The sequence below is a fragment of the Vidua chalybeata genome, chromosome 1 (assembly GCF_026979565.1).
Source record: "Vidua chalybeata isolate OUT-0048 chromosome 1, bVidCha1 merged haplotype, whole genome shotgun sequence".
Lineage (NCBI taxonomy): Eukaryota > Metazoa > Chordata > Aves > Passeriformes > Viduidae > Vidua > Vidua chalybeata.
In genome coordinates, this window is record NC_071530.1 from 49,386,362 (window position 1) to 49,499,627 (window position 113,266).

Genomic DNA, 113,266 nt, shown 5'->3' on the forward strand with positions numbered 1-113,266 from the left:
CCTCCCGCACCCCTCCGCGCCTGCCCCTGATTGGACCACCCGGCGGGGCCCAGCCAATCGGCGGCGCCGATCGCGGGCAGGCACCGCCCCGGCAGGCGCTCGGGGGTGGAAGCCGCCGCCATGTTGTCGTGAGCGGCGGCGGCGGCGCTGCGGGACGCGCCGGAGCGGCGGGCGCGGGCCCCCGGGGCGCCGTGACCTCCGGCGGCGGCGGCGGCGGCTCCTCCCCGGCGGGCGTTCGCGGTGCTGCTGCTGCTGCTGCCGCCGCAGCCTCCCCCCGGCGAATAATGCGGCGGGCGGCGCCGCTGGGCTGGGTCGGAGCTCGGGCGGCGGCAGAAGCGGCGGCGGCGGCGCTGGGCAGTGTCCGGTCGGAGGAGGAGGCGGCGGCCGCCCGGTCCCCAGCGCCCCGCGGCGGCCGGGCGGGCGCAGGATGCTGAGAGCGACCCCGCGCCCTGGTCGCGCCTCGAGGAAAGGGCCCCCCCGGGGCTGAGCGCGGAGTCGCCCCTGTCCCCCCGCCCCGCACGTGCTTTTCCCCCCCCCTCTCCCCCCCTCTCCTCCAGCCCCCTCGCCTGCCCGGCACCGCCTCCCCGGCGGCGCCGGTGCCGAGCGGCTCCGCCCCGTCCGGCTCCTCCCGCGGCGGGAGCGCGGCGGGGCCGGCGGAACATGGCGTGGGTGTTGAAGATGGATGAAGTGATCGAGTCCGGGTTGGTGCACGACTTCGACGCCAGCCTCTCGGGCATCGGGCAGGAGCTGGGAGCCGGTGCCTACAGCATGAGGTAACTCGCCCCGCAGCTCATCCCCGGCGCTGGGCGCCGCGTCCCCGCCGGCCTCCTCGGGCCGCGCAGCCCTGCCTGTGCCGCTGGCCGCTGGGCAGGCTGAGGCTGCGCGGGAAGGAGCCGGAGTTTCTCCCTTTCCTTTTTTTTTTTTTTTTTTTTTTTTTTTTTTCTTTCTTCATTCCGAATGCCTTTCCCGAGGCGTGGGCACGTGCCGGAGGGGATCCCGCCCTGCCCTCCCGTGCTGCTGGCAGGTGGCCGCTCGGGAAGGGCGGGCAGCTGCCTGCGCTGGGGTGCTATTCCCTTTATATGCGAAATCCCTGTCCTAAAACTCTAAAACTGACATTTCGCTGTCCCTTTGGGGTGTAACTGGATCCCACATTCCAAACTACGGTCATCTTACACTCGACAAATGTAGTTCTTGTTCGTGATAAACAATAGGTGTTTCCTGCCAGGTTTAAAAATGTTCTTTCTCGACCAGGTATACGTTGTAGTTAACAGAGGGGTAGTATGGTTGTACTTTATTTAGTACTTATTCTGTATTTTTGTGTAGTGATGTTTTTTTTCTATGCAGTGTGTCTTTAATGATGTTTTTTTTTTCTTGCCGTGTAGCTCTCTGTTCGTAGTAAACTTGGCGGTTTCCTTACCTTTTGATTGTTTTCCAGGTCTTACAAAGTTAGTGTTTAAGTAGCGTTTGAATGTGCCTTTTCGAAACTAAGTTAAAACTGTACTTGTTTGAGTAAATTTTAGCTTGCTCATGGGCAGAATGTGTGGATTCCTGAATGACGACTTAGTGTGAAAAAGAGAAACTGTTTTGGAGACAACGACAGATATTTTAAGTCCAAGGTTTTCGACATGGTTTGTCAGTGTTTGTGTTTTGTCTGGAGAAGTAAAACACTTGAGTTTGATAATTTTGATGCCTAGCCTTTATAAAAGGCACGTTCTCTCTGAGGGAAAACTGAAACTTGCAGGTGACCACAAGCTTCATCTATTATGTATACTTTAAGACAGTACTTCCCAGGAAAAATATTTGGAAGTGCAGTGTCTTTGCTGGAAGTTACGGAAAAGGGCTTCTACTGGATAGAAATGAGGACCGTTCTGATAGTATTTGGTATTGTGAGTTCAGTGGATTTATGGTGGGACATATATTTGATGGGGGTTTTGTTCTGTGTGGGGTTTGGGTTGTGTTTTGGTTGGTTTGGTTTGGTTTTTTTTTTTTTTTGGTTGTTGTTTTGTTTTTTTTTTTTTATTAAAAATAACATTGAGAACTTGCCAGTTCAGAGAACGAAGTGATTCATTTGTCTTGATGAGAATATTCCTGATTTTATATTCAGCTTGTCTGGATTTTATCCCACTTCTGTCCCGTTTCTGTCTTCGCAAACCTTCAGATATTCGTCCCATGTAGTGGTGTGCCAGTTTTTGTGGGCAGCTGTGTGGTTGTTGCCTAGATGGGTTCTAAGTGCAGACACCAATGGAAAATGCATGTGCTCATGTTCAAGAACTGCTCTTCTCTATTTTGATTCAGTTCTTTTTAGGATCTCTTATGATTAGAAGTTCTGCATTTTGACTGTTAATTTTTTTTATATTTTCCTGTATTTTCATAACTTCGTTTCTCATCCCAGTAATGCACACACTTCAGGTTCTAGAAAGTGTAAGAATTACCATCCATCCTTACTGTTGTGGGATAGATTGTTTTTTCTGGTCATGGTGGGTGGCTTTTTGTTACATATACCTGCCTATTAGGACATTTTGACCTACCACAGAAGGAGTTGTAGCCATTAAAACAGCACTTAAAAAGTAATATTGTATAAGCTGTATATTAGTCTTGAATCTTGTTACACATTTCATCTGTAGAGTAATTTTGGAAAACATACAGAGTAGAAGTAGTATTTGTAACTTAAGTCATGGACCCCATAGTTAAAGGGATCACCTAATTGCCATTAGTGTTTGTTGGATTCAGAGTGATTCTCAGCACATATTTAAATTATTCTGTGTATTGGTTAAATGATGATTTCATAATTTCAGAGAAATTATGGTCCGTTAAGTGATGTGAGAGGGGAAAACCAAGAGAAGTGGCCAAGCATGAACAGGAGAGATACTGCTCTGTCACTATTCACTGTGCCAGTATAAGTTAATTACGTGGCATTTTATTAAAGAAAAAAAAGAAGAAAATTAAATATTGCTTGGAGGAGAGTCCTGGGAGAACTCCTCAAGGTATATGCCCCTTTGATTTTGTTAGGAAGATCTGCATGTAATTCTTTGAACTGTTTGGGTTGTATATAAAGGAGGTGATACTTCCTGGAGTTGATGATAACTCAGTGCCCTTAGATAGAATATATGGCATTACTCCTGTGTTTATTTTTCCTGAGAATGTCGCACATGATCATTGATCATCAATCCATTTTTGGATCCATCATCAATTCTTTTGTTAGAAGGCAGCTAAGTGGCTTTTAAATTCCCCTACAGATTGACGCCAGTTTTAAATAGTTTTTGAAATTTCCTCAAAACCCATTTTTTCTGATTGCTATTCTAGCACCTTCTCATGCAATAAGAAACTGCCTATAATCACAAAATTAAATTCAGTTGATAGTAACAGTTGTCAGATGTGTCAAATAACACCTGCACCAAAACCTGTATAAAAACATTGTACCCTTCAGTAAGGGGTCAGTGAGTTTTGAGTTAATTTAAGGGAGTTAATGTTAATTTCTGTTGATAATGGCACCCATCATGTTTTTTTATGAAACCCTCATAATATCCGTTGTAACACAACAGTAGTTGAGTACATTTGAGGACCACTTATGGTTGCTATGAACTGCAGAAAAATGGAGGCTATTTAAAGACAAGTTTCAAAGAACTGCCTGTCATATTTCTAGCAGAATTCCATTTTTCATCTATGAATTATTTGATTATTGAATCAATATTCATTGGGTTAATTGAGCATTAATACACAAGTATCTTAGTGACTATATTTTTATGTGTAATTTGAAAGCTTAGTACATGGATTTATTTAAATGTTTGCAGTTCTAATGGCGTTTGTAGTGGTACAATTCAAGCTTGTCATGGGGAACTTGATAATTATTTTCAGAAGTAGCTGTTTTGGTATATATTTGTAGGTTAAAACCTGAAGTTCATCAAACTAAATTAAAAAATGACTTTTGGTTCTGAAATGGAGAAGTCTCTACAAAAGACTGTATGAAAATACATCCATACAATCCTTAATTTTTGGAGAATTAAGTCAGTTTGACTCTGCTGCATCTCCCAAACACTTAAGTGTTTTTTGAGAACGCAGCTGTCTGCTGCCTTGGTTAAAAAGAGGGAAAGCCTAATGCAGTCTTCAGTCTTGTCTCCTTACTGTGGTGTGGAGAGCCTTGGCTGTGAGGGGACTTGGTGTACCACCTCTCGAGCACAGTTCAGGCTGAAGTAACCCTGAGATGGTCAGACAGGAGTTGAGGGAACACTGTCTTACCACTTAGAGCTCTCTTTTCAGGAGGAGACGATTGGGTTGTGACAGTTCCTTAATTTCATAGTTGCTGTGCAAAACCAAAAAAGAGTTATCTCATTCAGGCCCTGGTTTTGGCTGCTATTATGTTATGACAGACAAACTGCTGTTTATGTTTCCCCTAATGTCTCCCACTCTTTTGAGACTCTACTGCTGGTTATATTGGATTTTTGAAAGAGGAATGTTTGCTGATGGTATCCTGATTTTTTTTCCTTTTCTTCTTTTTTGGATGTACAAAGTGCTTTCTGCAGAATACATTATAAAGCTTCTGTTTTAGTGGTCTGTTCTATTTTTTATGTATAGCACTGTAGAAAAAATGAATTTTCACGCACATATAGATTCTAAAATAAAATGTCAGGTACTGATTAGAATTGGAGCTGGATTCTTTGTGCAAGCACAGAAATAAGTAAATACCTGTGAGGAAATAGGCATTTGAAGGAAAAGTGTATCCATAAACCTAAGCCTCCTTGCTTTGTTACCACAGATAAAACATGTTGAAAGATAAACCTCATGTTCTAGATCGTTGACGTTGGCTTGGGTTTGAGTTGTTTTCTTCCAAGTTGAGTATGTGAATACATTACAAAAAGTCAGGGGCCAGTTTAATTTTTAAGGAAAAGACTTCAAAGTGCAGAACTATCTTCTCTGTTCCCCTGTCACCTCTCATGTTGGATGGACATAGCAGATTGAGAGCAGGGCAGCAGATCTGTCTTCATGTGCTCTTCAGGCATTCTCCTATGTAGGAGCCATCTGTACTGGAGCCTGCTGCAAGTGAGAGCGGCTGCCTGACCTCCCTGTGTCGGAGGAGTGGATTTGTCATGGTGAACATTTTTAGTTCTTTTCCTTGGTAGGAATGACACAGGTTTTGTTGTTGGCATTTTCTTCTTTCTTTGATTGGTGGTTTCTTGTATTTTGTGCCAGACTCCCCTTAAATTGAAGCCTTTCTCCATTTGAGTTTCTGTGTGGTGGTCTGTGGGATTCCCAGGAACAGAATTACACTTGCACATGTTTCTCATATGTTGGATTTCTTGGACAGCTGCTGCAGAGAAGGTTGCTTCCCAGAAATTAATTCCACAAGTCTTTCCCCCCATCAAACTTGCTTTTGTGGACATAGGGGAAGTGTTAGGAAGTACCAGGTCTCCCATTGCCTTACATTTTCCTATGGCTTGTTCCTACCTCTGAACAGTTCAGAGCTTGGCCTTAAGATCTTAACTCTTAAATCAAAAACTGCTTGAGAAAAAATTTTCTTAAAGGTATTTGTCCTCATAAAAACCATGCTTTAAAGTTTCAAAAGGTCTGTTCAAAAGGCCTTGGGATGCTTTAGTACTCACACCCTTAAGTATACAATCCAGAAGATAGATAAGGCAGATGATTGATGGAACATCAGTTTGAATTTTGTTGACATAGTAGTTCCTGTTCTTGTAAGGACAGGAAATTCTTCATTATTTTTTGGACCCTATTATTTTGACCCTATTATTATTAGGGAGTGGTGTTTTGTATGTGTGTGTTAGGTTTTTTTTTTAACACTTTGGACAATGTGTAGAAAGAAGGTTTTAAATTTTTAAGGAAGGTTGATTTTGAAGGCTTACAAACACATTTCACAAGCATGAGGGGATAAATTACATTTTTCTTGGTCTTTTTGTACTATGCTCATCTAGGGTACATGACATAGGACAGCTTCTCACATGTGGTGCATCCCACTGGATATTTTAGTTCAAGTGGTAACATTCACCTTGCTTCCTCTTCTAAGCCTTCCTGCTTTTGTATGGTGATATTTCATGTATGCATCTCTGTAGCATAAGTAGCTAAGACTTGTGTTGGAGGATAGGTTTCCTGCCTGTATTTGGGGTGTAATGAAGACTGTTTCTGTTGGGGCTTTTTCTGGGTAAATTTTTTTCCTCCCTATAGGAAGAAAAGAATGCATTTCATTTGAATGCTTTAGATAGCACATGCTGAGGAACTGAGATAAGACTTTTCTTACTAGAAGTAAGTTTCAAAAACCTGGTCTCAGAGTTCCTTCCATCAGGAGGGTAAACCCTGCTAGATGGACTTTCTCAAATGATATCAGAAAATATAACAAAAGATGCTACTTGTCCTTCCAAAGGTTACTGCTTGCCCATATATCAGCTTGCTTGTGGTTCTAAAATTCACTTATATGAGACAAGTGAAGTGAGTCTTTACTTCACAAGATCAAAAGTTAATAATGGCAAAAAAGGAACAGAATCAGTCTCTTCAAGCTCTCTGTTCCCCTGTAGTCTGAAGTAATTTCAACAGTAGCTATTTTGGAACACTTGGCTTTTCTTCCATCTGGGCTGCTCTGCCAGTGGCCACTTCAGTTTAGGTAAGAAGTTCTTTGCTGTGTGAAATAACTTAAGCAAAGCTGGCACTACAAGTCCCTGTCTCTAATCTGTACTGGCCTAGCAAAAACAAGATTTCACCAGGTGAGTAGGAAAATGACTAAAGGATGCATGGAGGCTGCCGGGGATTGACTGTGGCAGATGATTTGTTCTGCTGGGACATGGGCTCATTATAAATGCAGAAATTGTAATGGGGGTCTGAGAGGAAAAAGGCTGGAACTGACAAGGCTGATCTGTTCTCTGTATTGTGTTTGTTTGTGTGTGGGATTTCTTTGGGTTTTTTGTTTGTTTGCTTTTTGTTTTTGTTGGGCGTTAAAATAAAATCAGTATAATATTAGAGGTGGTAAAAAGATTATAGCACTTCCATAGTTTCTGGTAATGTGATTGATGCAATAGCATATATTATATGCAGTTTATCATCTTTAGCTTAAGTAAAGAGCACTGTTAAAAATATTAAGTTTCTGTTTCCCATTCTGTTTCCCACTGTGAGCAGTCTTTGCATCTTTTCTTCACCTGTGCTGCAATGAATTTTATTTTGTAGAAAATGCTTGTTGCTGTGAAATTTAGCTGGTCCCTATTTAAACTGATCCTTCAGGTCTTAATTTGAAATACTTTACTCATACCTTATTGACTGTTTTAATAGCAGCTTTAATCTGTTTTTAGATGGGGAAAGAGTGTATGTTGAAATGCAAAAAACACCAGTATTTGATTCTTTGCAAGTGAATGAATCAAAATATTATTTAAATGGTATTTATTTAGAGATGGTCTAGGAAGGAGTTTACATTGCATTGGCTTGTGCTTTCCTTTGGAATGTACTAGTACCCAGAAGAGTTTTATAGGAAAAATTTGCCTTGTGCTGTCTTCTGGAGTATTTTTTGGAATGGTGGCATTTAAGAATGAACACTGTGCTCTCTTTACAGCTACATTGTAGGGTTGTAGAGCTGGATGTCTTTATTTTTCCTTCTCCTGCAGTGGCAGTTAGTCATTATGTTTTGTAAGTATTAGCAAAAGCTGCCTAAATTGGTGTATTTGTAGGCTTCCAATGCCATGTCTCTTAGCTAATTCATTAACCACGTCATGCTTTATTAAGACCAGCTACATTTTAAACTTCAAATTGAGAGTAGAAAATGAAGGCTTTAAAGATATTTTTCATGAATACACAAAAGACTTCTCTTTAATCTCGTGTGTTATGTGAAGGCAAGTGCTGCAGAACTTAGTCGAGAATTACAGGTAATTTATTTGGTGAGATACTTCTCTTGCCTTGGTTGTTGCACTTTGACTCGTGTGTATTTTAAACATTGCCATTGTTTCCTTGTTCTTGCCATTTTAGAGTTCTCCTTATAATGGCACTTGTGTTTTGGGTGCTGAAGTGTGTGGCGATCATGGGTTCCTGGTGGAGCAGTCCTGTCTTGGGACCACACTTCCCTCTGCTTGTCGCTGTCACAGCGCTCCCTCTTGTGTTGGGCTGCTCGTGCTGCCCTCCTGATGATGTTAGGGCTTGAAGCAGCTCCTTTTTTCTTTAAGTCATCCTCAATGGCACTCACCCATCTCTGGATTTTGCTGTCCTACTCACAGATCCCTGTCTCTGTATGAGAAAACTCTTCTAAGGGTGTCCACTTCTCTTAAGTGGTTATTTCACATCTTCCTTTGTAACTTAATTCTTCTCTGGGCTACAGTTTGAGGAGGTGGTGTCAGAAGTAGCTAGGACACAGTAGGTTTGTAATGCTTTTTTGGATAGTGTACTGCCTTGTCCTGCTTACATCAGTCTTTGTAGCATCTCCTGTGGTTCCTTTCTAGTGAAAGGAAACCTGTATGGGTGCCTTTTTTTGGTCTCTTTTTGGGGAGACACTATGCAGTCTCTCCAAGGTATAGACAAATTTCTTTGACTTTTTCACCCTTCATAAATATTTACTTGTCAATATAAGATCTTCCAGATAGCCCGGAGAGTAGCATCTCTAACGGAATGTAGCACTTGCTCTGAAAAAAAGTTGGGGTGCCCCACCTGCACTCTGCATATCTAAGACTTAAGCAGACCAAGTCTTAGATTCTAAGCCTGTGTGACACAAAAAAATTGGCTGTCATTTCATTTTTTGAATTTGTAATGATACAATTTTGATTCTTCAGATATGAGCTGGAATCCAAGAGTAATTAATAGTTTTCTTTAAATAAAGCAGACTCTTGCAGAAATGAGGAACAGTGAAAAAAGTTTTACTTTAAACATTTTAGTGCACAACCTACAAATAGTAGTGCAACACAGTAATTTATAACTGTTTTACAAAATACATTAAATACATGTTTGTGATCAGTGTGAGAGATACAAACAAGATAAATGTTGGTTAAAAATTAAATGAACAGGTGAGGTGGTATGGGATCTTAATTCACATTAGAAACATTTTTAAAGAAAGTTGCATGGATATGCAGATGATGTCATCATGAACAAAAATTCAGTGCAAGAAAAACTCCTAAAATCTAATTTATGAAGGATTTCTGTATACAAGGAAGATTATTGCTAATACAGATTACTAATTTCTGTAGAAAGCAGAAGATGTGTTTGCTGGTTGTGGTGAAACTGTTTCTCTTACCACAGCTTGTGGACAACATGGATTGCTATTTATTCTCTGGAAACACAGCATTTCCAAAGTTTTTCTGGCACTTGCTTATGCATCGTAGATAAGTGAAGTGAATCCTGGCACAAACTTTATAGTTTATGTTTTGTGAATCTGCTGCTTAATAATTTTTGAGCTAATCAGTGTGCCAAAGCCTAAGAAAAGATTGAGAATATCAACAGAATTAATAGGTTAGATATAATGGTACTAAATGAGGAGAGAGATACTTTCACAGTTTAGGTAACTTACTTTGGGAAATACATTATTTCAAAGAAGAAAATGAAAGCTTTGCTTTCATTTGCGAGTCTGTTAGGCAAGCTTGGCTGTGTTGACAGGTGAAAAGTTAAGAGAAAACTGAATTTTTTAAGTGGAGACAGGAACCAAAGATTAGATTTTCAAAGGATCAGCGCAACTGTTTGTCTGCTTAAGTCCCATGGTATTTTTTATGTATCCTAGCCTAAAGTTCTGGTGGAAAATGTTTTTGATACTGCTCATATAGATTTTACTAATAAAATGAGTAACAAAATTCTGTATGTATTTCACTGCGGGTTTTTTTAAGTCAGAAATAACTTTTTTTCTTTAACTTCAATCAAAACAGGGCCAACAGTCTCAAAGTTGTCTATTTTTTTTTCTTTTCAGTGATGTTTTGGCGCTGCCTATTTTCAAACAGGAAGATTCCAGCCTTCCACAAGAAAATGAGACCAAACATCCACCTTTCCAGTATGTTATGTGTGCTGCAACATCTCCAGCAGTAAAATTATATGATGAAACTCTCACATACTTGAATCAAGGTTGGTATACATGTGTGAATGCAGCTTGTGGTTCAAGTCTGAAACTGAAGTGGTATTTCATGTTTTCATACATGTGTGTGTATATTCAAAACTGTGGGCATTGAGGTTGTAAGGATGCCTTACTAGTAGTATTTTTTTGTCCAATTTGTAGGCTCACAGCTGTAGTATGGTGTTACTTTCCCTTTGGATTCTGGTCGGGGTGGGGTCTTTCTTCCTTTATTGGTTTGGTTTTGTTTTTTTTTTTCCCTGTTGTGTGTTGCCCCTCTCCATCCCCCAGTACAATCAAGCCAACAGAGCTTTTAGGAGACAAATTTCAGGTAGTAATAGCTGAAAATTTGGGACTAATTTGGCATTTCTGCTTAAAATTGATTGATAAGAACAAGTTAATTGAATATATGCATGAGGTACACACAAACAGCCCTCAAAAGTCATAATAAATGTTAAAATATCAGTCCCTGAGGTGCTGCACCAAAGGGACCTCTGTAATTGCTCTCAAATTAACCAGACATGTCTGTCCAGAGCTGTATTATGTTTAAAGACGATCACAAGTGCAATTACTTTTGGAGTTTGTATACATTTATCAGAAATTAACTCAATAAATACTTAATGTGAATCAAGCTGGGGTTTTTTTCCCTTTTTTCCTGGGTTTTAATTTGCATGAAAATTGATTTTTTTTTTCCCCCTAGAGAGAGCACTGACTTCTGGGTAGAATAATCTGAATGTAGTCATTGCCATATGATGAAACCTTCCTCACCTCTGAGAATTACATTGGTGTCCTAAGTTTACTCAGCTGGTATTCTGAACTCAAAATCATTAATCATTTGTTTTGGACCATATAAATGGCTTCATACCCTCCGACCTCTTCCTCCTCCTCTGGCTGTAATGCCCTAGGATCTCCGATCCTGTATCTAGTTCAGCTTTCTTTGTCTTGTGGGTTTGACTCTAAATCTCAATAGAATGTGCTATAATTTGAAGACAGAGCACAAGGCATCAGGCTGAAGGAGGAAAGTGCTTGCTGTCTTGCTTGTGAGAAGAGCTTACCTTAAAGAGAAGCGCTTATTTAAAGTGGCAGTGTCTAAAATTACTGTAACTCTTTCATCTGTCCTTGAAAATATCTTTCAGTGTAAAAACATCATTGGCAAAGAAGTTTTGGTGATTGAAAAATGAGGGCATCAGTATACCCTTTCCTTAAAATATATGGGAAGAAAAAAAACAGTTTGCCAGTCTCCTTTCTGTGCTAGTACTTCAGGTAGAAAGACAGTACATTTACTGCCTAGGTTAAGGCATTTTCATTAAAATTTCTCTACTGGTTCTTAGTGTGTGTATATGTGTATACCCAGAGGGTGACTGGGCACTGGAACAGGCTCTCCAGGGAAGTGGTCACAGCACCAAGCCTGACAGAGCTCAAGAAGCATTTGGACAATGCTCTCAGGCGCATGGTGTGACTTTTGGGGTGTTCTGTGCAGGGAGTTAGCATTGGGAGTTGGGACTCAATGATCCTTGTGAGTCCCTTCCAACTCATCAAATTCTGTGATAAGTAAAAAAAAAAGTTGTGAGACATGTTTCCTTTCATACTGAAAGCAGCTTAAAATTAGGATCAGTCTGCAACACTGAGTTACGATGATAGGTACATTTGTGTAATGAGTTAGATTGAGTCCTCTAGCTAAAGAGTCATTTACTTCCTGGTTATTCAGATATCTGGTTTCCGGTTGGCCCCATTTTCAGGCGGTGTCTTGCCTTAAATAATTTTCAAGAGGAAGTACCCTCTTTAATTTTGTCAGGAGTTGTTTTAGTTTCCTGGCTTGGGAATATCAGAAGCAGTGGGAACATTTGCCCTGTCTGTTAAGCTGTGGTGACATTCCCTAAGGCAATACTTAAGCCTGATTTTACCCTCTGTCAGTAAGTATTTTAATTAGTATTGCTAAGAGTGTCACTCAGAGTTCAGGGAGCACTGAGCTGATGTTTTTCGTCATGTGATTGAGGTTTTGGTAATCCTGTGAGGAGCAGAGTGTTGTATTCAATTCCTGTGTTGTCCTTCCAACTTGAGATATTGTATTAGCTAATGGAATATTTAACGTGATTAGATGTTAATCTGAAACTGATTCTAGAAATTCAGATCTTGGAGCCATGGTGGTTGGTTGTTCAGGGGTTTGCAGGGTTCTTACTGCAAAATCTGTTAAATGGGTCCATTGAAAACATTGGAGTTTTGAGTGGGCTGCTGTTCACCTAGATGTATATGGAATAGCAGAAGTGGTATGGAAGAGAATTGCTTTTAAAAAGGAAGCATTCTTTGGGTTGATTTACACAGTGCAGCAAAGCTTGGAGTTCTGTGAATGCACAGAACTGCTTGTGAGTGATGAGATCCAGCTCAGAAAGGGCAGTGGAGGTACCTTAGCCAGCTTGTGGCTGACCTGGTAAAGAGGGCTTTGAAGTAGGAACAGTGAGGGAGGGAGTGACTAACAGCATCACTGTGAAGGAGTGATGACCATGGTTGATAAGCAAAGAGCATGAAAGGGAACACAGCATCAACAAAAGGAGGCTTAAACGGGGTCATCTCCAGCATTTGGATATGAGCAAGTAAGTGCCTGTAGAGCATCATTCCAAGGAAACACCAAAGCCCTTTGTGGTAAGTCAGCATGGTGAGGTGCGTCTGAAGTGCACACACATCAGTAGTGCAAGCGGCGTAGGAAGTAAGCATGAGGATTTAAGACATCTGTGTGATCTTGGGATCAGGGTGACATGATGGGATGGCTTGCAAAGTGCCACATTACAGTGTGGGGATATTAGCTCTTAAAGAAAGGCAGAGCAAGAGGATAAGGGAGGGGAGATTAAGGATTATGTGGGACAACAGCTGGAATATTGGGCCTCTGCCTAGGGATAGATGATGTTCCAGTTGAGAGCTTATGGGTAAGGATTATAGATGGATTATGTCATATGGATGACATTGTAGTAGGTGTCTGCTGTAGGCCACCTGACCAGGATGAACAAGTAGGTGAGATGTTTTTTGAAGAGCTGGAAGTAGCCTCACATTCACAGGCCGTGGTCCTTGTAGGAGGACCTCAAGCACCCTGATGTCTCCTGCAGGGACAGCGCATGACTGGAAAGTGCTGATTGACAGCTTCCTGATCCAAGTGGTAGAGGATGGCTCTGCTATACCTCATGAAACAGGGAAAGGCTCTTTGGGCTTGCGAGTATCAAGGCTTGCCTGCCTTCAAGATGGTGGACTTTATGATCCTGAGAGGAAGAAGCAAGGCAGAAAACCAAGATCACATCTTTGAACTTCAGGAGAGTAGAGTCCCATGGGATAAAGCCCTGGAGGTAGGAGGGGCACAAGATAACTGGTTAGCATTCAAGGATTAACTTGAATCCATCCTCCAAACTCAATTGCAGCAAATCCCAAAGAACAGTAACTCAGGCAAAAGTGGCAGGAGGCTTGCATAGGTAGTAAGCAAGGGAACTCAAATACAAAAGATGGGCATACAGAACGTGGAGGCAGGGACAGGTAACCTGAAAGGAGTAGAGGTATTGTCCAAGCCTGCAGCAGGGGTGCAATCAGAAAAGCCAAAGCCAAGCTGCAACTGAATCTGGTGAGGAATATCAAAAGCAAGATGGTCTTGTGTAAGCAAGAGGAAGACAATTGAAGTGGGCCCCCTGCTGAACAGGACATTGGCCATGGTGACACGGACCACGGAAAAGGCTGAAGTACTGAATGCCTTGGGCTCAGTCTTTTCTGCTATCACTGGTCTTTAGGAATCCCAGGCCTTAGAGATGAGGGGAAAATCTGAAGCAAGGAATATGTACTCTTGGTGAAAGAAGAAAGGTCAGGAAGTACTTCAGCAAACTGAACATACATAAATCCACAGGTCCTGATGGAATGCACCCACAAGTGCTGAGGGCAGTGGCCTGTGTCACTGTGAGGCCACCATTAACAGTCTTTGAATGATCTTGGTGACTAGGAGAGGTGCTAGAGACTACATCAAAGCTAATGTTGCTCTGATCTTCAAAAAGGAGGACCCAGAGAACTACAGGCTTCCTTGGAAGGTGATGGAGCAGTGTTTCCTGGTAACCATTTCCTGGTGCATAAAGGACAAGATCATCAGGAGTAGTCAGCACAGGTTTCCCAAGGGGGTATCATGCTTGACCAGCTTGATAAACATCTGTGATGAACTGGGTGGCTTGGTGGACAAGGAGAGGGCAGTAGTTATTGTTTATAAGTGATTTCCTTCAGTAAGGCTTTTGCTGGTTTCTCCCATGAGATCTTTACCAAGAAGCTTATGAAGTATGGTCTCAATGAGCATACTTTCAGATGCTCAGAACCAGCCAGGCTTAGTGCTGGGCAATTGGCTGTACGTGGCCTTGCCTTGAGCAGGGGAATTGCCAAAGATGACCTCCAGAAGTCCCTTCCAAACTTGAACATTCCAGGATTTTTGTGAATGAAGCTGCCACAGGTTCAGTGTGAATTTAATTCACACTGGATTCACTTACTGTCCATAGCCTATGTCACCTTGCTCCTCTGGATGTTCTCCAGGAAAGAACAGAGAAAGTAGTGTATATAGGTCTTATGTAGGGATGACAAAAATCAGTGCTGTGGTGCTTTTTACACTTTCAGAGCAGCTACATGTCCAAAACTCCAAAATAGAATGTATCTGTTCCTCTGTCTTGAAAATTTCCAGAGCTGTTTTTACATTTTCAAGTCTTGTATTCTTTGATTTTTACCTTTATCAAATCTACTGTCTTAATACTATTTTGTACCTATGAAAGGCTAGCCCCATACTTCTTGAGGAAAGAATCAGAATTTTTTTATTCACCCACCTCTCTACCCCCCCCAAAAAAAAAAGTTGAGAGAGAACAGAGAAATATTTGAGAAAGTTTATTAATATTACCAGATCCAAGAAATGCTGACTTTAAATATAGTTGAACTTACATGTTATAGCTGTGTGAGTAGAATAACACTGGTAATTGAACAAATCACACTAACAGGAAAAGTTTCCTCCTGTTAAATATAGGAGGAGGAATTACATATTATTTACTCAGCTGCACTAGGTGAACATCTATTTCATATGGATTTATGTCATCAGTGACTGTATCAATGTTCACATGCTGCTTGGGTAAGGAAAGCCTGTACACGTGTAGAGGATATACATAAATATGCTTATTGTGTTTCAGCAAAAAAAAAAACCCTGAAACCGCCCATAGTTGGAAGTAACCTCAGTCTGTGAAAAGTGAAAGGAGATGAAGAAGTTATTTGCTCATTCACAGGGTTATTGCCTTGTAGGGCATTTCAGAATGTCTTAAATATGTTATACATTGGACCATAAAGGTAGCCTGAAGGGCAGTGTAGGTGATGATTTTACTACATTTCATCTTAGTGAAGATGTTGAAATTTATTTTGTCCCATGTTTTAGTTAGGGAAATATGATTTTGCAAATGAATATGTGCTGCTCACTCTGGAATGAAAAAGATCCTTGTAATTAAATAAATTGCTACAAGCTTTGCTTCTGAAGCACAACAATTTATCATATTCACTGGAAAGATAGGTTTGCTTATACTGTTGAAATAAACAGTAACTGTCTCTTTTAAAGGTCTATTTCTGAAATCATACAGACCATAAAATCATACAAAGGCAACAGGTATATGGACAAAATTAAACATGAGAGAATAATACTCATGTTTTGGAAAAAGTAAGAAAACTACAGGAGTTTGTTTTGGAAGACCAGTTATGGTTCTCGGTATGTTGCCATTCAGGAGTTTTAAAAAAGAAAGGAATTCAGCCTTGAAATGTTTTGTTTTCAGAAAAAAAAATAGAGAAGCAAGTAGTTACACTTGACACAAAATTAAATAATTAAACTTTGAAAATATCTCTGGTTTTAAGGGGACCACTTTGTTTTGTTAATTTGCATGGTGTGAAGTGCGCATTGCTATCTGGATTGCTCAAATTCAAGTTTCAGGTACTGCTATTCTTGTGTACTGTGAACCAAAGCTAATCTAAATGCATTAAACACAAAATAACCTTGTGCTCGTGCTCTTTTACCCATGCAATTTTTTTTCTCTTTAAAGGTCAGTCCTATGAGATCCGGATGCTAGATAATCGGAAAGCTGGAGACATACCAGAGATCAATGGAAAACTGGTGAAGGTGAATTTAAGTTCACTAGATAGTGTTACTAACAAACTAGAGACTGTATATTTTATGGAATTCTTTTTTTTTCTGCTGTCACTAGGTATTGGTCAGAATATGTGGACCAGTGATGTTTACAAATAAAAACGTATGGATATAAGTACCCAATGTGGACTTGTGTGCACTGTAGACCTAAGTATTTATGCAAAGCTTAAGATAGTTGTCTGTAGATTTTGTATCCAGTGTCTATATTTTGTATCCAGTGTCTTCTGAGCCATCACATTGTCCATTTCAAGTGATTAGGAGAGGTGAGAGGAAGGTAGAGGATCATTTAGATAAAAGTGGAGGTATTGTGATCATGTTTCTTAAGTGTTACAGAAAACACATGGAGCCAAACTGTGGGTTTGCAGCAGAGAGATATTGGAGATACATCCATAGGAGAATGGATCTCTAATTTTGCTGCTTGTTGAGCAGTTTGTTCCACAGCTGCGACCCTTTCCTCAGTTCCAGATTTGTCTCCTTGTGCTTCAATGTTAGTAGAAGGTACTGTTGATCTGAGGTATTTTATGAAGTATAAAAATGAGGCAAATTGAAAAATTAACCAATTTGAAGTACAGATGATTAAAAGAACTGATGAAGGGGTTTGGATTTTTCTTCGAAGCATCTGATGATTATTGATTTTATTGAATTCTCAAAAAAAAATCTTATTCAGGTATTAGGATAGAAGGGAAAAACTTCAATTAAAGTCACTTTGAAAGTGGTGCTGATAAATGCACCAGAACAGTGTGCCTGTGGGAGGCTAAATCTTTACCTGCCAGCTTTGGGCTGTGGAATTTGTGAACTTTGGCTTGCTTGTATGGTTCTAGGCCTTGTTCTTATTTGTCTGCAGGATGCTTGTTTAGAGATCATTTCAGGAAGAGTTAAGCACAAGCATAAAAGTGGGATTTGAGAGTTCTGTGATTAAAATTTTTACAACCTGACATGGTGACTTGCTGTTATAAGCATGTGGACTGTTTTTCCCCCTTAGGTGCTATTTCCTTGTAGCCTTGAGTGTCTCTCTTCTGTAATTTTCTAGGTTTGTATGTGGGTGATGACTCATTTGGTAGACACAATAGGGCAAAGCAGTGTAAAAGTTTAGGAAAGTCAATTTTACCATAGCAAGATACTGTAATGCTGCATCAATGCCCAGTATTTTACCAAAGAAATAATTTCGTGGAGGTAAAGGTGGCTACAGATAATTCAGAATTCCAAACGTGCCAGTTTGCAATGCAGAAGGAATGGTGCATTTGTGTTTGTTTGTGTACATGCACACATTTGCTTTCCATTATCTTTGAAATAAATCCAAGGAAGTGCAATTCATCTTGAAGAGGCACTCCATATAAAAGTTCTTGGGTTTTGTGGACACTTCCAGCTGCCGTTAATACATGGAAGACTGTAGAATAATGGAAAAAACAGGCAAATCTGTCTACTTTCTATTTGTTGGGTAATAATCAATGTTTACAGTATTTTTCCAGCCTGTCTGTAACAAATGGCTTTATATGTGCATTCATTTAGCAGTAGCAAAACTGCCCACAAAAATAGGTATTGTTAGAGAATTGCTTCTAGCTGAATAAAATTAATCATGTTGTAGTTGTTATGGATGACTATTTTATCTAGAGAAGTTGAGAAATATAGATTTTTTTGTAAATATCTTACAAGTACTAGGAAGAGAATTTTCTATTTTATTTCTTAAAATGTCCTACACAAGTTCACAAAATTCCCAGTAAAAGAATGATCAAGTAATATTCACCACTTTTCTTAATAAATGAAATCTTTGGTGTTTTCTCTCTAAAATACTTTGGTGTTGCCTACACAGCGTTGATACTGTGCTGCCAGCATTGCTCAGCTCACTGTATGTAATTCATTGTGACCTTTTGAGTATCCAATCAGATGTAATTCTCTCTTTCATTTTTACCACATTTTCAAGTATCTCTGGCTGCTCAGTTCTATTTCTGTGTTCTGGAATATTCTGGGATACTGACACTTGCCAAATTTTTGCTGTAAATAATGTATTTATTAGCACTGTGGCTATTTTGGGATGGTTTAGTACTTTTATCTGTAGTAACTCTGTGGCTCATCACAGGCTTGTTTTCTTCTTTGTTAGAGCATTATAAGAGTTGTGTTCCATGACAGAAGGTTGCAGTACACAGAGCACCAGCAGCTAGAGGGTTGGAAGTGGAACCGCCCTGGGGACAGGCTGCTCGACTTAGGTATAATTGTTTCTGTTTGTTGCCACTGTATGGAATTCAATTTCCAAATTTAAATTGATCACGTTCACATTTATGCTCAGGCTGATGAAAAAGGACAGACCAGATTTCTGGATGCTGCTTTGTCATTGTGTGTGTTTTGAATATAAACGTCCTTACCACTTCTATGTTCTTTTCAAATGTTAAGTGCTATAAAAGTAAGATAGCAGCTCTGCAGCCATACACATTTAATATTCTTTCTGATTTTGACTGCTAAGTGTTGCAGTGATTGTGAGAACACAGACAGAAGTAACTTTCTCTATTAGATTGTGAAAACGGTGCCAACATGGTTTCTGTACTTTGTGTAACTTGATCATTTTTGCTGCATAACCTCAGGGGTGGCAGCAGGGGAAGAGAATGAAACAGTGCCCAAAACCTTGAGCACTTTGTATGTTGAATCTACTAAGATTCTTTGTATCAGTCCTATAGGAGAAACTGGTCAAGCCACCAAAGCCCACATTTTTCCATCCTACCTCGATGGTGATGGTAACCTTATATTACGATTTATTTATAGTGTTTACTTGCTGTATGATTGTTCTGAAATATATGCTACTTATTTTAATAGATATTCCAATGTCTGTTGGAGTCATTGATATCAAGACAAATCCAAGCCAGCTCAACGCAGTTGAATTTTTATGGGATCCAACAAAATGTACATCTGCTTTTATTCAGGTTTGAAACTTTATTTGACTGGATGTCTGTATTTGGTGCCTTTCAGGTCACAAACAGCATAGTATACTTGAACTACAAAGCTTCTTGGTTTATTATTTGTGGGATGGTCATTAAATACCAAAAAAACACGGGTTCATAGGTTTATTGGAGTCCCTAGTAAGGTTTTTCTATTGAATTTGGGTTTATCGAAAACTTAAATAAAAAGTTTTCAAAAAAGTCTTTGAAGAAAGCTGTCATAGTTAAAATATTTAGTTGTATGAAGTATAATAATGAACTTAGATTCCTCTCAGTAACTCTTAATACTACTTTCAGCAGAGGCTTAGCTTAAGAATTCAAAATTGAAAGTATTGTCCTACAAGAAAAGTGTTTTAAATCAGGCACTCAAAAAATGTTTCTTACTATGTCAGTAGGTTTCCTTGTAGGAATTCTATTATCTGTGTATTTGATATTCAGGGCAAGTGAGCTTGCTTTCTTTGAAAATTATTTAGATGGAATGTTCATATTCCCATTGCTTACTTTTGTCTCAGATCTGATTTCATTATAAAAAAGTATAGCTGTGAAGTTTTACATAGCAACTTTTCTTACTCTGGCTGTCAAAATAGGTTAAATTCTATATTGTCAGTAAATTAACATTGACCTAGATAAAGATACTTTTTTTTAGTAAGAGTTACATAGTTGCTAAAATGTAGTTGCCTTGAAGAAATGAGAGCTAAATTAGGGAATAGGTTTTTTTATATATTTCCTTAGAATAAATTATAACAGACTGAAAATGGAACTGATATTATGCCACTCTAGTTGGGTTTTTCTACAGGCTCTCTTAAAATTCCATAAGGAAGCAAAATAAATTGGGAGTACTGTCCAGTGAGATAGTTCATAACAATCTTTATTGCATTGATTTTTCTTCCTAGATACCCTTAAGGGGTCTTTATAGCTTATAAACACAGTGTTCATTCTGATGCTGAAGCAATTACAGACTGATTAAAAAGTCTCTGGAGTTTTAAAGGAGTTGGGCATATTTGAAAATACTCTGAGATGAAGTTGCATGAGATGAAAAACTCTTCTAGTCAGTGACCTTTTATAGCTTTGCTATATTTTTTACAAGAAACTGTTCATATGATGTAGGTAACATATAATAAAGTTCATGCCTGAAATGCTTCTGAGGGTCCTTTTTGTTTGGTCCGTGCTTCTTCTCAGGTACATTGTATCAGCACTGAATTTACCCCTCGTAAACACGGAGGAGAGAAAGGAGTTCCTTTTAGGATTCAGGTTGACACCTTTAAACAGACTGAAAATGGAGAATATACAGATCATCTGCATTCAGCCAGTTGTCAAATCAAAGTTTTTAAGGTAACATTAGAAAACAGATCCTTTAGTCTCTAAGTTTTCATAAAGATATGGGAAATCATTTTATTACTGCTTGTAATGGTTCATGTCTGAGATCATATTTCAGCTCTAAAACAATTTCCCACTTGTGTTCATGTTCAAATAACTGTTCATTTTTAGCCCAAAGGAGCAGACAGAAAACAGAAAACAGACAGGGAAAAGATGGAAAAGCGAACTGCACATGAAAAAGAGAAGTATCAGCCTTCATATGACACCACAGTTCTTACAGAGGTAACAAAATAAAATTGCATTTGCTGTCTGAGGGGAATATACATAGATACAGCGCATTACTTAGCTGCAGTCTTGGAAGGGTTGGGGAAGAATTATTTCTGCATTGAGATAAATTTTTTATTTGACAAACTTGTTCAGCAAGCAGCAACGTTCAGTTTTAAGATTTTGTTTAGTAAACTTGGATTTAGATATTCAATAGATGCTGTAGTAAAACACACTTTAGATTGAGCACTTTTGACTGACTGTACTGAACCCTTGAGCAAGACTTTTGATACAGATTTCAAAATCTTGCAGCTGAAAAGAAAAAAAAAAAAAAAAAGAGGGGGGACTTTTAAAGTTGATTTACCAGATTTGAGCTTCAAAGTCTGTTTTTCAGAGATTACTGAATTTAGGGCCAGAGCCTCATTAGGTTTTTTTATTTAAACATCAGTGAGTTCTATGCAGTTTTCTAAATATTTCAGAAATTTTTAAAAGGCTTTTAGATCTTTCCTCACTGTATAATGAAAAGAAATTGATCCACATCTTTGGTGTTTGTCCAGATGAGGCTTGAGCCTATAATTGAAGATGCAGTTGAACATGAGCAGAAAAAGTCCAGCAAGCGGACTTTGCCAGCAGACTACGGTGATTCTCTGGCAAAGCGAGGCAGTGTAAGGGACTTCTGCTTACCTTTTGATTATGCAAGATAACCTTGTGCAGTGTTAGATATAGGAGAAACTTCCATTATGTAAAGTAAAAATACTTGGATTGCTGTGTCTTAATTTTATTCACTTCTTTGTATCTCAATTACTCCATGTTTGTTTTCAGCAAAGGAATCCTTCCTAAATCTAACACTTAAACTGTTGCAGAGGGACTGTGTAACTTGAGTCAAGAGATTTCAGTTTATATGACTTGAAATGAAATAGCAGTTTGCTTTGCTATACATGTGTAATTAGTGGAAGTAAGAACAGTTAAATTTAGTGGTTTGTTCCTATTTGTACTTGTATTCAGTAGAAGTTTTCGTGTACATCAGTATTTTTAAAAAGCCATGTCATGTTCCAGATGGTTGTTAGTGATTTTTCCATTAACCATCTACATACTGTGCTCCAAGCAGGTTTAATGCAGTTCAGAAGAGTCAGCTCCTCTTCATGATCTGTTATGTTATCCCTATCTGTGCACTTCAGAGGGAATCTGACATATATCCTGTGCCCTCCCTGACATATTTCCTGTGCAGTCATCCTGCCAAGGGTTAGCATTTTAGATTTCTTAAATGTTGTTCCTTAAGGAGGAACAATTCTACATCTTTCATATGGCAAGTTTAAATGTCAATCAGTAACATGACTGTGGAAGGCCATTATTTGACTGTTCTTTGAACAGCCATACTGTGCTGAAGCTCTTTACCAAGAGTGTTTAAGCATGATTTGGTTCATTTTATGATCTGTGAAAATGACATGTAAAGTTTTATATTTAGGTTATAAAATACTTCAGTGAATGCTTCTTGTTGTTTATAACCCATGTAACTGGGTGGGAAGGAGCAAGCAATATTAGTCAGATGGGTTCTTTGGAGGATATTTGGATGTTTTGTTTTGTGCACCCAAAACTATTGTATGCCCTGAGCTGTCTGAATGAGCTTCTACTGTTCTTGGCTGTTGGGTTTTTTTTGGTTTTGGTTTTGGTTTTTTTGGTGTTTTTTTTTTTTTTTTTTTTTTAAGGTGCACCTTTATGATTCTTTGGCAGTTCATTCTTTTATGTGTTCCAGCTGGCCTTCGGGGAGAGGCAGGAGAAAACAGACTTTTATCACTTTTGCTTATAAAGCATCTTTTGAAGCTTGTCCTTGGAAGGATTTCTGTGTTTTTCTCCTGCTGTTACAAGTATTTCATTGAATGATTGATTGTTGCTTATCAAGCAGGAAGAATAACAGAGAAAGGTATTTTTAAACAGATAAGACAAATCCATTGTCCAGAATAGGACAAAGTGTAGCTAATCATACCTAGAAATAGCCTAACTTTTCCTTAACAATCTCTTGGAATACTAAGCTTCTATGAATTACCTTAATTCTATGTTACCTTAATTGTAGTGAAGAAGAGCTTAAATAGGACAATATTGGACTTCTGATGTCTTTCCCAAAGCACACAAAGGATAGTGACCCATAGGCTATTTTGAATAAGAGCCATGTACAGCTTTCCAGTTCTCTGAATCATGCAGCTCACTATTCCTGTTTCTCATTTGCCTGTAATAAAATGCTGTCTTGAGATAATTTGGTCAGTTTGTTGAGACCATTTTGAATTTTATCCACACTGGATGAAATCTTTTCAGCATTGCTAACTTGGTGTTTGCAGATTTCAACACATGCAATTTCCATCATTACAATGTTTTTTATCATTAGCAAAATTATTAGAAATCATCAAGCCCATTCAAAATACTAAGAAACACTATTTTTTCTGCATTCATAGTAAAGCCTTGGTTATTTCTATGCACTCATTACTGGTTTTAGCTATAGAAGGTGAATGTAAAACTTGTTTGCTTGATGTAGAAAAGGAGTATCTGATCTACATCTTGAAGGTCAATTCATTGACCTATTTCTTTTGTCACCTTTTGTCAGACAGGCTTATTGTCAGACATTTCTTTTGTCAGACAGGCTTATTTTTGTGGGCCCTGTAAATATGGACAGAGATGATAAATGTTTCTACTTAAAGCAGTTCTGTCCTTGCAAATCTGTCTTCGTAAACATGGCCATCAGAAGCTTTGGCTACTTCCAGACTTCCCTCAGAGAGGCAGATCAAGTGTTCCATGTGTACAGTACTGTTGTCACAGAGGTGCTGAGACACAAAAAGTGAAGACCTGTTTCCCTATGTTTAAGTACGAGATGGACACTGTTTCACATGTTATGTGTTTCTATATGATGGATCCTACAAGTCCTGTAGGAACTGTAGCTCTATTACAGAAAAAAAACCAAACCAGAATTGTTTGGAATGTATTTTTACTAGATGCAGTCAAGATTGGTGACTTAATCAGTGCTGCTTACTAGTTGCCAGAAATAATACTCTGTTACCTTTTTTGAATTTTGAAATTATTGTTGATCCTGTCTATAATTCTCTTTGATTTTAAAGCTGTGAATTCTTATCTTCCTGCTACACCTAACCTAACCTTTCATTACTTGCTTTTTACATCTCATTTTGTATGTTGGCTTTTTTATTTTACCCCTCCAAGATTCTGCTGTTCTATTTGTTAGATATTACAATTTTTTTTTTTTTTTTCTCCTATGTGATTGTTTCCAGTTCAGTCACAATTGGATTTGGACAGATTGGTTTCTTACTGTGCTTCCTTCAGAAAACATTGAATCTAATATGTTTTCTTTCCAGTTTAATTCTTATGGCTTTCTAACATAATGTAAGGAATTTAGTGAAGCTTCCATTCTGAGTGGTCATTCTGCTCTTCTGTCCTTCCGAAGAATCAGAGGGATTTTTATCCTAACTACCCATCTTTCCCTTATCACTTATTTTCATAAGAATGCCATCTAGATAAGCTTTTCCATTACTTCTCTGAATTCAGAGGATGCATCAAAATTCAGTGCATTCACTGCAGTTCTGCAATGTTTATCTCAGTGTTGTCCAAACAGACAGGACACAGTTAAACTGCTCGTTAGACTCTTCACACTATGGAGCATTAACTTTTTTTGTAGGTATAAAAGGCTACAAATTTAACCTTGCCTTCTGGACCTCAGAGTGGATGTTTATGTACATGTGACCTTCATTCGGGGGCCACTTTATGAAGGAGGCACTTTGCTTTCCTCTCTCTTCTTGTGTAAAAGTTAATTCTTATCTAATGAAAAAGGGAGAAAAGTCCCCACTGTTTTCTATCCCCGTGCTTTGAATTTGTAAAAGCGGGAAAATCTGTGTTGTAGTAGTTGGGCCTTTGCACTTTTTTCTGTCTGCAGTATTTTGGTTGATTTCTATAGTACTGTGTTTTATATGTCACAAGCTTGAATACATAAACTACAAATTGATTAAACCCAGTCAAATGGTCATTTTTTGCAGATAGAGTTGCTTATAGAGCACATGGAAGTTAAAAGACTTCCAGGTATAGACCTTGAAGTAAATTGGAATGTTAAATTGTAGACATGAAAGGTTGAAAAAGCTCCATACCACATATAAGAAAATTGATGCTTTATTCTCTAAGGAGGTGCTGTGTGCCCAAGTGTAAGTCTAAATTGGAGAACAAATTAGACTTACTGTATTTGGGTTTGTATTTTGTTTTCATGTTTATTTGGTCTTTGAATATAGTATGATCTTTGTCAAAGTTCAGCTTTACTCTCTTGTAAGGCATGAATTTGGGCAGATTCCAGTATATTGGAGGTAGGAAGGGATATTACATTAAACCACGGCGTAGAATAATTTGAGATTTTGCAATTCCTCTGCAGTTAGGAATGTTCTGAGTTTAAATGCTATGTATCTTTAATCTGGTAAGTCATAGTTAGAAAGAACTCTTACATTTCTTTTTAACTCAGTAAAACTTCATTTGTGGCCTTTACAGAAGGCTGTTAAACATCTGAAACTAAAATAGTTTTCTCCTGAATTAAGCCCCATTTGGAAATAAGACATTGTTTCTGGAGAATAGTGGTATCAGTAGTATTGTATCAGTGTGCTAGTAATGGAGGGCATTTAGTCTTCAGACCTCAAAAACATGATCTTGGCAAATTCACCAGCATATATTAATTGCTTATTACAGGTAAAGACACAGTACCAATCTTCTTTCTGTTCTGTGGTGGCACTTTACAGAGTTGAGTGCTTCCTTGTGTCAGGGTGACATTTTCTCCTAGGTTTTTGTCTACTGGTCAGGGGCTTCTGTATTAGTATCATTAACTTCCTGAATGTCCCTTGGTTAACTCAGTTTTGGCTTAGGAATGTAAGAAATATCCTGATGGATCAGTCCGCAAGGATGAAGTCGTGTTCTGTCCCTGACAGTGACAATGGCAGGTGCTTTTTCAGGGAAACAGTGCAGCTTTCTGTGATCCATTCGTGTTGTAGCCCTCACCCCCCTCAATTCAGAATCATCATGCTGGATGTTAGAAAAGAAAACACATCCTTGCTTAGTCTTTGTAGTGTTAATGGATTTGGTCTGCCAGGCATTTGCTTAATCCAGTTTGTGAAGTGCAGGATATGTGTGCATGAGAGTGATTCCAAAAGCATAATCAGCTCGGGTTAATTGCTGGAAGACTTTCTTCTTCCTTGAACCTTTCAGAATTAAGTATCTCAGTGTTCAAATACTCATTTTCCCCTCCCCAGCCTGTAAGACAGAAACAAGGAAAACAGAGGCAATAGATGTGTTGTAGTCATATTACACTTACTATTTAGTTTTTCTTTTTAACCAGCCTTTAACTAACCTAACCAGTCTCAGTGGATAGTTAGTGGTGTTTTTTCTGGAATAGGAGACAAAGCAGGAAAGCATGCTTGTGGGAGAAGAACGGACACTTGCTTTGGATTGGGATTTTATTTTTCTGAATACTTCAAATGTGCTTCTTCCTGGATTTAAACCCAGATCTTCATTGTGAAGAACTTCAGCTTGAAGGGTTTGAAGGACAGAAACACCGACTGCAGTACCTACCTTGGGAATGGCTCAAAAAGTGTTCTCTGGCACCAGTGCATTCTTCTCTGCCCCTGAATTTAAATATATAGTGGCTAGAATCTTGTATGGGAATGGTTGCTAAGGATGTGGAACTGGCATCTGTGTACCCACATAAACATCTTGGATTAAAATTTAGGAAAAGAATGTCACAAAATTAAAAAAAATTAATTGCAGTTTCGAAGTATTTCAGAGGAACAAATTTAGTGTTATTATGTCGTGCTTTTATTTTAAAATTACAGTTTTGGATCACGTATTTAGGGAATGAGGGGTACTTGTAACTACTTGATGTAACATCTTTGGGGTTAATATTAAATAAGCTTGAGAAGAGAGACAACAGGTGGGAATATACAGATTTGGAGGAAGAATGTGTCACCCTACCAGATCATAGAGGAGCATGCTCTGTGTGGGGCACTGTTTGTAGCCCAAAGGGTGGCTTTGACTACGTAATCAAAGACTGTGGACTTTGTGGCTAACAAAAATGCTGGTTTGAGTCAAATCTCAGATAAAGAAAGTTCCTCATTTTTAAGCTATTTGCATGCAAGACAAATTTATTTTAATTCCATGTGCCATTCTGGGGAACTTGCCGTTTTACGCTAACAAGTGAAGACTGTGGTCCAGCACAGAAATGTTGCTAACTCTCTTACAGAAGGTGGCAGCTGATGTTGCCCTTATTTACTGTTTCCCCCAAATAGAGGAAGGATTTTTCGACACAAAATTGTTGAAACAAGTTTCCATTGGTATTAATGGAATAATACCCTCTACTCTGTTCTACAAGGCTGTGATATACATCTGGAAATTTCTTACAAGGTATTTAGCTTTGTATGGGTACATGATAAGTATATCAAAAATCTTTTTTGTCTTAATAGGCATGGTCTTGGCTTACCTGATCTTGGGCTGCTTGCTTGTTTTAATCATGTCTTTGAACATATCAAAACTTGTTTGGTTTTTGTTTTTCTTTAAAATACTGGATTTTTAGTACTGTTGGAAGCACTAAAAAGTAGCCTTGTTTAGAAAAGTTTTATCATGAGGATGTAAAAAAATACCCAAAAAAGACTGACAAAATTTGACAGTTGGGTTATCATATACTTGTGATAACTTAAGCTTGTTTAAAAAATTCTAGTTTACCAAGCAGTTCAGAAAAATCAGTCCATGTAAGTAAGCATCATTTTAGTCCTGCAGTAAATTATTAAAAATTTTGAATTTACAAGATTTCCACTGAAAATTTTGTTTGTATTTGATAGCTCTCAAGGCAGAGACATTAAATTTATCCACAAGGTGCAATCTAGCTTCATAGCTTTACTTGATATCACAGAACACTTTTTGTCATGTCATTACCCCTGCAGTTTAAACAACCCTTTCATCCTGTGCAGGATAAAATAACTTTTTTTTCCAGCAGGTGGCTGAGGGTTGGTTGGTTTTGATTTAAACTGAATAATCTGTAGATTTTTTAAAAGAGAAGACAGTATGAATAGAAGTCTTCATAAAAGAACAAGATAAAACAGAGCTGATTTTTACCTGGAATAGCTGTATGTAATGTGTAGGAGTCTTTATTTGGAAGTGCAAATCAGAATAGTCTGTGGATAAACCCCTGGCTTTAAATGAGAGAAGTGTGCATCAGAGTAAAAAAGGTATTGTCAAAAGAAGCTTAAGTTTTAATTCTTTATCTTTAGTGCTCACCATGGCCAGATACTCCTACAACATTTGTAAACAACAGTCCTACTCCTGCTCCAACTTTCACCTCTGCTCAGCATAACACCTACAGTGTCCCAGACAGGTAGGTTTCTATTCTGTATCCCCATTAAAGGTGGCATTTTAATCAGGCTTATTCAGAACATTTTCTGACTAAATTCAACTGTGTTCTGTTTCTCCTGGGGAACTGGGAGATTGTTTTGACCTATATATTCATTTTAGAGTATGACATTTGTATCACATGGTTCAGTTATAAGGTAATTACTTCTACCTCGCTATCTTTCTTTCTTACTATACATTTTTTAAAACCACTTCTTGTCCTTCATCATATAGCAGATACTTTACTTTTCACTATTGTAATTTAGTCCTTGTCTATGGAAACTATTTTTAGCTTTTTTTCAGTAAGAACAGTCTTCATTTCCATCATACACAGTTAGTATAATTTGCAAGAAAAAGCCCAAACAAGTATTTTCAAAAACTTGCATTGGTGAAAGCATTTTGATTCAAGGTGTGTTAATTAAACTACTGTAACCAAACCTGCAGTTCATCCAAAAATTATTGACAGTGGTGTGGTCTGATCCATATATTGTGGAATGGTCTTTCTCTTTATTTTAACAAGTTGGAGTCTTTTAATTCTTTCAACTGTGATATTTATTGTTTTGGAAATTTCAAGTTAATTTTCATCAATGTTTAAATATTTTTGTTTATAGAATTCTAGTAATACTTGGTTTTGTTTTTTAATCTGTAGCAATTCTTCCTCCCCAAATCATCAAGGAGATGGAACCTCTCAAGGGTCAGGAGATGTGAGTGTTTCCTTTCTGATATTGACCATAAGTGTATTTGTATAGCTGTGTCAGAGTATTTGATTTACACTTGATATTATAAGAAAGTGTTGAACTGAGGGAGAGATTTTTAATTGCTTGGGTTTTGTTTGGGTTTTTTAGTATCCAAATTATGGTATGCAATCTCGTTTCTTACAGCAGCTTCATCCTTCAGCCACAATCCAGGAAACTCAGCAATGGTTGCTCAAGAATAGGTTCTCTGCCTATACAAGGCTCTTTTCAAATTTCTCAGGTATCTGTAGTTTACTTTTTTTCTTTCTTTGTGTTACTGAGCAAGTTCTGTGTGGGAAAAGAGTTCTCTAAGAACATTATGGTATACATATTTATGTATACCATATATACATATATTTATATTATATATAAATATATATACATATGTATACATATTTATTTACTGATTTGCTGGTTAAACAGCAGTGCAGTTCCCACTGTATGTCTGAACACAAGACACAGCAATAGATGGATGGTAGTGTGGGGCTGTGTTTTGAAGCCTTCCATGGAATTGTGCAAAGGGTGGCATGACACAGTACTCACCATAAGTAAATTCCTTTTCTTTGGTGACACTTGATGAGGACAGTGTTGTGAATGATGCCAGCATGCCAGCTCTCTGCCTCTTTGGTTAGCTCATGCTTCTGTCAGAATTCCTTTGTACCAGGCTTTTTCTCTGGGAAGATTTATTCTTCTGCTGCTGGTTAGTTTTTGACCTGTGTTTCTTGTATGAGGGTTGCTGAACTTTCTCAATAAACTTTAGTACCAAATTTCTGACAAAGACTCTTGGGAAACTTTTCTTCTTTTTCATTATTATCTTTATAAAAGTCAAGTACTAGCTAGCTGGCTTTTTTTGTTTTTGAAACAAGAGGTGTCATATATGTGAGTTTTATTATATTACCTCAGTTGGTGTTTTTTTTTTTTTTTTTTTTTTTTTTTTTTTTTTTTGTTTTTTTGTTTGTTTTGGGTTTTTTTGGGGTTTTTTTTTTTTTTTTTTTTTTTTTTTTTGGGTTTTTTTGGTTTTTTTTTGGCTGTAGTATTTAAAGGCTGTGATCACTTATTTTTGCTGGCTTTTATTTGTGCATTCCTGGAAAGTGTGTGGAGTATTTTTATGCATTAAAACTACTTTTTACCTGTTTTCCCACTCAACTATTTCATTGACTGATGTATTTCAGAGTGTTGTTTTCTTTGCTGACACTCATGCTGCTCTTCAAAAAATCTGTCCTTCCACTTTTTGCTTCAGCAGCACCTTCTATACACAAGTGCATTGTCGTAACTTAAGTGCCCAGAGGAAATGATGGATGGGTAGTTGAATGTCTGGGGTAATTCACTGCGTGACAAACCATGGAATATTTTTGCTCTGTATTTTGCATGTGTTCAAAATCCACTACCCTGGGGTGCCAGCAAAAACCACTGTTTCTCTAGTCATCTCTCTCCACAGCAATTGTATGCCTTGCAGACTCGTACTATTTCAAAGCTGTAAACAGCATAAACTGTAACTCACCACCTTTGGAAAGCAGGTTGATTTATTTGGCACTCACTAGAGCCTGGCTGAATTTTACTTATTCCTGTGTCCCAAATTCCGTTTTTGTCACAGTGAAGTTTGTTACTCTTGGTTTAAATGAACGTACCATTTATTTTAGAAAGAATTGATGTGCTACAGTAATCTTCAATAAATCCTCATGTGTTTGTCCAGGTGCTGATTTATTAAAGCTGACAAGAGAGGATCTGGTACAAATCTGTGGTCCAGCCGATGGAATTCGGCTGTATAATGCACTGAAATCCAGGTGATGTGCTGACTGTGAGGCTGAGTAGATTTAGATGGGGATTCTAGAACGGGGAGATTTGGGAAGTTAGTGTGGATGGGCCTTGGTGCCTGTGGGATCTGCCTTAGGAGTTGGTAGCAATATGTTTAAAACTCTCCTCCTGTGCACCACCTCCAGGGCATGCCCAGGTGAGATGCAGGTGGGCTGTAAGGCTGCACCAATGCAGTTGGGCCCTGCCAGTTTTTTTGCTACAGATGGATTTATTGCCAAGACACAAAACTGGTCATTGAGGAGCTAAGAACAACCTGAGGCCTTTTGAGGCTAGGTATTGCTAACACAGGCAGCATCCCAGGGGATGTCTGATTCTGTCTGAAATGGGTGTTTGGTACTGTTGGCCCTCCTGGAAGAATTGCTGTTGTTATTCGGTAGTCCTGTTACAGGAGTCCAACAAGCAGCGTCCCTAGGAGCTCTGAATGGATTGAAATTTTGTTTCAATTCAGCAGCAACTCAGACCACTTAGTTAGAGATTAATTTAATTTTTTGGTCTCAGTGATAAAAACCATATCAAGTGTACTGCTAGCATAACGAACCTACAGTTGTGGCATATCAGCCTCTGCATTTGCAGTAGCCTTTTGTTTGACACGTGATTTCCTTGGCTTGCAGGTCCGTGAGGCCCCGTTTAACAATCTATGTGTGCCAGGAGCCCTTACGGAGCATACAACTGGAACGCCAGGACGCGGGCAGCAGAGACAGCAACGGTGCAATATACGGTACGGCAGGCAGGGCTTACGGCAGGGAAACTGCGTAGGTGGGGAAGGGGCTGAGTTACTGCTTTAACAGCACAGAACCTGAAACCTCTCAAGGTTAAACCATTGAGCATTTTCAGTCCATTGATAAAACTACCTGTAGTTACATGGTCATGAATGAAGGAGCTCTGGAATCAGCTGTGCGTGTTGTTGCAGATAAGGCATCAACCATGTAGGTGCATGTAAAAGCTTCATGCAAATAAAACAATTCTTTCCCATTAGATTTTGCTGTCATTTTCTGTGCAACTGAACTAAAACTGTAGAGCCTGACAAGGAAAAACAGCCAAGTAGTGAATATGCGCTCTTGATTTTAGTATTATTTTCCTGAGAATTGTTGATTCAACACAGATGGAAATGTAACTGTTTATTCATAAATCCATGTCACACTTACAATTAAGAGAATGGAGCTATTTAAAATTAATCCTTACTTGCTCTTGGCTTTGAGAGACCCCTCTCCCCAGCTAAAATCTGCAGTCTACTTCAATAGTGCTTGTGGATTTTCCATGCAGGAATTGAGGTGGAGGAGGATCTGTAAATAAAATACTGCTGCTGTCAAATATGTGTTTTCACTCAAGATATCTTCAGCCAGAAGAACATGCAAACTTGGAGCTGCCAGGAGTTTCTTGCACTGTTAAATAAAGATACCGAACAGTAAATACAGCTTCAAACTGAACAGCTACTTTGTCTCACTGTTCTCTTTGCTGTATTGCATTCAGCTCTGAGGTGATCTATAGAAAATTAATTCACACAGTTGGAAAAGGCTTTATTTACCAAAAACCCAAAATCTACATCTGTATTTAAAGCAGCAGCATAGGTACATAAGTGGGATGCAGGTATTACCTGATTCTTTTGAGACTGCCTAAAATTGCTTTCAAAACCATCTTTAGGTGACTCTCTAAAGATCCATTTTAAAGTCTGTTTTATATGATTGTGCCTTTTTGTGCAGGATACAGGAAAAAATGTGGAAGTTGCCTTCAGTCTCAGAGCAAATAGAAGCCTCCCCCATCAGAGTTGTGTTTATGATTTTTCCCTGAAAGAAAAGTTAGGGCAGTTCATGCTTTTAATGAGAACAGGAAGAGAGTAAATTTAAAGTTTTAGGTTTTAAAATTTTTGAAAGTATAAAGTAAACAATTAAACAAATTCAGATATTTTTCATATAGCTATTGTTATCCATTAGTACCATGCTTATGTAAATGATTTTTTTCTTGTAGTTTATCATGCAATCTACTTAGAGGAGATGGCAGCCTCAGAAGTCACACGCAAGCTTGCTTTGGCATTTAATATTCCTTTGCATCAGATCAACCAAGTTTACAGACAGGGTCCCACAGGCATCCACATTCTTGTTAGTGATCAGGTAATTAATTTTTTTTTTTTTTTTGGCATTGTATTTATGACTGGTAGTGGAGGGTTTTCTTATGCTTGCTCATTTATTACTGGTTTTTCTGTTTGATAATGCAACCCTAGTGTTTGCTGACATTTAGAGTATTTTTTCCTTTACAATAAAATGAACAGGAGGATTCTTTAAATGTGACTTTTCCTCTGCATGACTAAACTGAAACTATGAGAAGACAGAGGCAGCTGATTTATATAGTTCTGAGAAGCTGCAGCAGTTATTTAGTGCTTATTTATTTTGAGCACACCCAAAGGCAGAGAATATCTAAACATCGTTGAACTCTGCTTCTTGAAGTGTCTGCTCCACAGAGTCCCAAAAACACAGCCAGGCTCCCAGCTGGTTGTCACAAGAGTAAAGAGCAGTATTTTAATAGTATATGGATTTTGATTTGCTATATGCCTGTCACTTGCTAAACAAAACCAAAAATACATGATTGCTCACAAAAGGCTGTGTTTAATATCAGGATTGTTTTTGTTTTGTGTTTTGGTCATACTCAGAAGGTTTTGAAATTTTTTTTTTTTAGATGGTTCAAAACTTTCAAGATGAGAGTTGTTTCTTATTCACCACAATAAAAGGTATGTTGTCTTTTCTGACAGTTTAAAACTTAATAGTTTATTCCAGCAAGGACCCTTCTTTAAAAATTATAAAAGTTTTGCATACACAGTGGCAGAAGACAGTCAGAGTTCTTCCTCTCCTAGCCAGATTTCAGCCTCTGTGTAGCATCTCAGGGTCTTCTCTGAGCTTTCAGTTCAGAACCAGTGCAGGGTTTGGTAACAAACTTACGTAAAATTCAGTCAGCTATCACTGGACAGTGATGCTGCTAATAATTGTCAAGAATGGTGAAGTTTCAAAATAGGTTAAAAAAAAATAAAAATCCTGGCAGTAGTACCTCTGAAGTTCAGAAACTGAATCTTAACTGAGTCCTGAGAGTCAGAAAACCTGAGCATAACATTCTGTTCTTTCTCTGCTAGTCAATAGTCATCTTCATTTAATAGCCTGTTGTTGAATCCCATTCTTCCACAGAACTCCAATTTATTTCTGGTACAAATACCAGCAAATGGCTGTAATCAGGGGACACGTTTGACTCTGTGCAAACTTTACCTACAGAAACTGTCCCTCTTTGAAGATCCAGTTACAAATTATTATTCATAACATTTTTGTTTAGCACAAGTAGGAAACCTTTAAGTTTTTGTTGCAGATGAGTTTATTATCAAAGTCCATACTAGAGTGTTTTGGTGCATTGGCTTGTATTTCTGTGATTCTATTCAACAAAGACAGACAGACATTTCCTTTGGTTTTTTTTTCAGCTGAAAATGGAGAAGGCTTCCATATAATTCTGAAGTGACATCACACACTTGCTAGACTGATACTCCAATGCAGAACGAAGTCCTGCCTAAAGATTATGAAGATCATCCAAAACCTTAGGATCTAACTTCACTGTATAAGATGTTTCATATTGAAAACACAAAATGACCTTTCTAATGAGCTGTTTGATAGGTGAACTTTCTTATCACTGCCATAGCTAAGTGTCCTCATGAGAGGTATAATGCCATGACAGCTTCTGTACAGGCATGGAAGACAATGTAAGCAAAGGTGCTTGCCCTTCACTGAAATAAGGCAAACTATGGCCAGTAGATACAGTTTATAGAAGCGAAGCAGTGCTGCTTTTCTATTGCCTGTATCCAGTTGGAGATGAATGTAAACTTATTTTGGGGCATTTACCTTTCTGTGCCAGTTTGTCTATTACGTGCTTGTACCTTACGCTGGTTTTATTTTTTGATGTTAGCAGAGCACATGCTAATCTGTGTGGAGATGAGTAGTTAAGGTGATAGTGATCAGGTTGTCAGGTCTTTGAGAGTAAAGCTGTCAAAACAGCTTCCCGTGTAAATTGTGTATAAGAGTGTATGTAAGAAGTGTAAATGCCAGAACAGGGCTTTTAAGAAGCCCTAGACAGATGCAATATATGCATGCAGCAAACTGCATTATCAATAGTACCTTATTGGAGGGATTAATATAAATCCTATGGGGTACCAAGTAATTGTGTTTTGCTTTAATGAATTTAATGGAAAAGAATTGCCTATGCATCCTTTATGTTTAGTTTCCTAGGTTCTCTGCAGAGCACTGCTGCAGTTTAACTCTTTGCTTGTAAAATTGTGGGTTTAAAAATACTGGCAGTGAGAAGTGGGGTTTGCAGTGGAATTATGCAGATGAGGGAAGATGACCCACTGGCACCACAGGGCTGTCATAGCTTTCAGCAGCATCGAATAAATTGCTTGAGAAACACTAAATACACACCCTGTAAGTTTCCTTCCCAGCAGATGAATGCCCTGCTGGAGCTCCTATTCTGGATAAATCTTTTACCTTTTCAGTTGACCTTCCTGCACCCTCCATCCATCCATACTGTACACCCGTTACAGTGCCTCCTCCATATGACCAAATATTTACTTTACTCTGAAACAGGCAATGTGCTTTCTTGGTATTTTGGATGTGTCTTGTAAAGTCATGGCACAGCATTTCCTAGGCTAACATTAAGTTTCAGTTGGTCAGGTACTTAGAGGGGGGTATTTCCAGAGGTATTAAGCGACAGTTTCAGAACTGTTATTCTGTGCCTTTGGAAAGTTCCAACTTGATCTCTGGCTTAAAAGCTTGGGAATAGTTTGCTTTTTATGCTGCGGTGTTCCATTTAAACCAATACTACAGCATGTAAAAAAGCAACTTAGACTTTTTCATTTCCCCTTTCATAACTGGCTCAAGTGCTTAGCAGAAAAGCTTCTGAAAGCTGTAGCATTTTGAAAATTTAAATTCATCAAACTTAGAATTTTTTTCCTATTTTTGGTTGTTTGTTTTTTTTTCTGCACTGAAAGTAAAATTTTATGTACTTAAACATTTCTGCCTATAAGTTGTTCATCTTTGGGTATTGTTTGGTCCTAATATTTTCCTGAACTGACACTTGTGTCTTTTTAGCTCACACCATATTCAAATCCAAATGTTTTATAAAAGTGGAAAAATCCTTGATTGGAAAGTATCCAAATATCTAATTTTAAAGAATATTGAAAGTTGTACAGTAGTTTGTCCAGCTCACTTGAAATTGGAATTAAATTATGGCACCAGCAAATGGCTTTTGTTTTTTAATAAGATGTACACATTTCAATTTAAGTATAATAAATGTTTTTCAATAATTTTGTAAATGTGCTTTTCTTTTTGTTTACTTTTTTCCCCACACCCACATTAGAGACAGTCGATTGTTAAGATTTAGATTAATTGCAAGACCTGCTCTAGCAAGAATCATTGGTCAAGGTAAGGAAGGGAAGTAAACCAGCCCTGCAGTATATCCTGCACACAGTGCATTCACATAGATCTTCTGCTTCTAGCAGAAATCTTGCTTAGATTTGAAATAATTCCAACAAATTCAAGTTTGACATCAGCTGATTGTTTATTTAAGTCTCCTATATCAGAGTAGGTTCCATTTGTTTTTTACATCTTCAATGCAATAGACTTACAAGGTTCATTATGGTCTTAGAAAAAAAAATGAGCCAACAAAAGGCAACACATCTTGACATATTGGTATCAATGACTGCCCTGGTACAGTTGAGAATAAAATCTAGTTAAAACTGTCATTAAACCAGCAGTGTCTGAATGGAACTCTTAAGTATGATTGTAACAGCACTCCACTACTGTGCAAAAGAAGCCCAGACTGACTTACTTTGTAAAAGTAAAGAAATCCATGTACTGTAGTCTAAGGTGTAATTTAACCCCAAAGCTGAGGTCTTAATTTACCGCCCCCATCCTCTGTGAGTCCACACAACTCAGCCATTGCTGGCCACAGAAGTTCAAGTTCACACTCACTCCTTTTGAGAAGTTGTTTAAAATTTGCAGGGGGAAAATGGCAGTGCTGTCCAGTATTAGCTTTTCCAACTGCTTTTTAATTTTCAGTAAACACAGGCCTGAACTCTTAAAACACACACACACACAGTCAAACTTACACAAAAAAAGCTTTCTGAATTGTCAAGTAGTTTCTCTCAGATAATTAAATTGCTTAATATAAAAAGTTTATCTAATTGTCTAGCACTGAAAAACTAAGGATGAAAGCATGGCCTTAAGAGTTAATACATAGATTTTTATCATCATTATTATTATCATTCAGAAGCTGACAGCTTCTTAACCAAATGTGAAGAGTTTGGCTTTCTACATTTGAAAACCACAGGTTTGGTATGGTTCAACTCCTGCCCACAGACTGATGAGCCCATATGCTTGTCCCTAAAATGGGTGGGGCAAACTGAATTCCTAGCTCCATCCTGTCTTCTGTAGCTTAACCTGTTTTCCATTCATCTGTAGAAAATCATGTGTGCTACACCCCTCCTCCTGGAAGCGCTGCATCCTTTCCTTCCACCCCGTGGCAGTCCCAGAGGACGCGGGGATGGCGTTAGCGAAAGCACCATGGATGGCTGTGGCAGCAGGTACAGTAGAGTGCACAGGCTCTACCACAGTGGATTTCTTACTCCTGTTCAAGGCCGATGGCATCAGGCAGAACGTGCATCGGCGACAGGCAAGCTTTGTACCAGCAGAGTTCAACTGAACCAAGTCCAAAAACTTGGGAAGTGTTTCTAGTTCTATGGGTATCTTGAAGTGCTACCTTACCTTGTGACATTACCTATTATGTCCTGTTACATAATTAAATATGAAGCTGGATCATGAAAAAGAACAAGCTGCTGTTTTACTGTAAGAGCTTATGATTACTTTGCATTTTTTGGTCAATATCTGCTAAAGCTGATTTGTCATTAAAACCTGATACTTGATCTGTGGTGTATATTACAGAACAGCAGGCTCAGTTCCTTGGCGTGGCAGCCTTGACCCCCACGTTACAGCAGAACTTCACACCAAGTAGTGCTGACAAATACAAATTAACTTCCAAGTTTTGTGAACTTCCACCAAGTAGCTGCTACGCTGCAATGCCCACATGTTTGACACGGTACTGCAGTTCTCATGCCAGCAGAAGGAAGGAGTTACTAATACAAACCAAAGCATCACCAACTTAATCCACAGCTGCACATTACGTTAAGATTTTTACCTGGAAAAAAAAAAAACGCTTTTCTTGTCACAAAACTGGATGACCAAACACCACCATTAGGACTTGTCAGGAAACTGACTCCTTCCGCTGACTTGCTGTCCCATTCTTCAACAACAACATTTTTTGTGTGGCTGCATTCACTGTCAGAGGATAATACAGCATCTGCAGAGGCGCTGTCCGCTCCCTCCGACCGACGGAGGGGGAGTTACTGGAGCAAAGTAAGCATGAACTTTCACATGAGGTAGATGAGCCTGTGGGTGAAAAGGCTGCATTAGAATGGGAGAGAAAGAACAGAACTGAAAAGAGAAGCAGCACACCTCAACTGTTGTGCCAGCAAGGGCTATAAGGTTAGTTAGCTATGAAGAAAGCATCTATACAGTGGATACCAGCCAAGCTGTTTTCTCCTCACATGTACTTCCTTATGACCATTCAGCTAAGGCACACCAGTGTCTGGGCACTCAACTTGCACAGGGCTCCCTCTGGTTCCCCAACAAAGCATGGATGAGCCCAGACAGCTCCGCATCAGGAGAGGCACATGTTTTGCTGCAGAGGCGAGAGGGATGGACCCTGGCTACTGAGGGACAGCTTCTCTGAACCTTGTCTCCCATATTTCTGCTGCTGTTCTCATCCTGGAAAGCAGAACGAAATAAAATTGTGCTTCTGCCTTCAATTTGAGTCACTATCAGGGATGATCTTTCCAGTTGCAAAAGTGTTTGGATGCAAATTTGGGATACAAAGCCGCAGACAAGTTCAACTTCAAGGCTAAAACGCTGCCTCCACAATGCAGGTGGTCCCTGACCTAATGGGTGAGATACTCAGGGAAAAGGTTTGGGGCTGGATTCCAGGGCCTGAGGGCCCTACAGCCCATCAACTGAAATATCCATGCAGATGTTTTACTATTGGGTCTGTGTATTAATATATATTTAGGATTTAGCATGCCATTACACCATCCTAAAACTACTTGAAAAAAATACAGAAAGCAGAAGGTAAGAGCTCATGATTCCAACAGCAAAATGTCACAAGTTAGAACTGACAATTATTGCTGTTCATAGAGGGAAGTTACACACATGGGGACCTAACAGAAGGACAGTCAGTTTATCCAGCCTTCCTTGCCTGGGACAACTGTAGGACTGCTACAATCTCAAGCATTACCAACAGCTCTGGCTTTTCCATGGGAACAAGCCAGGAAACACATACTCTGATCCGTTTGATTCCAGCTCGTGTGACTTGCTGACAGTCGTACAGCTCAATTCTCTCCAGGTTGTGGCAGTTCTCCAGGTGTTCCAGAGTCACGTCCGTGATGAGGAGACAGTTATCGAGCTCCAGCACCTGCAGCCTCTCATGCCCACACGTGCTGTTGCTCAGATGAAGAATCCCATCATCAGTGATCAGTTCACAGTGAGATAAGCTCTAAAACAGAGAGGCAAACAATTAACAACATCCCTCAGTCCTAAGTTACTTGAGCCTCTGGACATTAGAAGTCCTCTTCAACCTCCCTTCACTTCAGTGGTTAAATAGCTACAAATAATACACAGCTGAAATCTGTAAAAGTAAAAAAAAAAAAAAAGAAACTGCTTTACTTAACAAAATGGCTGTACTTGATTTTGACTTTGCTTCCAAACGAGCTGAGTCCCAAAACACATCACTGGAAAAACTCTTCAGGCCCCCTTGCTCTCTATGAATGTGGGAATTCTTTTCCAATTGTCCCACACAGTGCAAACAGTACTATGCCAGAAACAACTTTAAAGGATGATCGAGAACATATGGGAATAGATGAGTATCTGCTCAGGGGTTACTGTTTCACAGCTGCCGTGTTCTCATACATACACCAGGACCAAGGCTGTGCAAGTCCACACAGATAAAGAACAATCACAATAGACTGATTTGCCAAATAACGATTTCAAAGAAAAACAAGCCATGAACATTTGGCACCTCAGGCTGTACAGACAAGGAGCAATAAACATCTTGTACAGCTGCAGGAGCAGTCTTTTCTGCAACAGTCAGCATAACAAACCAAAAAAATCTGCTCCTCTTCAGCATATTTTTTTACTCCCTTGAATTTGAAGAACACGGAAAATGATGTTGCATCTCAGGCAGTGGCACCACATAAAGCACTCTCCTCATTTCTTTAGGGAATTCATGACTTTTGGAGAAGCACGGATGATGACAACAACAGGAAACAGACATTCCTCAGAGGCAGCTTAAAAAACCATTCTTTGTCACCACTGAAATGAATGCTCTCAAGTTTTCTCCAGTGAAATGTGCAGGATCTGTGAACTCTACTCCTCTTGCCCTGGGCTCTGAGCTAGTGCCTTTCTTTATGCTCAGCCCTGTGTTTTGCCTGTACTTGTACCTAAGTCTAACAGTGCCTGGTTCTGAAGTAGCATTTCCTTGCCCCAAGTTGTTTTTTTTCAGACAGCAGCTGATGAAGAAACACTTGCAGCAGTCCAAAAGCACTTTTTAACTCAGAGCAAGAAAATAGCAGTGCTCAAAAGGACCTCCTGCCAAGCCCCCAACTCTAACACGTAACTTTTCCCCTCTTTGGGTACAACACATCTTTTCATTCCAGCCTGACAGGGCAACCTGGGGACTTCCAACCTTACTTCACCTCAGCTACAGTCATGAGCATTTCCTTCCTGCTACCAGACACAAGGGGGTCTGTCCTGCTCTTTGAAACAATTTGCCCTCAACTTTTTTTGCCTTTGCTCTACAGAATGAACAGGGAACCCCAGAAAGGCTGGGAGACAGGTCTGCATCTCCCCTGGAGTCTGATGGGAGCCACCTTGGCAGCTTCCCTTCAGCTCCAGCTGGTCCAATTTTACATGCCAAGTGTGAGCAGCCAGCAGGGACTCCAAGCAACACCATGAGGGCAAACCATCTCCAAAAGACAGCAGAAATAAAGCTCTTGCCCCTACCAACAGGTTTTTAACTCCTGCCACCCATTCAGGCAGTCTCTCAAGTCCTCAAAGACATCAAGTCTCTCCTGTATCTCCTTTCTCTGTGTATGTGCTCTGAGCACTTGGTTTGGCTCAGAGCCTGGGGACAATCAGCAGCTGTAGGGTTAACCAACATTCATAACAGACCTGCTGTTCCAAGGAAGGACAGGAGGCTGTGTGAAGCTGTTGGCTAATTAGGAGTGTTCAACCCCAGGAAGTAAGCAGCTTATAAAATCAGCTTTCCTGGTACACAGTATTTGGTACTGCAAGGACAATACAGGATGTACAGCTGAGTTCGTAGAACTTTGTAGAACAAATATGCCAAATTATACACACTTCATAGTAAACCACAGAATTTTTCTGACTTCCCAAGCCTGCTAAAGAGCATTAATAATGTGGAATTTTACAAATACAATTGCTTGAAATCTTAAGAACAAAGAGATATGGTCAAATTATTTTGGGTGGGTTTTTTTTGGGTTTTGTTTTTGTTTTTTGTGTTTGTTTGTTTGTTTTTGTTGCTAATACATACTAAATGCTGTGCATAAATCAAGTATGGCATGACATACTATGAGAACTTCACATGCTGTGAAGAATTCAATTGTCTTCTCATCTTCAGGACTACCATGAGTATTTCACAGTTTCTCTACCAATTTAAATGCACAATTAAATACTTTAACCAGAAATTACTTAAGTACATTAGGCAATAAAGCACTCTAATACTGAAGATTTGCCTATTTCCACCATCTACTGAGTCTCCAAACATGACAAAAGCAAATCCAAAGTTGATCTCTGGAACTCCAAAATATTTGTTCTAACTGCAAATACACTAAAGCACAGCTGCAAAGGAATTTACAGGACACCGGAAGCACCAAGATTAGCTCATGCACTGTATTTGGCACGTGCCTGCCTTGTCTTGTCTTTTCCCGTAATTCTCAGCCACTGCTGTTCACACACAATCTCTGAGTATGTATCCGTCCTATCCACAGTTTATATATAAAGATATATATACATATATATATATATATATATATATATATATACACACCAAAGAAATCAAGTTTTCTGGTTCCCTTAGAAAAGCTGAAATGTTTTACCAATACCACACTTCCCTGTCTGTGGGCAAACACACAAAGGCCAGCAAAGAGGAGCAGGTTCAGAAAAAAATGCTTGGGATTTATGAGGTTTTATGGTATCTCTGTTGAAGCACTGACAGAACTCGTACAAAAGACCTCTTGCAAGAACTGGCTGCAACCGGGATTACAATATAAAAACGCATCCCATATAAATGGCTCCACAGCTCCTGACAACTCATTTGGTTTAACATCAAGAATGACAGTTCAGAAATAAAGCTGGACAGTTGATAAGGAAAAATAAAAAAACCCAACAATATTAAATAGTGAACAAGCTCCTTTTAAAAGCCATCCTTCTTCATGTTGCTACCTTAGTAACACTGGGTAACACTAATCATAACACAATTTAATTAAGGAAGTAGAACACCTTCCTTTAATCCCATCTAAGAACAGATTATAAAGATACTTGTTCTCTCACGTAGATCTAAGTAGTTATAATAAATCTACATGAAAAGGACAACTGGCCTGAAATACAGGAGCTCCTACTGTAAGAACAATCCAGCAATTTTCAAGTACCTTGATTGAAGAACAAACAAATTTATGTTACCTTGAATTGGTTTTGATGACCTGAAAGATCTAAGCAACCACTCCCTAGAAAATAGTTATTTGAAATCCAGTAAGCAGGGAACCCCACTCTCAATCCTCTCCAATTATGTTCAAAAGTCAAGTCCAAGGAAACCTTCCATAATTTATTATGTAAATGTAAAAAAGTGCTTGGAAAAAAGTGCTTGCATGCTTACAGAGTGATTACATTTATCTTCTCTGTGTGGTTTTGTTTATTCAATATTTGATGTGAAGTGTCATACTCCCTAAGAAAACCATTACTGAACACTTGAGAATATCCATAAAGGATCTGAGTGCTTTAAGTTAAATCAAATATGTAAGGAATCAAATATGAAGGATGTTAACCATAAAATAAAAGCTTTCTGGTTTTCACTCACTGATTGGTAACATTTTTTTAATCACACAATGCATGTAAATATTTTAGGAGTAATGTGCTGCTTTTAGAATACTTATGAAACTTGCACATATTTTGCACAGTGTCACTGTACATCTGGAATTATTTCTAGACACAGAGTGAACAACCTGGGTTTGTACTGCAGGAGTTGTCTGTGTGTGTCATGGGGGAGAACCACAGGCCACAGACCAGGAGGTACACTTACCAGTGCTTGAAGCTTAGGACAGTGTATGGAAAGTTGTATCAATGTGCTGTCAGTAATCTGGGAATAAAAGAAACCAAACATCAACCATAAGCAACAGACAGCAGGAGAGGCAACCCTTCAATAAGGTATCTCTTTCTCTACCAGATGAAGGTTCTGTTATTTCTGGAAAAAAACTCATTACCTGTTACTCTCCAAGTATTTCCCTGTATAGAATTTCCCAATAATTATTTTTATTTCCTACCACAAACACAACACTATTTATAAAAACCAAAAAAACATCTAGACAAAGGTGTTAATGCATTGCATTCTTACACTGGACATTCAATATTCCTTTTCATATTAAATCTCACCAAAACACACTCTTCCAAGTCCATCTTCTCCAGCTCATGGCAATTCTACAATAAACAAAAAATGAACAGATAAACAAAAAATGAAATAAAACAACATATAGACATAAAATCATGCACAGGGCTTATAATATGGGACAGCACAGCTTGCAAGAGGAAACTGTCATCTAAAGCCCTTCAAACATTTAATCACTATCAAAAGACAAAAAAAGAACTGTTAAAAGAAATAAACAGATGAATTAACAAGCAATACCTCACCTCCCTCTGAAATATCTAAATTTCAGCCTTTCTCCTACGAAGTGAAATGTCTCCTCCTTGTTCTGTAAGGTTTGAACAGGACATAGCAGTCCTCAGCAAGCCCTGCTTCCCTTCCCCCCTCACTCCAAACCCATGGTATTTACAGCCCGTGCACTAAAGCCAGCTCATCTGCACACACACAAATCCAACTTCTGCCTTTATCAGCTGCATCTAACTCATCTGGAATACACTTAAGCCCATGGCACATTTCTCTTCACTGTCATACATTAGAAAGAAGCCTTAAAACCAAATTGCTTTGCCAATGAATGCTGAAAATATTAAAATAGGGTCTACTTTAAGGGTGGAAGGAAGCTGTGTGTCACACCTACACAAACAATAGTCTCACAGCAACATGCTGAAAGACCCCCAGCAAGCTTTCAGAAGTGCTTTCAATATCTGATCATGACTAATTTCAAGAAAAGAATGTAACCTTGTGACCTTGCAGCAGACCACACAGTGCCAAAGCTCGGCTCAATTCCCAATCCATTTTTTCCAGGAATAGAAAAAAAAGGCTTAAGAGGAGGCTTGAGGTGCCTACCATGAGCCTGAGGATGTAATGCTGGACAATCAGAAAACCACTCTGTTTAACCACTGTGGCTACCAAAAAAACACGCCTTTGCAGTCAAATATCAGCAGCATAAATCCCATTTACGGAGTATAATTTTTGTACTCAGATTTCCTAACCAGCAAACACTCAAGTCTAATATGAAGCATTTGACACCAGCAATATGCTTACTGTATGTATTTACAGCATGAACCAGGGCACTGGTGCTTATAATGTATAATGTAAGTGATCTGTAATTTAAAGTTATCTTCAGAACAATCTATTATATGCTACTTTTTTGATGTAAATATCACAAAGACATGTGCCATCAATACAAGGGAAATTTGGCTAGAATACATAAGACGTGTTTAGAATTATGTTAACTGTAATAAACATGATTGAAACAAATGGAAAAGGAGAAGAAAAAAGTGAAAAATTAAAAAAGTGAAAAATGCAATGATAGATGGCAAATTAGATCAAGTTGCAGATCAAAGTATAATCCAGAAATAAAATAGCTTTTTAGTCCCCTTCTCCACTGGCTTCTTTCTACTTTAATTTTCCTCTTCTCATACTGCTTCCCAGCAGGACTACATCAATTCACAGCTGCTCAGCAGCAATGAAACAGGGCGAGCTGTAACCTTCTGAAATGACCCTTACCCGTGCGAGAAGGGTAAACCCAGCATCTGTGAGATGTGAACATCTTGCAGCTTCCAAAATCCTGGAAAAGTTTTAAATGTTAAAGAAAACATTAACATAGAGAAAAGCAAACACATTTGAGATACATATCTGTCTTCTGCAACTTAAGTTCTCACTAGCAAATGTATGTGTATATATACACAAAGACACCACACATACCCTCCCCCTATTTTTCACCATGATTTCAAATTAAAAAGCAGACTTTTAATCCAGTTTATCAGGAGATTCTGACAGTCAGAGAACATTAAGTGGAAAAAAATCATACACAATTAGGGTTACTTTAACCTCTTGTTTCACTAAAAGCATAGTGATCAAGTTTTCTCATGTGTTATCTGAGGAAAGATAAGGGAAAATAACCCTGAGTTAAGGAAAATGCAAATGAAGCCTGCATCTAAAACCTGTTATCTAAGCACAGGCTGCTGGGAAACCACAAAACTGAGAAAGTGCTTACTAGAAATCCCCTCAGAGCCTCTGCATGAAGCACAGTGAAGCAAGTTCCCAGAAAGCAAGGAGCTAAAAATCTCCAAGCCCAGAGTAAGAACAACAAATTATATCAACACAACCTTAAAGAAAACGACAGTTTTTTAGAAAGATAATCCTAACACTGTTCCAAGAAGCACTGGGAAGCAGTACTGACAAAAAAAAAAAAAAAAAAAAAAAACCAAAAAAAAAAAAAAACCCAAAAAAAAAAAAACCCAGAAGGTGAACTGCCCCAAACAGCACAACTAGTATGTACAACAGGCCTCCATCCCACTAATGATGTTGTCTCTGTTTTCTTTGTCCTTTTTTAATGAACACTTCCCTTTGCAGGTGAAATGAGTACCAGGATGAATAAGGAGAAATCACAGTGCCATGGGATGAGCAGTACAAACTAAGCGCAACTTACCACAGCAACCACCTCTGCTATACCAGGGCTGGTGGGGAGGAGGTAGGGAAAGAAGGACAAAAGAACTTTTTGTGGCAATACTGAGAAGCCTCCAGATCCTTCCACTGGTTTGGGAGGCCATTAGAACACTCTCTCTAGAGAGAAAGTGCACAGGGAAAGGCCACGTTGGGCGCATGAACAAATTACAACAACACCAAAGTACAGGATGTGGGGCTCTGACTGTGACTTCGCTGGATCAGGCTCTTCCAAGCCATAAGCAAGAGGCAACCAAGTTTAGAGCTGAGCAGCCCCCACAGGCTTAAAAAGCCACTTTCAGAGTTCCAGTCTTCAACAAGGTTCAGAAGTACAAGGGAAACTCAAGCTAAGTACAAGACAGGCATCTTTTCCCATGGATGGTTCTAATAACTCTGGGACTTACTTTACAGACTTATATTCAGGAATTCTGTGTCCTTCCAGCAAGGGCAGTTAGCAGCCTATCATAAAATACTCTCAGCTACTCTGAAAATTGCTTATGATACCAAATAGGAAGGGGAAAAACAACACCACCACAAAAAAACTCCCACAATTCAGGTCATATTTGTCACCCTTCTAACTCCTTTCATCAATTACTTGCTACAAACCCCATCTCATTACATGGCTGACTTTAAAGGGGGGTGGAGAGGCAATGACATCTGCAATGATATCCAAAATAATGAGGACGCTACTTCCTGCATACCCAGTTGAAAAGACAACTATAGAAACAGAGGAATAAGAAACCAGAAGATAAGCCGCTCTAGCTTTCTTGAAATTGGGTGCGCAGACACTCAGGGCAGGAGAATGGGGAGTGAGCTGTATACACACATGCTGCATTAATCAGGCCCCAGAATGGAAAAAACAGGTGGGAAGGCACTGGGTATTATGGAAATAATATTCTAATTTTTCCTCTTGTTTTACTGATTGTGCTTAAATACAGAGGGCTCTTCTTTTTTTTCCTGTTACAGCTGACATGAATTTCCCACTCAGTGATTTGTGAAAAAGTACCTAAAATAGGAGCTGATGAGGCAAAATGATATCCAAAGGAGATTCTCCACTCTTATAAAGAAATGTTCTCCGAGACAGACTCACAGTTGCATTCATTGCCTACAGCTGTTTTCTGGGCACACCTGGAATGTCTCTGCACTCAGCACCTCCCTACTCATGTGGAATTAGCAGCTGGTGGGGCTGAAAGGAATACGATCCTAACTTTCACAGTCCCACCCAGACAAGGGCATTCATGGTTCACAGGTGCTTTTCTTGACAAGCCTTGCCAAAATAGCTACAAGTATTTTAGCATTAAGAAGTGCTAAAAAAAAAAAAAAAAAAAAGAGAAGCTACCAAGCACCTGAAAGAGCAAATGAGTAAATGTAAACAGGGATGACAACACATCTGTATGTTGATGTGAGATAAGAAATGTAGCTGAAGGGTCTGCTGAAAGCTTGACCTAAGTTTTTGACCAAGGAGATATTTGTGACTAGTAAGAACTGAATCAGGGAAATGTAGCAGTATCATGGAAAGTAGCATAGTAGGACATTCAAGATTCTGAAGTGAGAGTAGCACAGCACAGAAAATACTCAAAAATTTCCTCAAAAATATTCAAAAATTGGGCCAATAAGTCCAGCAGAGGCAGAGTTTTCTTTCACACTCAACACTAAAATATTCAGAAGGTACAGAACAAGTGTAGAATTACATTTCCCGTTGATTTCCAACACAATTTTTATCAAGTACTTTCCATCCACGATCCCAGAAGTCTAGCTGTATGTAACCAGCTGTATCCTCTGTCCTTCCAATGTACAGTAATCCTCAGCAGTAATCACTGCAAAGGGTCATTTTCTTTCCTTGTACTGCTCCTCATTACAGGAGCAGAGCAGTAGACGCATTCCCCCTCGTGGCTGACAGCTTTCCTACTGAAGTCGAAACAATTCCTGCTGCACTTGTACTGCCCTTGGAAAGAACTGCACAACTAGCAGCAATTTAGACCTCCTTTTATTTCCCATCTGAGATGCTAATTGAGAAAATGAGAGAAATGGTGGAAAAAGACCAGCAGTAACAGCACAGCTTTCTAGGGAACTCCAGTAAGTTTGCCAAAAGGCTCCTAAGCTCCTAATAAGTATGAACAGGGACACAAAGGGGACTGTCAGCCTGGAATTGTCTTAAGGACAGGTTTTCTAAAGTAACAAAAGCTCTTTTTCACCTATTCAGCTAAAGGAACACTATGTGTCACCCAGTGGTACACTGGCATATGAATGCAGCATCCCCTAATTTTTACAGACTACTCATTTCTCCATGGTCTGTGATTTAAGGATAACAAGTTCTGACTCCTGCGTTCCTGTCATAAGTGGCCATTTGTCATCAAAAAACCTTTCTATTTAATTTACATTAAAATTAGAAGTATTATCTGTCTCTACAATATGTCTCCATAACCAGGGAGCTGCTGCATAACTGAGCTTTGTTTTTAAAGCCCACAATTACATATATGTTTGCACAAATTACACCAGTGTGGAAGTGTATGTAATTTGTCTTTGCACAAATTACACCAATGTGTTATTATTTTTTAACTGATAAGCCCCTATTGTTCAAAACATCTCTCATAAATATCAGTCCATGCTTGCAAAGACATGAGTACACTATTTCAGAGTTTAAGAACACCAAGCTATACTGCAGAGCATATTAAAAGCAATTTTATAATAAAATCTTTAAATATAATAATCATATATAATTCAGCTATTTTTTAAGACAAATTACTGCATAAAACCACATCACAGTACAAACATCAAAAGGAACAACACAACCACAGATCTTTTTAGCTTTTAAAAAAGTAATGGGCTTTATATCTTCTTTTTTTCTTGCTTGTAGTTAGTACCTACAATATTTAGCTAGAAGCACAGAACTGAACCGCTGGGTTGAGCGTATCTTATTTGTTATATATTAACTCTTGTTTTTCTGATATACAGTGAACTACATTAATATGAAGCTACAGAGGACCAGCCCTCAAGTTTATGTACTTAATGTTTTGGTTGCAAATGCAGCTCATCTTCAGAAGTGAATTTCTTAGATCAGGCCAGTAAAAACATGACCTACAACACACTCATGACATACTCACTTCAGCCTTGGACAGTTCAGACCAAGTGCTGTGAGAGAAGCATCTGTCAGGTTGCTACAGCCTGAAACACAGAGTGACTGCAGTCTATGGCATCCTCTACAGATTTTCACAATGCCTTCATCTGAAATTTGCTGCAATACAGAAGAACGTTGAAGTTACTTCCTTATCAAGTAATCAGCCAAGAACAAAACTAAAGACACTGCTACTGAACTGCTACTGTCATACTGTATATAACCAAGGCAACCTGGATTTCCAACCAAAAAATACAGTTGTGAAACAACATACAAAGATAACACTGAAGATAATCAACATTTACTATTCCTACTTTACTATGTATTTTTTCCATAGACCTTAAGTCCTACTTCAAGGCAGTCTGACTCACAAAGTGAGAGTTGTTTGTTGTTGTCTTCCTCTTTCACTTTGCTTTTGTTTTATATTTTTTCTTTTTTTTTTTTTTAATTGTGCTTACTTCTTATATATTGATGGGGTCCAGGTCTTTTGTTCCAGTGACTGTGTAAGTTTGGGAACAGTACAAAAGAGATTTGAAACCTCACAGCAGGAGAGCTAACTACCTAATTTGCCCAAGAGTGGTAGGACCCAAGGGCAAAACCCTTCACCTTCTGATAATTTTTGAAGCAAGAGCTACAGGGAAACAATTACACATAATCCATTCTTTACAGAAGGTAAGTGTAAAAGCCAGATTTGCCCTACCCTATACAGTTGTCTTTAGATGAAAGATTTAACTCAAAAGAGGACTTTTCATTTCTCAAAAACATTTTGTAGTAGATATTCTATAAGCAGTAACTCTAAATTAAGAATATGAATAAATAAGTTTTCTCTCTGAAACAGGAACTATAATAAATAGCCCCATTGCAGCTGCACACAAAGTAGCAACAGGAACTGGGTTACTGTGTGTGTGCAAATACCATTTTGTTTACAAGTCTTCTATTCTGGAAAAAGTTCTCTCCTCCTCCTCCTCCTCCTAACACTATGAATTTATTTTTTCTGCTGTGTGGAACAGGTTGTTTTATTTCCTGGCTTAATAATACTCTTGCAATAGTACCAAAGACTTCCACTGTACTTTTAATAGAAAATATACAAGCCTTGTATAAGCCCCTCATTTGAGTATGCTCATACAACTGTAGCATATTTCTGATGCTATTACCACAAAAATAACCTTTCCTAAATGAAAACAGGATGAGAAATAGCAGTACCTTGGCACAAAGGGAGATTACCTTATGCTTCCCCCTCCCTAGCCCAACACTTTTTAATATCAGAAGTTTAGATTTGCAACTAATTCAGTCAAATTATTATCAGCAGAAAATTAGAAGTCTCGTTTTCTTTTTGGGCATCCAGAAGGATTTGTATAATCTACAGGTAAGAAGATAAGTTTTGGAGTTCTGTCTAAATCAGTCAGGTACTTCTGGATTTGACTCTCCAAAACCATGTTGTTTTCTGGAACTGTTCTGTTTGCTTTGAGAAATACTCACGACGCTGTTTCTGGCAAAAGGGACAGCTTTGAAGGCAATGACTATGTAAATTTTATGCTGCTGAAAAAAGCCCTCAAGTCATATATGAAAGTTTTCCACTCTGAAATTGCTTGTGATTTCAATGCCCATATCACTGGCAGGAAAGAAAAGTGTTTGAAAAATGCCTGCAAGTCCCTGCAAGTTTCTCAAATCTATCTCTAAAGATGGTACCTTTCAGATGTGCAGTTTCCAAAGCTAATACAAGTTCATTCCACAGCTGCTGGAGCTGGCCTGGCATTTTACAGGGCCCATAAAACCGAGTCACTAGAATTACAGTGGGGGGTCATATAAAGCACAAGGACACCTGCTGCATAAAAATCCCTTTCATCATATGGATCCTAGATGCTTCTGGAAGCTTGCTTCCAAGCCACAGCAAGCAGGACACACCTCCAGTGAAATACAGCTTTAAAGCATATGTAATTAGGTAGGTCACATAGACTAGCAACTCAGAAAACTCAAAGGAAAAAATACTTCCCCTCGGGAGGATTTTTTATTCGTACTACATAACAACAGACATCCTGACCAAGGGAAAGCTCTGGTGCACTTCAGTGCCAATGCCACTGTTACGTGGGAGAGATAAGAACTGATTATCATCAGACCTCTTGAGATACTTTCATAAAAATAGTCAGAAAAGGCTGGCCTTGATATATCTCATTAGTCTCAGGCAAAACACAACAGAAAAAGAACTTGCGAGAAGGACAGCAAAAGGAAGAGTAAAAGGGGCAGAAATCACGTACTGCCTTTATTTAAGTGTGGTTCTGACCAAAAGAAGGCACTTCACTGCCATTCTCTGCCCACTTTCAGTGGGCACCTACATTCAGACTGAAAAATTCTCTTTCACTAAACATCTATATCATGGAAGCTCAAGCTTTGTATTAGTATTGTTCTTATTTTCTGCAATTTTAATGTAACTTTAAATAATCCCTAACACTAAAAAAGAAACACTTCAGAGAAATTTATTAGGTTCAATCATAACAAAAAATGTTCCCATGCCACATTCATTCTGGAACAATCTGTAAAACAGACTTGAGGGTTTTGCAGGCTTTTATGATACCTTTTAGCAATAAAAGTAGAAAACTTTTCAAAAACAAACAAACAAAAATATAATTTTATTATTCAAATCCACATGACTGAAACACTGACATTCTCATTTATTTCAGTATCTTTTAAGGCTGATTTGAAGGGAAAGAATGACTTAGGTATATTTAAAATCTAAAAGAAGGCCTTTCCCATTCCTGAAAAGTCACATCACAAACAATGAAAAAGCCAATATAAACCAGAGCAAAGAAAATTTGTGTTATCTAAGTAGAATTAAAAGTACATGAATGATTCCCAGTCATTTCATCACTAACAAATGTGTTCTCCATTAATACTGGAAAGGCATGCCCTTCTGCCTGAAGGTTCTGAATCATCTTCAGTTACGATGCCATTATGTTTTACTCTCTATTATGTAGCCCAGAACATGACTTCTGCTCAGAAACCTTAGAATTATGAATATGACCAAAATGCTACACAGTTCATGAAATTTGAATGAATGCAGTTAATTCTTACTCTAGAGCTTACCAGAGTTAAAAGATGTGGTAAAAGAAGGGAAAAAAAATAACCCAACACTTCAAGTCAAAAGTCAGCTGTAGAAACAGCCAGCTCATGTAAAGCCACTATTCCACACAAAATCCTGTAAACTGCAGAAATGTACTATCTCACTTAATTGTATAGTAGATCAATTCATTAGCATTCAAAATTATTTCTGATTTTTAGAGAATGTGGAAGCTTCAAATACTTACTGTACATGATTGCAAATTCAGGATTACAAGCTCATGACAGTGATTTTGAATGTGTTTCAATGCTTCATCTTCTAACTGTATTTAGTAATTAAATTGGACATAGGAAAAGAAACAAGAAATTAAAAGCACAGCAAAGCAGCCCAAGAAATGTACACATCTTGCAATATTGAAAAAAATACTGTAACAAAAATGACATTTTTTAATTCATGGGGATTTCAAAACCCCAAAATAAAATTTTATTCCTAAAGGATCACCCAAGCAATTATGTACCTGTGTGCAACCTCTAAGAAATAGAGCTTTTAGTCCACTACACCCTTTCACCAGTGCTTCAATACCATCCTTCGTAATCTGATCACACCAGGAAAGATTCAAATGTTCCAGATTTCTGCAACCCTCACTGGGAGAATTAAAAAAATACATAAAGTTAAATCCAGCCTTCAAATAGTCATAACAGTGGGAAACCCAAATTAAACACACTGTTAGAAATTAATGATAGCCAGTGGACTATGCCAGGCCTCCACAGAAAAGTCATGAGAAAAGACCACACACAAGCACCACAGTCTACACCCCAGAAGTCTTCAATATAGAATACAGACCGTGCTGATTCACAGTATAAAGGTTCAGCACCAATTTTTAAACTTTATTAAATGCTGAACAGCTCTTTAAACACTTTTCTTTAGCCCACAATACTGAATCTTCTTACCTTAAGCCTTTTAAAGAACTGTTTGTGATGGCTACACAGGATGTCAGATCCAGATGTTTCAGCTTGGGACAGAATCTGCTAAGACTGTAACACGTGCTGCAAAACAGCAGACACACTAAAAATACCTTCAGCTACTTCTTTTTCCAAATTTTCCCATCAATCAAAAAACCTCTTTGACTTACCTGTCAGTGATTTTTGTGCACCCATTCAGATTTAAGTGTTCGATGTTTCTGCAGTTCTGCGCAAAGGTCCTAAAACACAAGAAAAAGCTGAATTAATAAAATGTCCCAAGTGCAAGGCAGTCACTAGAGTGCGCTCTGTCCCATACCTCCTCCTACCCTGGTCAAAAAGCCTGATCTTCAGAGTAATTGCAAAGTATGCTTCAAACACATTTGTCTTAGTGGTTGCTTCTTCCTTTTCCTACTGCAAATTTCTGGTCTTGGGAATGTGCTGTTTCTCTCTCAAACACCACTTGGGCAAACTGGCTATTTCTGTCTTATATAAGCCAGAACTTGCTTCAAATACTGTAACAAAAAACTCAAAGGGCATAAACAGAAACCTTCAAGTGTTACATCAGTTAAACATTAGGCTTCTGGGAAGAGTTTTTGCACATCTCATTACTGAAGCCTTTGCAAGTCTTAATAAGGAGCTTGCTCCCACAGCAAACATAAAGGGACACGCCTGGTACAATAGCAAAGGGTGACCTAAGTCTACAGAACTACCAGTGCTTCTTTATTAATTTAAAAATTAAAAAGCATCAGTGTGCACTACTGGCTATGAACTTTAAGGATGATTGGAGCTATTTTACTGCTGAGAGCCTGTGTACATCATTATACTAATTAGCCTGAAGAAATACATACATTTTCTTTTCATCTGTGCAAAGTAATATTTACAGCTACATTGCATTTCAGAACACTGCTTTTATGCCCATGTTTCCTTCAGCTGCATGGATTTTATTGGCAGGAGGGAAGGAAACACACAAAAACAGTTTTGTCTGGAGGCTTGCCCTGGTTAACAGATCTGACTACATGCTCAGCTGGTAACAACTTCTGGCTCTACAGCATGGATTGCAAACAATGGGAAAAAAAAACTCACCAAGCAGTTATACTGGTGAGAGTTTCCACTTGAACACTCAAAACAGCTATTCCAAAATTCATGTACTGGAGGGAGATTTACAATCAAGACACTCTTCAAATCACTTGGAAAGATGCTACACTTTGGAGGAACAGCAAACTACCTCTGATATTCAAGCATGGGGCATGTCCTGACATACCTGCCACAAGCATTCAGTGCTTACATGGCCAATACCTACATCAGTAATTGGCTATTTTACTCAAAAGTTGACGTAGAAGAAGGATAAATAGAGAAATTAGTATTGCCCACAAAACTAATAGATCTGGAAACAACTCAACACAAATAGCCTTACAGGAAAAATCACTTTCAGAATAAGTATCTGAAAACTAATGCTGCATGAATTTACTCTTGAGACAAAAGTTAAAGAATTGACTTATAAATTTTAGAAATAGCTGAAGTTCACAGGACACTAGCTTAATGCCCATTGATAACAAAATCTTTGTGCTTATATTTTCCACCTGAGAATGGCCACAGTACTTGAGACTGAACACCATCCAGGCCAGGGAGAGAGAAGGAAAGCATAACTGCGAAAAGCCAGACCCCAAGACTTCCTCCAAATGTTCTTTGAGCCCTAAAGCACTTGTGGTGCTCCACCTTCAGCTGAAAGTAGGATCTCAGGGTTTAACTACTCACAGGAATATCCAGAGGAACCTGGCTAAACAGTTTGCATTGGAAAAAAGCTTATATGGATTCAAACATTCTTCTGGGAACAAACTGTACAGTTCAGTTCATATCCTGTGTAAAAGAAGAGTCACTGTCCTCTCTAGAGTCTCCCAAGATGTTCTTATCACCTGCCTGTTTTTATTTAGACAAGAAAAGAATTCCAGATCTTTCCTGATTTTGTAGGCACCCAATGTAGGTACCAGTCTTTATCCTTCCTCCTATTGCTAGGGTCACCTCTTGTCCAGACTAGACGATAAACAATAAAATAACCACTAATCCTGATACTCTGACTATTGAAGGAAGCCAGAGTATAGTCTGAAAACATTTTAACCACTTGAAAATGAAGCAATATCAACATAATCCTAATGAAAAAGAAAGCCATGTTTCTGAAAAGCACAGTTTTCATTTCTTAGTTCATTTCTAGAACATAACAGAAGCTATATTTTGATCTCAAACTGATGTCTCATTTAGTCAATACGAAGGTATTTAGTACTTACCTAAGCAACCCATTTTGGTCATCAGTCAGGATTCAGAAATACAAAGAGACACAACAGTAATCTAATTGCATTTGGTGTACACATTAGGAAACAAGTGATGTCTCCATCAAGGATTTTACTTACTTTAAAGAGGAGTCTCCAACACCAAGACATCCTCTCAGACTAAGCTGTCTCAGGAACCCACCACACCTTTTTGATATATTTTCCACAACACGACCCTTAAATCAAATAAAAGGAAGATTTAGCTGAGTTTTATTCTGGCACAATATTCTAACCAAATTAAAAATCCCAAGAGTTAAGACTAGCCCCAGCTACACCCCACTATACCAAGAACTGTAAATCTTTGAATTTCTTGATCTGCTTTAAGAAAGAACAGTTACCTGTTCAGGATTTCCACTCACACTCAGGTACTATTCAATTCAATCTTCCTTTTTTTCATTCAATCACCCATTAAGACTTCTAAAATGATCTTCAAGTTTTGTCAGATGTGTAGGGAACTGCCCCAGAGGTGGAATGGGAGGCTTGGCCACTCCTCAAGGGTCCCAGTCACTCTCACTGCACATAAGTTGAAATTGCCCACAGAGACCTGCTTAGGCAAGACATCATGACAATGTCCAACCTGTTTTACAGCTCCTGCCATAGAGATGCTTGAAATTGAAAGGTGTCAAACACCTTGGTGGGAGCAGCAACAACAGGACTAATACCTAACAGCACTGTACATTTTTTCCTCTCTCTTTATTTTTTGAAAGAAGAAATATGTGTAGAATTACAGGTCAGTGAATTTTTTGTTGCTGTATTGTTTCATTTTATTGTCCTTCTCTAATACTAACATCCTGGCCATCAACTATGGGAAAATATTTTCTTATCAGAGTTTGTTTCTTGGTCCATAAGTGACAATGCTTATCTTATCACTCCAAAGAATTTACACCAAAACAAACAAACTGAAAATCTAATTTAAATTTTTTAAAGCTTTTCAATTAATCAGTATTATTTCTCAGCAAAGGCCTTTTACTATAAGGATAAATTCTTCAATGAATAACATATAATGCAAGTTCAATTTACATTGCAGAAAAAAGCCAAATCCTAAAGAATTATTCAAAGAAAATACAAACAAAGAATAAGTGTTCCCAAACTCATTTATTTCTTTAATCATGTAAAACGTCCCAAAAATCAGCATACTAAAGAAGACAACTTTTGTGCATTCAAATGCATTTAGCTGTTTGAATAATTTGTCACTCAAAAAACCTAGTTTTTTGACCTTCCCCAGCTTACAATTGGTTCCACATACTAAGAAATCCTAAGGTACATTTAAATTCAAGATCACACATTTTTGATATAAAACAAGCACTTTTTATAGGGTTCACCTCTGACTTTATTCTCTACCATGTGAAGTCTTAAATAAAGAAAATTTCACAAAACCTAATTTTTCATAATTTGATATTCTCAGATCAAGTACTGACTGAAAAATCGCCAAACAGCACAATGTCCAACTGAGTACAAAGTTGCCAAATATAGTTGGGAGTTTTTACCTGTCTTAAATTCACAGACAAAAAAATATTATACTAAAACAGCTAAAAAGAGTTCTTAGACAACAAACGTGAAACTATTTTGTTGAAGAACTGATTTGTGAAATAATTTCTTGCTGAAAACATTTTTATGAGTAAATTTAAGGGGTATGTATTACAAATGTACTTAAATGCAATATACTGAAGTAACTGAATTGCTCCAAACCACATAGCTTTTTATAGCAAAAGAAGATCATAACTTAGTTTCATTCCTTCTCCTGAATCCCATGCTACAAATATCTTAGCATCTAAGAGGGCAACACTGCTAGGTAAAATATATGACAAACATATTGAAATCTTGAAAATATAATTATGTGTTTCTAAATACCAAAATGATTGCAAACGCAGAAAAGGCCTATCAAGAGGAAGGACTGCAAATCTATGGGGTTTTACTTTTTTCCTTAGCAAATGAGGAACATAAGATTTTTAAAGGCAACTGAAAACATGACATTAAAGCTCCAAGTCTTCTTTGACACATTTAGATTGAGGCAGAATGCCAAAAATCTTTCTCCTATCTCTGTAAGAGCCTCTTGTTTAAGATAGGTAGAGCAGAGGAGTTGGAAATAAGGTTTTAAAAGAGCGGTGAAAAAAATTTACCCTCTGTGTTACTGTAAAGCTTTAGGAACAGTTTGCAACATGTTTAGCAAAAAATAGTATATGAAACACATCTGGATTTTATTCATGCAGCTAAGAAGCTAAAACATAAAATACAGAAGTAAATCTATTATTGTAGTCTACATTTAGTTTGTATCAACAACAAATAATAAACCAGTTCAGACTGAATCAAGAAATTGTTGTTCCCCACTAATTTTTTTCTTCATTTTCAGATGTCATATTTTATTTTGTTATGCACATCTATGATAGCATTAATGCAGACATGTTCTTACAGAAGACAAGTGTGCCCTTAAACCTTTCATTATACACTGGAAAGGACATTACTTCATATGTACCTGCATTTCACACAAGGTTCAAATCTTATGAAACAAATCAAATCCAGGCAAGTCTGCAGTAAGAAAAATTGTCCAGCATTTTAGTGCTTCAATCTCCAAATGCTATAGCCAAGTGTCCAGTGAGCTTCCAGCACTAGATGGCCCCCTCATAGAGGGATTTGGGACCTGCAAAACTATCCTCTAGATTGTAAAAGTGATTCCAAGAATCTCACTCGTCTAGAGGCACCGTTTACACCTTTCCTTTCTAGAAATGAGCAGGCTTGAATTTCTAGAGCCCTATATGTGTATGATATATGAAAATCATCTGATACACAGCTGGCAACCAAAACTGAAACATACATCCAGAAAAAAAAAAAGGCAAATACAGAGTTCTTTTTCATTTGCTTCTTCACAGTACTATTTACATGAACTTAGACTTTAAAACATGTAAAAACAAGCACAGTGTGTGGGGCACTCAGAATGGGCTATGCTCTTAAACATCTCCATTGGAATAAAAAATACCCTAAACATGAAAAAGACACTAACCTCTATATCCGTTTGGAAGTTAAAGAGGTCTATTCTTTGCCAGTTGCTTCCATCCAGAGCTAAAACATTCCATGCCTACAGAAAACAAATACAGTTTATTTATTACTTCCACTGCCCACTCCCTTCATTTTCCTCTCAGTAATGCAAATATTTCAAACTTGACAATTTCAGGCAGCATTTAAAAAAAAAATTGTAGATATTAGTATTCATACAGTACGAAGTAGCTAAAAACATAGAATTTGCAGAAATTAATCTCAAATCTCATAAATGGATTGCACTTCAAAGGTTAATATGTTGCTACAAAACATATGGCAAAGCAAGATATTAAATGTGAAGCACATACACAGAAAGATTTAACCCTCCATTCTCAAAAAGCTTTTGTAAAGTTTTCTAATTAGTTACTTTTGCTACATCTAAATGGGAAAAAAAATAGCTGCAGATGAGATTCCTTTCAATAAAACCACACTTCCTCAACCTCACTAGTTACTATTCTGAGAAAACAGAAACCTTTCAGAAAACTGCTGACTTTCCACTATTAGGATCAGGCCTTTCTTTTCCATGTGCTAAGTTACATGTACATGTTTGAGAGCTTGTCCTTCACAGTCAAAGCAATAGTTGTTCAAAGTAAAGCAAAATTAAGAAGCCAGAGAAACACAGATATATGCAGAAAATGAGAGAAAAAAGAATACCACATCCAACTGACAAGTTTTCAGAGAAAGATAAAATTTATTCAATCACTTTGGTTTCCTTATGCAGTTTTGTAGGTTTTAGATGAAACCTGATGTTACCTGACTCACAAGACTTGCTGAAGTTGCAGGACAGGGTGATATGGGGAAAGAATGAAATAATTACACAATTATACATTAAAACAACCAATCAATTAACTCCCAAACCAAACCCAACTGTAAGAGAAGGAAGAAAAATATGAAATTAAGTTCATTTATGTAGTACAATAATATAGTTCATTGTACGTAGCTGATGTAGAAACAGAGTATTATTCATTTTATTTCAAGGAGAAAAAATTAAGACAAGCTAAACATAAAAACTTACTTAGCATGCCTTCACTAATATCTTGTGTGTGTGCCTTTTTCCTCCACTAGTAGTCCATCTACTTAACATCCATCTACTTTTGTACTTGGCAAGAAAATGATGGATCTACTTCTTAGACACATGGTGCACATTAACCAAACTACATGGAATTTTAAACAGCAATTATACCTGAAAAATAGTGTTATACAGCCACATGCTTTATAAAAAGCAAATGCCATCATGCCAAACTGGGCTTAATCCCTTCTCCAGATACAGAGCAAACAGGACTGGATATCTTTTCCACAGCCTTCAGACAGAACTGTCATACATAGCAACTAAGTCCACATCTACATACAAAACTGGGTCCACTGCTCATTTGCTTTAATAAACTAAGAGACTAAGAGAAACTAAGAGAAATTAAATTTTTTTTTTTAACAGGAAGTAGATTGCAATGAATCCCATGATTTGGATGTAATTAAGAGAACAGCATAGGGAACAACAAAAAAACCCAAGAGAAATACATACCTTGGAAACTTGTGCACAGCGACACAAAGTAACTATGTCCAAGAAAGAAAATATTCTAGAAAAAAAGGAAAACTACAATTAAAATGCTTAATTATAAATTCCAACTACTGTATGTATTCACATTTCTGTAGTTCTACAGAAAGACACCAGTTACAAAAGAAATAGGTCAAATTCTATATGAGTGTTTTATCAAATTATTTTTGGTTATTGAGACTTACAGAATAATATCACAGCTATCATCTATAGACAGTCAACACCAACATATGAGAACCCAACAGGTGCTGCTTCTGAAAATCTATTTTCTGTTCCCTCTCCCTATTATAACAGATAATTTTTTCTTCTTAATTCAGAGAAACTAGCTTATATTCCTTTAATTGTGCTACAATTAAGGAAATAACTTACACAAATACTGATGAAGATTTCAGAAGCTGGTGAAGAGTAAGAAATAGATAACACATAGATAAATCCAAGTTCAAGAATCTGAGTATTAATACAAGGGACAATGACCCAAATTTCTGAAAGGGTTTCACAGTGACTACCAAGTCTAATACAGTATCTTTTTTTAAAATTTACTCTGCAAGAAACAACTACAGATGAAAATTCAGATTTACTACTCTGATCATTGAACCAATTTTTCAGGGTTGTCAACTCTTAATAGTTTACAGAAAGAAATTTTTCACAGTTGAAATTAATTTTGCTAAATACCATTTCCAAACATAAACTAAATTGGTTCAGAGAATGTTCTCAGTGAAAAAGAAAGCATAAAGAATAAGCTTAAGCATAAAATAATTTTCTATTACAGAGAATGAAATCTATGAAATATATGAAAGACGTTCCTGTAATTCATTGATAAACTGCTATCTGATTGCCAAGGAACTTTTTCAGTCATCAAAATAATGAACAGTAATAAGAACAATTTCATATTATAGTTAGATATTAACATTGAAGAGCAAACAACTGGTAAAAGATGTTGAATTGAATCATGTAACATTCTGGTTACTGCTTTTCAAATGAAAATCTGAAGCTAGAGCTCAAAATGGATGCTTACATCTTAAACTGTTTTAGCTCTAGTAAGAACAAAAAATGTAATGAAAGTACTTCTTAATCATAACAACCTTCTGGATATTTATTATGATCACTTCAGATAGTAGTCATCCAATATTTCATTTGACACCTGGAAATTTTTTTCTTCTCTTTTTTTTACCATAGAGTAATATGCTTTCTCAAAAAACTAATAGCCAAGCAAACAGAAGGCAAGATGTTTTAAGAAGCTATGAAACAGTTTATAAAATCCTGTCAATAACATTTATTTTGGTAACATCTATTTTGACATTTGAGCATCCTTTCTGAGGCCTGTCCACTTTAGGAAACCTAGAGGCATTGAATGCACAAAGTACACAATGTGCTCAGAAAATCGCTGGACTGTTGAGATAAACACTGAGAAGTGTTCTCTCTCTTTTAGGAGCAGCATAAATATCAGCAACTCACCAGGAACCCTCTTCTGACATCACCTTTCTCCTCACCATGAGGGAAATGTCAGCGGACGAGGTTGTGGAGATTACAAGAGAGAGAGCTGCAAAAGCTTCCTGGCTTGCAGAAGCTTCCTCATAGAACCACTGTGAGAGTGGAACCTGAGGGTTATCTCAGATTTACAGCACAAAAGACAGATTTCCATGTTATTTGTACAATGAAAGAACTTGTGACACAATACTCTTGCCTAAATAAGAACATGACATGCTTTAGAAGTGAGGTATCCAGTTCTACCAAAATAAGAAACAACAGAGAATGCTGAGGAAAGGGTATTTTATACACCCCCACCACTCTTGAGTTGTCTGGCAGTCTGTCTTCATGTTTCATTGTTTATTGCTGTTAAGAGATTAACGCTCATGCAGGATTTCTGCTAAAAAAAAAAAGTTAAACGAAAACCAAATGGAGAACAGATGTATTTATTTTTGCTTCATTCTGTATGAAGTGACTTTTCAAAAAGTTAAAAACTGAAAGTGGTTACTCTATATTAAGAGAATAAATATTTTAGCAAGTGTAAACATTTGTGATGCTTTTAGGTTTTTGTTTTTTTTTTTTTTTTTGTTCTAGAGAAGAACCTTTCCTGCAAGGCAGCCCAAGCTGTCCCCATCAAAACAGGTAACAACATTAAGACACATTATCAGCAATCAAAAGCCCAATTATTACCCTTCGCTCAAACAGCACAATAGGCAAGATGCCAGAAAATACTTTTATAATTCCAAAGAGGCATCTTGCACATGTGCTTGAAAGCACTTTTTCCCATGTTTTTCTATTTATTTACCCTCTATAATACAGTCTTTCATGTGTACCGCTAACACACACTTGTATTCTTGTAGTCCCACAGAATTACTCAGAATTTCTAGCAAATCCTTAGCAGTCAGGAAAACTGGTCAACAAGGCACAAGACTCTGAGGTTTAAAGTAATTTCAAGTCTTTAAAAGACTTCAGAGTCTTTAAAGACTTTAAATGCAACCAACAAAATGAGATGGGAACAGACAGCGACATTGTCTGGCATTTGGGTGAAAGACCATCAGCAGGCACTTGCAACTTTAAAAAGTGGAAAAAACGACCAAGCAGGGCAGCTGCTGGTTGTATAGCACTTCTGTCCTTTATGACCACAGCTACGTAGGGGGAAGCAGCCAGCAGCAGGATTCATTTCCACTTCAGTCTTTGGCATGTATTAATACAAGGAAATGGAAATTAAGTTAATAAATTCACAGTAACATTTAGGATCATCTGTTCGGAGTTCTAGCGTCCCAGGCTATTCAATTCTCCCTAGTTAGCCTGTATTGAGCTCAAGAAGGAAAATACACTTAGCAACACTTGGAGCCCTTCAAGCCTTTTCATCCCTAGGCACACGACATTCTGGACATGTGCTTCATGAGTTTGGCCTTGGAGACTTTTCAATGTTAGCAGTCCCTGCAGCACACGTGAGCTTCATGCCAAAGGCACAAAGAGTTGTACAAGCTCAGAGTTCCTCAACTCCCTCACGGCAAACTAGCATTTGGCTGAAGTCTAACTTACAGAAAAGGATCTATTCTTTATTTGAAAGCCTTCAAGACATAGAAAATCATCACCTTCTCTGGTAGTTTGTTCCACTGGTTAATCACTCTGTCGAAATGTTTCCCTTATTTCCAAGGTGAATGTCTGACTTCCAGCTCTATGCCGTTTTCTACTTTTCTTCACCAAATTAAAGAGTGCTTTAGCAGTTCACACTTTATCCTCACCAAGTTTAAAATCCACTTATCATGTCATCTTTAATTCCTATTTTAACAGTTGTTTTACTTCAGTTCTTTAAATCTCCTTTTCTCTGCCCATTATTTTTTCAGCATGTTTCTTCAAATGTAGACATCAGAAGCATGTGGAGCATTAAAAATTTAATTAGTATCAACAAGGCTGTACACAGACATGAAGCATGATTTCATCACCCCCATTTTCAAAGCCATTTCAGGCCATTATAAGTGCCTTTTTGTCACAGCATCAGACAAGAATGTTACAGAATTTCACCCATTTCTTGCCTGCTTAAAAGCGCTGAAGTTAGGATTCATATTCTTCTACTCTGGAATTTGCTTGATAATACCCAAGATTCACCAAACCTCAGCATATGAGGGCCACAGACCTTCTAGGTCACCTTTTTGAGACATTTTCACTCCAATTTATATGATTCGGCCAACAAGAAGTGGTTGTCTACAGTCTCCAGCATCTTCCCATGTAATTCCACATGTGCTTTATTATTCTCTTGTGCTATAAATAGACTGCCCAATGTCTTTCCAAACACAGAGACAGCTGACTCCTAACATTGTTTCATTCCCTAAGGAGAAACAGAAAGAAACAAGCTATTTCTCAAAAGTCCAACGGTGTAGAGTGTACCTCCTACAGAGGGAGAAATCAATTTGTGCAAGAGACAAACTGCTTCTCTCTTGCTTTTGTAAGGCTCTTCCACATTTGATCACATGAAGAATATGCTTTTGAAGTAATACCCCAACAATTACTCATTGTAGGTATTTTGATACAATGCTATAAGGGTTGATAAAAAATGGATAATGAGATGCATGCAGTGAGTACCACATACAGACACTTTACTTCCTAGAAATTCTGGCCTTATCTCCAGAATTTGGTATGACAGAAACACCTTGTAATTTCTAAAAATCTTCACCAAAAATCTAAGATATGGGTTTGTTTATAACTGACTTGTTAATGGAATTCCACAACCAGAACATTTGGTTTTCATGCTGTTTAAATTTATAGTGGCTTTGCACACAAGGACAATAACAAACTTTATCAAAATGAAAACCAAAGTAATAAGGATGAGAAATGCCTCACTGAAGACAGTACATCAACTAGATAACTTGCTTAGAAAACCCTTTCAACTTTACCACACTGTCCAGTTGTTACAAAACATGCACACAACAAATCTGTTATGTCTTCCCCATTTTAGACTATGGATTTCTTACTGACTTGTACAATTCCTTGCATAGGAAATCTGTTCACATTAAAGTCCTTCACATGCAGTATGGAAGAGTAAAGCCTACATGCATGGAAAAGTATCAGGGAGACAAAAGTACAGCTTTCACAGCTTTGATTTTCTTTTTTTAGTAGTTTTTTTTCCCAGCATTTTCTCCATGCATGCCCAAGCAACAGTGGAAATGGGCATCAGACACTCAATTCACTATTTGTGAACACTAATTGTGTCTGAACACACACAGTGGCAAAGTCTGATAACCACCATAGAAACTGTCTTATATTTCTCCTAAAATGTCATACTTCACAGATACAAACCACATTTACAATTCGTTATACATGGAAGGTTTCTCTTCACCTTCTGTCTTCCATTTTACTAAACACCCTACTGAGGTATGAGGCATCTCATGGTTAAGTGTAGTCCAGCAGTGTGTACAAACACTAGAATAAAAATACGCAGGCTAGAAAACATACAGGTAAGATAAATAACTCATAGCCATAATTCAGAAAAGCATAATCTTTAATGAATATTAAATTCAATAAATAAACTTATAGCTACATGATTAAAATAGCAATGTTATTGCTGGTGTACTTCTGAACTTCATAAACTTTGCAGCTAAATCCTGTAATAACTTATTCAATAAAACCACAAAATAACACTTGTCCTGGAAAGATAAACAGTGAGGCATATTTAAATATAAAGGAATTTCACTATTTTCTATAAAAAAACCCCAAGTATCTTATCTGTCAGGACTGTTTCAATAGCAAAAGGCTGAGGAACACCAATTGCTACACAAAGCACATATCCATTGACTCATCTAATGCTTGACCTTCCAGGTCAATTATTAAAACAAACCCCTTTTCACTGCAGATGAGCTATTTTGTAAAGCAAAGCACTTAAACTAGGAACTCTGTTACATGCTCCAAAACTTTCCAGTAATTTAACCCTGCAGATTCCACTTGTAAACAACTCAGATCTTTTTCGCCTGATCTCCATAGAAAGTCTTTCAATAACAAATGCAGCACCAAAAAATACTTCTTTACAAGCCAAACCTCCTTTTCTTTCACCAAGGTACTTATTACTACAGAACATTGACATAAGTATTGGCAATTGCAAAATACTAGGCTAACTACAGGATGTCTGACATCTATTTTCCATTGCAACAGAAATCAGCTTTGCTGGATTACTTTTAGAAAGCATCTAACTTTTATGGTCTATATGTTACGTGCAGGACAAGTGGATCCTATTATTTATTCTTTGAAAATTAGTTTTATTTATTTGTAAAGTATGATCATGTATAACAACACAACAGCAACCTTTTCAGATACTCTCAGTATCTGAAACAAAATGCCCAATGATAAATTCAAAAAGGGCCAGTGTCCCTGCAACAGGCCAGTTCTGTTTAATTTTTCAGCCTCAGATAGTCTATAATTTTTAATATATATTTTATTTTTATTACGTGATTTTATGAAGTACAAATTTGGCAACAATAACACATCTTACTAAATACAAGCAGTTAGCCTAATGATTAATTCACAGTGGTTTAAATTTCAGCCCACAATCCTAATCCAACCTGCTGGCCATTCCAACTATTTTACAATTTCTTTTTTCTCATGAGTGAAGGGATTATAATATGGGCACCAAACAGCCAAAAATCCACTATACCCACCCTGCACAACAGTGGCTAGCTAGAGAAGTCGACAATTAACATGATGCACTGGTGACATGCAGCCTAGGGACACTCCATAAACCAAGATAGTTACTGCCACAGATGTTATGTGCTTTGGTTAGTTGCTGGAGTAGGATTCAGTAGACTTGATCCAACCTGTAGCTTTGCTAGTGGCCTGGAGGATGATCTTGAACAAAAGACTTCTCTTCCTGATGTCTGTTTGCATCATGAAAACACAGATAATAATGTTCACCTCTTCTGTAAATACTTCATGAATTACAGACCAAAAAGTCTAAGTATTTTTATGTATGGTTTTCTATTTAAAATATCTAGCATCAATATTTAAGAATTTTTTTTTTAGAAAGTAAGAGTATCTTTTGACTGCCTTTTTGTTCTTTGATGGCACTTTTCACATGGAAATGAGGAAGAACATTTCCCCCTCTGCCTCCATATAAAAAGCAGATTTCATTATATCAGTAATACATCTGAACATTTAGTTCTGATAATGAATGAATTAAGAGACTGAGTTTATTTAAACTCCAGTTTCAAGGTAAATAAAGCCCTACATCAAATTAAGTCTTCACTAAATATGATATTCCAAAGAGAGGTTTTGTAGCAAATAAAAGAAAAAAAAATTAAACAAAATAAATGGTAAAGTACAATTCCAAAGGTTGTGTAAATCATTGCTATATTCCTTTCAGCTGTTACTCCTCCTTCAAATACTTATTTACTTTTGTTTTGTTTGTTGCGGTGTGGCTAATCCTTTATCACAAGTATGTTCTTACTGAGAGATAATACCTGTAACTTGAACCAAGTAAAGCTAAAGCACTCCATTATAAGGAAGCCCCAAGCAGAAAGAAAATACTTGTTTTTCAAAATTCACAAATTTTACTTAGCACCTTGACACAATAAAACCCCACTTCCACTTTCATATCTCCTCTTTCTCATTAATGCAGTATACAAGAGCACTAGTGTGCAATTTTCTGCATCTTTTCTTCAAGCCTCTCACTCACATTTTTAAAGGAATTCCATCTGAAATACCGCTGCCCAAAACATTCCATTTTGAGTGTACACTGGCACTTGTTCATGAACAAAACCAAATCACTCAAAAATACTAAATAGAGGATGGCAGCTACCTACTCCAATTTCAAACTGAATTGTTGATATAATCATTTGCAAATGTTTTAGCATCTCATACAAAGAAGGCAGAAAATGCATACAAAGTGCCGACTGGTGAGGCAAAGAACTGAAAAATATAAACTTGCATCTGGAACTGATCTTGGTAAGAATTTCACAAGCACACAAACAATGCATGTAGCAGTGTAAAAAAAAGGTCAATATAAGACCTTCTTCACATTCTGAAGGGGGTATACTGACCACCAAGCATTGATTCAGCCTTTAGTTTTCTCAGGCAGAGCCCAAGTTCTGCCCTGAATATGAGATAAGTCACTGGGAAGTTTTAAAACACCATCCATCTTCAGAATAAAAGGAATTTTTTCTAAAAAAGGCTAATTAATGAGAAAATTGCAACTTACTGCACTGTCTGTGTGTATTTGAAATTAGATGCACTACCTTGAAGTCTGAAGACACAGAGAAATGAAACAACTATACATTGTAACATTACATAAATCATGTTATAGCAAAAATAGCATTGCTAATGTGATATTATTTTTTAAATTGCTGCCAAGCACATAAATATTCCAAAAGAACCCTGTGTATCTTATATAGTCCTAAAATAATTATAATTCTGTTGTTTTTCTAGCTAAAGATCAAAATATTTAAATAATTTCCAAAGGCTTTATCTTGTCCATGACCTGTGCCTGTGGCTCATTCAGCTCATTTACTCAGTTTAATTTCTGATCACTTTTTGGGAGGTAAGGACCACTGGAAATGAATATATGACTCCACAGAAGCGAGTCAGGATTTGCTATTATGCTATCATCTGTTGCATTATTTTTGCCTGCTTCTTGTCAGTGTTAGTCTCTACATTTCTAGTTAGTAAATATTTAAAGGATACCCACACTGTATTGAATAGCATGAATTAGTGCTGCTCTGCACTAATTCTTTGGAGAGATGTATTTCAGGCATGTTAAATTAAAAGACTTAATGAAAAGTACTTGTATGAGGCAATATTAGAATTTACTTAACAAAAACCATAGAATTGTGAAAATATACAGAAAAGAAGTCTTACTTTCATAAGAAATATAATCCCTTCGGTTTATAATCTGTGAATAGTTTATATACTTGCATCAATTTGGCTCTTTCTAATTCTAAATAGTTTAACTGTAATTGTTTGGCAGACTACTATAGAGGACTTTGAAGACTTGCAAAACATTCTAAAATCAAAATAAAAGACTGCATATGCATTATAAAACTGGAATGTTCCCCTGAGACTGTCAAACACTAAACAGCAGTCTCAACTATTCAGGGTGAAATATTTCCCTATTTAATTATACAGATCCTTGTAGTGGGGAAAATGAATCATGTCTGAGATGACAGATTGTTTTTTCCTTTCCCCTTCAAAACACATATATTGTTTTTCTCCTTACAAAATTCTTACCAAACACAAACTACTCCAGACAAAAGTTTTATATTTTTCAGTTCTTTGACTCACTAGTCAGTACTCTGTATACTAAGATACAGCAGACAAACTTTACAGCAATTGTGAGCCATTCAAGTACCGCCAGTTCCTAGCTAAGAAATTCCCACGGCATTATGACAATGTCTTTCTGTAGACTTTACTGTATTTCTTTTCTATTTCCCCCACAGTTAAGCACACAGATGGTAAAGCATCACTTCAAATATATCAAATACTGTGTTTGACTTCACCAGTTTTAAGCTTATGGTAACATTTTCTCTACAATAATGAACACACTAAAAGCTCAGCAAAAAGCAGTATGCAGTAATAAAAACAAAGAATAGAAACATTAAAACTTTATTATCATGAAAAGCTTTATTAGATGAAAACTTCAACCTTCAAGATGCATAATATTGCCTACAAGAAGAGCTGCTGCTGGAACACCACTCCTGGGTTCCTCTCCTAAAGTCCCAAAACTTTACTTATCCTCTTCTAAATCTGATTGACCACTCAAATTTTGAAACTGATAGCTAAGATCAACTCGTAAGTACATGCACTCAAAAAGTATGGTTTACAACAGAATTCACAATAGTTTCTACATTTGTGGTACAATTTATGAAGTTGGTACTTGGTAGGCGGAAAGGAACTGAAAATGGTTTAAGCAGCTGAAAGGGACAAACATCTCTGTTCCTTAAACTTGAGCTTTTTGTAAAAAAACTTACAGTTTTCACAGTACAGAGCATTAGCAGGTAAAATACAAATGAACAAATGTTATCCATCTTTCTACATGCCAAAAGAACTGCCTGTAACTCTCTTTTCAAAAGTACATTATTACTTTTTATCAACCCACCCCCCCAAAAAAAAAAATCAGGACATTCTAACATTAATTACATAGACTTCATTTTTTTGTTTCAATTTATTTTCAAATGCACACTGTAACTGTAATAATCCATTGTTTTAGGGTTTTTCCCCAGCAATTAAAAACAAAACAAAAAAAAAAGATGAGCCACTTTAAGGCAGTGACATCCTACTAGAAAAGTTACCATTAAAATTATATTAGCCTGACTTGAATTCTCATTCTTCTGATGACAGATAGGAGTTTATGAATTTCAGACACCAACTCAATTCTACAATTAATGTCCTGTATATTCAATTGATGCTTTATCATAAGCACATAGGCTAACAAAAAAAATAAAGCTACAATCATCCAAAAACTGTTTAAATTACACAATATATAATACCACCACACTATCCTTAAACATCATACAAATGAGCATTCATTCAACCTTTTACTTCTTGCAATATGTAATAGTAGAGGGGAACAAGCATTCCTTGCCAACTGGCAAACTAATAGCACTTCAACAGCTAACAGGGGTGAAAATTTATCCTTTAGCCTGAATAATACAAAAAATTTTTTTAGAGGCAGACTATTTCTTTCACAGGTAAAAATATACTCCAATATTACAAATAAAAATGAATGTCCATAAACCAGAAAAAGTTACAAATTAAATACCTCCCTTTCTCCACTCCAGCTACACCATCAACCTCAAAGTATAACTGGCCCCTCCAAACAAGAGTCTTCTTCAAAAGCACCACTGTCAATATTAATCAAATAGCCTCTTCCTTCTCTGCCCAGTTGTCTGGGTCTGCTTGAGAAAGAACAAATAATCTCTCATTTCTTAACCTTTCAAATGAATTTTGTGCCTGAGAAGCTGGGGGTCTCAACAATTTACGTACAAGCATAGTAGATACTCCACAGAAAATGTGGAACAGACATAACACTGGCTTGAAAACCTTCCAATATAATTCTGGTTGTTACATTAGTAATAGTAATAACTGCAATCATAACATTAAAAGTGATGACAATGATGAACTGAAGTAAAAGATTACTGCAAGGGATTACTTCATTCAACTTTAGAGTATGCAAGTATAGTAACACTATTCGACAAATACATTTCGAAGTGGTTTTATTCTGTTGGTCTACCATCAGGAAAGTTTTTCAATTTTAAAGGAAAAAACTCAACTGAGTGCTTGTTATAGCCAGATTACATAAATTTAAATAATTTGTGCAAATGAGAACAAGACCAATTCTGGAAATAGAAGAAACTGTGTTTACATTTAATTTGCAGGTATTTGTAACAAGATTTTAATTTCATTTTTTCCACAAGTCCAATAAGGGTTTTTTAAAAGTCGGCTGTAGTGCTAACAGTTTTCATACATATCTGATACAAGCAAGAAGCAAAATAAGTACATTTGATGACACTTTCAATGGTATTTACTGTTCAATTCCAGCTCTCTGAGCAAAATGTTTCCACTGTAACTGGTTTACTCTCCTTTTAATTAAAAGGTAGACTGCATAGCTAATAAAGGAAAAAATAATTAGAATATTAATTACACACAGTGCAGCAATATTTAAGCTCTCCTGTCATAACCATAGGGCAAGACAATTTTAAAACATGTTGTAGCATGAACAGATCCTGTTTCAGGAGTCGAAAGGCATTCAGACTCAGGCTTACAACAGCCTTTAGGCGCAGGCTCATAAAACAAATTCCCCACTGATAAACCTTTAGACAGGCAGGTCTGTGCCCTGAAACTTCCTTATATATCTAAACCCTGCAGGGATGAGAACCCAGATGCATGTCCCTCTTTCTAACATGCTCAGCCATTGGCCTTGTGAGTTTGTCCCTGCAGCAGTACAATTTCAAAAGGAGATTTACAGAGCACCTCTCCTTCCATTCCATTTCAAAACCCTGATGATCAGCACAGTCTCGTGGGTATAATGAAATAAGCACTTTATTTCCCTCTGGCAGAGCAGACCCAGTCCTAGCATTCAGCATGAGCTCATCATGTTCTTTATGGAGAAAGCTGACAGTCCCAGTTCAGTTTCTCAGATCATCAACTCTTCTAGCCACATCTGCAACACTACTTTAGTAAATCACCATGCAATTGCAAAAAGGACATATGTGCACAAAAAAGATGGTTGGCTGAATCAGTTCTGCGTATGCTTGGCCTGGGATATTTTATGTTCTTGTTCCAGCTCCACGAAGCCTTTCAACCCTGCAAAAGGCTTCTTTAGACACTGCTGTAACAGTGTAGTGGCAGGGATTAGCTGCACCACTTCCTCAAATGCAAGATAAGCCTCAAGGTGCTTTGTACAAAGCTATCTTGTATATAAGAACAAACAGCTAAGCCACTGGTAGAGTCTAATTACTTGTTTGATTGGATTTTATTCCTGCTGAATTCTTTAAAATCAGAGAATCACAGAATGGGTCAGGTTGAAAGGGAACACAGAGGGTCATGCAGTCCAACCTCCCTGTTCAAGCAGGGTCATCCTGGAGCACATGGTACAGGATTGCATCCAGATGGTTCCTGAATATCTCCAGTGAGGAAGACTTCATCACCTCTCTGGGCAATCTGTACCAGTGCACGCTCACCCACACAGTAAAGAAGCTCTTTCTCATGTTCAAGCAGAACTTCCTCTGCTCCGGTTTATGCCCGTTGCCTCTTATCCTATTGCTAGGCGCCACTGAGAAGCATCTGGCTCCATCCTCTCTTGGCATCCTCCTTTCAGGTACAGATAAACATTGATAAGGGCTCCTCTCAGTCATCTCTTCTTGATGCTGAACAGGCCCAACTCCCTCAGCCTCTCTCTTAGGAAAGATGCTCCAAAAGACATCCTTACTATCTCAGTGCATGATACTTTTCACTACCTAAACCATATAAACAAATTATAGTCTATCACATAAATGAGATACTTAGCATCCATAACAGTGAAAAGGACAGTCATTTCCACAAATATTGGGGAGTCTTAATGCTTGAAAAGAAGTGCTTGTAGATCATGATTTTTAGCTAAGGACATCCTACACTGACTTTTATCTTGTGGTTCATGTGTGGCATTGAGCTCAACAAAGCAAAAGGTATGAGAATTCCTGTTCAGGGCATCCTTCAGTGACTGTCTCTTTTAATCACATTTTCTAAACAGTTCTAAGAGTCTAATTACAGTCTGCCACCATATGGAATGTATGTCAACAAAAATGAAAAGCCTTTTAAAATTCAATTCCTTTAACACAGTCTGCTTTTTTAATACCATTGAGAGAGCATTGTGATAGTCACAATGATTTTAGGAGCATTTTCTTTGTGCACAAGATGCAAAATACCATTGAGACATTCTTCCACTTCAAAACAGACTGAAGAAGTGATATACACACAAGCTGACCCAAACATCTCTTCAGTATATTAAGGAAAAAAAAGAATCAGCTCAATTTTAATAACACCACCACTAAAAACTGTAATTGCACCATCATAACCAAACATTCTTTCTTTTTTTTTTTTTTCTTTCACCTTAAGGATTAGTCTGTAACAAATCCTCTCTGTAGGTACAGAAGATGTTGCTGACCTGGTTCAGTTCCAGCTCTGCAGTGGCCACATCCAACCAAGCAATAGCTCCACATTTGGCAGTTGGTTTATACTTTGCTTCAAATCAACTTTCAATCATATGAGAGCATGAAGACACCCACCAGTCATGGGCTGAACTTACTGATCTTGGTATTCTAGGTAACTTTTGCAAAGATGATCCACTCAAACACTAGCAAACAGATAAAATTTATGAGTAACCCAATGACTACAATAAGAAAGATCCCACCCTGTTGGTTCTACCTATACAACACAGACTGGCAGTAATAGTAATAGACAGACCTTTTCACTGCAGTGACTTTTTTGGAAGCTCTGACATTAAATTTGGTGTTTTTTTTTTGGTTATAATAAAGTTCATGGCACAAAAAGTGTGAACTACATTAGAGAATTAGACTCTTCAGACACATATAAAACATTAAGAGTGTAGAAGACCTGACTACTTGGCACACCAAAGTTTTTTGGACATTTTATTTCACTTCTTTTTCTGACATGTAAGTCAAAAATCACAACTAAATTACATCTTCCATGGTACAGTATAACTTGAACACATTGAAACAAATCAAGGCAACAAGCTCAAGAATTCCAAGAACTAAATCAGGTGTGTTATTTATTTCAAGAGGATTTAAGAAAGAATGAATAGCATTTGACAGCCTGTAAGACACATAAGCAATGTACAATCCTCAGGTTTTTATTCCTTAAAATGTTATGTAGAATTACCTTAACAGAAGTTCTTTGGGTAGTTTTTTGTTAATAAGGGCTTCATCATTATTTGAGAAAACCTAGAAACAGAAAGAAAATACACTATTTTAAAAACCAACATGAAAAACATCTTTTAAAGAGTCTATTCACCTCCTTAGGTGCTTAATTCTCTTCAATTACTGTTAATATCAAGTTTTCAACATGTTAGTTGTCCATACTATAAAATTATTTCAATGTAGAAAACAAAGCCACACCCCCATATACACCTGCTCTTCCCTAGTGCTAATTTAACCACACAGAAATTGTGGAGCAACTTAATAATTATGAAGCAAGCACACTTACACTGCAAAAAGTATTTCAAGCAGTAGGGAAACTTCAAGCAAAACATGTACAAACACACATTGGCTACACAGTCCTAAAACTGTCCCATAACAAAAAAAAAATCAAAACTGGAAACTTCCCAGTTATTCAGGTCCCTCCTTTCATTGTCTACGGTGCAAATACTTTCGCCTAGGCATGTGAATATGGATAAAATATAATTATCTGCATGTTTAAAGAATTTAGTGTCACACATAGGGCAGCAACTGCTATATAAGCAAAGTAAGCAGGTCAAGAAATGCTACATGAAAAACTGAAAATACCTCTTACCCAAACTTCATATTATTAATACATATCCTAAGAGGGGGGAAAAAAGAGAGAGGCTAAAAGAAAACACCCAAGGAAAAAAGCAGGCAATACTAAGATTATATAGTCAACAGCTAAATAAAAAGACTAAAACAAAGATGTTGACCAGATTTACAACTTAGTCTAAATATTTAGGTTTGAGAAATTTTACCACAGGAACATAGCACTAAACAAAATAGAAGGTGAAATGGAATTTAAGGAACCATGGCAAAGACTGGAAGATGTCAAAGTCACAAGCAATCTGTGTGTTAAGAGAAGAGCTTTAGGGAGTTCATTTGCTGTCCATAATGCCAGAAACAAAAACTAGGAAGAAGGATCCAAAACAGATTGAGTTTTCTGAACACTAAAAGGTAAACATGAAAATCACACAAAACATTAAAACAACTGGAAGAAATCTTCTCCCTTTATTTAAGCATATGCTGTTCTTGACATCAGGGTATTGTTGCTCATCCTACTATCCACACACACTGAATACTTGGAAACTATTTGCTTTGCTTCTTGTTTAAAAAAATGAAAAAAGGAAAAAGGTCCATAAAAGCAAAGAAAGAAAAGAAAAGCTGAATATAAGCTTGGCTCTGTCTTCAAAAAGGAAGTGAGACTGAAAAAATTACACACCTGGGAATTTTGAAAGTATCTCCCCAAAAATATTGTAAAATTTGAAAATTTGAGCCTCCTTCTGGCTGCTGTCAAGAACCTTTTCTCTCTTCCAGTACATCCTAGACTGATTTCAAGTTTAACTGCATACTACTGTTTCAATTTTGACAGAGATTTCTTCATCCACTACCTCTGTGCACAACTATCCACACATCTAAAGACAATAAAGCTCTCAACTTTCAATAGGACTGACACGTTTAATCAAGCTTCCTTTTTCAGCAACTGGAGCAGCATATTTATTCACAGACTGGGGACTACAGGTATTCGAAGCATAAAACAACCATGAACATATATTTTAATAGGACAATTTTAGCTCCTTCAGAGAAGAGGCGTTGGCTTTAAGCACCTCCACATGGCTGACCAAAGGCTCAGCTTTGCTCTGGTCGTTTTATACCCAATATCCATTGCTGCTGGTATTTTCAGCCTTTAGGCTGAAATATACCATGTACATCAATGACATTTTTAGAACTGGTTGACTGATTCTGACTTTGACAACTCATAGGTTTATGAATTATCCACATGTGTGCCACTTTTATATTATATGCTACTCAAAATTTGCAGTTTGGGGCCTGAAAACAATAGCATATATTGGGATTTTGTTTTTTAAAGAACAGTCTGTATGTCTAATTGTGTTTACAGCAGAACTCACTCAGGAAAAAGGGGCATATATGCCATCCTCATAGAAGTTAGGATCACTACAGAGTCAAATAAGGAAATATTCCTGTGCATTGCAGGTTAGGAACATAAATCACAAAAAAAGGATGTCACCACCAAGAGAGCATTCAAAGTCTGTGGCAAAACAGACAAGTTAACTTAGATCTCATTAATTCTGGTTGAATCTGAACATTCAGTATCACAGACCTAAAAATCCTCTTTTAATTTATAATTATTCCATAGCTGCAGATAATGCCTCAAAAGTTATATCATCTAGCAGACACATATATGCATAAGCATATATTTTTAAATACAGCTATTTTGCAGACTGCTACTAGTTTACATGTGTGCTGTCACTTTGCCAATATTAAAAAAAAAATCTAATTATACTTTTTTTTTACCCCACAGATTCTCAATTATACAGAAACATGGAGATATACATATAGAGATACATATATATATATGCTCATTGTGTGAGGATAACACAGAATTTGAGTTAGTAAGGTATGAGGCAAGTTGCTGTAAAGACCTGAGCACGCATTATAGCTCTTTGTGTTAAACAGTATTTCCAACTACTCATCAACAGAAGTGAATTCACTACAAATCACAGCACAGTAGTAAGTACTGTCCCATTGAGGCCAAGCTGAAAAGCTAAACCTACAACCAAACCAGCAACTCTTAGGAAAAAGGCTTATAATCTTTATATTTATGTAAGAATATTTTAAAGTTGGATGGACAAACTATTTTGAATACATGACAGCTTATCTGATCAATGTGGTTCATTTAGGAATTCCAATTAAAACTGGAAAAAGCACAGTTTTTACTACATACTACAAGAAGTGTGTGACCTGCCCAGCCACACAATGTACCACACCTGCTACACCACCCACAGATGAGGCTACAAACACATTCAAAGCTGTTTTCCCTCAAACAGTAACTTTGGTGTGTTCTTGTACATATTAGCAGCATTTCTCATATAATAACGTATTATTATTATGGAATAAGCACATCTAGAAAAGTGAAAGTGTCTCTTTATTGAACTCTTTCACTCTGTAAAAGTTTATTAGCCTCTAGAGCCATATTGCATTTGCATCTCAGAAGAAGAGAGGGGCTGCTTTAAAGGCTCCTCAATAAGTTTTCCCCCTAACAGAGAACAGACACAGGACAACTGGAGTAGTAATTTTCTAGATAAACATTTGTAACATGATTTCAAATGCATGCAAGCAGAGAAAGAAGACAGAAGGTGCAAATGACAATATATTAATTGTTTGAACAGTTTCTGATGATTTAAAACTTCCACTGATGAAGCAAAAACCCTAGTACATTCATGTATTGTTCTTCTTTGTTTTTACTTATTTTTTATTACATAACCTCTAGTTTTCTGTTTCTATTTATAAAAAAAATCCAACAGAAACATTCAGTTAAGGAAGTGTCTGATCACTGTAACAATATTATAGTATTCTTGTCAAATATGATTTTTTTTCTTTACTTACAGATCGTGCTGACAATTACATGCCTCAGTATACCTGTACAAAATAACAATGAAGAATACCCTGAATGTAGAAAGTATACTTCTCCTCTCTTTGCTTTTGTATTTGGTAGCAAGTTTTATTGCGTTAATGATAGGGTATCTCAAACTCTGCAAAAGTATGGTTTTAACTGTATAAAATCCCCAAATACAACAGACAAATCTGTGCACAAGGAAAAAGGATGCAACTGAACATATGTAATAAATGTTACTCTAAAACCAGTTTTAAATTTCCTGCAAACACGAGAAGAGTTACAGAAGATCTCTACATTCTAAAAGAATTGCAAGGACAAATAACACAAGACAAAATCCACAAGAGTAAACTGTAATTCCTTATTACTTGAATCTTGAGCCACCTCTTACATTTCTTAACTGATGTCTCTTGGTACTTAACTGATCTTCACTGTACTTTTGGAAGATTGGTAAAAAGGGAGTATTTTCTTTAAAAATTACCAGATGGTTTCTTACATTTTATTTCTTTAGCAACTACATTTTTAAAAATCTCTTTATAATATAAACAAAGCACCCATTGTGTAAATCTGTGAAACACAGAAAGGCTAATCTCCCCATTTGAATTCCCTTTCCATATTATTAAACATACTAATCGCCATGAGTCCTAGAACATAACTTCTTGGTACACCATACTTAGCATGCCACCACTGAAAGCACCACATTAATCTCTTCTGGTCTAACAGCTAGTGATAAGGGTCTCCTGTTTTCAGTAGAATTAATGAGACAAAGAAGTCTTTTCTGATATAGTTATTTGAAGATCAAAATAAGGTTATACTACTAATTTTGGTGACAGTCCTTATATATATGTTTTTAAGCATGCAATTTCAGTTGTCATTCAGTCCTCTATTGAAGAGGACTATTTTCTTAACAGATGAAACAGTTTTGGTAGCAGCTCATCCATTATGGCTCAGTTCCACTGAGATATTTATGCATCTAATTTTCACTGAAATCAGAGTAGATAAGGACTTTCAACCTGTCAACTTCTCAAATCAAAAGTTATTAAAAACCCAGACTCTCAAAAATAGCCTTGCTTAGTAGCATGCTAAAGGAATTATGAGCAAAAGCAGGTTTGGGGAAGAAGACGTGTGAAAGACTCTAAAGAGCATCAGCAAAAGGCATATATACTGAAAACAAGACTGAAGTATTTATCAATTCAGGAAAAAAAACGACATTGGGTCATTTTCACCAAAGGAGACAATAGGCTGGAATTAAATCCATATATTTCCTTCCTTTCTATGGTTGACAGAGCACACATCCAATTTCAATTGTAAATACAGCCATATGTATAAAGCATCAAGTCTTTCAGGTTTTCACAGGCAAGAACAATTTTTATTAAGTATTATCCATGCAGTAATAGACATGGTAAAACCAAACTTTAAAGGAAAATCCTGAGAAAATAAAATTATCGTTTTATTCAGTACCTTGATGTGCAGATTTTTGTTGCCAAACACAAAACCCAGCAGCTTGCTGCATATCTCTCCTCCTCTATTGAGACACCTAATTGTTACCTGTGCAATTTTCTTTTTGTCATGGTATTGAAAGCAATTGGCTTTGCTACCCAGAGCAGCTCACAAGCAAACTAAAGTAATGAATGGCATCCTAAAAAACTCTCTATTTAAATACACCACAAAAATGGAGGAGGAAGAAGAGGCAAAACAACCTTCCTTTACCATAAATTTCAGATTATCCCATGTTACACTCTAGCACAAGTGTGTAAAATTCTCTAATGCTCAAAGAATTACTGCTAGCTAGATCTTCCTCCAGAAATGTACAATCAATGCATCAGACAGGCAGAACCATTTAACACCATGCAAGTGGCAAAACGTATCCAGGCAACAAAAGGAGCGTTAGACAGGATATACATTGCCAACAGAACTGAAGTAAGTGATATCGAAGACACAACAACTGATGACACAGGACTGCTGCTAAACTAGAACCCATGGTAAAGCTTTCTGTATAATCAATAAAAATTATAACACACTAAAATTAATGCAATCCCATCTTGAACCAAGCTTGTCTACAGCAGAGACAGACTGGCAAAATCTTTTATTTCAACACACAGATACTGTCTGCCCTCCAGGCTCTTGCTCGTATGCTCCAGCTGTTCACCCTGCTCTGGCTCAGGCTATGCCTTTGTGAATTTTAAAATTCAGCCTTCCTGGCCTGCTGTGGTTACTAACATTTTCTTCCCTTTGGACACACACTACCAGAGCCCAGGGCATGGTCTTCAGTAGCCTTACAGCTTCCTCCTGGCTGCCACATATGCCCTGTTTCTTTTGCACTGGTCTTTCCTTGGGGTATTTTCTCTTCTAACGCTGTGATGACAAATTGACTGAACAAAAGCAACACCTCATATCAAATACTTCTGTTCTTATTGTGCTGGTCATCTTAAAGAGTCAAGGCTCACCTTCAGAGAAGAACAAATGCACCTGAGCACATCTCTCTGTTTTTCCTTAATATTTTCCAATGACGTAAGGCTGACCTGTGGCCCCTTATAAGGGCCATAATGCTTTTAAAATTTCCCCAGAATAAGTGCTGTTTAACATAATAAAACCTTCCAGGCAGAAGCAGCTGCCCACACTGCCCACTTTGCTGCTTGATTCTTTTCCAGAAAAGCCATCATTCTTGTTTTGCCAGCACTGGTATTCATACCACATCATTCACATTTTACTGGAGGGCATCAGCCTGGCTCTCAAGGCCCCGTTCTTACTAGGTGACAGAACAAGCTCACTCGTGAACTTCAGAGCTGCTGCACAACTGATGTCTGCAGCTGCACAACTCTACCTCGAGGCCTCTGGCTGCTCCAACTCAAGCGCCTCCCAGTGCAGAGCAGGAGGTGCTTGGAGGTTGCCTTTCCTGCCGCCTCGAGCACACCAGCCCGTTCTCAGTTGCTCAAACAGCTCTCATCACCCTTTCCTGTGTGTTTTTCTGAAGGGCAGTCACCTATTGCCAACAAAATATTTGGAAATCACCACTCAAGCCTTTTAAAGAATACAGCTTCATTCCTGCAAGCAGCCAGGGTATTAAGGTCTAACAGGTTTACCTGACCTGTTAGCTGAGATACCCATACCCTAATGCAAGACTCAGCCTCTCTTACTAAGTCACCAAAGAGACAGCAATTCTCTGACTCCAGTGTGATAGTTCTTAGTTTCGCTTGTTAGAAAGGGGAAATCCAATGGTTTGCAGATTAGTGATTGTCCTAATTACTTGCAGGCCTAAAATTCAGTTGAAAGATAACATTTTATCAATACTTGCTATCATGTAACTGGTGTTTGGTAGCCAGCATGGCAGAAAACATCATGTTCAATCCAATACCTCACTAAAAGAAAGAGGCATTACACTTTATTGGCAAAAAAGTTTTGCAAGCTCTACTTTCCCTATGCTACTCTGAGATAGGAGCTACATGGAAGACTAACCCTTTGTTTAAGTGCACCCAGCTCACATTTGCCTTTCAAGGCATCTAGTTCTAGCCACTACCAGAGATGGCAGAACGAACCTAAACCGCATAGAAAAATAAACTACTCCTTACCTAATCTTCCCTGACTAGAGACTAGTTCAGATCAGGAAAGAAAAAGAAATAAAATAAAAAATCCAACAACTACCATATGAACACTAAGAAATTTGGAAAAAGCTGTTAATTGTATCCCCATATATTCTTTAAACATATGCAGAGAGACAGCTGAAAAAACAGGTTTGACGAAGTTTTATCCTCATCATCTGTTAGTCATATACTGATTGGCAAATCTTTCCTTCAATTTGCTTTCTCTTAAAAAAATAATGACTGAACATCTCCTTTTTCAGATAATTATCCATTACTTGTCTTTTAAGATTATACCCTTCTGAATAGTATGTGATGATGCATTTAGACATCATTCCTAAAAAAACTAAATTAAAATAAATCACTTAATTAGCAGTCCAATATATAAAGTACTTTGAAGTAGAATATGGGGAAACCCATATCATCATCTTTATGGTCTCGTAAAGCAACAGACCCATTAATTAATGGGAGAATGGCAGAAAATTAAAATCAGATGGATGAAGCAGTTGTTGCCTGTAACTCATCACAAGGGTACAAAGTAGCCCTTCACAATGTTGATTATACATCATACAGATTCTGTATTTCTTGACCAGGTAAATGACAAACCCCTCTTTAAGCATCAAGCAGAGTCTCAAATATAAATTGCTAAAGCCTAAGTTTTAAACACCTGAGAAAGGTTCTTTTCTTTGACCACTCAAGTAACTTTGAGACCCTAAGCAAAAATACTGGAGACGATTCTAAGGTAGTTTCCATCACATCTACAAGGACTGTGTGCTCAAGTTACTAATTGTGTGATCACAAAAATAATTCAGCTGGTGTCACGCCATTTTGTAGAATCATGCTATAAATACACATTCTCAAAGGCACTCAGAACATGATATGTTCCTGAACAAAATCAGTCCAGGAGAAAAGTTAGTATCCATTCATTTCAAAGTAGCAACATTTGCCTAGGGATAGCCATGTAGTTTCAGCCATCCAAATTTAATCCACATCACGGATTCAGAACCCTTAGGAGAACACCTATCAAAACTTCTCTGAATCCCCACTTCTACATATAGCTGTTTTTACTGACATACATATGGCTAAGTTTTATTCCCAGTCTTCAATACCAGCATACAAACTAACAGGTTGATGGCACGACAACAGAGACCTGAAATCCTCCTGGAGTGTTCACACGGAGATTCTTCTGCAAGTCCATTTCCCCAGGAGTTTGCACCATTCTAATTTGAACTGACAGAGTCCTCCCTCCAGTCACGCAATCCTACATCCAGAAAGGCAATTCTTCTTACTGCACTTAGCTCAAACTGTAAATGAAATCACAACTTAAGTACTGACTGCATGGTTGAAGTCAGATCCCTTGTTCTAAGCACCTGTGAAACAGAAATTTTGAGTACGAATCCTTCCCCTCCATAACTGCTCTTCAAAAACACATTTGAGACATAAAAGGTATGGCTTTTTACGGGAATGGCTCTATAGTTTCTACAAAGCCATTTCAAAGCAGTGCTTGATCTGCCTCATAAACACTACACCAGAACTGAGGTTTTTCCTAGTACTGAGCATTAAATCTTTACTATGAAGGGCAAATCTTCTCTGCAAGGCAAATCTCCCTAGAAAATGAACAAGAAAGAAACAAGAAAAAAAATCTGCTTTGTGGCTACATATGCCATATATGTAGTGCATAATTAATAAAAGCTGCCATACATGTAATGTATTATTAATAAAAGCTTTCAATTATAAGAGACAAAATCAGGTACCTCTTCATGGTTACAAGCAGTAATTACACTTGACTTCAAAGGAAGTGGCATTATAGTAGCATTTCCAAAATATCTTTTTCAAACTGTTTCAAGAAAGGTAATAGTTTGAGATTTAGAAGAGAAACTAGACATTCAGTATTTACCAAAATGTATGTTTCTTGAATTTCTGCAGAAATAAAATTATCTTGATACTTTTGTTTCAGAAGTAGTTCTGAAAATAGTCTGCAAGCACACTTAAGACATTTTGCCCCTTAATATTTATATAACTACCATGTAACATCAAGCTATGATATGGAAATGCTTTTTCTCTGCGAAGCTCTGACCTCAATTTCAACCTCTGAAGACAGACAAACTTGACATACTGGTAGAGTTTCACATTTATGCAGATTTGATTATGTCCTTGTCTCCTTGATTTAAATTTACAGAACATACCGGGTAACCAGCTGAACAGCAAAATTCAATGAAAACCAAATTTACTGTTTCTTTCTGCCAACCAAGGAGAACACAGGAAAACAATGGAATAGAAAAAGAAGAGTAAAACAAGAATTAAGGCAAATACTTTGAGTGCTGCAGCTTGATACCAAATTTAGAGTACTTTCCTGTGGGCTACACAGCAGGAGTTCATAGCGCCAAACAGTTAAAAATGTGCAAGTCCAGAAAAGGACAAATTTCCAGTACTCCTCTAGCAGTGGTTCCTCCAATGCAAAGATAAAAAGCCAGGGGGAATCCCTCAAGAAATTGCCTGTAGTTGATTTTGTCAGCTGAGATGCCCTTGCATCAACTATTGCTGCATTTCCACTACCTCCCTGTACCCAACAGAAATTATTTTACTCCATTTTAAACATTTGAATTCATGCTGTAGTTTTGTTTGGATGGGTTTTGTTCTGTTTTGGTTCAGGTGGGTAGGGGTGGATGCATAAGAGGGAGGTCATTTGAGACAGCAAAAATTAAGCATTTACAGATCCTGTGCTTACTTTTCCTTGACCAGGTATGTAACAAATCTCTCCTTAAGTATCAAACACTCAAATGTAAGCTGCAAAAGCCTAAGTTCAAAACACCTGAGAAAGATACTTTCCTTTGATCACTCAGATAACTTTGAGACTCTACAGAGACATACTGAAATAGAATCTAAGGCAGCTTCCACCACAAAATTATTCACAGGGACTGAAGTTGCATTATAATTAATTTTGTCACAAAAATAATCCATTTGGTTTCATACAGTGTTGTAGAATTGCACTATATACACAGATTTTCAGACATTCATACTACAGTACACTTTTTTGGAAAAAATAGGCTGAGAAAAATGTTTGTTCTTTACAAACCATTTGTTCTTCAGTCTCAAGAACAGTTAGTTTAAGCTTTGAGAGACATGCAAGTAATTTATTGATCCTGGAAAAAAATGGAATTGACAGAGGAGATACCAGTATGTAGTAAATTTTAAATTCATCATTATACACTTTTAATGCCTTAAAATATGTTTTTCTGCATTTTTAAGAATGCAAAACAGATTTTTACCATATAGAAGATACTCAGTGTTTACAGTCTTCCTTCTCAGAAGCTTTACAAAGAATGAGAAGGTCCCACTCTACATTACAAGTTCAAGTGGGAAAGTTGTTTTGCAAAAGCTCAGGGGAACTGCTGGGCTCATGCTCTATCACATTCACACCAAGTTACCCAAAATACACAGGTCAAGTATGATGAGAAATTTTAACAGTTCTTGCATTGTCCTAAAACACATGGAGGGGTTAAAACAAAACAAAACAAAAACACAGAAAAAAAGGAAAAGTAGATATCTATGAAGAATATGGATCACCCTCCTAAAAAGATTACTAGAAAGAATGCAAGTGGATGTTGTGGCTATTGTCTAAACTAGCTTGAGGGAGAACTCCTTGGTGTCACAATGTCATCTGGTTTTGTTCTACTTAGCATATCTCACTTGTGTGCATTTCTAATTCAGTAGAAAGACTGCCAGAATTACCAGTTGATAACAATTTACATTCAATTAATGCAGTTATTCTGGCTTCCAGGTGATGAAACAGCTGAAATACTGTCAATGTGTAGCCTTCTGCTGGGATTCAGATCAATATTTTCAATATTGTCAAGTGCCAAAACTAATACTACTTTTCTACACCTACCTAAAAATAGTTGCCATGCTTTACAGAAAACCTGACTTTTGTTAGTAACTTTCCACATCTGCTAGCCCCATGTTATCCCTCATTTTAACTAGGATGACCAAATAATCCAGTCTGTTGTAAAATAAGCAAGCAGTAAGCTAATAGTCCTTCTGATTTTTAGGAACATTGATATTCCCTGTACTAAAAGGTCTGATGTTAATAGCTCAAAATTAATTCTATGAAGCTACGAAGAATTAAGAAAGAAAGAACAATTTGAATAGGACTAACCCTATAAGACAGAAAAATTCAAGTACAAGCATGCATTGAATAAAATACTTGAAAAATTTTAAAATAATACCAAAAATAGTGTTTAACAGCTTAACAGCTGTCAAGTGCAACTAAGAAGCTGCCCAATATAAGAATCTGCAGAGCAGATGGTATAATTTCTGAGATTTCCCCTGTTCAATTACAGCACCAATGCTGCTTCGCAGATTCTATGTCTGCTGAGTTTAGATTGTTAAAGGTATCTCATTGGGAATGTCAAAATGGACCACAAAGAAAATCTCCATGCCTGGAGTTTGGTGAATGGAAAATATTTACTTATAGAATAATAGAATCGTTAAGAATGAAAAACACCTCCAAGACTGAGTCCAGCCTCTGTCCGAATATCACCATATGGTCAATTAAACCATAGCTCTAAGTGCCACAGTAGTTTCCTGAACACCTCCATGGATGGTGACTCTGCCATCTCCCTGGGAAGCCCATTCCAATGCTTAACAATCATTTCAGTGAAGAAATTTTACTGTATGCCCAACCTGAACCTCCCCGGGTGCAGTTTATAAACATTTGGTAAGTTGTTTTTCAGTCTGTAATCTATCTTAAATTTAAAACATGAGATAAATCTATTTTATTCAACTGACTTAAGATACTGCATCTTCTCTGATGGAATATTGATGTGAAGAACATGTCACTGAGTCACATCACAGTCACTCCACCATGCTACACCATGCACAGCCTCATTCATAGAGGTTTACTTGTCCTTGTAGCAACAGATACATCCTAAGACCTTTACAAAGCAAATCCAAACTGATTCTACACAGAAGCATACTGTAATCATGCACAGTCTATCCATATTTTTATTCCATCTCACATTTTAGTTTTCAAGGTTGCTTTGTTTGGCTTCAGAACATGCAGGCTAGTATGGGGAAGGAACAGAAGGCAATGTGCAAGGGAAGAAAGAGAGACTGCATGAACAAGCCTTCACGTAAAGGATGAAAAGTTGCAACACCACAGGAATATAGTTCTTCCTTTTGTGAGGCTGAGTGCTCCCTCCGCCTCCCCAGAACCTGATCCAGAAAACCTACTATCATTACACACACATAAATGTACACATGAAGTGATTGCCTTAAAACACTGTGTACTTCCTCATGTGGGAAAGGCCAGCAACTGTGCTGTTTTGCTGCATCTATCATTGTAACTATCGCTGTGAAGCACTAAGGCATCAGACAATTAAGTTGTAATTGAAAACATGGCTCAAACCAATCATCTTTCCAAACATGCTGTGCCTGTCCCTACACACTCCCCCTTGCATGCCTTGTCATCTTCCTTTCACAAACATCTGATGCATCTCTGCCCTGCCACTCTTGGCATACACGTACTGTGTCACATCCCCATATGCTCTCCCCACAGAGCAAACCACAGCTGCTCTTCCTCCTCCACTGCAACCCTCCTCACGCATGTACTCTGTGTCGTGCCATCCCCACATACAGGTGAAATAAACCTTATGCCCGCCACACGCACCCCTCAAATCTATTATAAATGTATCCGTGCACACACATCACAACATCACAGCCATGCACGCTCACACACCCAAGCCACTGCTGCTCTGTACACACAAAACACCATACCCTGTATCTGCTACGTACGTACAGGACTACGGATAATCCTTGCCACACCCATAGCATACATGCCTTTAAAAATATCCACAGATTATGCCACACCCAATATTCACTATATATACACACAGGAACAAGCCCGTACCAGACAGCAGTAGGCAGACAAAACTACATACATATGATGCCATGTCATGGCCCTGCACACAAAAGTCACATCTCTGCTACAACACAAAAACACCATACTCGAAGCCCAAATCACAGCAGATACGCACAGAGTCATAGCATTACACTCATTGTTACCTGCTATCTGCACATCCCAGGCCACACCCTGAGTCACGGCACACGCATAAGGATACAGCACAGTGCCCAAACCCAGCATCTCGTGCATCCAGACGATGACACCCCATCCCTGCCCTGCGCACCGACACACGCCCTGGCTTTTTCTCTCGACTTTATAAGGGGGACGACACACCTTCATCATTCTCCGGCCGGCTTACACACCCATATAAACACACCATCCCTCCTGTGTTATCCAGGCGGACAACACACCTGACTCGCGTCACACGCCAGGCAGAGCCCTGCCATGGCTGCTCCGGCGCAACACGGGAGGAGGAGGAGGCAAGGCGCCCGTCACACCTCACCACAGACACGCAGGCATGTGCTACAGAGAGGGACAGCGCGGCCCCACCTGCTCTGGGCAGGCACGCAGACAGACAGAGGGGCAGACAGACAGACACTGTCCTTTTCCTTAATCTACAGCGCGGGTGGGCGCAGCCCCGCGCCGGGCCATACGCCCAGCCCCGCATCCGCGCCCCGCGCTCCCCCGCCCGCCCCCCTCGCCTCGGGCTGAGCCGCCCGGCCCCGGGGCCGCTCCGCACGGCCCGGCCGGCACTCGCTGCCCGCCCGGGGCCCCGGGCGGCCGGGCCAGCCCGCTGCGGCCGGGCGGTGGGGCCGTGCCGCGGGCTCCTCACCATGGCAGAGGCGCGGCGGCGGCGATCCCGGTTGTCCCGGCGACGAGGAGCCCCGAGGAGGGCGCCAGGTGCCCCCGCCGCCGCCGCTGCCGCCGGAGCCGGGGCGGGGCCGCCGCGCGCCCGCGTGACCGGCACCGCCCCTGCGCCGTGGGGCCGGTCCGCCCCGCGCCGCCCACCGGGGGAAGGCGCTGGCGTCCGGCGGGAGCGGCGTCGCGGGCGGGAGAGGGGCCGGGGCGGCTGGCCGCCCTGCCGGGGCTCTGCTGGGTGCTGCACGTCTGCCTCCCGTCTGCAGCCCGGCTTTGGATTTGTATTGGGCACAGTGACCTCCTGCCGACACGGAATCATGGAATCGTCGAGGCTGGCGGGGACCTTAAGGATCATCAGGTCCAACCATCAATCCAGCGATACCACTGGAACCCCATAACCGCTAAACTACATCACCCAACGCCAGATCCAGACACCTCTTAGACACCTCCAGGGATGGGGACTCCACCACCTCCCTGGGCAGCCTATTCCAATGCCTGACCACACTAACAGTGGATTTTTTATTTTCTAATATCTAGTCTAAATCTCCCTGGTCTCAGCTTCAGGCCGTGACATCTGGTCGTCTCACTGCAAGGAGGTAGAAGAGGTTCAGCTCCCACCTGGCTACAATCTCCCCTCAGGTAGCTACTGGAGAGCGGTGGAAAGTTCAGCCCGAGATGCCTCCGTGGCCACCGCGGGGGCTGCAACTTGCAACCATGACTGTAGATGACCAGGGGGATGATAACATCCTAAATCGCTACTGAAAAAATCCACAAAAGCCAGTCTGTCAGCCAGCCAAGAGTATTCAGGCAATGCGTGCTGTCAGTAAGAGCACGGCTTGCTTCTACAAACACTCTGTGTAAAACCACTGTCAAAGCCAAATACAACATTGTTAGTAGTGCACTTACGGGTCACATCTGTTAGTCAGTCACAATACCCCATGCAAAAGCGAGGAGAGGGGAGAAATCGTGAGGAAAAAAATGCCCCAGCAGGTATTGTTTTCTGTTGATTCAGTCCTTCAGGTTTCTAAGAATCAGAAGTGGCTGTTGCAGAGGAACAGGAGTTTGCTATTTGGAATGGGCTGCATTCATTCCTTTAAGGAATGAAACATTCTGGTTTGATTAACAGTAAAAAATAGTTTCTTATGAAAGTGTCTTTTCTCAGAACCCACATGGAAATAGTTGGTACATGCACATATCATTTGTTGGCACATCTTTGAATCTACTGTTTTCTACCCTCCAGATTTTGTAGAATGACCTGGTGGATACAGCTGATCTGGTTTGTATAGTAGGGAAGAAAGCCTTAGAAATGTGAAATATGTATAGACAATTTAGACATGTTCAGCTGAATTGCAGAAGGCCCAGACTAGCAGTTTCTAAATTCTATGGATTCACATTTAAAAAAAGAAAAAGATTACTACCTCATGATACATTTTTTTAAAAATTTTATTTCATATGGCAAATGTCTGGACTGTATTGTAAGGATGGTGACAAATTTCCCTATGACTACAGTAAAAATAATGAAATCTAGGGAATTAGAATCAGTTATAGTTGCAGCAAGCTGAAGGGAAAAAAACATCTTATTTTGCAAAAAGAAGAGGCATTACAAAACATCCACCATCTTCGATGATGAGGAATTCAGTATAATTACCCAAATTTGGATGTGTTTTTGCATGAGATGCAAGACAGGAGGCAAATGTGTGAGTAAACTCTCCATTGCCTAATATCAGTTCTCATTGGATTGAAAACTGTCAGAAGGAACAAATTGTTGCAAAATAGATTTAAATCAATATTTTATGTATAAAAAGACTATACAAGAAAAAGGTTCCTTGATTCATCCCACAAGAAGGAAAAGAGACAGAAATCCACCCTTTTGGGTCTGGATCAACTAGCGGTGTTATAGCACCACACTACTTACTTTTTGGACTCCTTTTTGTATATATTGTGGTATCATCTGAAAATTAAAAAAAAAATTAATCAAAAAAACCCCTGTGAGCTGAAAAAGTCCATCAGCTGGGACAACTACAATCTCATATCTAGAAAGTAATTTATACAAGAGTTTTAAATTTAAGAGTAAATTTATTTCCATTACCTCGCTATCTAGGGGATCCCCAATGCAACACCTGGGCAGAGGTACCCAAGCAGAGACACGGACACCGTTAAACTCGATCCATGCTAGAGGATCACTCTGCTGCTGTTCACTCAGGCTCATCAAAAGTTATTCCCAGCTGCAACGTCAATTCAGCAATTTACAGTCCTCCTCACCTTTTTTCTGCATTTGGCCCATTCCTCCCAACACTGACAAAGTGGCATGGTGCATCTTCAGCCACCTCACCCCTAGATCGTGAGAGGCGTGTCACTTGCTGCCAGGCAGGGCAACCATTCAGAGGGGCCTTTGCAAACTGCAAAAATGGTAACCTCAAATGCTGATGGGAATCTCAGGACACTAAGCAAAGGTAAATGCCAAATCCTGCATCTATCATGAGGTATCCCTCTGCAAGAGCACAGGCAGGGGCAGCTCTGTCCCTCTCTGGTGGACAATGAGCTGAGCGAGAGTCAAAAGTGAGCTCTGGCAGCAACAAAAAACTGCATTAGCAAGGGAGTAGCTTGGAGGCTGAGAGAAGTGATTATATCCATCTATTCAACACCTATGAGACTGTATCTGAAGTGCTGTGAGCCTGTGTGGATCCTCATAATCAGAGAGGTGTTGACAAATGGGAAGAATCAGGTGTAAGAGCACTACAGTGTTTGGCAGACTATGCCAAACAAGGGGAGACCTGGTGTTTATTTAATCTAGACAAGATGTCCAGGTGGGATCTAATTGCAAGCTTCTACTACCTAAAATAGGAGTTATAGAGAAGATGAAGCTAGACTGTCTTTGAAGATGTCCTGTGCAAGACTAAGAGATAATGGTCACATGTTGCAAAAAGGGAAATTTCAACTGGATATAAGAAGGTTTGTGGCAATACGAGTGGCTGTGCATTAGAACAGGGATCATAGAGACAGTGGTGTCTCCAGTGATGGAGATTTTCTGCACGTGGCTGGACAAGGCCATGAGTACCCTGCAGTTACTTACCTACAGGACTTACAGGAAGCCTTCTGAATGTCAACCACACAGTATTTTCAGGCACAGATAGATGATGTGTGAGAGCTTTGTGTTTAAGACATTCCCATAACAGCCATTTTTCCTAGATTTGATAGGCCAGGGTTGGTCCTTCTTTTGTGTTCTCATTATTCTAGAAAAATTCAAACTGGTGTTTATAGACTCAGTTTTGTGTTAGTGAATCTTTGCAGCAGAAAATTACTTTATGCAAATAAAGAACAAAAAATCAACCAAAGTCTTTGAACTTTACCACAGTCACTCAAATAATAATAATGAGTTGGCAAAGTTTGACAATTATCATCTATTTGAGAGACTTTGATAAGCCATGGCATCAATCCTGTAAGTGTCTGTGTGATTGGTTACCCTCACCTGCTGATATAGTTCAGTAAGCATAAAACCAGAGGGCTGCTATAGAGGTTCCCCCATATCCAGCTCCAGAATTTTCTTACTATGTATTTCTTCTAATATGGTATGTTCAAATTACATTTCAGAGCACACTTTCAATGCTATGCAGAAGGATCTCTGCTCAGGTGTTTTTAATTTAATTTCCAGTTTAAGTAAGAGGTGTTGAAATTTCTATCACATTTGCCCTTAGAAAATATTTGTTTGGGAGAAATAGTCTGATAAAAGTTTGGAAAGGTAACTTGGGTTCCAGAGAAGGACATAGTACATATGTTTAGCTGCTGTTGCATATGTCTGTCAACAGTACAGAGGGTACAGACATTTGGTAGCAGTTTGACCATGTATGGTTTCCCCAGTAGCCTAGCATAGTTGGCCTGGAGCTATGTTAAAAAAAATGAAGCAAAATTAGAGGTATAAAAAGTCACTGTTATAAGATCTGTGTGGTTGCAAGTAAAAATAAAACTTAGGTTCACAAGCAGAGTGGTATTTTATTGCATGTCCTAATGTTCTGTCTGTGTCATAACAAATGCCAATAAAACTTACTATTTAATACTCCTTTGAATTAGTTCCCATTTGTTGCAGTCATGTGAATATATTAGAGTGGCAGAAGCAGTGATGGAATAGGATACTCTTTGCAAAGTACAATAAAACCCTTTGTTTATACATTGTGCTGCAGTGCTTTTTGGTTTTAATTTTAATTTAAAGACATTTATAAGCCACTCCCTAAAGGATACAAATGTGAACTCTTAAAGATGCTTTGCAAAGGCTTTCTTTCTTGAGTTTTGTATTTTGGGGGAATGTGTGTATATTTATTTGCATAAAAGTACCATAAAAAAATCTCAGCTTGTTGCACTCAAATTATTCATAAAATTTAGCAGACCTAACATTTGAATTTAGGTTATGTGTGTCATAGCTTCCAACAATTCAGCTGTTTGAAAATTATGTTTGATAAACCCATTCTATGCTGTAAATCGTACATTGGAATTTTTCAATAATGTTAGTTTGCAACTGTGAAATAAAAGCCTTTTAATATAGTTAGTCGTTGGTCACCTAAACTAAAAATCCTTGCATCTGTTTTGTCTTGGGAGGTAGAAGCCTGAATGGACTTTTATTGGATAAAAGCAAAGGAGAAGAAAAATACTAGAATTTTAAATGAAGAATGAAAACTGTTGTGGTCAAATGCCTAGGCAGGATGTGTATTTTCTCTAAACTTTAAAAACATTCTGTTGCTTTAACAGAAGAGATATTTCGTGCCTCTGGCATTTCCATTATTGCATATTTCTTATTTGAGATTTCTTAAATTTTAAGAATGTGCTTGGTTCATTGCAAAAGCAAACATTGTGAAACCCTGGACTCTTTGGATTAAGTGCAGAGGAGTCCTTCTCATCTGGCTCACCAGCAAAAGGTTGGAGCACAGTAAAGAACACAGATGAAGAAACAGCAAAGATACCTAATTTATATAGTCATTGCTCCTTTTGGTAATGATGCTTTCCCAAATTACCAGTTTGAACTTCATGCCTGAGGTTTTTTCTTTTGTTGGCATTCAGTTGCTTCAATGCGCAGTTTTGGACACAGCTGAGTTTTAAGCATCTAAATTAGCTGCTTAGGCTAGAAGAATATATTGGCTTTATAATGACCTGTGAAAAGTAAAAAATCCATGTGCTCCCTATTGACTGTATAGGGAGCCTGGAATTGCATGCATCAAGATGCAAACACAAATATATGTACAAAGTAAAGCATAAATATTTATGCTGTCAGGGTGTTTCATGTAATGGACCCCTGGGTGGGACCACTGTATACAGAAACAGTGGGAGTCACAAATGGGATGTCCATTTAGATGTCCACATAGAAATGATGGATAGGGTAAGATTTTTTGAATTTTTTTTCATTTCATGGATTTTCAGAAGGGTACATTGCCACTGAAAATTTCAGTGTACTTCTGTCATTGGCACTGTTAGTTCTCAAATTATGTGATGGAGCATTTTGTTCCCAAATGCCCAGGAACAGTTTTTGTTTCTGTTCTAAATCAAGATAAACTGCAGCACGGCCCGGTATGACCGCTGTTCAATGTCATACAGCTGGGCAGAGGCAAGGTTAGAACTAGAAGGAAGGCATTACTGAACATGGTATGTACACTTCTAGTGTGAAAGATGGCCTGCCTGAATGTCTTCCCAAGATTAAATGAACATTTGCAGCCAGTCCTCCAGACTCCCATTACTAGTTAAAGTACTTGTACTTCGATTTCACAGGGACTATCAATGGTAGCAAGCATTGCTTTGGATAGCAAGTGTTTGCAGATGGATCCCTAAATTGCCTTCTGTGGAATAAAAACGAGAACAAGGGTTTTGAGGGAGGTTGAAACAACTGCTAAACCTATTACTAATGGTTGATTGGAAATTTTGTAACTTATCCAAAAAAGCATGCAATAACATAGAAGAACATACAAAATCAAGGCCAAGACCATATTTCTAAGGAATTTCCATAATTTCTACATTTTTATGTAGGAAATATCTCTTAAATATTGGATACGTAAGAGATAAAAATAACTTTCAGTTTGGTTTACATGAAATGGTGACGAAATCCTAACGGCAACACTGCAACTATCTGTTGTAATAAGTACATTTGTGAAGAGAATAATAAATTCTCAAGGATGAATAACACTTAGTTCATATTGAATATGTTACTTAGACAATACAGGAATATATACAGAATATATTTTTGTGTGCCTTCACTGCCAGAAAAATAAAGGCACACAAAAAATTACAAAATGTATCAGTTTCTTTCCTCCACAGTCACAGAATTAAATTAATCTGCATTCTAATTCTACTGGCATTTGTGAAGATAGTTCAGGAATTCATACTCTGCAATTAATTTTTTTTTCTTTTGATTGTACTTTATTTGGAAAATAGAAAAGTATGATGCTGTTTTAGTTTTCTGAAGGACAAGCGCTTTGCAGGTATAGAGATTTTCCAGAATTACATCAAATAACTGCCACAGTGTACCCCATATAGAAAAACCATTTCAAAGATACAGAATGGAACAATTAATTACTCTAAGGAAAAGATGCCAATTTCAATAAATCCATTGGAAAAACGACACTGATTTCAGTGGGTCAAGGTTTGGCACAGTTTAGGATTTCCTTGGAAGTCCATGAACATTTTACATCCAGTGGTAAGTGGTAGAAAAGCATTTACCTCAGCGTGGAGGGACCCTGATCCCTTCAATAATTGCTGTTGGTCCCACCTGACATAAGTGTGATGTCCCATAACTCCATGGGGGGAGGCAAACAGATGTTCCCTGAGTTGCTCCTTGTAGAGCCTGAACATCACCTGTCTCTACGGAAAATATAAGTGACATCTACGGACAACACAGATGTTGGGTGCCAAGTCTCACATTCAACTGCAATGTCTCCTTTCTTATGCCAATTAATGTGTTATTTAAGGTCACTTGCTGGAGCGTGCCTTACCTCCTGTGTTGTTCATCTATAGAATTATTATGAAGCCTGTGCATTTGTTCCATCTGTTGCATGTATTTTCTGTAGCAGACTGATCGACCTTACATTCTTTCACTTCCTGCCAGTCACAGTTTGGCTAACAAGGAAGGCAGGAAGCAGCCAAAAAATGAGCAGGCTTGGGATCTCTGAAACTGTGGGGAGAAGAGTCAGAATTTGGAGGAGAGTGAGGATGGATGAAAAACAGATGTTTTACAGAGGAGTGGTGGCAGCAGGGTGAAGCAATAGCAGATTTCAGGCAGAAAGAGTTATCATTGTTAAAATGTGAGTTTGATGCTAAGCTATTAATAGCAATAATGTATAGTGTGACTTTGTGTAGTGCAATCTTCTGTTCTGAGAAAAAGTATAAATCCTAAAGTGGTGGTGAACAAGGTCATCTTATGCAAGGAAGGAAGAAGAAAAGTTTTTTACATACCAATTAAATTACTTGGCTTGAAAATACTTATTTTATAACATTCTGCAGCATTATTATTTCTTCCTGATGTTTTCCCTCTCATTTTATGTGGTTGCACTGGAATTATCTATGGTCATCCTTCTGCTGTATTCCTGGCATTTACAGACTACAGCAGCAGAACAGGGTTGAGGTGTGGATTTGGGAGATAGGGTGCTGGAAATAAAAAAATCAAATGGAAACACCAGAAATCTCTATATTTCCAAGAGTCAGCTCTATAGAGGTTATTAATTGGGAAGAAAGGCATAGTTTTGGACTAGCCTTAACAGTTTTTCAGAGTGCAACCCAGCATTCTTCTGAGTGCAGAATGTCAGACAGGGTAAAATCAACACATCAGAGGTAACTAAAGTGTCCTTTTCTAGCAGCTGTTTTTCTGAACAGTACACATAATGATTTAGTATTACAGAATCACAGAGTAATTCAGCTTGGAGGGGATCTCAGGCAGTCATCCTGTCTGACTGGGTACTCAGAGTAGGATTGGCTCTAAGATCAGAGCAGGTGGCTTGGAACTTTGGCCAATTTGGTCTTTAAAACCTCCAATGACAAAGATGACACAGTCTTTCTAGGTAACATGTTCCACTCCCTGATTACCCTAATAGAGAAAAAGGATTTCCTAATATCTGGTAAAAGCCTGGTTTTTATCTTGTAACTGTTGTCTCTTGTGCTTCCATTTTGTACCACTCTGTGAAGAGCCTGTCTCTATCTTCTCAACAGCCTCCCAAGAGGTATTTGCAGTCTTCTATTAGGTCCAAATTCTCCTATCCTCCAGCCTTAACAAGCTGTGGTCCCTCAACCTTTTCCCACAGGACAAACACTCCAACTCTCTCTAACCATTTTGGTAGCTTTTTGATGAACTTACTCCAATTTATCTTGTACTGGGGATCAAAAAATTTATGCAGTAGTCCAGATCTGGTCTAACATGTGCTGAGCACAGGGAGATAATAACTTCTCTGAAAATACTGGATGTGTTCCTGTTAATACAGCCCATGATGCAGTTGGCCTTCTTTGTTGCTGGCCAATGCTTTGCCTTGCTGACCCTCAGGACGAGAGAGCTGTGACCCAGATGAGGGGGTGCTACTTTGTTTTGGCTTTACCTCTTCCATCTACCTCTCTTGCTGGCATGATCCTGGAGCCTGAAGGTTCCAGATGTCCTGCAGATGGATGCTTCAAAAGGTGTTTTTTCTCAGAAAAGGTAAGTATAGTCTAGGGCTGCAGATATTGCCAGATGAGCTGCAGCCTTTGTGTAATAGACATCATAGAAGTACATGTGTTGCATGTGCTGATTCAATAGTCACAGTGTCTGTGTTCCCTTTGTAATGAATGGAGACAGACAGGTTCCTTGTTCAGTGATGCAGCAGTGAGGCACTGACTGTCTTAATTTTTCTTAGCAATTTCTTTGCTCCCACCATTTGATTTAGCACTCTCAGCTGATCAGAAGTCTGAAAATTTTAATTTCACACCTTTGTTGCAAATCTGAGATCACTAACAAACAAACATCAGTTCCACTTGCCTTATCAATTTTTTAATTTTGCAGACATATTTGTTTTTCTTCACTTGTCTTTTTACCCTTTCCAGAAGAAAATGATACTTGGCAGCAAGAATGGCCAAGCTACAGAAATTAACAAGAATACTGAGAAGCGAGGCATTTGCATAAACATATTTGTAGAGAACTAGGCTTTGGGTGGGTGGAATGTGCCTATTGCAAAGGTTCTGTGGTAAAATTTACTGGAGCATAACGTGGAGGATTTGAAAGACACGGATTTGAAGCCAAACCAACCTATGTGCTTGTGTTTGCACTGTTTAGAGGACATTTACAACACAGGGTGGTAAACCAACCTCATTTCAAAAGGAACCAATTCTCCAGGCACCATGTAGATCAGCAGGAATTGAAGCCTGTGCTCAGAAAAAGGCCATAAGAGAAACTAGTACATTTTGATGGACTACCCAGCACTGCACTGGAGTCATGACAGGAGTGAGCAGTGAAGGAAAAGCTGGAAGTCAATGTACTTAAAGATCAGAGAAAGAAGAGCAGTGCAATTGCCTTTAGATCCCATGGTAAAATTTTCACCTACCAAAAAATTATTTCTCAGTAATAGTACATTGAAAACAGTGAGGTAATGTGGTGACAATATCCTTTATTAAAGTTATTTCCTGTCAAAACCAAGGTGTTTTCTGGCAATTTTATAGTAACCAAAGAATAATTCAGCTCTTGTGTAGCAATTAGCCTAGTCAGATACCAGAATATATCATACTTCAGCTCACACCAGGTGTGGTCATAGGTAGATGTAGCTGTAATATATTTTCACTGAGTTTCACCAATTTAGGAGCACATGATTTGGCATTCACAGTATCTGTTTAATTAAAATGTCACTAAAGCAACTCTCATTCAGTTTGCCACAACTTTATACCATGCATTCATACTCTCAGAGATGCTATTAAATTTAAGTTGTTAATTTACCTGTAGTTAGAAGTAATACAGACAGTCCAAACATTTGCTACAAACTATTAATCAAATTACCTAAACCTGTCATTCAAATAGCTCTTTCAACTTCTACGAACCAAACAGTTGTATCCGGACTGTGTCCAGTCTGGGGACAGGTGTACTTGCCTGTAAGATCTGTGCATGGACATTTAGGCTGAAAGTTTTAAAACAGGAAAAATTAGAAAATATATTGAGACCTCTGAAGTTTGGAAATCAGTAGTAGGTAACTGAGTAGGTGCTGACTTATGAGTCAACCTTCTGACTCCTCCTGCTCATTGTTAATGGTTTGTTGCTGGTGTTTCCATAGACATGATGTGTAGTCAGTTCCAAAGTGCAGCAGAACCTACATGCACACAAAGAGAGTTTATTTTACAATGATAAACAAAGTGAACAGCTACTTCAGGCTGGTGATTATATTGCATTGCCAGTCTAGCAAGATAAAACATTGACTTCCTAGCACCACTATTTTATTTCATAACCACCAATTTCTTTCTCGCTTTCACAGTTTCTAATCTCCAAATTGTTTTTTTAAATGACATAGCTTACGTGTGTGTAATGCTTTTCACCCAGAACAATGCCAAAGTGCCATACCAAAGACCCAGCTTTGTATTAGGAAAACTTCAGAACATGTGCATGTTTCTGTGTTAGCACTGTCTAGAAAAAGGACCTTGCATACATGACAGAAAGTATTTCAAGAAGACTAGACCATGTATGTTCATGTATGATATAAATAATTATGTCAAGAATGAAGATTAATGTACAAATGTACAACCTTCAATGCTGTCTGTATTCACTTTCCTTTTAATAGTTGAAGCATGTTAAAGACATGTTAGTTAAAGTTTCATGATTTGTAGGATAATCAGTAGATATTCCTGGCTTCTCTAAGTTAAGGGAGAAAATTAAGTAAAAACCATAAAATGTACTATTTAAAAAAAAAGAGAAAATTGTCATTCTGAATTTAATCTCACCATATAAATTGGGTTTTAATTTGCATTTTTCTTCTTTTGGTTTTTTTTTGACAATAGATGTCTACAACTCTCCTTTTTCTGTAAAGGGCAAAAAAAGCACAGATTTTATGATTATTGTTTTGTAAGTGAAATTAGAATTGGATGCTTTTTGTTTTGCATTTAGTATCCAAAACATTGTGGTAAGGTGTACAGCAATTTTAAAAGCATATGATATTACAAACCATACAGCTAAGGCTTGCATTTTTTATATGTTACCTATATTTCTCCATAATTAGTTATAAACCTTGCCCTTGATAAGTCCTCTGGGATATAAACCAGCTGAATTTTGCAGCTATTTATTGTCTCTACAGGGGAGTTAATAAAAATCTTACATAAATGCCTCTCAATTTCAGGGAATTTCAGTTCTAACTTTGACCCTAGAGTTTCAACAAGGTCAAAACCAGGCTGAATATCTGTCTCCATAATTACAGTATTACAAATGCAGCTCTATGCCCTTGTAATGATGTGAGACTCTTTCTCTTTTGCTTGTATCTTAGATCACCAAACTTTTCATAGAAAATCTACTTTGGAAGGAACCACTGAACAGACCAACCTTGCCAAAACTGTGTACCTAAACATGTAGCACCTCTACAACTTTGATTTCACCACACAACAAGAAATGGCACACACTATATCTTGGTATAGTCTCTGAAAGTACTTCTGAGTCCTAGATCTGTTTGTACATCCCATCTAATAGTTCTTGTACACCTCTTATATCCCCCCTGTGCCATTGTGTGCCCATGAGAACTGGTCATTGCATGAATAACACATTTCCATGCACTCCCTTATTAAGACATATCAAAAATTTAAAATAGGTTCTTAACAACAGCCCTATCATGCTGGAATGAATTTTCCCAGCAAGGCCAATTGCTAGGCAAAACTTTGAACTCCTTATCCATAGTGATAGCCCTATTGACACAAATACAAGGCCAGGCATTCAGCACTGTTTCCTCATCCTCATACTCAGAAATGCTCAGTATAAAATTAAAATTAAATTCCCCATCACAAGTGTGACAAAACTGAACCTACTGTACCATTCTCTGCCTTGTGGTTTTGATTATTTGCTCAAAACTCTGGTGACCTTTGCAAGGGTAGGAAGTTGCTGTGCCATGACACAATGGCAGCGATCACCACCATCCTGCTTAGTGGTTTGCCTGGAAATTGCTTGCAGTTTAGGAAAGCTTTCCTTTTAATTTAGTGCATATGTGAAATAAATTATACTATGGAATGGTGCTGTCAAATATTTATTTAGTATCTCAGTACTTTAACTCAGTTGCCAATCAGATAAAATTAGTTTTGAATTCTTTTGTACTGACATCATTTTCCTAACTTACAAATTCCCTCTCAGACAGAGAAGTAACAAATGTTTGCATTGGCCTGTTGTGAATAGCAGCGATGTTTAGGAATTTTAATGTACAGTTCAGTGTTTTCATAATGTCACTGTGAATCAGTGCTTAATTTTAGCTGGAGACAACTTTGTCCTTAAACAACTTTCTTCGTGTATTTTTCTATTTTCTAATTCAGCCTGAGTGTTAATGTTGGCTCCTTTTAGATGATTTGCATGGAGTTTCAAAGGCATAGGATTTCCCAAGACATTATTAAGCAGCAACAGGGACTGCAAAGCCAAGTGTATATTGCTGGATCAACAAGATGGGCTTCTAACAATCAAATAGAAAACATAATTGAAAATAATGACTAGTATTTTGAGAATTGTTTTACTGTATGTGTTACAGTGCCAATATCTTTCCACATAATTCTGCTGATTATCTCTCATATAAATAGCATATTAACTTGTGAAGTTTATGAAAATAAGGTCTGTGCTAGAATGTGTTGAAGTCCATGCAACCAGTTTAGCTTTTCTTCTCTGATATTTTCTTCATACAGGATTAAGTTAATGACGTACTATACAGAAGTTGTATCTTATTTGGATTCACTTTGTATTGCTAAAGGTTGTTTAAAATCCAAAAATTAAACACAGACAAAAATTAATCCACATGGTTTTGCTGAGTTTGCTTGCTAAAATGTAGTAAATCTTGAACACATAAGTGCTGTAATAACACTGCATTCCTAATGTGTATTTACCTTTTTTCTTTGTGTTTTGCATGACTGAGAATTTTATCACTGTCAGCTTTAAGTCAGAGGATAAAACATATTTGAGTAAGTTTTGCATGACCTACATTAAAAAAAAAAAGGAAACCGTGCATGAAATGATGGGAAATGATTCATTGTGAAAACTCCAGGTTTTCAGCTTTCTGGTTTGATTTTGTACCCTAAAGTTTTGCCTCTGTGGCTGCCTTACTTACGCCTATGTCACTAGTGAGGGATCACCAGAGCAGATGAGTTCTTGGGACCACTGGTGGGAAGGTTCCTGAAGTCAATAGTGGTGAACAGTAAAAACACAGGAAGGTAAAAACATCTCTGCCCCTTGTCTACCTGGAGAGAAAGTGAATCTCTCAGTATGTATGCTGACTGACAAAAGGTAAAACTTGAAAGATTAGGTTAATTGGGTAGCTAGTAAAAAAAGTTACTTTCTTAAGAGTGTCATTTTTTAGAGGCATCACACCAAGTCTGTAGTTGTAGTAGTTATTTTACTCTTTATTGATCAAAAGTCCTAACTGTACTTTTATAAGGACTGCTTCTGTTTAACTGAGCCATATCAGCTGTGTACTAGAAGTTATAATGGAAAGATAAATTAGATATAACTTGGCTATGCAGCCTAACCTAGTAATAGAGCCCAGCTTCTGTGGGACCATTTACATCCCTGGTCATATGGAACAGTCTGTTACACGATTATCCAAGAACACAGTGAGCTCAGAAATTCTGTACTCAGAATTTCTCAGTCATAACCAAGCATGTCGCTTTTTTTTTCACAATATGTTCTGCACAACCAGACCATAGAAAATACTGCTTCCACCATTTACAGTGAAGAAGGCCAAGAAAAAAAGTGGCTGATGAATTGAGGAACTGAAACTGTGGTGAGTAGATGGACTGCAGAGCTTTTTGGTTTTTTATGGTTCATTGAAAAAAACATTTAAGAACTGTAACATTGTAGGTTAAGCTACCAGCACTGGAAGGGAACTGGGTCTGCAAGAAGATATTTTCCTTACAAAGTGGTCTGATGACTGAAAATCTGGAGCACCATCTGAGTTAAACTAATTGAGCCAGACAGCTTGTTAGACTGTCTTATAAAAGCTGGATGTCTGGCTAGATAACTTTTGGCACTTTGAAGAATAGGGAGGCAGATTTATGAACTGGACAGATGAGTGTTACAGTCAGGAATTTATCTAACAGCTTGGCTCTATCTCTGAGAGACCCTTTGACTCTCGAAAAGGTGCTGCTTCAAAGGCCACTTTCTTCCACCTTTTAAATGCACCATTCAGCCTTGGATATTACTGCAGATTTTAAGCACCTTATCTTCCTGTGCAGCTCAGGAAAGGAACAGGGTAAATTTAGAGCTGGTTTTATTCCCATTTACTCAGTAACATGAAAACATAGAAATGGCAAGAATGTTTAGGAAGGAGACAGGTGTGCCTCGCACAGAAGAGGAACAGGGTGACATTAACATGCAGAAACAGCTTGGTGCACTTCAGGAAAGGTGAACCTTAATCTGTGATCTCCTAGCATTGCTGAGGCTTTAGAGACATTTGTCTTCCTCACATCGTGTATGCAGTCATGGCAGGCATGCACCTCTGCAGTGCACCCACAAAACCCTCATGCTCGGTTCTGCTTGGACAGGAGTTGCTGAACCCCTTCCATGGCTCGCTCTCAGCAGTCGAGCCCTAACTCGCTGTGTCCTGAGCTACAGCGCCCATTAGCCTCCATATGCTCAACCCCAGCAGGCAGCCAACAGCAGCGCTGCCAAGCTTTCTGCATTTGTTTCTGCCCTGATGGTGTTGCACGTCATTCCAATTCAGATCCATCAAATTGTCCACCACAGAAACTGAAACACCGTGGGCAGAGGAATACACAAAATTAGAATTTCTTGGAAAAACCCCAGTCGCTATAATTGTAAATAGCTGTTTTTCTTCTTTGTATGCTATTTCCCTCATGGATTCCACCATTTCTGATTTCTGAGCTTTAGATCAGCTTAGAGTGGAAGAGATAAATTCATGCCTGGAAGGGATTGAAAAATAAGATAGCAGCTGCACAGAGAGGCACAGGTCATGGGATATATTCAGTATGACCAGGGTGCCAGACACTTTGGCTACACAAACAGAAGGTAACAACTGAGAACTGGGACCATCGTCACAGGTTTGTAACTTTTCTGCTCCCTCTCATAACAAAACAAAATAGAAAATACAAAGGTTGATGAGATTTAAGCACCCATCACAAAGATCTGGTCAAGTTTAGAGAAGATTTTTATGTAAGCTAAGCTGTTACTGAGACATCTTTGAGGCTGTTAAAAACAAAGCTAAGCAATACCCCTCACCAAGGTGAAGATAGATGATGCTGTGGTTTAGCATGCTCCCTTTTCATTCCTGAGTACAAATCATGTTCACCACTTGCCAGTGTTGTCACGCTGCCACTCTTTTTTGCCATTATTTGGTCTTTGTGATCACAAGACAACAGGTGGCCTGGGGGACCAGCCACAGAAATGAGGCAGAAGAGTACACTGTTTTCAGAGCCAGACTCAGAGCCCATCCACACTTGAGAATTGAGAAAGGAGGAAGCACAACAGTCACAAAATTCCCCTATTCCTTATTTCAATCATCACTTCTTTTCACCGATTTTCAGGGTACACACTGTTGTTTTTCAGACAACAGATTTTAACAGTCAGTCCTAAAAAATCCTGCGCTGAGATTTAAGGTAAGAGTAGAAGAGGAAGCAAATGTATGGAGAAAGCTCAGACTGATTTTTGGCAAATCCTCTGCTTGATATGTGCTGCACTGTTGCCAGCTCTAAGTGTTCCAAAATCATATGTGATGAGGGTGGCTTAAAAAGAATCAATTTGGAGTTCCTTTTTATTTGCCTTTGGTTTCTTAGCCTTCAGGGTATGCTCAGATAATGTTTTCTCAGAAACCATGTGTGCTAGAAAGCTGCTTTCTCTTTTCCAAATAAAAATTACTGTTTCTTAAGTCCAGCCCTAGCCCTATGTTAAGGTTTCATGTACCAAATAGCATAAGATGTGCAGTAAGCTTACTGCAGGTGAAATAATTAATCTTGTTCACCTCATGTTTTGTTTTGTTTGCTGTAGTCTAGGGCAGGACAGAAGAAGAAGAAAGTGGACAAGTTAGTATGAATAAAAACATGAGAACAGAGAGCTAGGGATGGAGAGGCAGCAACTTAAGGCAACAAAAAAGAGAAAGGAGGGCAAGGAAGATGAAGCAGGAGGATGGAAATATTTGCCATGGAGAAGATTTAGGAGGAGAAAGCAAAGCTAACACAGAGCAAAGACAATTCTGCCTATACCTGTCCTTTAGTATGACGGCAGCTTTGGAGTTCTGGAATCTATTAGGGCTATAAATAGCTATGTGTCTGTAATTAATTATTTGAAGTTGTGCCAATATTTAACCAAGAATTAGTGCTGCCAAAGCAAATGGGCAGCAGCAGGTGGACCTTTGGAAACCAGGTATTTTCAAACTTCTAAATGCTGCACACTCATGTAGCTCTGAATTTATGTGTCTTCTACAGGGCCAAGTTAACCTGAAATTTAGAGATCTTTAAAGAGTTGGGTTGGAGGGACACTCTAAAATTCTTAGGTGTGAAATTAAATCTGCAAAATTTGCTTTCTTTAGCAGGTAGCTCTGGTGAGGGCTATCACAGTCTGATTTTTGATAGCCTGAGTACATGTGATGCATGACTTGCAGAAGATTTGAAGGAACAATTCAGCACAACACAGAAGTCTGGATATTTCTTCAAAGGAAAAGCTTCTTCTCTATTTTAGAAGAAACTTCCCCTTTTACTCTTCTGTATGTTTTTGCTACTGTGTCTCCTGTATCATTCTTATTCCTTTCATGTGATGTCAAATTGTCTTTCCATTGCTCTAACTCTTTTATGTTTCTCTCTCTGTCCCAAAAATCAGAGATGTCCTACTTATTGTACATTGAACTGCTTCCCATCTTCTTTTAAATATGTCAGTGAGTTTGGAAGATTTCTGTAACATGAGCCATAACATGTTCTCTTTGCAACCATCTACTCTTAGGCCTCCTGAAATAGATATGTCACGTTTAGTACTTGCTTAGCCACTCCATGTATCCCGTGTTCCTATGGAATGAAGAGTAATTAACATGTTATCTAGTTAGGAAGGTTGGATTTAGCTTTGTTGGTAGTTGGTAAGCCATATTTAATCTTGGTAAATATCAGGACTTTCCCTCCCCCTCCAGATTTCAAATGCAAAGCCAAAATTAGAATAAGGCTCCTTGTATACAATCTACCTGGAAGGAGGTGTTCCCACTGAGTGATGAATACATAACCAGAGAAGCACTGATTCTGTGACTTAGATGAGAAGCTAAGATGGCTATTGTGATATAACTCTGACCAGTAAAAGGTCGAAACACAAAAAGACTTGAATTTTCATTAACTTCTCTCTATTGCACACAAAGGCATGGAGTATTTGCACTTGGCATTCACATGCAAAGCTCTCTCTCATCTCTCCTCCCTTAAGACTGCTTGGCTTAGTAGTAAGTACTGGTTGTGCTCTGCAAAGGCAACAAGTAGACTGAAAGAGACTAAAAAAGATCAGGCAAATAAAAAGAAAAGATGGATTGATAAGTATGCTATGACTAAAGACCAAACAAGATTGAGACAGGACTTATTTCAGGCATTATGTGTTGGTCAATAATTCTTTGCTGGTTTGAAATTGACTTTTAGTAAAGTAACTTGGTCAGCAATACCTCAGCTACTGAAATTAGGTCATATTTACTGTATAATTAAATACTGGTTTAGTTATCAAAATGATTTTTTTTAATTATTTTTTTATTAAATAGCTTGCTATTTAACCTTCCTATCCCATAGACTTTTTTTCTTTTGCGAATAATGAACTTTAAATCTAACTTAATTTGATCCTTTAGTGCATCTTTTTCATACATTTAATGAAACATATCACATGCTCATGAGGCACACAGGAACAATACAAAAGTTCTCCGAGTGGGAAGCCTTAGCCACATATGTAATTTAGGCATTATCAGCATATGATGAAGCCTGCACCATTAGATCCATGTCTGGAAATCACCTAGTGCCAGGTCCTGAGCTGCAAAAATAAAGAACCAAGGAAAATATTTCTCCTTTTTTCTCTCCCTTCCTCCTTCTCCTACACCCACAAGAGCACACCCACCCACACGTGTGGGTGTGCATGCATGCATGCACGTACACACAAAAAGCTTCTGTTTCGACTCACTTCTCCCAGCTTCTTTGAACAATTACAAATTGCAGATGTTCCAAAACTTCAGGGCAGAGCTCAGTTTTGTTTGCAAATGAAATATATGATTAATATGTTAAAAAGAAATTAGTCATCTTCCCAGTAGACATATTCAACCATTTAACTGGCCTAGGAATACAGAGTTATTACTAATTTCCTTCTGCTTATGGAGTTAAAATTACCAATTCTTTGCGCACACACAGTGTTGATTTTTCTTCTTCTTTTTTTTTTTTAACCAATAAGGGATAATAGGGGTTTTTTTTATTTTAAATAAATATTTTAATATCAAAAATATCCTGGCTACTTCCACTGCTAAAAGAGCATATTTTGGTGTCCATTTAGATTTAATGTAACAACGTATTTATATTTTCAGGGTTTTTTTTTTTAGTAAATAATAAACCACTACTATTTTTGTAGTGGGTAATAAAAATCAATGGTTGCAATGTTAGTAGCCTGGCATTTGTGGGCACACCAATTACAGTTCCTTACATTATTCAACTCAAACCCATTTGCAAGAGCTGACCAGTTCCAGAGGCTGACAGTAGCTCATAGACTTTTAAGACCATATTTTGGTACACAAATTATGTTTTTGCCCAACCCCCACCACCATTAGGGGGGTTGTGGGGTTTACCTTAACAGTTGTTCAATTCTTAGTCAGCTCCTGATGCTTAGATTTACTGTAAGGATGGAAGCGTAGAGAACTTTAGGTGTTTTGGATGGTATTTGGCAGGTAGTGTGAACATGGTTTGAATGTTGTTGTATCCATTTTCCTGACACAAAATGAAGGATGCTTTGAAAGGGAGAAGATGCAAGGTGATGCTCCCAAAGTGAACCCTAATTATTGTAAAACTGATGGCAGGTAGGTCTGCTGATATAAGTTGCTTGGGTGTTTGACACACACCCCCACGCCCACATATCTCACCAGAAGACCTGAGTGTCACCATGAGATTCAGAGGCCGAAATGTTGGAGGAAATATGCAAAAAAGATGCAGGAGAAGAGATTGAAAGGAACCTGATAAGCATATTTTTTGAAAAGATGGAGGTGGGGAATTGAGAAAACAGAAATTAGGCTTTCCTAACCTAAGAGCAAAAGACCTTGATAATTTTCGTTCTATCCTCTTCTCCATGCTTCAATTCTCCAAAGTCCCACAGTAGCTTGGAAATATCTGCAGCTGCATGAGCTTTTCTAATCTACTCTCTGTTATACTAATTCTTCCAATGATCTTTACGTATCACTCAGAAGCCTTATGCTCCCAAATGCTCTCTTCCATGCTTCTCAAGTACCTGCATATATTGGAAAGATCATGGAGAGGTGTGAAAGAGGTCTGACCTGAAAGCATGCTGTGTGGAACAAGGGAAGATGGGGACTGTGAAAGGTTATTTTCTTCCAAGTACAAATGAGCAGCTATGATGAGAAAGACTCAACATTCTTCAGCATTTCCCTGTTATTTATTGTCTTACCAAAATAAAGTAAGTGATCTTAGTAATGGCATGCTTGGCTTGTGCAAGGAGGGAAGGCATTTCAAATATTGATATCAACAGCCTTGCTCTCAACTCTCCTGTACTCAGTTCTGCAGGGTTAGGAAACGTGACAACTTTATCCTAACTGCTACAGCGCGTTTGAGCAATGCCATTTTCCCCAAGTGGAATTAGGAAAACACAGCACTTTAGAGCCTGCATAAAACTGTACTTAAAAATACTACTGGCTTAGCGCAAAGCACTATCACAAGTTCTTGTATAAAGTTTGCAATCTGCAAAGCGTCCAGGCCAAAACTCACATTTCCTGACTGTACCATGGCTGGTTACTGTGACAGTCTTCCATAAAAACCCTCTGCTTCAGCAGAGCCCTGTCCTCCCTTTGGCTCAGCTGTTCCTTTCACTGGGACCTTTAATTCCAGGCAATGAGGTGAAAAACTTTGCTCAACACAGCACTTGAGGTCACACCCCCAGCAGCCAAGAACCTGTGGGGTGGATCAGAGCCACAGGTTGAGCCACTTAAACGTGCAATAAATAGAGGTTAGTTGAACTGGCTGGTGCTGTAAAATGCTGGTGGTTAAGCAGGCTGTGTTTAAATGATTAGAAATAGACTGGTGACCCACCCCCAGGAGGCACAAAAAATGTCAAGTCACTTTAGTCAGCCTATAAGTTTTTGGCTGTTTAGTGTTTGACCAGTCAGCTTTTGAACACCAGCCGTGGCTCTGTAACACAACACCCTGTGTCATACACAGCACTAGAGGGCAGAGCTAACACCTGACGACAAATTAGGGTGCCTTAAGATCCAGGGAACATACCTTAGAATGCAGCTAAACGAACTCCTAGGAAATAGCTGGACAGGGAAGCTGAAACGCAAAAGTCAAAATATTAGGTGACTGGTAAAATAAATGACAAATTAATTGCCATGATGGAAGCATGACAAACACTACAAACACTTACATATTCCCCACAGCTGGTTGGGAGCATTTGCAGCTCTGATGGACTCCTTCTTCCATATTTGCAGGGATCTGTTTGCAAATGGATGGACTGGACCTGTCCCTTTGAAAACCAAAGTGGAGATGCTGGAGCACAGTTCTGCAAGGGGAAGGAAACTCCATGTGCTGTGTGCCAAGGAGGTGGCAACTTTGCTGGGGCCAAAGTCCTCCTGCCACTGGCCCTGTAGTATTCCTGGGTCTCCATGCAGTGCAGCTCACAGGATGTTGAAGGCACTTAAAATGGGAGTGGATGGAGATGGTGTGAGGTCTTGTGCTAAATACTGAAGGTCAGCTCTTGTGTGTTGGTCCCTGTTGGCCCTGTGTGTGCAGGGGATGCAGCACAGCACCTGCTGATGCAGATACAGGTGCTAGTGCAGGCAGCCTGCTTTGGAGGCGACTCAGCATCAGTGAGACCACAGGAAGGGACTGTCTTTTATCTGGTTGTTGTCCTGGGACCATGAGAAGATGAGCCACATTCCATACTTGCTCATACCACGCCATATATCCACAGTGTGAGGCATTCAGCAGCTATAGACCGGGGAGATGAAGGCAGCATTGAATTTAATTGCTCTCTCTCATCTTACTGCAGATCATGGCTGGTGAAGGTTGGAGAGTGTGAGAAACTGGATGAAATAATGAAATGGGAGTGTTTTGTCTGCAGGCTCAGCATAGAAATCTAGGCAAGGTATTAGATTCTTATCCACCTATTTACAGATGCCCACGGAGAACAAAGATAAACCATTTGGGTAAAATTACATCATTTTCTACACTGCTACATAACTTTCACCCTTTAAACTGATGCAAGGCTTTAAAAGAAGAAAAAAGTAAAACTTACCACACTCCCCCAGACAAATAACACCAACCAAGAGCAGCCAAAAGTTTGGTTTACCTACGTTTGTCAGAAAAAATAATTGAATTAATTTTGTATATCACTAATATTGCAGCTGCTATTTTATGACCAGATATCTTCATTCTTTTCTTGAGACTGCTCAGTCTTCAAGAAATGAAGTGTGATTTTTACAGTTTACATGGCAATGATTTATATGAGGGTCATGGCCTGTCACATGACAACACCTGACCCCATATAGCATGATGTAAGTGTAAGAATCACACTCTTTCTTAGGGTCAGCAGCTCCATGACACAGATCCCTGTGTTCAACCCACCACCCAGAAAGTGGGGGAAATATGTCTTTTCCTTTTTAAAAAAAAAAAATTCTCCTTTTTTGTCAGCTCCCTGAATTACTTTCAGGTAGTTCTGTACATTTCTACTTTTTCATTTAATTAGGTGCAAACACTCTGTATAAATAAAATAAAAAGTTCTCTGCAGCTAGTAGACTGTTGCAGACTGCCAGACACTGAAAAATGTTTGTCTGTGTTGCCATTGCCTAATAATTCACATTTTATAAACAAAGAAATCTTTCTCTCCCACTTTTTTTCTCTCACATTTCCAGTTAGCTTTTGGGGGTTAGAAGCTTGGATACAGCTGCAGAAAAAGTTTGGATCCCAGTATACAGTAGGTGTACTATCCATAGAAACAATAGGTGTACAGTACTACCAAGGTTCCCTGCCTGCCTTTCAGTCACACAGACTCCATATCCTTTCGGAGATGTCATTGCAGTGCTTGTATGTAAATGCTATATAATCTGTTAGGTATTTCAGATCCCTTTACATGGTCCTTGGGAAGCCAAGTCATATTTCTTTATGTCCTTTTTCCAGCAGGGGCACAAGGCATAGACTTCCCCCATTACAATGATATGATACTATGAAAGTATCTATAAAGAACTTGTGTTGATTCACTAAGAGCATATCAGAACGGTGTGTAAAGTTGGTTATCTCTGTTTATATGTGAAGAGAGGCTGTACAGGCTTACAAGTTGCTGCAGCACAAAGCTGCAGAACCCAAATCCTCTTGGTTTCCACAGTCCCCCAGTATCTACAGAGAGCCATTGTCAACATGTCTGGCCCATAGGAAACCAGTTATTTGGTTGCATTTATATATGGATAACTGGTATCTGAAAGTTGGGAAAAGGGAACTCATACCTGGGCGTGGTATCACTGCAAATAGTTATAGAGTTATCCTAGAGGGCCATAATTCTGTGTAGATGCTGCAGCTGAGTGTAGGGCATTGAGAAAACTGTATGCCACAGTTATTTGTGAATTTAGCTCCTTTCAACTTCAGCTCAAGACAGGACTTCAGAACTTCAGACTGTATTATAAATTCTAGTAATCATGCTGGTTAGAGCAATTTAGTTGCCACCTTGCCCTCTTTCTGGATCTCTTTCTTAAAAAGAAAGTAGTGAAAATTTAGGATGATAAGTAAACCTGAAGCCTGTATACCATTTAAATTCAGTTCTTCAAGCTAAATTGTGCAGATCGTCAACATCTATTAAAGTTATGGCATTCTGCAGAGAATCAAGTTAAACAGAATCTCACGCTTTAGTGATGGAGGAGAGAGGTATCTTTTTCTGAACAGAAACTTTATTTCTATTGTGCTTTCTTCTGATATGAAAAGTGACCACTCCTATGACTTTCCAGCATTCTTTCTTCAAAGACCAGTTTATTGGCCAGCTGCAGCACTTTAACAAATCTCTCAACATCTACCCAGCTTGGCTTGAGATAGCAAATATTTCAGAGTGTCTACTTGCTCAAGACTTTAGGACCCTACTCCTTATCTTGAAGAGGCTCAAGATCATGTGTTAGAATCTGCAGAATTGGAGCAATGTTTACAGTATATAAATTTTGAGTGGCAGAAAGTAAATATTCCTAGTAGCAAATATGAAGAGACCAAATATAATTTATTTACAGTATATATTAATATACTGTAAATAAATGTGTTGCTGTTTGCAAATGTGTCTTTATTCACTTTCATTTCTTTCAGGTGTTTTATTTAGTCTTAACAATCCACTCTAACTTGAATGACATATTCCAGATGTAAATGTGCACAGATGCTGTTCAGGTTGTAGATGTCTAAACCTTTATTGTGTGCCTCACAGCACACAGGTGTCTTGTGTGTATGCATTCATACATGTATGTACATGCTTTAGAACCCAGTGTTTTCCCGTGTCTTACTCGCTGCATAAAAGTTTGCACACAATGAAACTCTGTTTTATAAAATATCCCCATTGGCATCTTCACTGCTCCCAAGGCAGGCACGATCTATCAGCGGTGTAAAGCTGCAGGCACAATTAATCTTTTGCAATCTGTCATAATACATTGTATTTTATACACTGAATAGTCTGACTGATGTGTTACTATAGTGCCATGAATGCCAGAGCAAAAGGTTATATCTGTTTCTAAGCATCTTAACTTACAGATCTCATTTTGAGATTTTGGTTCCAAGAAGGATTTAATTCTAAAAGCAGGATTTTTTTTTCCTTGATTAATGTTGATTTCAATGCAAAACCATGCATATCTCCTAAGTATAAAACCTACTCTGCTGAGCTTTATAAAAATCTTCCAAAATACACTAAGACCAGGAATTTTTGCTGGAATATAAGACTGGAAGGACAACTGTTTGGCAGTGAAATACTTACCTTCCAGGAATTCATAACTGGTAAATATCCTTACCTTTCCACACTTACAGACTTCCTTTACAGTTGAGATGGGATGGCAGGAAGAAGCCAGGTCATTTACAAATTGTTCATGCCTTCAAAAGGGAACAGATCTTGTGGTCTTGTGGTAATTCTTTAAAATCAGTAAGATGTTCTACTCAAGAATACAAGCTGAGATTTTCCAAGACAGAAGCCAGAGTGGCAACATGCCTTTACTTATATCAACACAAGGAAATGAGCCAATTATAGCAAAACTAACCCAATAGACCTTAGGAATTTTAGATGGAAATCCAGAAGATACTGCCCTTTTCTCTACCTGCTTTGGCTAAACTCATGAGGACAGCAAAGGGCCAACAAAGTCATCATCCCTATGACAAGTGTCAGGGAAACCTGGAGCTATTGCTGTGGTAATGGTAGGTCTCTGTTAATGTCTGTGAGTCTTGCTGTAATTACTTACTCAGTTTCTAGAATCTCTTTGCTGTCTTACTAAAAGTGTCCACCACTTTTTACAGTAGGGGTGGAACAATTGGTGTATGAGGGGGTTAAAACTGCATTTTATGCCTTTAGTTATGTTGCTAGTAAAAGAAACATAAACTCAATGCATGTTACAATTTTCTGTTTCCCTTTCTGTCGCATTGTATGTTCATTCCTGTTACACAGAGCATGGAGTTTCTGTTGAAATGAAATGCACTTTTGTAGTTGTATTATGCCAACCATCCTATGTTAAGGATGAAGTGAGAAAGAAACTTCCCATCCTTCTAATTTTGGAGGCAGTCCTTATGAGTTAGGCTGGCAAGGCAAAAAAAAAATCAACAAAAAAAATAAAACCAACAAAAAACCCAAAACAAAAACAAAAACCCCCAAAAAACAAACAAAACCAAAACCAAAACCAAAACCAAAACCAAAACAAAACCAAAACAACAACCCTGCTGTCCTTCCTATTCTCTGGATAAACAGAAAATTCAAAGCTACCTAAAACCTATCTGCAAGTTTTCAGCCTGTAGATTCATATGCCAGTTATAGGTATACAGGAGAGGAAGAAGGCTACAATTCTTTTTAAGTCAACAGGATCGGAGCATCATCTTCCCAAATTCATCAAATGTAGGTGTTTTTAAAACTTCTACTGCTATGGTGTTACTTGCTTCCTTGAATTTCTCATTCAGGAGTTCCTGACCTTGAGTGATTTTTGTGAGACCAAAACCAACACTGCACAAGTTCATCATTCTCAGACCATGCCTGTAGCTGCCTACCAGCCCCTTGCCTTGTAGGACACCAGGGGTTCTGGCAGTGAGAAGGGTCAGCTCCTTATTTCTGCTTCTTGTAGCTCATAGTTTCTTGCCAGACTGAACATTTCTGCCCAGCTTCAAATTCTAAGGGAAAAA

The 113,266-nt window shown here is 38.3% G+C and overlaps 2 protein-coding genes across 7 annotated transcripts; one reads left to right on the forward strand and one right to left on the reverse strand.

Moving 5' to 3' along the window:
• Positions 1-212: 212 nt before the first annotated feature.
• Positions 213-35,980, forward strand: UBP1 (upstream binding protein 1). Of its 5 annotated transcripts, none has more exons than XM_053943645.1 (16): positions 215-773; positions 9,869-10,020; positions 16,078-16,154; positions 18,280-18,385; positions 18,987-19,093; positions 20,288-20,440; positions 20,597-20,707; positions 21,247-21,354; positions 27,979-28,082; positions 28,746-28,800; positions 28,981-29,071; positions 30,524-30,614; positions 31,257-31,363; positions 32,611-32,753; positions 33,316-33,367; positions 34,100-35,980. In XM_053943645.1, the coding sequence occupies exons 1-16, from the start codon at positions 661-663 to the stop codon at positions 34,135-34,137; spliced, it is 1,608 nt and encodes a 535-aa protein (XP_053799620.1). In that variant the 5' UTR covers positions 215-660; the 3' UTR covers positions 34,138-35,980. The 5 variants fall into 5 exon arrangements, with proteins under 5 accessions (XP_053799648.1, XP_053799620.1, XP_053799610.1 ...); XM_053943635.1 differs by having other exon boundaries at positions 216-773; positions 28,978-29,071; XM_053943661.1 differs by lacking the exon at positions 215-773 and adding an exon at positions 6,213-6,252 and having other exon boundaries at positions 28,978-29,071.
• A 226-nt stretch (positions 35,981-36,206) lies between these two features.
• Positions 36,207-87,608, reverse strand: FBXL2 (F-box and leucine rich repeat protein 2). Of its 2 annotated transcripts, XM_053951510.1 has the most exons (15): positions 87,531-87,608; positions 73,745-73,806; positions 59,882-59,936; positions 58,328-58,402; positions 55,411-55,505; positions 53,176-53,244; positions 52,994-53,089; positions 52,561-52,687; positions 52,291-52,365; positions 48,978-49,108; positions 44,935-44,995; positions 43,440-43,484; positions 43,090-43,146; positions 39,058-39,270; positions 36,207-38,111 (listed from the first exon to the last, which is right to left on the reverse strand). In XM_053951510.1, exons 1-15 carry the CDS (start codon positions 87,531-87,533, stop codon positions 38,004-38,006), a joined length of 1,272 nt encoding a protein of 423 aa, XP_053807485.1. In that variant the 5' UTR covers positions 87,534-87,608; the 3' UTR covers positions 36,207-38,003. The 2 variants fall into 2 exon arrangements, with proteins under 2 accessions (XP_053807485.1, XP_053807495.1); XM_053951520.1 differs by lacking the exons at positions 58,328-58,402; positions 59,882-59,936; positions 73,745-73,806; positions 87,531-87,608 and having other exon boundaries at positions 52,994-53,108; positions 55,411-55,499.
• Positions 87,609-113,266: the final 25,658 nt, after the last annotated feature.

Coding starts and splice junctions, on each gene's coding strand:
- UBP1 (XM_053943635.1), top strand. CDS start 661: ATGGCGTGGGTGTTGAAGATGGATGAAGTGATCGAGTCCGGGTTGGTG. Junction 28,083..28,745: donor ACCTACAGTGTCCCAGACAG/GTAGGTTTCTAT, acceptor TTTAATCTGTAG/CAATTCTTCCTCCCCAAATC. Junction 33,368..34,099: donor CTTATTCACCACAATAAAAG/GTATGTTGTCTT, acceptor TTTTTTTTTCAG/CTGAAAATGGAGAAGGCTTC.
- FBXL2 (XM_053951510.1), bottom strand. Junction 52,366..52,560: donor TTCTTAGAGGTTGCACACAG/GTACATAATTGC, acceptor TACTAAATACAG/TTAGAAGATGAAGCATTGAA. Junction 39,271..43,089: donor GTCCTAAGCTTCAAGCACTG/GTAAGTGTACCT, acceptor TCTCTGTTTTAG/AGCTTATCTCACTGTGAACT.